Consider the following 144179-nt stretch of genomic DNA (forward strand, 5'->3'; position numbering starts at 1 on the left):
CATAGAAAGGTAGAGATTGGGTGCAAATTACATTTGTTTGAAAATGAGAGGGCTGAGACCCGAAGCCTTTGCCTCTTAAACCACTGGGCCTTGACCCACCGCACAAGAGAGGAGTCATATCTTGAAGGAGCCTCGTAGACCTTCTCTGCTGACTGAGACATACTGACCCTACCTCCAGCAGCTGATTTCATCTTCAATACGAAAAGCACTGTGGACCCTTCCAGGACCAACCTGGAAATTCAGGAACAAACCTTGCTCTCTAGAGGGCTTTGTGGCTCTAGGATTTCTATGCTCCTCAGTATGGAGTCAGCCAACAGGCTTCACAAAGGAAATATCCCCCACTCTCATGGGGCTGCCAAGGATGTTCCAAAGTCACCCCCAGCCTGCCTTGGCCTGTGTCTGAGTAAATGGATGGATTTAGGATCGACTCTTAGGCACTGCTGCCCTCTGCTGGGTGGTATGGACCCAATTGCCCCCACGAGGTGCTCTGTCCACCCCACAGCTGCCCAGCCATTTGCCTTATGGCTGACCGGCCTTGCAGCTCATGTTCAAGTGGAAAAGCACCAGGAAACTGAGGACCTTGGCAGGTGTGTGTACTTGAGTGGGTGCTGGGGTGAGACTGACCTATGGGATTAAACCCAAATGGCCAATTATCCTCAGTTAAAGGTGAAAGCTCCCTTATGATTTGAGTAAGACCTTCACTGTGGTCTCACTCAGCTAAAAAACCACATACCACCATGATGGCACCTTGAAGCAAAGATGACCAACAAGCTTTGCCTGCCTTTTGTGACTGGTGAGCTAAAGCACAGAAACAAAATGGGAATAATTGGATGGCAGGGGAACATCAGGATATTGTCATTGTTCTCCTTAGAGATGAAAGGGAAAGCAGAAAAACATCTGCACTCTGAAATCTGCTCCGATGCGCTATGTGGGCCAAGAAAACCTGCAACCACAAAGTGGGGCTAATTTACTGCTCTAATCACCAGCCTGCAATCTGAAGCCAGACATTATCTTAAAGTACACACCAGTTACAGGTGAGGCACAGCAAATGTTTGATTAGTGCTACCAAATTCCCTGCAACTTGATAATGTTTCTGAGAGCACAGGAACCCAGGGCTGGGCACCAATGGAACTGAGCTGCATCTGGCTCCACACCGAGCTGTCTGCCTGTGGTCACAACCTTCCTTAGAAATCCAGCCAGGCCCTCTTCCCAGGGTGCTGAGATGCAGAGATGCTGAGTTTAAACAGGCCAAATTAAAAAAAGGAACTCAGCAGGAGGGAGGAGAGGTGGATTTAGATTTAGTGGATGAGGAAGAAACAAGTTCCTTCCAGTGAGACTTGAAAGTGTAATAGAAGAAGGGAGGAGGGTTAAAAAACCCCAGGATATCCAACCTGTGTCACGTGCCAGGTATTTTGTATATCATCCATCCTCGCATAGAACATGGTTACCATCACTATCTTCTCATTTTGCAGATGTGAGAACTGAGATGACCATTCAAGTGATTCCCCCAAGATACCTTAGCTAGAGAATTATGAAGCTGTAACCCAGACCCATGACTGACTTAAAGGCCTTCAAACTCAATGGCCCCAAAGCAAGAGGGGTTCAAATGAGCTGATTCAGATGTTACAGTGTTTTACCGGTTACACAGAAAAGTAAGAAGAAGAATATGGCAGTCCATGGGATCAGAAAGGATGGAAACAAATGCCCTTGGGGCAGCTGAGGCCTTTACTGAGCCCTTGGCATATCCCCAGGACTGTATAAAGTTCTGTGAGTGAAGCAGAAGGCATGGTGCCTGCCCTCAAGGAGCTTAGGGTCTGTTTGAAGAAGAGGAGATTGTTGACTAAGAAAGGAGAGATGCTGTAGAGTTCTGAATTGAGAGATGCATCCTTAACCAAGAAGGAGGACTTGAGTCAGCAGAGAAAAAAAGCATAAGCCAAACTGTGGAGGTGAAATTGATGGTGGTGAGTTATTCTGGGGTATATGAAGAGGCCCAGAAGAGAAGTTACATCTGTCTAGCTGGAGTTGATTCAAAAATTGCAGCTGGAAATTACTGCTGGCTGGCTTTTAAAACCCAAACTGAAGGGTCAAATGTCTCATGGAAATTTCATGTCCAAAACCAGTAGATGGGATGGGAGATGGTCATAAAAGTAAAGGGAGGACCAGGGTAGAGTGAAGGTCGGTGAAAGGAAACTCAGTTTTCAAGACACCTGGAGGCAGAGCTGTTTCCTGCAGTGTCTTCTAGAAGTTTTAGACTTCAGGAGGGTCTTGGAAAACAAAGGCCAACTGCAACCTTGTAGTCTGAAGGCACACGCGCCCCCTAATGGGCCCACACTCTGCCTCTGCACCTGGCGTCTCCCCATCACAGCTCACCTCCCTGGCCCCCATCCTGGAAAGGCTCACTTCCTGCACAGTAGCAGTGCTGCAGCTGCATTAACAGATAAACTGAGTCTTGCTAATAACACACAACTCTAGATTCCTCCCCACCCCCGGATTCAACCCCTAAGATGCCTCCTTTGAGAAGCAGAAGAGCAGGGTGTGGCTGAGAGCAGGGTCCTTGGGCGGTCAGGCTGGGATTTGAGTCTCTGCAGTGAGACCAGCTGGCTGTGGGACCTCAAGCAATTTACAAGACCCACCAGAGCCTCGGCTTCCTCAACCACAGAATTAGGAGGGAGGTAGTACCTACCTCCAGGGACATCAAGCAGGTCAGTTCAATAATGAACCCAAACCACTCAGCACGTAACCAGGCACATGGCGAATGTGCAGGATAAAGGGCAGCTTGTTATTAGTAGTGTGAATTGTGATTCAATCTGAATTGTTCTCTATGAACATTCTATGAATGTTTGCTCTCCCTGCAGACCTGGGCTCAAACAGTTTCTGGAAGACTCTTTTCTGAATCGCTGTTTTTCTCTAAACTGTTCCTAGTCCACTTCTTTCCTTGGGCTTCCACTGAGAGTCTACACATTGAGACATCTCTCCTGTAAGAATTCAGTTATGTCTTCCTGAGAACTTTCTGCCTTATATTACAGTCACTTATGCTCACATTTTGTTCCTGTCTTACAAGGATAAGCTTCCTGTATAAATCAAAGGAGGTGAGGCCATGCTGCAGCATCAATGACCCCCAAGGTTTTCGACAGGAAAGGCTTTTGTCTTCCTGTTGTCTTCGTTTTGACTTCCATCACTGATGGGTTCAGCTAATGGCAGTCACTCAGGGGCCAGGTTAATGGAGCAGCTACCACCTCACACTCTGCTTGTCACCAGGCATAAAGAGGGTCTCACATTAGCATGTAAGTGCTCCAACCTGGAAGTAACACACAGGACTTCTTGTCACAACTCATTAACAAATTCATCACATGCCCTGCCCCCCACACAAAGAGAAAGCAGATGCAACCCACCCCACCACGTGCCCCCCACCCCACAACACCACGTGCCCCCCACCCACCCCCAAGGTGAAGAGAACCAGATATTGGTGACAACAAGAGATGACAACCATATTCCTGGATTGCAAAGGCAATGGAGTCACTTTGCATCACACCCCACGTCACCCAGCAGTGGGTATGCCTTGTACAAGAAGTGCACAGTAGAAATCTTTGAGTAATTAACTGAATGAATATGTATAGTTCACAATTATGTCCTTTCTCCCAGTAAAGATCAATGCCTTAGGTCAGAAATCTCTTAATGACTACTCGTAGAAATTTCAAGTATCCTAGGGGCAAGTCAGAAGGATGATATTTACATAGAGGACACAACTTTATGTCCTTCTTATTCACATCATGTGTTTTTAAACATAAAGTTGTATGAATTATTATGACAATCAGTAACTAAGAAGGATTATTTGCCCTCAGGATTATTTGACTCATACACAAAATAGCATCTACATCTGAGGTAGCTGAAAGATAATCTACAGCTACTTACAGAAAATGCGTGCAGCTGATTGACAAGGTGTCCATTGGAAGGACTGCGAAATAGATGGATTCCCATGGGGTCAGTTATATGGGAAGGAAGGTCATCCTTGACCTGATTCTTAAAGACAATGTGCAGTTTGGGAAGGTTCAGAGGAAGAAGAAGAAGTCCTGGATCTTCTAAAGGTCACCTTGTTCAAATTTTAAAGAAACTATGAACCTGAAATGAGACCTCATCTTATCACAGATGGAAAACAAGTTCGCCCTTTTAGATCTTGACAGGAGCTGTTGAGAGTTTCTTCCATTCCTTCCTGTTAGCTGGGGCCATTCTGGCCAGGTCTGTTCCATGCCCCAGGGCTGAAAGTACAAAGGGTGGACAATTTTGTATGTTGAGATACAGAATCTCTGAGCCTTCATTTCCATCATTTCTCCTTATATTCTCCAAGAGAACATAAAAAAAAAAAAAAAGAATTCCACTCATGTTTCTCATTCCAAATGCTAGTTAGAAGGAAGAGCATCCTGGCATTTGCATGGAGAAGGGATGAAAATCATAAACTCCTCCATTGTGATCTATGAATGTGAAGGGCTTAAAATTCAATGCTGCACACGAATATGTATTTGAGTATGATGGGGCTATAGAGCCAAGGGATCCTTCTATATCCTTATACATCCAAATGTGGGTTGGATCCTTCAAAGAAGGCACACTGATGTGCTAGAAGCATCTAATAAAGATTTTTAAATATCAAATAAATAATTAAGGGAAGACAGAAGTAAAATATTCATGTATATTAAAATGTGCATATAAATAGACACAGTAATCCAGCATGGATGAGAGTAAGAGATAACCCTTTGAGAGGTAAAACCTTTTGATTTCAAATCATTTTGGTGGAGATCTTTCTAAAATACCTGACACAAATATGAGCCCTGATCTGTAGAGGCAACTGAGCATCCTGAAGCTAAATGTTGGTGGTGAGGGTCGACTTTTGGATCAATCGTTGACTGGCTGGAGAAGCTTGTAGCTTGAGTAGTGGGCTGGAATGGTCATAGACTCCAAGGCAAGCTTGCAGCTTGTTTCCTTGATTTAATTTTTATACAGGTTTGATCCTTTATAATTTTTTTGTTCTCCTAAATCTGGACTACAGATGCCATCTTCATAATTTCTTGAACCATGGAGTATAGTTCTGTTTCCCCAGAATTAATGGTCAACCCAGTGGCCACACTAAGCTTTTCCAAAAGGATAGTCTTGTTCTTCGTCAAATTATACTATTGTTCATCTTTGAGAACTGACCATTTCTGCAATATAAAAAGCATTGTTCTTATAGTTGCTCTCAGCATCCCAAACAACACCAGCTAAAGTTCTATCTTCCTTGGATTAAGTTAACAGTAAACACTGCAAAATAGTGACCTGTTAGGGTTTTGCTACAAAAGGTTTCTCAAACTTCTGTTGTTGAACTACAGAACTAAAAGGTGCTTTACATTTGAGGCTATTTGCTTACAGGTGCCCAAGGGCAAGATAGGCCTTTGGCAAAACAAAAAAGTTGACCAGGTTTGGCATGCTTTGCCCAGTGGTTCTCTCCTCTCTCTCCTTTTTTCGGGAGCCTCACCCCCATTTCAAAAGATCTTTGAATTAGATTCCACAGTTACTTCAAAGAGTAAAAATGGTGTCCCTGCTAAATATCTTTGCATTTTTACAGATACCCAAACATTAAACTAAAAGTTTATCGAAGCCTCAATTGGCACTGGAGAGAGAACTTGAAAGGAGATATGGCCTTGCCATAAGTCCTGGAGCTGTAGAATACATGTAGTCGTTTGCTCTCCATATACACCAGGCTATAGCCTGGACAGAGTAGGACCTGTGTGCTGGGAGGAACCCAGATGTGGGGCAGGCACTGACATGCCTGGTGGTGCTGAAGAGGGACCTCTACCTGTCTGGCTTCCCCTGTTCCCAGCTGTCTCTGAGAATGGGACAATTAGGGTGGATTAAGGGATCTTGCCATCCCCTAAGCTTGGCAGGATTTGTGCTCCATTGTCTGCCTCACATCAGCCAATTCATTTTTTCATCATTAAACAAGTGTTCCTTGAGCACCTACTAAGTGCTTGGTGCTGTTCTAGGGGTGAACAGAGAGGAGTTTACATTTTACTATCTGAGAGAGATCACTGTGAAAGAAGCACAAATAAAATAAGGTCGATAAAGAATGTCTAGGAAGGAGGTTAGGACGTGACCTCGAGTGGAGGGGTGTGAATTCAGCTGGGGCGGTCAGGTCTGAAAGGCCTAATGGAAGTGATAAGATTGCTGCCCCTCATGAGTGGCCACAGGTGCCAGGCACCGAACTGAGCACTTTTCACTCAGCTCATTTAATGCTCACGATACCCAGTCAGATAAGCAATACTGCTGTGCCCACTTTACAGATGAGGAACGCAACATTCAGGGAGGTTAAATCCAAATCCCAGAATCCTACCCAGGTGCATCACCTCCTGGGAATGGGTCAAGTGACCAATGGCCAAGACACCAAGGCCATCTGACCCCATGGAGACCCTCAGGTCGTGCTGTCACCAACAACTCCCCACCCCTGCCCAATACACACATGCATTTCACCTACATTAGCTTGTTTTCTTCTTTTGCTCTAAGGGTTTAATTTTGTTAGAGCTGTATGAATTCTTGTTGCTAAATGTTTAGAAGGAGGAGAATTGAAAAAACAGTCAAGTACTACCTGGCCCAGGTAGTACTGGAACCAGTGAAAATCTCAGGGCACAGCATGGTAGTCAGTGTTCACGCTGCTAGTGTGGAGTTCACCACGAAATGTTAGGATACATGTAATAGCTCTGTGTAACATGGACCACCACCACCGCAACATGGACTGGAGTAGAACAATGTATTTTAAAAAGATTTTCCACCAAAGTGATAGGTGTACACGGTATTTGCTTCAACTGGATATACCATGCTTACATAAAGATTCACCTATTTCTAAGTGTTGAATTAAGGTATCATCTGAACTTTTGAACATATGTATACATGCTGCTGCTGCTGCTGCTAAGTCGCTACAGTCGTGCAACTCCATGGCCAGCAGCCCACCAGGCTCCTCCATCCATGGGATTCTCTAGGCAAGAATACTGGAGTGAGTTGCCATTTCCTTCTCCGATATGTATACATATTTATATGCAAATATGTTTGTATACGGCTTTTCTATTTCACTTTGAAAAAAAAGATACATAGATAATTAAAAAGTCCAACCTTTGCTTAAATTGTTGAGATTAAACTTTTTTAAGAGCACATTTGCTTTCTAATAATATGAATCAACTTATTTTCTTTGTTCAAGGAAGCAGTAAATTCTTAGTAAATGAAGAAACAACAGGAAAGTCTTTTTCCCTTTATAAGTTCCCCTAGCATTCTTTCTACAGAATCGCTTGACTAGAAGATTTCTCCTCTCTTAACATCTATTGTTTACCAACAGTTTTGTATGTTGATACATTTTTAGGGCTATTTTGTATGCATATGATCTCAATCTGTATTTTAAATAACTGAAAAGTATCCAGGAAGACCTAGACTTCTAAATATGCCTTGTCCTTTTCTGCTAACCCATTCCTGAAATTTTGCTGGTAGTTGATTTAGTCCTTTTATTGAAACCTTATCCTCTGCAGCACAAATTTCTAAAATACATGCATTCTTGGGAGAGGTGGCATATCAGTTTAACAGGAAAGCATGCACCAAATCATTTTTCTCTACAGAAAAGTTTGTGATGATAGATTGTTCCTCTGCATCATGGAAACCCAAGGTCTGGAACAAGGAAGCTTTTAAAGGTTTTAAAGGTTTGCTAGCCCAGTTCAGTTCAGTTCAGTCGCTCAGTTGTGTCTGACTCTTTGCGACCCAATGGACTGCAGCACGCCAGGCTTCCCTGTCCATCGCCAACTCCCGAAGCTTACTCAAACTCATGTCCATTGAGTCAGTGATGCCATACAACCGTCTCATCCTCTGTCATCCCCTTCTCCTCCTGCCTTCAATCTTTCCCAGAATCAGGGTCTTTTCAAATGAGTCAGTTCTCTGCATCAGATGGCCAAAGTATTGGAGTTTCAGCTTCAGCATCAGTCCTTCCAATGAATATTCAGGACTGATTTCCTTTAGGATGGACTGGTTGGATCTCCTTGCAGTCCAAGGGACTCTCAAGAGTCTTCTCCAACACCACAGTTCAAAAGCATCAATTCTTCGGCACTCAGCTTTCTTTACAGTCCAACTTTCACATCCATACATGATTACTGGAAAAACCATAGCTTTGACTAGACAAAGCTTTGTTGGCAAAGTAATGTCTCTGCTTTTTAATATGCTGTCTAGGTTGGTCATAACTTTTCTTCCAAGGAGCAAGCATCTTTTAATTTCATGGCTGCCCAAAGAGAGTGGAAGAGAGCTGGACACTCTTGAGAGTAACATAAGCCCTAAGACTGGACGCTGTTAGTCCCTTCTGACTTGACCCCCTCCACGTTGTCTGAGATAACAGCCAGAGTGCTCTCTTCCCCATCCCTTCTTGCATGAGAAGCACAACTCTCATCTTTTTTTACCAGTTGTCCTCATAGAGCAGCAGCCAACATCACTGAGTTCTTACGATGGGCCACATATTTTACAAGCATAATGATCTTATTGAATCCTCCCTAAAGCTCTTTGTGGTATTATCAACCTTGTTTTACAGAAAAACAAGTCGAAACCCAAGTTTTCACTATTAGCAAGTGATGGAATGGGATTTAGACCCAGGTCTACAAGGCTCCAGGCTCTCAGGCCCTTTCTCATTCTGTCTCACAAATGGTCTTAATTCAATCATGTTTGCCTACTTAGAGCAATTCAGGATTTTATCATTTTCCTCCTTAAAGAAACCAGAAATGTTATACACATTAAATAATGTACTGTGCTTTGTTGCAATGATACTTTTTTTGGACCAAGTATTACATGGGGTCAGTAAACTGTGGATTGAAAATTCTTGTGCTTATTTCCTCTCACTGTTCTGTTGTGGAGTCACTTTGCAGTGTCATCTCTTTGCTACTCTGGGCATCTCTATTCCTCTTAATTGATTTTATCTAATCAAGTAGTGTGCCAGAGAACAACAATAGCAAAAATCATGCTCATTAAAATTGTGTGCAAATCAAAAGTAAAGAGACAGTGAATCAGGTCCTTAGGCTTCACTACAAATAAAATACATATAAGATTTGTAACAGCTTTTGCAACTCAGTGTTTTGGGTTATTTCAAATTTAGGATCATAGACTGTCAAAGTAGAAATTACTTTTAAGTCCTTATCTATTTTTGACAATGGCCATCCTAACAGGTATAAAGTGATATCTCATTGTGATTTTGATATACATTTCATAAATAGTTGGTGATGTTGAGCATCTTTTCACACACTTGGTGGCTACTGGATAAATGTCTGCTCAAATCATTTATCCATTTTTTAACTGCATTTTTTGATATTTTGTTCTTGAGATTTGTTATGTATTTAGGATATTAACTCCTTGTCAGATATATAGTTTGCAAATATTTACCCCATGTCACAGATTGCCTTTTTGCTCTATTGATCGTTTCCTTTGATAAAATTGGAACCCTCATGAACTGTTGATGGGAAAGTGAAATGGTGCCACCATTGAGGAGACTAGTATAGAGTTTTCCCCCCAAAATAAAAAATAGAGCCATTATACAATCCAGCAGTCCCATTTCTAGATATTTACTCAGAGGAATTAAAATCAGAATCTCAAAGAGTTAGTTGCACTCCCATGTTCATTGCAGCATTATTCACAATAGTCAAGGGATTGCGACAACCTAAGTGTCCATCACTTAGGATGACTGGATAAAGAAAATGTGGTCTAGCATGCAATGGAATATTATTCATCCTTAAAAAGGAAAGAAATTCTGACAAGGAACATTGTGCATGAACCTTTGGGACATTATGGTAAGTGGAATAGAGCCAGTCACAGAAGGACAAAAACTGTAAAAAAAAAAAAAAAAAAAAACACCTTGCATTGGAGGAGGAGGAAAACAGAGAAATGTACTTCAATGAGCATAGAATTTCAGTCATGCACAATGACAAGTTCTGGACACCTGCTGTACACATGAGCATATCATTAACAATACCGTGAGTGAGTGAGTGAAGTCGCTCAGTTGTGTCCGACTCTTTGCGACCCCATGGACTGTAGCCCACCACGCTCCTCTCTCCATGGGATTTTCCAGGCAAGGGTACTGGAGTGGGTTGCTATTTCCTTCTCCAGGGATCAATACTTTTATGGACACTTAAAAGGTAGATTTCATGTTACATGTTTTTCACCACAATTAAAAAGAGAGGGAAAGAAAGAGATTATCTAATCCAGCTTCTTTTACAGATGAAAAGACTGAAGTTTGGAAAGACTAAGTAGCTCTCTCAAATCACAAAGCTAGCTAAGGAGCCACTAGACGTGAACCCACACTCAGAGATCCTTCCTCTGTATGCCAGGACTGCCACCTCCCTTCACCCTCCTCACTGTGCAGGGCCCCCAGAGAGAAGCCCAAGAGCGTACAGTCATTGCATCTGGAGTTGGAAAGGGCATTTAGCCACAGTCATTACATCTAACCCATTGCCTGACAGAACGATGTCACCTACATCTCTAATGGCTAACCCACCAACGTCTCCACAAATAGAAAGACGAGCTGGTTGGCACTGGGAAGACACTTATTCCACTGTTGACATGTGATCATTTTTAGGAAATAATTTCATATATAAAATTGTAATCTGACTCTAATCTTCCATTTCTTTGTTCTGGTCTTACATTATGGATTAGCAAGAAAGAAATTACTCTTTTCTTTCGATATGTTAGCTTCTCAAATATTTGGAGACAATTGTTTTCTATTTCTATATGTCTTCTCCCCAAGGTGGGCTGTGTTGATCAACCAACAGGTAAGGTGTGATGTTGTTTCCAGATCTCCTCTCATTATAACCATTCTGGTCATCCTCTTCCGCATAAATGCTACTTTGCTGCTCAGACGCTTCTTCAGGTAATACTCCCAGCACTAAACATATTGTTATAGATGTGATCAAACCAATGAAATGATCTCCCTTTTGCCTGGATCCTGCTCCTCTAATTGTAGTGCCTAAGGGAACATTAGATGTTTGGCAAGCTCATCCTACAACTGGAGCATGAAGCATTTCTGGCCAAATAAATCATTCTTAATCTTTTTTCATTTAACTTCTGGCAACTCAGTTCATCTACATCCCATTTGTGCATTTTTTAAACCTTAGCTCAGATCTTTATATTTATCCTTATTAAAATGTATGTTATTTGTCCTGCATTTGTTTCATATATAGAATCCTTTTTGTCATCCAGTAACTGGCCTTCCCAGATCCATGTGATTTTATAATCCTTCTTTTTGTGACTTCATATAAGTCATTGATAAATAAAACTGCTAACCATTTCAAGGGTGGCGTTCTATGGAACTCTACTAGAGACTTTCTTTCTGTCTTTATAATAATTTATTAACCAATACCCTTGAGGTTATTTGTTCATATTCATCCAACTATACTATCATCAATGTTACTCCCGCAGCTTGTTCACACATACTCACAAAATGTCAGAATTCCTTCCCTTTCTTGTACTTTCTGTTATTTTGAGCTCTAGGTTTCTTCATTTACCCATTTAGCTAGTATTTGTAGGGACAGTGGAGTGTGAAGGTTTACAGCCTTGGAGATGACCCACTTAACTCTAGTCTCCATCGCGTACTAGCTGTGGGACCTTGAGCAAATTAATGAATTCCTCTAAGCCACAATTTCCACATCTAAATTAGAGATAACAATGGGACTCATCTCTTCAATGAGACATTTAAAGAAGTCTCATTTAAAGAAGTACATTAACCTATGTAAAAAACACTAGTTTCGGTGCCTGGCCCATGGTAGGCTCTAAAGAACTAGCAATAACCATAATTATGTTGACATTGACACAAATAAATCACCTAACTGCCAGTTTACATTACTTTTGACATAAATATTAGCAGGGGGGTAGGAAGTGACATTTACTGAGGGCCTACATATAATGCCAGGAGTTTGCATATATTATATAATCTGACTTAATTTTCATTTGGAAAACGAAGTGAATATTCTATGCATATAATTTGTTTTCTATATAGGAAAACTGAGGTTCATAGAGATTAAATAAACAAGACAAGGCCCATGTAAATTTAAGATAAAGTATTAGTCACTCAATTGTGTCCGATTCTTCGTGACCCCATGGACTGTAGCCCACCAGGCCCTCTGTCCATGGGATTCTCCAGGCAAGAACATTAGAATGGGTTGCCATTTGCTTCTCCAGGGGATCTTCCTGACTCAGGGATTGAACCTGGGTCTCCTGCATTGCAGGCAGATTCTTTACCACCTGAGTCACTGAGGAAGCCCCCAAATTTAAGATAACAGGCCAGAATTCTAAAGGAATTCTTTCTGAACCCAAAGTCCTTCCCCCTTCCCCTCCCCCTCCCCCCTCCCCCAATTCTCTCTCCTTCCTGCTTCTCTGCATTGAGTGTTTGGCTGAAAGCAGGTTGGATGTTAATTTCTGACCAAAATCAAATGATGAAGGCCAAGATTTCTGAGGGTTTTAAATAAGATGTTTGGTATCACTTCTGGGCTGTTTTGAGCATCAGAGTGTATTCTTACCATAAAGCAGCAGGGAGTAGATGAGCAGAAATTCAGCATAAAACAATAATATACTCAAAATAATTGAAAACAGGGACTCAAATAGATACTTGGATACCAATGTTCACAGCATCATTATTGACAGTGGTGAAGAGGTAGAAACAACCCACATGTTCGTCAACAGATGAACACGTAAACATGAAGAAAAAAAAAAAAACAACATGCAACAGAATATTACTCAGCATTAAAAAGGAATGAAATTCTAATACATGCAACAACATGGATGAGCCTTGACAACATGGTGTGTGAAATGAGCCAGTCACAAAAGGACAAAATATTGCACAATTTGACTTATATAAGGTACCTAGAGTATGCAGATTCATAGATACAATAGCAGAATGGGGAAGGAGAGGTGAGGAGTTGTTAAATGAGTTCAATGTTTCATTTGTGAACACTGAAAACACTATGATGGACAGAACGGTTGAACAATATAAATGCTTAATTCCACTGATCTGCACATTTTTAAATGGTTAAGTTTTGTGTCATATATATTTTACCATAATAAAAAACACATGTAGACAGCCAGAGAAATAGTGCAATGACACTTATTAAGTGCTAAGTCTCATCTCATTTGGGGCTTTTCCAGTGCCTCAGAGATAAAGAATCTGCTTGCAATGCAGGAGACCCAGGTTTGATCCCTGGGTTAGGAAGATCCCCTGGAGGAAGGCATGGTGACCCACTCCAGTGTTCCTGCCTAGAGAATCCCATGGACAGAAGAGCCTGGCAGGCTACAGTCCCTAGGGTCGGAAAGAGTCAGACACAGCTGAAGCAACTGAGCATACACGCACACACTCACCTCATTTAATCCTTACAGCAATTTCAAGAAGTAGGTCTTATTACTGCTCTCAATTTTGAGATGAGGACACTGAGGCAGAAATTTCTCTGGCTGTCTAAGTGTGTTTTTTATTATGGTAAAATATACACGATACAAAATTTAACTGTTTAAAAATGTACAGATTAGTGGCATTAAGCACGTACATGGTTCTACCATCTGTCCATTTCCAGAATTTTTTCAACATTCACGACTGAAACTTTGCACTCATAAGAGATGGACTCATACTCACATAGCTGGTAAAGACTAGAGTCAGGATTTGAACCCAGTCAGTCTGAGCATCCCTGGACTGGAGCTGAGGTCTCCCAGGAGGAAGGCGTGTCCTCCTGAGCCCACACAGTCCTTGAAGTCACCACATTTCTCTGAGAGGCAGGGTTTGGAGTTTCTCTCCAGTTCTGAATGCCTTCCCAGAGCCTCATAAATAACCTAGACGTGGGAGACCCAGCTGGGGTCCGTCGTCAGGAAGGCCGTGTGGGTGAAATGCCACTTCCTTGGCTTCTGCTGGGTTTTGGCACAGAAGAACTTGGGAGGTTTCCTGATGGTGGCTGACTTTTGTTTTTAGTTTTTCTTTCATTATTCTGTTTGATATAGTTGTCGGGGAGGGAAGAAAGAATATATGTTATGATGGGACATTTTCCCCATTTGCATCTATTTTTCTTCTATTTTTTCTGATCTTTCTTCTATTTGCTGCCACCCACACACTCCCAACCATGCAGGAAGACAACTGGTGAGATTATGTTTAGAGTTAAAGGGCTCTGGTTATGCTACTACTCCTGCAGAGGAATTTGCAGATGGGAGCTGATGACAAGAAACAAATGGCAAAGCCACTCCATCAACACCCTCTTCCTTCCTTTCTTTCTCCTCATCCTCATCAGAGTTGGCTGTTCCCTCAACAGTCCTGGAGACCTGAGGCCACTGACTCTCTTGTCACTATTCCTGGATGTTATCACAGTCAGTTGCAATTTGTGTTGTAAGGAGCTTGTCACTCGCTATAGTGAAAGTATGCGAGTTTTTAGTTCTCAGTTTTTTTTAATGTAATATTATTTGCAACAAGTTCAAACTTACAAAAAAAATGTTGCAAGAATAGTACAAGGAGATATCCAGAACCTCCCCAATCAAGTTACACCAAAGTCTCCAATGATGTCCTTTACAGCAAAAGAGACCCATCCGGATGTTGGGTTCTACCCAGTTGTCACATGTCTCTATTTTCCCTCAGTCTGGAGCAGTCCTTCAGTCTTTCCTTGAATCTCATGTTCTTGATCTTTTTAAAGATTATAAGGCAGTCATTTTGTAGAAATTCCCTTAACTTGCATTGGTCTGATCCTTCCTAATGTTTAGACCTAAGTTATCCATTTGGGGCAGGAAACCCCACAATTAATACTTTGTTCTTCTCATTGGCATTCTCCTCATTGGAGTGCAATGTCAGTTTGTCCCATTCATGTTGATACTATGATCACTTGATTAATATGATGCTTTCCAGTTTTCTTCACCATTGTTGTTTGGTGGCTAAATTGTGTCCAACTCTTCTGCGATTCCATGGACGATAGCCTGCCAGGCTCCTCTGTCCATGGGATTTTCTAGGCAAGAATACTAGAGTGGGTTCCCACATCCTTCTCCACGTGATCTTCCTGACCCAGTGATAGAAGCTGTGTCTCCTGCATTGGCAGGCAGATAGATTCTTTACCAGTGAGCCTTGTGGGAAGACCAATTGTTAACCAGAACGATCTTCAAATGGCAATTTCCTAATTCCATCATGCCTACATTTATTAGTTGGCATTCTCCTATAAGAATTTTATTTTTCCCCATGTTTTTCTTCATTTGTTTATTTATATCAGTGTTGACTCATGGACTTCTCTTTTATTCAGTGGGTCATGATTCATTCCTTTTATTTTCTCCTAGGGTTGGCCAGCAGGAGCCCTTTCAAGATGATCCCTCTGTCTTTGTCACCTAGTATATAATTCCTTGATTTGACTTCATTTGAAATGTACATCCTTTGACTTCATTTGAATTATACTTTCCCTGCCCCAGTCCTGGAGTCAGCCACTTCTCCAAGTTCTTTTTGTGGAGCATGGCCTTTAGAAGTTAGGATCTGGATGTGAAGTGTGCTCACACCCAAGGTGCTACTGCTCTGAAGACCCTTCAGCTGACAGAACTCACTTGGCACCTCCTCAGGTCTCCTCTGAAATATCATCTTCAAGGGCATCCTGTCCACCCTATTTAAAAATCACAACCCCTGACACCAACCCTAGGCATGACCCATTCCTCTGATGCTTTAATGTTTCCTCCTCACTTGTCATCAGACAACACTACAAGTATTTTATATGTTTGCTTTATTATGCTCTCTACACCCTAACTTCCCCCTCCCCAAAATAAAATAAAACATTGGCTCTATGAAGGTAAACACTATGCTGGTGACCAAAGCAGACGAAAACCCTTGCTCCCATTAATGAATGTGAAGATGTATGCAAATTACCCAGGAAATAATGCTGAGGCAGAGTGTGGACAGTGGCCCTAATAGCTTAGGAAAGTCACAGCCAGGCAGGGAATGTCAGGCTGATGGCAGAGTAGGGAGGGGCGGGTAAGTGAGAGCAGAGCAGCCCACTGAGCCTGCTCCAGCCAGGGCTGTGCAGTTCAGCAGGAGGATTTGGTCCTTGTCCTCATAAGGGCAACAGGAAGTCCCTGGAGAGTTTTAAATATAGGAACGATGGTCTAATGTAGCTTATATTTTTCAAAGATCCCAGTGATTACTTAATGGAAGATAATTGTATGGGAGCAAGGTATTTAGCAGAAATATTTACGTAAGATTGTCTCAGCGACCCAAGAGGGAGACTATGGCCTAGGGTGGTGGCAGTAGAGTAATAGTAGAAGATTTAGGGAATATTTTAGAGGCTGAATCCCTAAGACCACAGGTGATGGACTAGATGTAAGGCAGAGGAAAATGTGTCAGTAATGATCCCCACGTAGAAGTTTCAAGAATAGAGAGTTGCATCTGTACCTGTCTGGCTTTAAAGCCTCTCACGGTAACAGCTTTGACATCCCCGATGGCCAGAGACAGAGACTAATGCTTTTCAGGTGAGTATTTGGATCAAGTCTTGTTTTATAAAATCTGTCCACAGTTCCCCACCTACCAGTGAGCCATACCCCTCTAATTGAAGAAGCAAGGATGTAGGCCGTCAGGACCTAAGACAGAGGCCTACCGTCCCCTTGCAGGACTCAGCAGAGAGCTAAGCAAAGGAACCCTGAGAAAACCCAGGAACAAGCTATCACGTTCTATTCGTCTCACCCAACACCCTCCCTTCTTTTGCTCCTGCAAAAATATTTCTCTTTGTAATTGTCTATAAAAGATTATTGTCTGCATTTTATTTAATTATTCCATATGAAGTAATTATGAGAGAATAATCAGCCAGTTCGCCAATAATAGACGTTTCATAAAAGAACACAAAAGACACTAATAAAGGCAGAGCCAGCCCTCATCGCTGTCATCATTAGTTTCTCTACGTCTTTAATTTTCACACATTTTTATTGTTTGCCTGAAATTAATTGCCCATTTCTTTCCCCAATCAGGTTTATTGCAAGTGGGCCACTTCTAGATAGTTATACGATTGGTGTGTTTCTCTGACAAATGTCCCAATAGATCTTGTCAATATTGAAATATCTCTCTAGGAGACTAGAAGGGAAAGAATCATAAACTCCCTGTGTCTTGGTAGCCTCAGGGACCTGGCAAGAATGTAGCCATACCAGGTATCCCATTCCTGCCCCCCAACTTCATTTTACACTTGAGAAATCTGAATCATTGAGAGGAGTTGGCACAGCTGTTGGTGGCAGCCCTGAGACCAGAACCTGCATCTCTTGGATGGATCTAGAATGCAGAAGCTATAACAGGATTCATCCAACCTCCTATGAAACTGCACTTTCTATCCTAGGTATAAACCATTTCAGAGGATGGCGTCTAGGGCTTCCCCTACCCCTGTGCACACTGCTAGGAAGGTTCTTCCTTCAACTCCTGGTTCCTAAAATATTCTTGTTATGAATAAGACACTTCAGTGTCACCTAACAAGGTGTATTAGTCTGCTAATTTTCATTACAAGGTACTACAGAGTAGGGGGCTTAAACAAAAGACATTAATTTTCTTCCAGTTCTGGAGGTTAGAAGCCCAAGATCAGAGCACCAGCAGATTGGGTTTCTGTGAGGTCTCTCTCCTCAGCTTGCAGACAATCACCTCCCTCTGGGTCATCACATGGCCTTTCTTCTGAGTGAAGAAACAGAGAGAGAGACAAAGCAAGCATGTATGTTCCACTTTTGCTGTCTGTTCCTCTTCTTCTAAGGACACTGATCCTGTAGGATGAAGGCCCCATCCTTATGACCTTATTGTCTTAATTACCTCCTTGAAGGCCCCTATCTCTAATACACTCATGGGGGATTAGGGATTCAACATATGAATTTTGACTGGGGTAGGAGAGTGTGTTTAGTTGCTCAGTCATGTCTGACTCTTTACGACCCCATGAACTGTAGCCCACCAGGCTCCTCTGTCCATGGAATTTTCCAGGCAAGAATACTGGAATGATTTGCCATTTCCTTCTCCAGGAGATCTTCCCAACCCAAGGATCAAACCCATGTCTCCTACCTCTCTTGCATTGGCAAATTCTTTCACCACTGGGCCACCTGGGAAGCCCCAGGGTAGTGGGTAGGAGGACACAATTCAGTGCCTAATATAGGATAATGATTTAATCCTATCACAGAATTTTTTTTTTAAATTAAGCTGGTAATGATAATAATTGCTTGAAAGCAACGATGGAGCTCCACAGCCAGGGCCATGGACATGTAGTGTTTCTCAAACCTTTGAAGTGGCCACCCCTGAGCTCCCTGGGCTCTTCCTTACCCCTCCTCAAGTGAGCTTCCTGGAAGGCCTGGAAGGAGGTGAGAACTGTGTGTGGAAACAGGAAGAGCTAACTGGACACTCCACCACCTTGCACGTGGCCTCAGCCTCATTCATTCCGCACTCTGGGCAGGGGCTGTGCTTTGTATGTCCCCCTTTGTACCACCAGAGTCAGAATCAGATTCTGGCCCAGAGTAACCCCTCAGTCAGAAATGAGTGAGTGAATGAGTGAGGGCACGTTCTGTGTCAGTCAGATTTGACCACCAAGCTCTACTTAAAATACTCAGTGACTCCCGGCACTGGGAGAGCAAAGGCCAGTGAGGCCTTCCATGGTCCGCCATCCTCCGGCCTCCAGCCTCAGCACTTCGTGCTTGCACTGGCCCCTTTCTCCCTGTATCTCTGTCCACACTAAGTCTCTTGCATTCTTTCAGAATATCTGTCTTCGTTCATACTTTTCCTGCTGTCTGGAAGGACCTCTCTTCATCTGGCTGGCTGACTTTGCCATCAGAAATCCCTCACCTCCTTCCAGTTTGAGAGGTTCTCCCATTTTCTGGGCTCCCACTTCTTTCTATTTGAACGTGTGTGTGTGTGTGTGTGTGTTAGTTGCTCAGTCGTGTCTGACTCTTTGTGACCCCATGGACTGTAGCCGGATAGGCTCCTCTGTCCGTGTGATTCTCCAGGCAAGAATACTGGAGTGGGTTGCCATTACCTTCTCCAATTGAATCCTCACTCCAGTGTTATGTCCATTAACTTGTCTGTCTCTCTCCTGTAGGTATGAGGTAATTCTTTTTTCTCTGTGTATTCTTGCTGTCTAACAAAATGCCTGATACACCAGGCATTAATTAGTCTAATGAATTGTATTAATTCTTGCATAATGTAATAATAAGACTAGATTTCTAATCCATTAACCAAAAGCCAGTACAGTACAGACATGCATAAGAAATTTTACAATATTAGGAGCTCAGGGAATTTGGCTGATCCCTGATTTTCCTTCCTTCCTTCCTCTTTTCCCTTCCTTCTTCCCAGCAGTGGGGCGGTACCTCCCTTACGGTGCTTCACACCTGCTGGAATGGGAAATTTGAAGGACAGTGAGCCTAATGCAGTAATCCCCAAACCTGCCAGAATCTTCTAGGAAACTTACAATTACACATCCCCAGGCCACACACCCCCATTGAGTCTTGCCTCTCACTCCCGAGACTCTTCTCATAAAGGCTGAGTCTCCACAATACCTCGGCGACTGCTTACAAAGCAAAACACTTACCCTCACTGAGGACAACAGCAACAGTTACTTGGCTGGCTTCAACTTTTAAAACCCTGACTTCTTTCAGCTGCTGTGAGACATAGACCCTACTACATGGCACCACTCCCCAGGATGTCTCAGTGTGATCTAGTGGCCTTCGAAAGGAGCAAATGCGAGCTCTAATCTATGGCCCTGCTTAGAGAAACTGCCACAGAAACAAATCTTACCATTTTAGTTCACATAATAAGCAATTACAATTATGAACCTCCCCACGTTGCTTGTTTAATTATTACCTAGGTCAGGTTGAAATACATTTGGTGGAAATTGAGCTGCCTTTCTTTGAGCTGAGACACAAATGCTTTAGTCTTCACTGTTAATATCATTGCTGGGGAAATCAAGCTGGCATATGTTTTCAGTAACCACCACTGAGATCATTTCTCTCTCTCTCTGGGGTAATTCTGAGAAAGAAAAGCATTCAAAATATTCTATTTGCCATCCCCTAGAACATTCATGTCATGTAGCGCCTACAATTAATGAGTGGTACTTGTGAGGATGTGAGTCATTACAGCAAAGCATTTAATTCCATTCTTCTCCAACGCACTGATTTAATCCGATCTGAGTTAAACCGGAGCTGTATCGCACCTTCCCTGAACAGAGAGAGCTCCACGAGATAGCATGGGGTGTCCTAACGACAGTGATTTCACATATGTACATAGCAGCTTCAAGGCTGGGATCTCCAAGAGTTGCTTCGCCCATGGTAATTGATGGCACCTCTAAGCGTTACATTAAACATTTAATTGAACAGTTAAATGTGGATTAATGAGGCCATTAATTAATACAGTGGGGAAGTCTGCAATTCTTATCTGTGGACCACAGAGAGGATTTCCCCATACCATATATTTTAAATTCCATCATGAAGATTCAGACTTGTGAAGCTATTGGGAGTGGGTCTGGTGGGGAGACTTACAGTAGAACTAGAAATAACATGGCTGGCAGGAAAAAGAGCCAGAATATAGAGACATGAGTTCAAAACCAGGCTCTACTACTAATAGCTGGATGACTTTGTATAAATCACTTTATGTCTCTGGGACTCAGTTTCCTTATATGAAAAATGCAGGCTGTACGACCATTATCCCCTTAGATTTATTTAATCAATGCCCTAAGTCTGTGACGGAGAAGGCAATGGCACCCCACTCCAGTACTCTTGCCTGGAAAATCCCATGGATAGAGGGGCCTGGTGGGCTGCAGTCCATGGGGTCGCTAGGAGTCGGACACAACTGAGCGACTTCACTTTTACTTTTCACTTTCATGCATTGGAGAAGGAAATGGCAACCCACTCCAGTGTTCTTGCCTGGAGAATCCCAGGGACGGGGGAGCCTGGTGGGCTGCCGTCTATGGGGTCGCACAGAGTCGGACACGACTGAAGCGACTTAGCAGCAGCAGCAGCAGTAAGTCTGTGAATTTAACCAAATATATTCTGAGTCGCCAGTTGCTCGGCTATTTACATATCTACTACTTCTGCTCGTGAAATACTTGGCTCAGAGGTCAAGCCCTTGTAGTTCAAGCCCCTACAGCTCACCAAGGGGAGGCAGAGGGCTCTGGACTTGGATTCACAGTCCCATGCTCCATCTGCAGCTAGAGGAGAGATTTCAGAAGTCAACAACTACATCCAGTTCTTCCTTCCTCATTCTTAAAATATTGATAGGAAGGTCTAGTTGTTATGAGGATTAAGATATTTTACCTGAGTACCAAGAAGCATGATGTATATGTGCGATGTTGTTTTTAGTTTTATTATCGTCAACCAGGGTCACTGACGGTTGGTTCTGGGAGTCATGTCAGGGCCTGTGGCTGCCTCTTCATCTCTACTCTCTTTCCCTTCCCCCTACCTTAATCATTCTTGAGTTTCTAATTTTCTAAATATAAATCAAACTGTTATCGAGTCTTATGATACCCATAATTTTTCACTCAACAAACAATTATTAAAACCCATGGGCAGAGGAGCCAGGTGAGCTATAGTCCATGGGCTCACAAAAGAGTCAGACATGACTTAGCAACTACAGTAGTGAAAATGAAACAGAAAGAAACTCCTAAATTTACAGATGGTGGTGTTGCCTCTTCCCAAGTTAACCCAGCCACTAAGCTTCAAAGCGAGCTTTCTTTTCATCACTTCTTTTCCAGCAGAATATTTTCAGGATCCTCCTTAGATGGAAATGAAGAAATAAAAAGATCAAAGGAAGAATTGCTTATGCTTTTTCTCCCCAAATCCTCATTAGCAATATATTCTGGAGAAATTATTTAACTTTAAGTGAATAGCATAAACTTTCATGGCCATTTGGGATGGCCTTTATGTAAATCAATGAGGCACATAATCAAAAGATTAAATTATGTTCATGCGAGTGTGCGTACTAAGTTGCTTTAGTCGTGTCCGACTCTTTGAGACCCCATGGACTGTACATGCCAGGCTCCTCTGTCCATGGAATATTTCAGGCAGGAATATTGGAGTGGGTTGCCATGCTCTCCTTCAGGAGATCTTCCCAACCCAGGGATCGAACCCATGTCTCCTGTAGTTTCTGCATTGCCAGTGGTTTCTTTACCACTGAGACACCAGGGAAGCCTTAAATAATGTTCAGTAACATTTTATTACTAAATATGCATTATTTTATTACCTCGTATGACACATGGATTCTTTTTTAACCAAAATCTTTTATGTCTACTACATTGAATAACAAATATTACTAATTTATTTATTCAAAAAATATTTATCTGATACTTACTAGATGCAAGGTCCTATGCTGAAGAATATAATTACATACATAGATATATTTCTATGTATTATTTATATTGTGCATTTGATCCATATTTGCTAATTCACTTACTAGCTAAAATTTATTTGTAACTTCAAAATCAATATTCATCCTGCTTTCACAGTCATCCAAGGACATGTGTGGACTGCGTCGCCGGGCTCGCATGTTCCCAGTTGAGCTGGAACAAAGTGATGCTCTGTCTTCTTATTTTAGCTCTTATACTACAGTAAGTGTCCTTTATTTGTGATATGTCGTGCTGTGCCATGCTAAGTCGATTCAGTCATGTCTGACTCTGCAACCCCATGAGCTGTAGCCTGCCAGGCTCCTCTGTCCATGGGACAGAGGAAGAATACTCCGGGCAAAAATATGGAGTGGGTTGCCATGCCTTCCTCCAGGGAATCTTCCAAATCCAGGGATCGAACCCACATCTCCTACAACTCCCACATTGTAGGTGGATTCTTTACTATTGAGCCACCAAGGAAGCCCTTTTTGTGATATATTTAGTGCCAAATATTTTTTACATTCTGTGCTTTTCCTTGATGATTTTGCTGTTTAAAAAAGCCCCCAACACAGCAGCGAAGTGCCGTCTAGTGTTTCTAAGTGCAGTACAACTGTGACGTGCCTAACAGGTAAACTGCAGGTTTGATAAGCTTTGTTCAGTCATGAGTGATATACTGCTATTGACCCTGAGTTCAATGTTAATGAATTAATATATATTATATATTATCTTTAAATAGAAAAACACACAAAACAAGATTATGTGTTGATTAGTTGACAGAAATGTGACCAAAGACTCTCAGGAACCTAATCCTATATTTACCCTAGAAGCAATGGCTCAGTATTCACTAATTCAGTGTTTGCAGCAGTTTTACAGAACATAACTCCCACAAATGTTGAGAATTGATTGTCTATATGTGTATGTATAATTAGGTACTGTGCATGCTAAGTTGCTTCAGTCATATCCAACTCTGCGATGCTGTGGACAGTAGCCCACCAGGCTCCTCTGCACATGGGATTCTCCAGGCAAGAATACTGGAGCAGGTTGCCATACCCTCCTTCAGGGGATCTTCCTGACCCATGGCTCAACCCTCATCTCTAACATCCCTTCCCTTGGCATAGGGTTCTTTAGCACTAGCACTACCTGTTGTTGTTCAGTCACTCAGTTGCATCCAACTCTTTGCAACCCCATGGACTCCAACATGCCAGGCTTCCCTGTCCATCACCAACTCCCAGAGCTTGCTCAAACTCGTGTCCATCAAGCTGGTGATGCCATCCAGCCATGTCATCCTCTGTCATCCCCTTCTCCTGCCTTCAATCTTTCCCAGCATCAGGGTCTTTTCAAATGAGTCAGTTCTTCACATCAGGTGGCCAAAGTACTGGAGTTTCAGCATCAGTCCTTCCAGTGAATATTCAGGACTGATTTCAATGATACCACCCAGCCATCTCATCCTCTGTCATCCCCTTCGCCTCCTGCCTTCAATCTTTCCCAGCATCAGGGTCTTTTCCAATGAGTCAGCTCTTCACATCAGGTGACCAAATATTGGAGCTTCAGTTTGAGGATCAGTCTTTCCTTGAAAGTTCAGGGTTGATTTCCTTTAGGATTGACTGGTGTGATCTCCTTGAAGTCTAAAGGACTCTCAAGAGTCTTCTCTAGCACCACAATTTGAAAGTATCAGTGCTTCAGAATTCAGCCTTCTTTATGGCCCAGCTCACACATCCATACATGACTACTGGCAAAACCATAGCTTTGACTGGATGTATCTTTGTTAGCAAAATGATGTCTCTGCTTTTTAATATGCTGTCTAGGTTTGTCTTAGCTTTTCTTCCAAGGAGCAAGTGCCTTTTACTTTCATGGCTGCAGTCACCATCTGCAGTGATTTTGGAGCCCTAGAAAATAAAGTTTGTCACTGTTTCCATTGTTTATCCATCTATTTGCCATGAGATGTTGGGACCAGATACCATGATCTTTGTTTTTTTGAATGTTAAGTTTTAAGCCAGCTTTTTCACTCTCCTCTTTCGCTTTCATCAAGAGGCTCTTTAGTTCCTCTTCATTTTCTGCCATTAGGGTGGTGTCATCTGCGTATCTGAGGTTATTGATACTTCTCCCAGCAATCTTGATTCCAGCTTGAGCTTCATCCAGCCCAGCATTCCACATGATGTACTCTACATATAAGTTAAATAAGCAGAGTGACGATATATAGCCTTGGCCTGGAAAGCCCCTAATTAAGTACTATACACTGACTGTACAGGAATTTATTGTTGTTCAGCCACTAAGTAATGTCTGACTCTTTGCAACCAGGAGACAGATCTATTCCTCAGGAGACAGATAATGTGGTCTGGTATTCCCATCTCTTTAAGAGTTTTTCAGTTAGTTGTGATCCTAGTCCATGGGCGGTTCAGTGGTAGATTTCTTGCCTGCCACGCAGGAGGCCTTGATTTGATCCTGGCTCATGCAGCCGTAGCATCCCCTTTATTGAGCTTCCCTGGTGGCTCAGATGGCAAAGAATCTGCCTGCAATGCAGGAGACCCAGGTTTGATCATGGGGTCGGTAAGATCCCCTGGAAAAGGGAATGCCTACCCACTCCAGTTTTCTTGCCTGAGAATTCCATGTTTAAAAAAGCCTGGTAGACTACAGTCCATGGGGCTGCAAAAAGTCAGACACAGTCAAAGGCTTTAGCATAGTCAGTGAAGCAGAAGTAGATGGTTTTCTGGAATTCCCTTGCTTTTTCTTTGATCCCACGGATGTTGGCAATTTGATCTCTGGTTTCTCTGCCTTTTTATTTATTTTTTTTAATTTTATTTAATTTTTAAACTTTACATAATTGTATTAGTTTTGCCAACTTAAATTCCAGCTTTTACCTTTGAAATTTTTTAGTTCATGTACTACTGAAGTCTAGCTTGAAAAATTTTGAGCATTACCTTGCTAGTGAGTGAAATGAGAGCAATTGTATGGGAGTTTGAACATTCTTTGGTATTGCCTTTCTACGGGATTGGAATGAAAACTGACTTTTCCCAGTCCTGTGGCCACTGCTGAGTTTTCCAAATTTGTTGATGTATTGAGGTCAGCACTTTAACAGCATCATCTTTTAGCATTTTAAACAGCTCAGTTGGAATTACATTACCTGCACTAGCTTTGTTTCTAGTAATGCTTCCTAAGGCCCACTTGACTTCACACTCCAGGATGTCTGTCCCTAGGTGAGTGGCCACACCATTGTGGTTTTCTGGGTCCCTAAGACCTTTTTTGTATACTTCTGTGTATTCTTGCCACCTCTTCTTAATCTGTTCTGCTTCTCCATGTCTTGCCATTTCTGTCCTTTATTGTGCCCTTCTTGACATCAAATGTCCTCTTGACATCTCCAGTTTTCTTGAAGAGATCTCTAGTCTTTTCCATTCTGTTGTCTTCCTCTATTTCCTTGCACTGTTCACTTAAGAAGGCTTTCTTATCTCTCTCTGCTCTTCTCTGGAACTTGAATTCAGGTGGGTATATCTTTCCCATTCTCCTTTGCCTTTCAATTCTCTTCTTTTCTCAAGCTTTTGTAAGGCCTCCTCAGACAACCGCTTTGTTTTCTAGCATTTCTTTTTCTTTGGGATGGTTTTGGTCATCACCTCCTGCACAATGCTACAACCTCTGTCCCTAGTTTTCAGACACTTTGTCTACCAGATCTTTGCCTTGAGTCTATTCATCACCTCCACTGTATAATCATAAGAGATTTGATTTAGGTCATACCTGAATGGTCAAGTGGTTTTCCCTACTTTCTTCAATTTAAGCCTGAATTTTGCAATAAGGAGCTCATGAACTGAGCCACAGTCAGCTCCAGGTCTTGTTTTTGCTGAGTGTATACAATGTCTTCATCTTTGGCTCCAAAGAACATAATGATTTTGTTATTGACCGTGGTGATGATCCACTGTGTAGTTTCATCTCTTGTGCTGTTGGGAGACAAGTGTGTTCTCTTGGCAAAACTCTGTTAGCCTTTGCCCTGCTTCATTTTGTACTCCAAAGCCAAATCTGCCTGTTAACTCCAGGTATCTCTTGACTTTCTACTTTTGCATTCCAATCCCCTGTTATGAAAAGGACATATTTTTTTTGGTATTAGTTCTTGAAGGTCTTGTAGGTCTTCATAGAACCATTCAACTTCAGCTTCTTTGGCTTTAGTTGTTGGGGCATAAACTTGGATTACTGTGGTTTGATTTGCCTTGGAAATAAACTGAGATCATTCTGTCATTTTTGAGACTGCACTCAAATATTGCATTTCACACTCTTTTGTTGACTATATGAGGTCTACTTCATTTTCTCTAAGGGATTCTTGCCCACAGTAGTAGATATAATGGTCATCTGAATTAAATTCACCCATTCCCATCCATTTTAGTTCACTGATTTCTCAAATCAATATTCTAAAAAAACAAGCTCTTAAATTCAATGTTCACTCTTGCCATCTCCTGCCTAACCACATCCAATTTACCTTGATTCTTGGAATTAACATTCCAAGTTCCTATGCAATATTGTTCTTACAGCATTGGACTTTACTTTCATCCCCAGACACATCTGCAATGGAGCACCATTTCCTCTTTGGCACAGCCTCTTCCTTCTTTCTGGAGCTATTTCTCTGCTCTGCCTCTGTAGGGTATTGGACACTGGGGGGCTTATCTTCTGGTATCATATCTTTTTTGTCTTTTCATACTGTTCATGGGGTTCTCGAGGCAAGAATACTGGAGTGGTTTGCCATTCCTTTCCCCAGTGGACCTCATTTTGTCAGAACTCTCCACCATGACCCATCCATCTTAGCTGGCCCTGCATAGCATGGCTGATAACTTCACTGAGAGACTCAAGCTTGTGACCCATGCAATCATTTGTTTAGCTTTCTGTGATTGTGGTTTTCATTCTGGAAGCTGTGGGATGGTAATTCTTGTTTCTTCTGTCTACCTTCTGATGGATGAGGATGAATCTAATGCAAGCTTCTTGATGGGAGGGACTGGCTGTGGGGAAAACTGGGTCTTGCTCTTGTGGGCAGGGCCATTCTCAATAAATCTTTAATCCAATTGTCTGCTGATGAGTGGAGCTGTGTTCCCTTCTTGTTAGTTTATTTGGCCTGGGGCAACCCAGTCCTGTAGTCTACAGGCTCTATGGTAGGGCTAATACCATAGGAATTCCTCCAAGAGAAATTAAGCCAACAGATACCTCCCAGGACTCTTGCTGCCAGTGTCCCTATCCCCGTGGCAGGCCACTGCCAACACACACCTCCTTAGGAGACCCTCAAACACTCAAAGGCAAGTCTGGCTCAGTCTCCTGTGGGGTCACTGCTCCTTTCCCTTGGGTTCTGGTGCACACAAGATATTCTTTGTGCCCCCCAGAGTCTCTGTTTCCCTCAGTCCTGTGTAAGTTCTATGATCAAATTCTGCTGTCCTCCAAAGTCAGATTTCCACTCCACAGCACACATTCACCCAGGATGTATTAGGTCACAGTAACAGAGATGACAAGTCTTTGTCTCGTGATTATGTCACGGTGCTGTGGGTGGATGGGGAATGGGGGAAGACCATCAAAGAGATCTCAGCCTGGGATGGAGGATAAATGTCAGTAAAGGCTCCCCAAAGGATAAGATGCTTTACGTGAGAAATGAGGACCAGTTAGCTCGGAGACTTGGGTGGAAACACTGGTGCAAGGGTCCACAGCACTTATTTTGTGCAAGGTCCTGAACAGGCATCACAGGTGACACGAAGATTATTGAGTTTGTATCCTTAGAGGTCAGTTTCTCAAGAAAGCTTCTCTTGGACACATTCTTCCCTTCAGACACACATTCACTCCCAACCAAGACTAGATCTGGACCCTCTCATAGAGCTCCTTTCTCCTTCATCACACATAATCGACTAGCATCTGGCTCCCTAAATGGAGTATGTGCCCCTGAAAGCAGGGGACAGGTATTTTTGTTACTGTTGTCTTTGTTTTTCATTGTTGCATCTCCCACTGCCTTAAACCTCACATGGCACAAACTATTGAATGACTGAATTAAAATTGCAGAGTATGGTCAAGGTCTTACATCTAGGATGACAACTTTACAAGGAAGTTTTACAAGGTCACACTACTGGAAGGGTTTTTTCCCCATAGGGAAAAATATTTTATTGTGGGGAATCACTGTACACCCATTGGTATTTTTATTCCTCATGCTTTAAGCTTTTAGTTGTTTGAATATTTGACCTGAAAATGAGTAAACTAGCAATAACTAGAAGTGAAAAGTGAGAAAACAAAACATTTTCAGGTCCTCTAGTTCATACTTCTAAATGCAAGAATTTATACTTCTAAATGCAAATCTTTGATATTAGGATCTTGGGCCTTGTTCTCAGCTCACCTGGGCGAGGGACTCAAGTGCCTGCTTTTATAATCTCTTTCTTTTATATTTGAGCTGAAGGTCCATCCCCAGAGGAATTTTTTCCTTTTTCTCATACCCCTTAAGTTTCCTTGCCATGAAGACTATTCTTTGTGAATATAAGAAGCACATCTGAGTGGGACAGGAGTCACAGCATGAATCGCAGGTGATGATCAGAATCAGGATGGCCAGGATGGCCAACCCTGAGATGGTAGAACAATGCTTTGAGACTTCTAAGACAGGAGGTCTTGCCCTTCTATTTCTCATCTCTTTGTTGTAGGATTCTTAAACTCAAACATTCATGTGGTAAGGTAGGCACCTGGAGTTGGCCAAGTGGAACCATGACAAGCCCTGTCTAAACCGATAGCTGCTACTCAGCTGCATGCCAGAATTTTAGGGCCAGTGTTGCCAAATCTTCAAAAGAAAGCAGAAATCTGGCTTTCCGTCCTCAGCTTACCAGGTTTTGTTGTTGTCATTACTATCTATCTGAAGTATCTTTTGTCAATCATTAAGGAAATGATAAAGATAAATAGAGCAGCGCGTCCATCTAAAGGAGCTTAAGGTCCAGGGGGAGAGGTAAAACTCATGCATTGTGTGATCGTGATGCACACTGGTTTCTATTGTCCAATGTTGTCTGCAGAGAAAGTGTGTTGGGCAGTTTTATAAGGCAATTTGGTTGAAGAGAATCCCTACAATAGAGTAACAAGAAAGTCAACTGTTTATGCCCTCAGGAAAGGAAACTTTCTGCCCATAGGGCTTCTTTGCTGAGCTTGTAGAATTGTTGAATAGCTTGTAAAATTATGTTGCCATACGTTAATAAGGTAAATGCAGGGGGTGCCTGATTTAAACCATATTCAGACAACAGTACTCTGCTAGCATTTTTCTGCTACCCTTCCTTTTTCTTTTTCCTCATCTGGACTCAGATTCAAGTCTCTGACTTTCAGTAAGACCTTCTTTCCTCTCCTTGCTTGTAAAGGAGCAATCATAATTTTAAGATAAGAGAAACATTTTTCGTTCAAAATCCCAGTACTTTTACAAAACCTGACAGTTTTTTCCTCCAATATTGTCATTTGGCAAATTGATCAGAGATTCACTGTTTCTGCCAATTTTGAGCCACAGTAGTTAATTGTGGGATTTTGGAGGAGCAATTCTGGAGCCACATCCCCCTAACTTCTCATACTTGCTGTGGGACTTGGACAAGATGCTTAACTTGGCCCCTAAGCCACAGTTTTCTCATCTATGAATAAGATAATAATAATGCCTACTTCTGTGGTTTGTGAAGATCAAATGAGATCATATATTAAATATATGGATGAAAAACCTACATTATCCTAACAGAGTATGATTAATAAAAATTATGTCTATATGTGAATCACAAGAAGGGCTCAGTTAAAGACAGTTAATATCATTATTATCAAATAGGGCCATGAGTACTTCCTGACTGTAGAGCTTTGTGAGAACATGAGACATTTTCATGCTAGAGTCCACATATTTAACCTTTTCAAATCACAAATATCACCTTTTTTTAATTAAAAAATTTTAAGTTAATTGCTCTACAATGTATTATTTTCTGTTGTACAAAAAAGTGAATCAGCCATATCCCCTCCCTCTTGAACCTCCCTCCCACCTCCCCCATCCCACCCCTCTAAGTCATCACAGAGCATCAAGCTGAGCTCTCTGTGAAAGGTGCCAGCTTTTTAAAGGTCTGTCTTAAACCAAAAAGATTATCTTAAGTAATGGAATTTTAGACATTCTTTAAAATATGGGTGGAACAGATTTTTATAGATCAGTTGTGTACCTGCTGACTCTGAACTGAACCAGCCATGTGGCTCCCAGATACGTCTTGGACAGGATCCTCAGGCTCAGGCTTCTGTATTAGTTTATAAGTTTCCTATCTTGTTGGTCCCCGTCATCACAGACTACTGGGGAAACTTTAGTTTGACTCAGAACTGAGGCCCAGAAGCAGAAGGTGTGTTTCTCTCATCATGCTCTACAATTTTATGCAACCGAGCATTTCCATTGTTGCCCAAGCCAACGTGTAGTTTCTTCTACCCTATGAAGAGCCCTAATAGGTGTGCATAATCTGAGACTTGATCACATACTGAATTTTCCCATCAAAGCTCTTTAATTGAGCCATTTCCACTATTAGATGGCATAAATCAAACTTCAGTCTTATTTTAAACTAGACCATGAACAGATTAGACTTTTCTGTCCTTCTAGATAGCTTCAGAGTCAATGGCTCTCACATTTCCAAGTGTTAAAGAATTGCCACTTCAAAGGGTTCAACTCTTTCCCAATTTTTATTTAGAAAACTGATAATGGTTGAAATAAGCCACAGGGGGTCAAAGAGCCAGGTGGCCAGGGAGCTTATAGCCGAGATGAGAAATGCCTTGCTGCCTGCTGGTTTAATAGGCTGCCCTTATTTCTAATGGGGCTTGAGTGGAACTGAAATCGAGGCCGAGAAACCATATCAGAGCGATCTTAACATCGAACCACCTGACATTGGGTCTGTGGGGGATATTTCATCATTGTCTGCTTGACCTTTGGCCTCTTAGACTTACAGCCCATCATTTCTGAGATGCAGAAACTAAAAAAGCCATTTGTTCCCCATCGAATGTACCTGTTCTGATGCACTGTCAACAGCTGTTTGCATTGCTAACTGTGCCAAGGGAAAACAATTGATGCCGGCAAACTCCAATTTCTAACCACCTCTTTTATTTCTGTCACTCCTGGTGTTAATGATGACCTATATTCTCTACCATAATGATTATCTTAAAAGTCTTTTTGGCTTTGAAGAGAGCGTTTGAGTCCTAAGTGCCTGCATTGTGAAAGAATATAATATGGAGAGGTCTATTATCTTAGAATTCATTTGCCCATTTTTTTCTTTTTCTGAGGCAGCACTGTAAATTAAACTGCTTGAGTTGGCTTTGTAGGTTTCTTTTTTCTTTCCCTTTTTTTTTTTTTTTTTTTGCATACACAGCAAGGATAACTACACCTCAGATTTATGAGCATTGTGAACAGGTTTCCATAGCAACCACTCTGGCTGCTCTACACCAAATAACCTTGTCATGTGAGCGTTTATCACAGGAACATCAAGGACTGGATTGCACTGTACGCTCTTTGGCTAAACAGCAGGATTTTTCTGAATAATAATTGGTCGTGGCCTTTTATTCCACCAGTCAGAGTTAATCATCCCCGGAATCTGAAATTAACCATAATGCATTCAAAGCTCAGAGTGCAGCCATTCAAAAATTCCTCTTTGGAGGAAGAAAACTTTCCAATGATCTTTGCTCTTTGTTGTATATGACCATTGTTGTTATTGTTATTATCATTATTACTATTGGGAGGGCTTAACAGGAGAAGGATGAGAACTTAGGAATGTCATGTAGAATTTGTTACCATGCTTTAAGTAAAATAGGCATTTTAACTAGCCTGTTATGAGAAATACAAGATATTTTAAGCTGCCATCAAAACCAGTAGTTATTTTTTCCTCTCAAATTACAAGACATTTGATCATTTGAATGGATTTTACTAGGTTAATTTATTTTCCACAGATTCATGTTTTACTACACACTTGGAAATTCCACGTGTGCTTCAGATGTATCGTATTAGTAGGGAAATGAATGGGGTGGAAAGGATCAGTGAGCTGTCTCCGTGCCTACACAGCACGCGTGTGCATGTATGCACAGGCTCTCGTGTGCACGAACCCATAAGAAGGACCCAGAGAGAAAATAATTACATCACAGGGATAGAGCTGGCTCTCTGTCATAGGCAATTATATTAGAGCTGAGGGTGGGTGGGCTTAAAAAAATGCCAGGATTGTGGTTATTCATCAGCAGAGAGATTTTCTGATCCATGAAGAGTTGCCATGTAAAATTCTACTAGGGATAGGACCAAACTTCAGCAAATTCTCCAAACTGTGGTTTGCAGAGTCTTTTTAACACTCCCCATTTTTACTGACCTCTCTCTTACCCCTTCTTTTGCACTTCCCTAGTCCCAGAGTCTTCTTACTGTAGTTAATAACAATCACATCATAGGTGTAGCCTCTCCCTAAAGCCACCAGGGTGGCTAAGTCGGTAAAAAATCTGCCTGCAATGTGGGAGACCTGGGTTCAATCCCTGGGTTGGGAAGATTCCCTGGAGGAGGGCATGGCAACCCACTCCAGTATTTTGCCTGGAGAGTCCCCATGGACAGAAAAGCCTGACGGACTGCAGTCCAGGGGGTCACAAAGAATTGGACACAACTGAGCAGCTAAGCACTCCTAAAGATAGTTACCTAGAAAACTAAATATAGGCTCTCAACAGGAAAAATTTAAGAAATCAATGAAGTATGGCTTTTTGAAGAATGGATTAGAGAAGGAAGGACATTTAAAAAGTTCTTATCACAGTATACCTTCCAGATAGCCACAGACTTCATCATCTAAGACTCCCTTTTATAAGAAAGACCTGCAGGCAGTCCAATCAAATGAAGTTAATGATTGGGTTTGGAGATGAAAATTAGCTAGGTGGGCAGATTTGCGATGAAACTATGCAGGGAAATGGCACTACCCATCCCATGTCATATCTCTGTTCTTGTCTTTTTGCAATTCTCCCTTTGAAATAAATGTATTCATGGGGCAGGCAATAGACTGAGTTTTAGAAAAGCAAAAACGTAGAGTTGTAGTTGGAACACAGTAATTCATTTACTCATCAAATATATATTAAGTTCCTTGGAAATGCCAAGGACACTGCTAGCTGCTGTGTGGGAAACAACAGTGAAACCTGATTCCCACCCTCTGGGCACTTACCAGTTTGGAGGGGAGATAAAATATGAACAGAACCTGGGCAGCTGCTGCACTATTGAGTGAGAAGCCAATCTCTTGAGAGTGAGTGGCATAAAAATCTGGAGGTGCCTGCGGTTACTGGCTTTGTCGTGGGAGGCGGGCCTCCAGTGTGTGCAACTGCTGGACTCCAAGGATGTGTGGAAGGCTGGTGACTGTAATCGAATAAGGTTGATGACTGGAGAGGAGGGCAAGAGTGAAAGCAAGAGGCTCAGAAGTGTCGTGTGTGTTCTGAGAAGAGTCAGCATGTGTTGGGGCTCCAGATTCACGTCCCTACGTTGTGAGTAGAGGTAACACGAGAAGTACCTCCAGGGTAGATTTGAAGCATTTTTACCAAGGTTACTTAAGTGTCAGCTAAAGATGCTTGGACATTTATTTGGATGACATTAGAGAGTCATTCAGGTTCTTAAACAGAATATTGATTTGATCAAAGGTATAGGAGAATTTAAATGCAGCCGGTAAGGAGGAAGGGAGACATTTATCTTTTGAAAGGATAGATTTACTTCAAGTCTCTGTTCAACTAACCTTTTATTCCTCTTTTACTTCTGGGGGAAAAGAAGAGGTGATTTCATTTTGATGGTGTCATTGAGGTGCTGTATTAGAGGTGGGCAGTTGTACCTCTGGATCATTGAAAAAGCAAGAGAGTTCCAGAAAAACATCTATTTCTGCTTTATTGACTATGCCAAAGCTTTTGACTGTGTGGATCACAATAAACTGTGGAAAATTCTGAAAGAGATAGGAATACCAGACCACCTGACCTGCCTCTTGAGAAATCTATATGGAGGTCAGGAAGCAACAGTTAGAACTGGACATGGAACAACAGACTGGTTCCAAATAGGAAAAGGAGGACGTCAAGGCTGTATATTGTCACCCTGCTTATTTAACTTCTATGCAGAGTACATCATGAGAAACACTGGGTTGGAAGAAGCACAAGCTGGAATCAAGATTGCCAGGAGAAATATCAATGACCTCAGATATGCAGATGACACCACCCTTATGGCAGAAAGTGAAGAGGAACTCAAAAGCCTCTTGATGAAAGTGAAAGAGGAAAGTGAAAAAGTTGGCTTAAAACTCAACATTCAAAAAACAAAGATCATGGCATCTGGTCCCATCACTTCATGGGAAATAGATGGGGAAACAGTGGAAACAGTGTCAGACTTTATTTTTCTGGGCTCCAAAATCATTGCAGATGGTGACTGCAGCCATGAAATTAAAAGACGCTTACTCCTTGGAAGGAAAATTATGACCAACCTAGATAACATATTCAAAAGCAGAGACATTACTTTGCCAACAAAGGTACGTCTAGTCAAGGCTATGGTTTTTCCAGTAGTCATGTATGGATGTGAGAGTTGGACTGTGAAGAAAGCTGAGCACCAAAGAATTGATGCTTTTGAACTGTGGTGTTGGAGAAGACTCTTGAGAGTCCCTTGGACTGCAAGGAGATCCAACCAGTCCATTCTGAAGGAGATCAGCCCTGGGATTTCTTTGGAAGGAATGATGCTAAAGCTGAAACTCCAGTACTTTGGCCACCTCACTCGAAGAGTTGACTCATTGGAAAAGACTCTGATGCTGGGAGGGATTGGGGGCAGGAGGAGAAGGGGATGACAAAGGATGAGATGGCTGGATGGCATCACCGACTCGATGGACGTGAGTCTGATTGAACTCCGGGAGTTGGTGATGGACAGGGAGGCCTGGCGTGTTGCAATTCATGGGGTCGCAAAGAATCGGACGCAACTGAGTGACTGATTGCGGTCTTCAATGACAGTCTTCTTGACTGGTGCAAGCTTCATATCCATGGCTTAGCAATTAGGTAGGAGAACAGTGAGCAAATGCATCAAAGACACAGCCAGAATCTTATCATTTGATGTCTCAAGTTTTAACAGGAGTTTTGTGAAGAGGAAAGAAGTGACTAATATTGTTGACCAGTGCCTAATAAGCTCTGACCAGTCTGTCAGTGAGCATTACTGCTATTAGACCCAAGAGTGCAATAGCTAGATACCAGTGAAAGGAACATGCCATGTGGAGGGAAAGTCTCCACAGACTTGTGTCTACAACCTGGGTTCATGAAGCACACCCTGACCTGGATGATCCCTGGGACTCTGCACAGCCCTCTCTGACTCTTTTGGGGGGTATGATGTGTTGTCACTGAAGTTTAAAGTATAAGAGTAAGCAACCCCCTCTCATGTCCCTTCACTCTGTCTTGCTCTTGACCATCTAACTATTGCTCACATTTGGTTTCTGATGTGGTTCTGTCCTATAAGCTGTTCAAAATGAACCTTTTTAATCCTTTTTCCTTTTTAATTTTAGAAGACCCACGAGAATACATGCAGTAGGTCCATTGTACTCTTGAAGTGGGTGTCCTGGCTATCTGTGTTCAGCATCAGGCTCTCCCTGGTTGGATGTAACAGTTCTGCTTGGGCAACTGTGTGTTATCTAAAGCTGTGTAGCAAATCTCTCCAAAATATAATGACTCAAAACAATAATAATAAGCAAACATCTATCAGTTTCCAAGGGTCCTAAATTTGGCAGCAGCTGAGCTAGATAGTTCTGGCTTAGGTTTCTCATGAAGTTTCAGTCAAATGGCAGCCAGGGCTACTGTTATCTGAAGATATGGCTAGGGCTAGAAGATACATGTCTGAGGTGACTCACCCATGTGGCATGCTAACTGGCATTGGCTATTGTCAGGAGCCCTCAGTTCTTCAGTCATAGGGTCTCTCCACAAGGCTGCTTGGGTGTCCTTGCAAGATGGCAGTTGGCTTCCCCCAGTGTCAGTAAGTACTAAAAGTATAAGATATTGAGCTCAAATCCCAATGGCCCAGGCTTGAAGTCACACACCACCATCTCTATATTTTCTATTGGTCTCACAAGGCAGCCTGCTTTGATGAGGCAGGAAATTATATATAAGGTGCAGACTCCAGAAGGTAAAGATCCTTGGAAGGTTCCTTGGAGGCTACTGCCCACTAAAGGGCTGTTTTTTGCACCTCACAAGTGGATGTGTAAGCTTCTAGCATTCAGAAGAGAAAACTGTCCTTTTTGCTTAAAACTGGGAAAATTTTTACCTGTGCTGAAGTTGAACAGTGCTTATTTTATCTAACACAGTCTGGAATAATGTTTGATGATGAGTCAAATTATTTGAAACATACATAAAAACAGTAAACTTTTTGTTTTAGCTTAGATTTGTAAATGTGCATTCATTTACCAATATTTTCATGAAGGGCCAATGATTTTTCTTTGAGTAAAGTCCTTCTAACTAAAGTTCTGCATCATCTTTTCCCTCCAACTATTCCCAGAAAGTATAATTTAAATAATCTAGCTTTGGTTTCTTTAAAGTAAAGCCAGAACCTAAAATATATTTTCCAAATAATGAGAATTTAGATTTCATCAAGACCTTTATGATTTGAGCTAACCTTTTAGAGATGTTTCACCCACATAAGTTCTTTTTTTTAAAATCAAATTCTCATTTATTGACTTTTCCAAAGCAATCCACTTGGTTTTTATCAAAGAAACAACACTCTTTGCATTCATATTTCACAGTTTTGCATAATGCTTAAATAAATTACGCACTTATAACTACAACCAGCATAAAAAGTTTTAGGAACAAACACGACTGATTTGTGGAATCACACAGTATGATCAGTAGGAGTAGAGTGCACTGGGGCCCTAGCAGTGTGCTAACCCCACAGGTTCCGCAGAATGTCCTGAAGTTCAGATGGGCAGCATTGGTTCAGTGGTTCTGTGTTAAGGCAATGTTTATGGTCAATATTGTTACTTACTTGCATTTCCTTAAAAATATTCACTGAAACGGCTAATATTTGTGCTCCCTTCTCAAAAATCAAATCTGTGTAAATAACTGAGCTGGCCATGTAGCTGATCAGATACATACAGATACTCACAGACTATCAATGAACTCATAATGCTCTCCGTACCAAGAATGTAGAAAAGGCCTAAAGAAAGGGGAAGATGAATGCTTAAGAGTTAACTATGTTTGGCCCCATACCTTAGGCTGATCATGTGGATCAGCTTCTAATCCAAAGTTGAATATCAATACCCAGGCAGTACGTCCATCAGTCCCAGTCTCAGTAGTCAAGGAGGCTTCCTAGAGGAGGAGGTCTTGGCTTTGGCCTTGAATAGGCTATGAAACATGCACCAGAAGTAGGAATGAGTGGGAATAATAAGAATGTGGAGGAATAGCAGAATAACAAAGAGAACAGGGAAAAGAGAAGCTGAAACTATCATCAGAGAAGGGAGGGCCAAAGAGGTCCAGGCATTTTGATCAACTTTTGGAAACAGGAAGCTGTAGCAGATTTCTAAGCAGAGGAATAAGTATGACTGCTGCTGCTGCTGCTAAGTCGCTTTAGTCGTGTCCAACTCTGTGCGACCCCATGGACTGCAGCCCACCGGGCTCCCCCGTCCCTGGGATTCTCCAGGCAAGAACACTGGAGTGGGTTGCCATTTCCTTCTCCAATGCATGAAAGTGAAAAGTGAAAGTGAAGTCGCTGGGTCGTGTCCGACTCTTAGTGACTCCATGGACTGCAGCCTCCCAGGCTCCTCCATCCATGGGATTGTCCAGGCAACCGTACTGGAGTGAGGTGCCATTGCCTTCTCCCTAAGTATGACTAGTAAGATACTTAAGGATTACCAGACTGGCAAAATGACACTGGGTAGATTCAAGTAGGAAGAAGATGGAGCCAGGACCAGTGTGCAGGGACTGTTAGTATGGGAATAATGTGTGAGAAGAGTCTCTCAAATGTAGAGTTTGGAGATAGAGATTTCACTTAAAAAATGTAGCTGAATCTGGGAGCCGTAAGACAGGGGAGGTGAATAGAAGAAATTAAAGTTTGAGTCTAGAGAGACAGAAGAAATTGTTGGTGCCCTGTCACAGGATAAAAATTGGGAAAGGGAGCATGAGAGAGTAAGGGAGTGATGAGTGGAGACTCCACCGGGTTGGCAGTTCGTGGGGGGCTGCTGCAGTGGTGAAGAGGGCTGGCAGAAGGCTAGAGATACGGGGGACTGGGCCCCACAGGGGAGAGGGGATGGAACCCAGGGGTAGATTTAGGAACCATCCACAATGCAGTCTCTGTGTTGCGTGTAGAAGCCCAAGAAGTGGGCAGAGTGAACCTCTGAGGGAGGTCCCGAGGACCAAGGGAAAGGGAGAAAAGGATAACGTCAAGGCCGGGACTTGGCCTAAAGCCCTGCTCCCTCCACTGGCGCAGAGCTTCTCGTGGCTCAGAAAAGGGGCTCAAGGGACTGGTCTCCAAGCACTCACAGCCTAATCTTTTAATTTCCCCATTCACCCCTTTGGGGGAGTCTCACCTCTGTCTTTCCTTTCCGGGTCTCCATTTAGACAGTAGGCATCAGACCTTGTGCAAACATGGCCTTAGTTTCAGTCTGAGTTTTATTTTACTGCTATGTGCAGACTCAGCCTGGCTCCCCAAGACTCTCATTCTGCTTTTTCTTTGCTCTCCCCTCCTAGCTTTCCTACTCATTCCATTACCTAAAACGTCTCCCTTGTTAAGCATGGGAAGCCCTCCATTAGGACCCACACTCCACTGTGTCACACATCGTTTAAATATCTTTATCACTTTCCCACTGGGAAAAACAGTAATTGATGGTATTTCCATTTATCTTCACTTTCTCTGCTCCATTTGGGAAAAAGATGACAGCTTCACATAGCTCACTATTTATTTTCCACTCATGCTCGAGTTGGATTCCAACATTGTCCTTACAGGGACCCAGATTTCCTACAATCCCATAATGTTTTATGAGCAATTTTACAATCCAGACACTGTATTATCATGTCCTTCTGAAAGGTGGTAATGTGAACTGTCAGCACACAGGAGCTGGGACAAGGTAACCTACCTCCACTTGAGATTTAGCTCATCGTTTGCCCTGAGCAGAGCCCTTTGCTTGGGGGCTCTTGTGTGAAGCTGTCCCTGTTGTGGGTGGGTGACCACAAACGTTTAAAAGGCTTCCTGTTCAATGACAGTGAGCACAGGCTGAGCGACTGCACCGGAACATCTTCATCAGAAGATAACGAGCATCTAGGTTATCCCACCCATTTCCCAGATGAAGAGACTGAAGCTCAGACATGGGATGTGGTCAACTAGGGACACAAAGACAAAAATGACATCGGGACTGGAGACCAAACGTTCTGACACTCAGAAAAAGTCTTAAAAAATTGCTTGGCTAGATACTTATATATGAAATCCAACATGTCGAGTTAACTCTCCTAAGGAGAAACAAATCCACATATGATGGCATGCAGTAATTCCAATTTGATGTGTGTTTCATGTTGAGAAAACAATGCGAGCTGCGCCCTCTTCTCCCCCAGCACCCATGCTCAAGTGCTCATTTTTGGTTTACCTTGTCAGACTGCATCATCTGACTCAAAGCTTATGGAGGTGAGGTAGAGTTTTTCCATCCCTTATTTCTTCTCTTTTGCTGCATGGGAGAGAAATAACTGGAGCAGAGTGGAGGAGCAGGCTGGGGCCATGCTCACCAACGCCACTCAGGCAGGCTTCCAGGGAGACGCTTGAGATGGTTAGAGAGAGATTTATCGATTTCACGGAACAGCGTTAGTTATGAATCCCAGCTGAACCCTGGGCAGATGGGATTTTCTGTAATAAAATCCCATTGCATTGGGAAGTACAATGTTTAAAAGGCCTGAGGTGACATGTAGTAAAAAGAACATGGCTTGGACCCAGGCTCTGGTTCTAATCTTTGCCACTGCGCAGCCGTGTGAACTTTCTGAGCCTTCATGTTCTCATGTGTAAGATAAGGGGGTTGGTTTCATAGACTCAGAGACCCTGTCCAGCTGGAACGTTCTGGGATTCTATGGAGACCTTGCATCTGGAAGATGGTGAGCAATGATGCTAAGAACACAGGCCGGAAGGGGAACGCACAGGAAGGGCTAATGGGAAACACATGGTGTAGATGACAAGCGGCAGAAAGAAAGCGGCTCCCCGTAAAGGCTGCACTTCTCCAGGGGCGAACTGTTTCCAAAATTGCAGCTGAGCGAGGCATGAAGAGTTGGACACCCATAACTTTTTCATAGCTCATCAGAGAAGAGCAACTTGTAATCATCTTGGTGGACATTCAAAAGCACCCTGTGAAGTAAACAGGTTCTATTATCGTGTATTTACTTATGAGATAGCTGAGGTCCAAGAAGGCACAAGACTTCCCAAGATTTATTGTTTATAGGCAGAGTTAGACCGGACCCAAAGTTTCCTGCGTTCTACTCACACGCCTTTTCCAACTCAGTTTGCTATAGCAACTGTTTGTATTTCTACAGAACTTTTTACTTTTAAAGTGTTTTGAAAAACCATTACCTCATTTTTATCCCACAGAGACCCTGGGGATGCTAGGGGCTATTTCTCCTGCTTTAGAGATGAGGAAACTTAAGCCCAGGTAAACTAAATGTTTTTCCCTGAGTTTTCTATTCACTTGAAAAACACCCATGATCCAATAAGTGCATACCAGCCATGACTGTTTAATGGCAAGGTCAACTGTGATGTCACAGTATCTTGACCATACTCCCAGTGCTCTTTAGCAGCTGCAATTTTTAATGTGAAAATTAAAATTCTCAAAAGAAGCTTCCCAATACAGCAAGGACAAAATTGCTCTGCAATGGTAATATCCTATCCAAATGCTGGTACTGCCCACTCTTATTTTAGGATGGTCTTCCAGTCTCAGAGTTAATGACTTAAGAGAAACATAATAACTAATAGAGACATAAAGGGCAATAATAACAGCTGATGAGGACATCAAGCCCAGGTTTCAACTTTGATTTGAAATTGGCAAAGCCAAGTATCGGTGCATTCCTACCTCCCAGTACCATTTCCTCTCTACCTTCTCAGCACCAGGATTCCATGGCGTCCTCTGCCCTAGAAATGTACCCTTGGTTCAGTCCCTGCTAATCCCCACTGATGGATGCTGGTGTATCAATGGAATAAGCAGTCCCAAGAATAGAGGTTGGATGGCCAGCCCTTAGAGATGCTTGGGAAAAGATGGCTACTCTGGAAGAGGACAGAGACTATCTGCCTTTAAGAACATACGAAATATGGTCACTGGAAGTACTGTAACTACTTCCTAATGACAAGGCCTTTCCTGGAATTTGGTCCTTCAGTCATGCATCCAAATATATTAGTAAGGGATTCAAAACTTTCTAGTTGATTAACATTGTATCAACCTTCTATAGATCCTACAGATCCACCTAATTTCCACATTTCCTTTCAATATTTTTCTGTACTTAGGTAACACAGTTCTGGTATATTCTTCCTTTAAAGCTGCAGGGAAGGGATGGATTTTATTTGTCTGGAAGCTGGGTGCTATCCCTCCATTTTGCACCCATCATCACCCAGGATGCTCCCTCAACCTCTGGAGATGGAGGTGACTTTATCCTGATATATCCACATCTCCTCATGTCGTCCTCTGTGATTAAGAGAAAGAAAGTGCCTGGGCACAAAAAGTCTGTCTGTCTCAGGGGAAGTGAGTCAACCCAGCTCTCCTGTCCCCTCTCACCTCCCCTCTTCCTTCCACGTCCAGTGCTTCTTGCCTTTGGCATCACCTCCCTTCTGACTCTCCTATCCAGCAGCATTTCAGCAGTCAAGACCCAGATCAAGTCTCACCCCTCCTCGGACGCCTTGCAGACCATCCGTGCCCCTTGGAGTGCTCCCTTTCCTGGGCTACCACGGCCAAACTTTCTGTTCTTCAGTGAGTGCCATTCATCGCTACTATCCTTGAATTCCTCACTGACTTGTCAAGTGTGCCATCTTGACTTTTAAACTGGAGTGTAGGCTCCCCGAAGGCAGAAGGGATGCTTCCTTCACCCTATTCCTCACTGTGGTTTACGTTAGATAGTCACATCGAATAATTTAGCTGTCTTATTTAAAAACTGACTTCCATGAGGGGTACCTCCTCACTTTAGCCCTGACAACACAAAGCAGAGATAAAACATACATATATCAATATATAATATATCTATACTACAGTGGAATAATGGCCCTTGAACAAGATTGGACTTTTTCTAAGGGAAGCGGCAGCGTGGTCCCAGAGTCCTGGCTCTGGCCCAGGGAACTAGCATTGGTCACACACGCCTGTGTGAGCAAGCCCCTTCTTTGCTGATTCTGGGCCATCCATCACAACAGCAGGAAATCTATCCATCTGTTATCCTCCCTTGGGGAGTGAGTGCATTGCAACCATCTCCTTCCACCTCTTACGAGGCCAAATTTATTCATTCTTTCTTCAACACAGAGTTGAGGAAATATTAGTATTGGCGGAGTTAAGACTCTGGGTCATTTTACTCAGTTAACAGTGGACAGAGTCATTCTAAAATACCTACTGAGAGACGTAAGTAGCATGGAAATGGACACTCTACCCCCTTTCACTGGAAGATTGTGGGAATAATTCTTTATATTTGTCATGGGGGAAACCAGACCCCTGGTCTGACATTCATTTAATTTTTCTCCACGGTAAAAGCTTTTGACTTCTCCTATTAGTGGAATTAGGAAAAACAGCCCTGGCCTGGAAATCAGAAGGCCTGGCTTCTCACCCTGGCTGCATGCCCAAGACCTGGCTCTTTCCGTGGGACCACACCACTCGCGCACCTGCCTGTCACTTACTACCAGGAGATGGGTTCATTTGGGTGGCATGTTTTCTTTGAAGGCCACCCAGAAGTTCCGGCTGAGGCTCATGCTTTCTTCTTAGAAATTATTGGCAGCAGGGAGACCTACCTCTGAAATACATGGTGTATATATAGAAAGGTGTCAAAATGGAATGTGGAGGGTCTAGGGGCTGAGTATTCTCCCACCTCATCCGCATGTGGCCAGGAAAGCCCCGTAAGTCCCTGTGTTGCTCTATCCATAAGATGGAAATAATAATGCAGCTAACCCTTATCCAAGGATTTCTACCAGGGCTCTTCTGAAAATTACATGGGATTAGAAATATGACTATATTTTAGAAGCAAAATGACTTGGAGAAACAGATGGTTGTCAGAACATCTATGTGTGTGTTGCCAAGAGAACAGTCCAGGCAGGAAAACTGGTGTCTGATTCTAAATTATCGGCTATCCATGGAATCTTAGGGAAGTCCCAAGATCTCTCTGGGCCTCATTTTCCTCATCTGTCAAATGGGATTTAAATAATTGCCCTAGCTTTCACATACGATTGCAGTGAAGATCTGGAATGATATGAACGAATGAGCACTGACAAGTATACAGCAGCATACTCAGGAAAAAGTTCACCCTTTTTTAGCAAGTCTATCTGAATTGAAGTCCATTCAGTCCACTGAAGAAACCCACCCTCCTAAGAGGGACTCCAGGAAGGAGGGATTATATGTAAATCACTCAGTTACTGCACCTGCATTACCTCTAGAAGATGTGTCAATTCAACACAAGAAACACTCGACCGAGAATTAAAGTTGGAAGGTAGACATTTACAAGGAAAACTTACACACAGCCAGTTCCTTGGGATAGCATGTATCTTAGCAGTATTATATCCAATTCAAATAAAACAACACTTTTCAAGGGCACAGTGTCACTTCTTCGGATTGTTGGATAGAAATGATCCATGTTTAAGAAGCTATAAAACGGCAACCATACACCATAACTCTAAAATAAAAAACCAGCTTTGCAGAATTGTTAGAAATTGTACACTATATTGGAAGTGTGGAGAAAAGATGGTGCTAACATGATTATAAAGCAGAAAATAGCACTAACTGTAGGCGCCATATTCTCGCAGGAAAGAAAAATCCCTGAAGGCTGGAGAAGGAGCTTTCCCTATAGGCTGGAGGTTATGGGTGTCCCAGGGCACCTACCACCTAAGCTGGTCCTGAACCATGAATATAATTTTAAAGGCAGAGGTTTTCCAAGATGACACGGTGAGTCTGGGTAGGCAGGTGAGCAAAAGGGAATAGCAGATTTGATGACAAAATGGACCAATCCCTGAGCTTGCATTTACAAAAGACTTACTGCCCCAAGACCAAAGAAGAAAAGGTAAGCAAAACTCCCACTTGGGTTGTATTTAATAAATAAGACATGTAGCAATTCAGCTTCTCTTAATTCATTCAGGATGATAACTGGTGGTTCCTGATGAATACTGGTTCATCACTGGCCATGAACAAGTGATGAGTGGTGGTCCTTGATGAGCTTCCCCAATTTGTCTCTGACTGTTGGTTCTTGATTTGGGGGGAAAGATGGATATCTGTTGCTTTCATGGGAGGAATCTATGCTCTTTTCCCATAAGCACTGATGCTACCCTCTCACAAGTGCCTGATGAGAGAAGGATGCATCACTGGACAGGGACAAGAGAAAAAGTCCAGTGACCAAAGGCAAAATTTACTCTTTTGCATATGTGGAGAAACACTGGCCCTCCAGATGTAATGGAGGACAAGGAAAACAAGGACAAAGATGTTAGAGTTCTCAGTTTTTTGACATGAAAGGATGTTCACAATATATCATTAAAAATTATCTTATAAAACGAGGAAGTAAGTTTCCACTTTTTTGCAAAAAAGAAAAATGCTTATGGGATGAATAAATATAATTACATTCTAAAGAATAAATCCATCAGATCAGGAGTCTGCGGGAAGCCCACACTCTTATTAAGAGCCTGCCTATGATGACAAGCTAGCCAAGGCCAGGCATTGCAAGCCACTGTGCAGTGTGGCTTGAGAGGCACGGACTTAGCTGAGCAGAAGCATGCTGGAGGACTTGGAGAGGACCATGTAGCACTGGGAAAGCCTGGAGGGGAGGAAGGAAACCTAGCCACCACTCTCTTTCCTCTTGTCAAATTTCTGTGATATGAGCAGCCAGGAGCTCACAAATATGGTCTAGAGCTGACGGTCTGCCACAGTCACCCACCCCTCAGTGCCCAGGACTGGGCTTTGCAAGGAGCCTGGATAATCAGTGTGAGGTGACAACTTACTCAATAAGGTGAAGGAAATAGGAAGTACGATGCTGGGGAAAGGAAGAAACAAACTGCCTTGGGGAAGGCTCTTGGCCCTTGGGGTTCTTGTCCCCCCAATAGAATCTCTTTCGTTAGGTCACTTGACAGTGAAAGACAATACAATGCTGACAAATGAGCCCATATAACCCCTGGTTTACACTGTCTTTAAAGAGGGAAATGGAAACTGCACACAAGCATCACTGCTGAATATCATTCCCCCAGCAAGACAATGCCTCGTTTGAGTATTTGTTCTTAGTCACTATTTGTTTTTATTCTGAGCAGTCATTAACCTCCTACTATGTCTCCATCTTTTATAATAAAAATAGCAGTGTTAAAAGGGATAACAATACTCCCCTCCCTGCGCCCTCCCCAGGCAGTGTTCTGCAAGGCAAGAGAGGAATAAAAATGACAGATGCTCCTGTGCCAAATGATAAAGCTACAGGGGCAGGCGGGACCCGGTGATGGTTTAAAAGAAGCTTCTGGAGTAGCTTTCTGGAAATGGTTGTTATGAAACCCTCCTCCAGAGAAAGTAGGTAGAAGAATGAAGGTTGATTAGCTATCAAGTGGCCCCAAATAGTCCCTGATTAGACCCTCACTCGAGGTACACAGACTTTTGCAACCCAGGGAGTCAGCTGGGGACATGGATCCTCGCCCTGAGGTCTGACTCTGTGTTGGAAAATAGCCTATGTGACCCAGGGGAGGCAGAGCCTGGGGGGATCACCAGCTCTAGTTTCTCTGCCATGCCCCCAACACCCACACCCTGACATTTGATCCTGGATTTGTCTTTGTGAATCAACTTCAATGTGATCCGCCCACTGTTTCCTGCAAAGGCCTGGATTGCATCTCCCCGCATTTTAATCTCCCCAGGACAGGGTCCTGTGGACCCCAGGGAGAGCCTAGTAGAAGGTGTCTGCGGGATCTGATGGCATAAAAACAAGGCCTCTGTCACCAAACGTCCACTGCATTCCCTTGAACCACCAAATCCAACATGAGGGGCACGAGTTTGTCTGGGATTCTGAGTCCCTTACATTAGCCAGTCAGTCCCTTCCACGCCCTCCCCAGAGGCTCTCATTTGTCACCGCGGCTGATTTTCTAACCCATCCTTTCCCTCTCCTCTGGAGATGTGCTGCATCAACTTTTCTCATTTACCTCTTCAAAATAAATCTTTACCTCCCCTGAACTGTATCCTTCTCAATATGGATGAGATAAACATGGGCTTGAGTCCTGACTTCAACACTTAGCAGCTAAGGGGCTACAGACAGGATCTTTAACCTACTCAAGCCGTGGTTTGTTTCCCCACGTGTTCAGTGCCCCCTCACAGGCTGATGTGTGAGAGTTAAGCAAGAGCATGCAATAGATAGTATGTTATAATGAATGAAGTTGTATTATTGATATAGTTAGCCAAAAAGGACTATTTGCTGCCTTTCCTTGAATGTAAAAGCCCAACTGCGTATGTCTGTGCTTTCGTCTCCACTGTCCCCTTCTCTTCGTAGGCCTTCTTCTATGATGAATATAAAAACTTCAGTCATTTTTAAGTGTCATCTCTAGTGCATATAACTTGCTCTGATTCTCCATACAGACACACCTGCCTCAGAGCAGGACACTCTCTACTGTTCTTATGGGGCTGACACTTCTCTACCTTGTGTCTGCTACTGGTTAAAAGAATTTGGAAGCCTGGGAATATGCAGCATCCAGCCCTGATATGTTTTATTGAGTTGCCTTATCTTAAAGTTTTCTGATATTGGCATTTGGGGTTGAAAAGAGGTTTGCTTTGATCTGATGCAAACCAAGAGGATGTGTATGGGGTTTAAGGTCACAGTACCTTCAAACTCTGGGGAATAATGATACCAAGGTTATGGAAAGGGCACGGACTTCCTGAGCGGGGGTGGATGAGGACCATAGTGTAAAAAGAAAGGTATAGCTTTTCCTCCTTTGAGACAGGAAGATGGATGGGACAGTTGTCTGTCTGGCCAACTTCTCAGTGCCTTCTGTTCACCCCATGCCCATTCCTCAACACCAGATGGTCCACTCCACCTAACCAATTCTCATCTCCATCTCTGAGGGACCTTCCTGGGTACCAGGAAACATTCCTTCACTCCCTTACTCCTTTCATCTTCAACTCACAGGTGATCTCATAGTTTGAACCTCCCCCGTTAATTTTGGAGGCTGTCTTGTAGAGTTCTCTCTCTGAAGTGTGAGCCCTCTGGGACAGCCACCTTGTCTTCATCTCTTTCACTTGGTTTCTGGCCAGCCAAGGGTAGATCTTTAGGAAGTGTTTATTCCAACACTGATGGACTGAGAGCCCCTCTTACAAAAGGAGGTTTTGCTCAAAATGGAGAGACTTTTCAATCTAAAGAGAGTCTGAGAAGTTAACGGTGAACAAGTAAAGGAAAAGTTGTAAGATCTATTTTATCAATTTATTTCATGGACTAAAAAGGCTTAGAGTTTGAGTCATTTGAATCTGAAAATTTTTGTTGTTTATAAAATTTTAAATAAGTTTAATCCTTTGAACTGTCTCATATGTAGTAGCAATAGTGGAAATCTGGTATTTCTTGGATAAGGTTAGGAGCAAGGAAAACCCACAAGCCAGGGTGGACCTACAAATTGCTGCATGGTTAGTGGGTTTACTAACTGGCAGCCTGGAGGCAATCTATTTTATTAAGAGATTGAAAAATAGTTTAAAAAACCAGCATGTGAAGATTTCAATCAGAAATAGATGGGCACTTTTTAAACTGCAATTGGTTTCTAAAGAATGGGCAAGATAAGAATTGATAGAGGTGAATAGCTATCAAAATGTAGGGTGGAAAAAAAGGATCAAATTGCCACCTACTTGAAGTGAATAGCTCTTGTAATGTAATGGGTTTTAAACTTTAAAATTGTTTTGTACTATGACATACATAACAGTGAAAGTCTGGATTGAGAGTGTTTATTGGTTTTTTCCAACGGAAGATTGCCTGTTTGGTATTTGAATAATAATCTCCATATAAAAATATGGTAATGTAATTATGCTAACTAGTATTTTCTATAATTCAAGACTCTGTTTATAATAATATATCATATTTTGCAGTCAGGTAGGAATCCATTTGTCCCCTCCACCTGGGCCCAGAGATAGGAAGAGGAACTTTAATATATAGATCTCTGCAATCTGGTCCTCTCTGGAGTTAACGTTTCCTGGAAGGTGATATAATAAATCTTACCAGAAATACCTTCATTTACCACATGCCGCCAAGCAGAGATGAAGCTGATTCTTTGAAATTTTTCAGATAAACTTGCTTTGACCAAACACACAGATGGAAACAAGCTAGTGTGAGGATATTAGCCAACCTCAAAAACAAAGAAAGTAAGGGAGTGTTTTAAATTACTTTGGAGAAAACAAATAGAATAGACCAATTACATCTGTTATAACACAGTGCATTATTGAGAAATTTATATGCGAAAAATGAGTATGTCAACAGCTTGTATTATTGTTTCACCCACATAACAAAAACAAACTGTGAAGTATGGATGAGTCTGTACTCGATGAGTCCTCTTTCAGGCTGGTGTTTTACTAAGACAATTTTTACAAAACTAGTCCATTGTTCTTATCTCTTTTTACTGAGAGTGGGAGTGCTCAGTTGCATCTGACTCTTTGTGACACTATGGACTGTAGCCTGCCAGGCTCCTCTGTCCATGGGACTGTCCAGGCAAAAATACTGGAGTAATAACCATTTCCTCCTCCAGACGGGATCTTCCTGACCGAGGGATTGAACCCAGGTCTCCTGCATTGCAGGTGGATTCTTTACCACCGTGCCTCCTGGGAAGCCTTCTTTATACTGAGAATAGAAGCAATACTGGAGCCTCTGGACTATCCTGAGTGAGAATTTGCCTTTGAATGGGAGAGTGAACCCTGCAAATACCAGTTCATGGAGTAGTAGCAATCCATTGGGTGGTGCCTAGTGGCTTGCCCCAATATTCTATATCAACTCTGCTCAGGTCAACAGCCTTAGTAACTAGGATGAGGATGCAGAGAGCTACAGTTTAAGTGAAAGTGGTAAATATATTGGGAGGTGTGTTGCCATCCCAACTGGTCTCCATGACTAGTCCAGTGGGCCAGATTTACCTATTAAAATTTATAAGGCTAAATATAAATTACTCTATATAGGTTTCTCAAAAACTCACAACCAAAAAAGCACATCAAAGGGAAAACAGCAGCATATGAGGCGCCAAAAAAGCTTAAAAAGTATTCAGTTCAGTTCACTCACTCAGCTGTGTCCGACTCTTTGCAACCCCATGAACTGCAGCATGCCAGGTCGCCCTGTCTATCACCAACTCCCGGAGTTCACCTAAACTCATATCCACTGAGTCAGTGATGCCATCCAACCATCTCATCCTCTGTCATCCCCTTCTCCTCCTGCCCTCAATCTTTCCCAGCATCAGGGTCTTTTCAAATGAGTCAGTTCTTCGCATTGTATTCGCCAAAGTATTGGAGTTTCAGCTTCAACATCAGTCTTTCCAATGAACACCCATGACTGATCTCCTTTAGGATGGACTGGTTGGATCTCCTTGCAATCCAAGGGACTCTCAAGAGTCTTCTCCAACACCATAGTTCAAAAGCATCAATTCATCTGCACTCAGCTTTCTTTATAGTCCAACTCTCACATCCATACAAGACTACTGGAAAACCATAGCCTTGACTAGACAGAACTTTGTTGACAAAGTAATGTCTCTACTTTTAATATGCTGTCTAGGTTGGTCATAACTTTCCTTCCAAGGAGTAGGCATCTTTTAATTTCATGGCTGCAATCACCATATGCAGTGATTTTTAGAGCCCAAAAGAATAAAGTAAGCCACTGTTTCCACTCTTTCCCCATCTATTTGCCACGAAGTGATGGGACTGGATGCCATGATCTTAGTTTTCTGAATGTTGAGCTGTAAGCCCACTTTTTCACTCTCCTCTTTCACTTTCATCAAGAGGCCCTTTAGTTTTTCTTTACTTTCTGCCATAAGGGTGGTGTCATCTGCATATCTGAGGTTATTGATATTTCTCCCGACAATCTTGATTCCAGCTTGTGCTTCTTCCAGCCCAGTATTTCTCATGATATACTCTGCACATAAGTTAAATAAGCAGAGTGACAATGTACAGCCTTGACGTACTCCTTTTCTCATTTGGCATTGAGGCTCTATTAATAGAAATACCATGCCCAGAGAAAGGGAGGTGATTGCCCCTCTGAACGTAATACACTTAGAGTTTTGTGTTACATTTTAGGGCACCATCTTTTAATAAAGAATTTAATAAATTGAAATAAAATGCTGAGCATGGTGAAGGAGAAATGGTTGAAGGAAAGAAGGCTGTTAATTTTGGAAAAAAGCAGCTTGTTTGGGACAATCAGATAAATGAGAAAATGGACTTATTTCTGGTGTCTCCAGAGAGTAGATAGGACTTCCCTGGTGGCTGAGATGGTAAACAGTCTGCCTGCAATGCAGGAGACCTGAGTTCAATCCCTGGGTCAGGAAGATCCCCTGGAGGAGGAAATGGCAACCCACTCCAGCATTCTTGCCTGGAGAATCCCATGGATAGAGGAGCTTGGCAGGCTACAGTCCATGGGGTCGCTAAGAGTCAGACATGACTGAGCGACTGACACTTTCACTTCCAGAGAGTAGATACAGTTCCTACAGCAGCGTGGATCTGCCTAGACAAGCTTCTCTGTCATCTAATGACCCTCCAGCCCTTTGTATCCAGTTGTACTGGTCCTGACAATATCTCTATAGAGGAAATAGCAAGGGACAGCAACCATGGCGAGAGATGGGAAAGAGGGGAATTTGGGGGGAAATCAAATAATGTTATAGGTCAATCTTTATAGGAATCAGGACAAAACTTTTCCACACATTCTTCACGCCCTTTCCCTCCATCACTCTTTTCTTCTCTCTCCTCTTCTTAGAGTTTCCTCCTACAAATTTTAATTTATGTATAGGAGCCTCAGATATAACAAACCAAGCAGAATTATGTTGATTCAAACCTCTTGCAGCATCCTGGTTACCTTTCTATTCAATCACAGTGACAGGTGATTTGAGATAATGATAAATCCATGCATTTAAAGCCTTGATTGCCTGAATAAATAGGTTGGATAGCTTCAATAATTGGATAATTAAAGCAAAAATGGAGATGCCAGTGGGGCCAGAAGCTGAGAAAATGAGAGTGGCTGGAGATTTCATTTTGGAAAATTCAAAACCCAAAGCTATAATAGAAGAGCAGGTAAAATCAAAAGGCATATTCATTCACAGGAAAAAAAAAAAGATGCAAAAGAGGAGGGGCTTGATTTAAACCAGAAATGCAAATGGTATGGAAAGATACACTTGAACTTCTTTGCATATTTTCTCCCAAAGAAAGTTGATCCCTTTCTCAGGGGCTCAAGATTCCAGAGTGAGCCAGGGAGGAGACCACAGAGGGTGGAGTCCTCTTGAATAAGTGCTTCCCACTACCAGGCCACTCCTGCCCTCTCTGTGTTTGGGCTCACACAAGCACACACACGCATGCATACACACACACACACCTCTTCTTTGCCCACTGTCTTCTTCTTTTCCATTTCCCACACATTCTTACTACCCCTTAAGTATGGTCCTTGAGAACTATAGTTAGACTCCAGTCTGTAAAAAAAAAAGCCACCAGAGAGGGCACCCACAAAGACAAAGTTGATGCCATCAGACCCTAAAGGAGCAGAAAGGAAAGCAAGGCCATAGGGTTGGCTTCGTGTTGTTTCCAGACAGTGAAAACCTGTTTCACAGGGACAGACTTGTTCATCCAGGACCCCAGTGCCAGCAGGAAAGGTAGGTGGTTTCCTCCTCCTGCTGAGAGTCAAGTGTGCTTGCCCAAGGAGCCAGGCAAGCCCGCCCTCACCCACCAAACGCTGAGAGGGTCCTCACCCCATTCAAGGCTCTCTGGGAGCTGCCACCTCTGCCCCAGCCCTCAGCCTCCCCTTCTCCCGTGGCCCCGTCTGTCTTTTCCCTGGGCACACCAGCTTGCTCTAGTAGTAGTGGTAGTTGCTCAGTCGAGTCCGACTCTTTGCAACCCCCCGGGCTGTAGCCCTCCGGGCTCCTCTGTCCATGGGATTCTCCAGGCAAGAACACTGGAGTGGATTGCCATTCCCTTCACCAGAGGATCTTCCCGACCCAGGAATCAAACCCAGGTCTCCTGCATTGCAAGCAGATTCTTTACTGTCTGTGCTACTGCAGGTGACCAATGCTCCCCACCCTGCCATCTTCGCCAGCTGCAGCCTTGGGGTTGCCTCTGTGTGCTAAGTGCTCACTAGTCACCATCGTACTGTCCTAAGTACATCATCAATAGTTCAGCCCTCAAAATCGCCCATTGTTTCCCATTTTATTGATGAGGAATTTGAGACTCGATAAGGATAATTAGCCTCTTAGCAGATAAGGAGTTCTTCCAGAAGGAGAATTCACACTCATGCTTTTAATGTATGTATTCTCCACTGCCTGCCAGTGGCCTGGGAATCTCAGGTTATAAATACCTTCACACTTTTGACCTCTTATAGCTCTTCTATTTTCAGTCATACATCCAACAAAGCATTTAGTAGGCTCTTACTATATATATGAGAGACTCTGCTGGGCACTGAAACTACAGAAGCGAATGGTGTCCTCAGGACATGGTGAGACAAAAATAAAGAGTAAGTATGCATGTGTACTACATCACTTCAGTCATGCCTGACTCTGCAACCATATGGACTGTAGACCTCCAGGCTCCTCTGTCCATGGGGTTCTCCAGGCAAGAATACTGGAGTCGGTTGCTGTTTTCTCCTCCAGGGGATCTTCCCGATCCAGAGACTGAACCCCCATTCTTATGTCTCCTGCATTGCCAGGCGGGTTCTTTACCACTAGCACCACTTGGGAAGCCTGGAAGAGTAAGCATAACATAGTAAGCCCTCTGCCTGGGGTAGCTTCTCGACGCATATCTGATTAAATAGAATCGCTTGAATTAAACCTCCAAAGTCATTCCCCTGAGAGTAGGCAGCAAATCAGCATTTCTCTGGACGACTGACGAGGCAGGTCAAGGAGAGTGGGGGCAGTAAGTAGGGTGGGGTGGGGGTCCCTTCTATTACTACTATGATTCTACTGCTACTACTTCTATTACTACTAGTACTTCTATTACCACAAGCCTGCCTAAAACACACAAAGAAATATTCTTGACCCCACAGCCAAGAGAATGTACTTCCTGCTATCTGTATCTACACAGAAAAACTAGCTTGACAAAGTTCAGTTCCAAGTCTAAAGAAAGGCTCCGTATGTGTGTGCATGTGTGTTCGTGCATGTGTGTGTTCATGCGTGTGTGTGTGCTAAGATAAAGATTTTAGTATAAGACCTAGCTGGTTTAAGATGATTTATAATAGTCAAAGCAACTGTTTAAAGCAAACCCACCCTGCTGGAGGCTAAACAATACCATTTCCACTCAAACAAGCTATTGATGGGATCCCTCAGATTAGAAACTAAGAGCAAAAATACCTTAGTGATCTAGCAAGAAAGTTAAATTGAAGGTTCATATCTGTCATATGATAGAAAATAGGGCAGGAAGACAAGCTTCTGGTGCCTAGAAGGCAATGTAGAGCCACCAAAGTTACCTGGCTGAGAATTTGGCATGAAATTATGAGGGATACATATGCTGTTCGTTATTATTATTATTATTATTACATGTAGACCACATGGGGCACTTTCTGTACAACATCACCTTTAATTTTCCCAATGACCCTGTGTAACCCCAATGTTAGGTGAACCCTCTAGCATCTCAAGACCCAGGCAAGACATTGAAGACCTGGCTTGAAATGGCAAAGGTGCCCATTTACCTTGACCAGTTCTACCATGTCATTAACTTGAATTAGAATAAGGGATTGGCTGTTTAGCAAAATGTTCAGTAAAGAAACTGAAATGAAGAAACGACTAATTTTTCATGCTATCTGTATTTTCTGTAATTTGTAGGGGGAGGGATTCTGTTTGATAAAATGTCAGTGAGGAACACTTCCTGGAGCATCTGTAGTGTACTTCACACCGTGCTGGGATGCAGACGTGGTCAGCCTGGTTCTTACTCCTCTGATGCTTAGAAAACGAGATGCTAATGAAGTCACTACACAGAATCAGCTAAATCATTATGGGGTGGTCTCCACTCCTCAATGCTGAGGAGAAACACAGAAAAGAGTTGTTTTTGCTCTTGGTGTAGAGTCTTAAAGACGACGGCAGTATATCCACACTAGCACGTGTTGGGATGGGCGAGGCACGGGGAATTGCAGAATGCAGGATACTGAAAGAGCAGAGCCCACTCCAGCAAGAGCAGTGGCAGCTGCTCGCCTCGACCTGGCCAGTCTCCCCCAGGCTCTGCCGGGTGCAGAGAGGGCCTTGGAGACTCTGTGCTTTGTTCTCCAAAGCCAGACAGCTCCCTTACAAGGGAGTAATTCAGCTCTGCAAGGCTAGCCTCAGTGCCCAGCAACTGGTTTAACTGAATGTTTCCCTTCTCAATGAATTGCTTTGGCATTATTTAAGCCCAGTCATAATATTGTGGTTCACAGGAAGCTAAAAAGTGACCTTTGTAAGTTGATCAAATCATAAAACTAATGAAAATGGATGGCTGGGGCTTCCAAAGGGGCCTGCAGACAGGCCTCCTCTAGGAGGCTCTGCCCAAGCTCCTTTTCAGGCAAACACTGCTTTTTAAAAATGTGTGTTTTTTTAAGTGTTTCTTTTCCTCCTGTCAGCCATGAATTCATGCCAGCCTGGACTAAATCCAGAGGTGTTGCTCTGTAGCTTTTGTTGACACCACGTACACTGAGTCCCGTATGGGCGTTTGTTCCCTAACGCTCTGCCCACCAGCTCCCTCCCATGTCTGGCCAAGTCAGTCAGTGAGCACTCACTCGAAGACCATAACAGCCAAGAAGCTGGGTTTCCTTTCACTCCTCACAAGCAGAATTGCTCCAGCTTATTGGAAATAAAATGAGTTCTCTGGGTGCCAGACTTCATGGTCACATTAACAATTAAGTGGAAGGTAAACCTATAAATGGCAGCCCACTCCAGTACTCTTGCCTGGAAAATCCCATGGACAGAGGAGCTTGGAGTCCATGGGGTCGCAAAGAGTCGGAGAAGACTGAGCGACTTCCCTTTACTAACCCTACAAAATATTGTAGGCAGGTAAGATTGAAGGCGGGGAAAGGGGACGACAGGGGGTGAGATGGTTGGATGGCATCACCGACTTGATGGACATGAGTTTAAGTAAACTCCAGGAGTTGGCGATGGACAGGGAGGCCTGGCATGCTGCGGTCCATGGGGTCACAAAGAGTCGGACACGACTGAGTGACTAGACTGAGCTGAAACCTACAAAATGAAAGGGTCTGGAGACCATAGCCTTGAAAGTGCCTCCCAGTGTAGGAGGCAGGAGGCTGTGAGTGCTGTCTTTCAGTGTCTGGCACTATATCACTTCCTAGCTGTGAGACAATGGGCAAGGGAGCCTCTGGACACCTCCACGCTGACATCTGTAAATAAGGAAAGTAATGGTGGCTACCCCAAAGGTGAAGCCCTTGGATCTATCCAGGACACCGAGGCATCGTGTGCAGCGAAGGGCAGCATTGCTGCTTAGAGTCCTGGAGGGGAATCTGCCACAAGGCAAGCACAATGGACACCTTGAGTCCTTAGGTCTCAGGCTGGCCTTGCCCTGGGACTCAGATGTTGCTTCCTGCTCCATCTGGGAGGAAAAAGGACTTCCTGTTGGAGGAACGTCAAGGCCACCTGGTAGGCACTACACTGTTTTGATCTGGTTTGGACTTACATCCCTGTTTCTGGTCTCCTGCGTTGCCCAGCCACGGAGCTGATCTCCTGGATTGTAACCACCTGCCTTGCTCCCACCTGCTCTGAGGCCATCCTTCTGATGGAGACAGTGCCCTCTACTCTTCCACTCTGTCGACGTTCATCACGTCAACATTCTAACCTGCTGGGTTGGAAAAATAACTGGTCCCTTTATTCAAATATAGCTTTATATAGTTTCTCAGTTTGGGAAATGCTTTGCCTTGTAGAGATTTCAAGGATAAGGCTGCAAGTAGCTTCCTGCTGAGACGGGCACAAGATTCAAATGATTCAGACATGGAATCAAATTCAAGCTGGCAGCCGTTTCATTGCCCTGGGCTCCCCCAGTCAAAACCCTGAAACAGGGATGCTATGAGGTGAGACCACCATGGACCTTGGCTCCAGGACACAGGGTGGAGAAGGCTTCTGAGGGTGGGACCTGCTGGAGGCCTGGTAAGATGAGGAGCCTCTGGAGGAACCTGGTCTGTTTGGCTTTATTAAAAGAGCCAAGTTCAACTTTCAGATGTGTGTATGTGTGTATGAAGGCTGCACGGAGGGATACCAGGAAGCGAGTGGGCCCTCTGACCACAGAGACCAGGAATGAGGGATCATTTTAATTTTAAACTTTACTTTCTATCCCAATCCTGATGAATTTTGGAATTCATTCTCTCAGAAACAGTATGAAAGCGTATACTGTATTTCAGGGCCTCAAATGCATCCCAGGGCTAAATAAAAATAAAATAAAATGAGAAGGTTGAAGTGAGAAAATTTACTTTTCTAATGCCAGCCCTAGGCACTTGATTTGGGGGTTCTGCTAAATGCTGAAAGAAGAGAAATGCGGAAAAATAAGGGAAACACCTCAGAGCTCTGAGTGAATGGTGAGGGTGTGGGCTGGGAGGGCCTGCTGCCCTGTCCCAGGCCGAAAGAAAAGGCCCATCGCAGCTGGCTTGTCATGGAAAGAAGACTGGCCTTTTCTATCTTTCATCAGCACAGACTCACAAATAAAGGCAGCAGAGCATGTAGGGCTAAGCTTAAATCCTAGCTCTGTCCCTCGCCAACTGTGCTGTCTTAGGCAAGTTATTTCACCTCTCTGAGCCTCAGTTTCCTTGTCCATAAAATAAAGAAAATAGCGCTCAAAAGTCTGTGTTAGTTTCCTAGTTCTGCCGTAACAAAGTGTCATAGACAAGGAGGCTTAAACAAATAGCTGACTGTTTTAGAATAAACCAGAGGCTAGAAGTCTGAGAGCGAGAGGTCAGAAGGCTTGGTTCCTTCTGAGTGAAGAGGACTCTGTGCCAGGCCTCTCCCCTGGCTCCTGAGGGTTAGCTGGCAGCTTCGGCAGTCCTTTGCACTTGGAAGCATTGTCTACATGTCTTTGCATGTCTATCTGCATTATCCCTGTCTGTATGTCTCCCTGTCCAAATTTCCTCTTGGATAAGGACAATAGACACATTGGACTAAGGTTCCATCCTATTTCACTGTGACCTGATCTTAACTAATTTCATCTACAAAGACCCTGTTTCCAAATAAATCACTTTCTGAGGTATCCAGGATTAGGACTTCAGCCTATGAATTTGGAGGGGAAACAGTTCAACCCATAACAGGCTTGTTGTAAGAATTAAGAATTTAAACCTGCATTAAAAGTACTTAACATAACCTCCATTAAAAGTAAATGTTCCAGTTTGCATTCCCATCAACAGTGTAAGAGGGTTCCCTTTTCTCCACACCCTCTCCAGCATTTATTGTTTGTAAACTTTTGGATGATAGCCATTCTGACCCGTGTGAGACGATACCTCGTTGTGGTTTTAATTTGCATTTCTCTAATAATGAGTGATGTTGAGCATCTTTTCATGTGTTTATTAGCCATCTGTATGTCTTCTGTGGAGAAATGTCTGTTTAGGTCTTTCACCCACTGTTTGATTGGGTTGTTCATTTTTCTGGTACTGAGCTGCATGAATTGCTAATATATTTTGGAGATTAATTATTTATCAGTTGTTTCGTTCGCTATTATTTTCTCCCATTCTGAGGACTGTCTTTTCACCTTGCTTATAGTTTACTTCATGCGCAAAAGCTTTTAAGTTTAATCAGGTCCCACTTGTTTATTTTTATTTTTACTTCCATTGCTCTGGAATGTGGGTCATAGAGGATTTTGCTGTGATTCATGTTGGAGAGTGTTCTGCCTATGTTTTCCTCAGATAACAGTGTGGAGGCTTCTTAAAACACAGGGAATAGAACCACCATATAACCCAACAATCCCACATGCTGGGCATATACCCTGAAGAAACCAGAATTGAAAGAGACACATGAACCCCAATGTTTACTGCAGCGCTATTTACAATAGTTAGGACATGGAAGCAACCTAGATGTCCATCAGCAGGTAAACTGATAAGGAAGGCGCCGTAGATATACACATAGGAATATTACTCAGCTATAAAAAGGAACACATTTGAGTCAGTTCTAATGAGGTAGATGACCCTGGAGCCTATTACAGAGTGAAGTAAGTCAGAAAGAGAAAAACAAATACTGTATATTAATGCATATGTTTGGGATTTAAAAAGATGATACCGATGATCCTACTTGCAGGGCAGCAAAGGAGACGCAGATGCAAAGAACAGACTTTTGGACTCAGCGGGAGAAGGCATGGGTGGGATGATTCTAGAGAATAGCATTGACACATGTACATTACCATGTGTAAAACAGATGGCCAGTGCAAGTTTGATGCATGAGGCAGGGCACCCAAAGCTGATGCTCTGGGACAACCCAGAGGGATAGAGTGGGGAGGGAGCTGCAAGGGGGGTTCAAGATGGGGGGGACATATGTATACCTGTAGCAGATTCATGTTGATGTATGGCAAAAACCATCACAATATTGTAAAGTAAATATCCTCCAATTAAAACAAATAACTTTTCTAAAAGCAAGTGTTCAATAAAAGAAGTTATTGCTATTTCTATCTTTGGCTAAACCTTCATTTACTAAAGATTTGTCTTTAGCTGGGCCAGATGCCTGGAAAAATATCAGCTTCCATATTTATCGACTATGTCATCTAATTTACCCAGGACATGTGTGTGCACAGGAGAGGGGATTCTGGGCTTGTGGCAATTTCTACACTAAGTCTACACAGTGTCCAGACGTGGGCCAGTCCTACGGCAAAGGTATGGCCACGTATGTGCATGTTGTGAAAACTACACAGGAAAATCCCTTTGCTCCAAAATCGAACCCCCATGAAATTTAACTGCAAGAGACACTCAGGATTAGCTGCCAGTCACCCAGAGCTCATTTTCTTTCAAACACAGAACAAGGGAAGGAGGAAGAAGACCTCATTCCAGGGCCTGAGTTCTGTGTGGGGAAAGCAGGCTTGGTTAGCAGTACAAAACTCCCGGGAACATGCCTGAGAGTGGGTCACCTGGAAAGGCAAAGGGACACAGAGCGAGGAAATGATGGCACAATAGACTGACTGTCACCAGCTCTGCCATAAACGCAGAGGACTGGGCTCCCCTGTGCAACCATCAGGGATCGACCCTAAGGCAGGTGCGTTCTCCTGAGGCCTGTTCTGGGCCCTCCGTGCCCTCCAGCCTCCTGGCCATAAGAAGAGGTGAGAGTCCAGGACTGGGAATCCAAGCGGCAGGTTGAGATGCTGCCATCTGCTCTGCAGCAGCCTTGCTGTGTGACCCTAGACAAGATTCTCTCCCTCTCTGGGCCAGTGGCCTTGTCTGTAAAATGAGCGGCTGGGCTACCTTCTTGCCACAGAGTCCAGCGTCCTTTGATATTTTGATTCTGGCTCAAGCCCAGCGCCTGAGTCAGTTAGAAAGAAACCTGCTGAAGTATGAGCATCATGAGGGATAAGGCCGTCTTCAGCCCAGGCTGCTTTCTGGCCGGACTGCTGCTGTGCTGAGGTTGGGCCTCTGGATCAGGCTTTGGAAGGAAGAAAAAAAGAAGGAGCGATCATCTGCCTGCATTAAAAAGGAAAGAGCAAAGTGCCATCTGATGAAAAGCAGCTCAGGCTCGCCCATGCCCATCTTTGAAGCGTGGAAAGGCACTTTCCCTGAATAGTGTGAGTGAATGTGATGAATGAGGCTATTTGATTAAGCAGGATGAAACTGGTGAGCCAGGCTCTCTGTGTTTTATTTTGCCTAATGGCTTGTAATCAGAAATCACGCCGTCATCTTTTCCTAAGTGGGAGCCAGCGGCGAGGCTTACAAGTAGTTCTGCCTCTGCAGCTCTTTTGAAGACTACACTTCTCTCCTGGAGCCAACGGGAGATTATGAACGTGGAGGGGTCTCTGATGAAGTCTCCACCAACACCAGAGTAATTGGATCACTTTGTCAATTCCGTTAACAGTCCATTGGTTCAATTTCCTTTTGTAAATCTAGATTTGATAGCCGATACCTAGTACGGTGGCTGGTGTCAAGTTGCACGCTTCAAAAATATTTATTAAATGAATTAATCAGTGAGGGAATGGAACAATGAGGGAATGCATGAATAATGGATGGAAACCTTGTAGGTAAGGGGAAAATAGGTACAGATGAGTTGTTAGCGCTTTGTGTCAAATAGAGGTAGTTTTTGGTAGGACGTGAGAGAAATTAGTGATGTAGGATCCAACAGTCTATCCCTTAGTGGTAAACACAAAGATGCCTACTCTTTCCCTCACTGACTGTGTAAACTGAGGACAGTTGTTCGGCCTATTTGTACTTCGGTTTTCTCATCTCTAAGATGAAGATTATAATAATACCTACCTAGCTCAAAAGAAAGGTGGGAAGATGGAATGACAGGGTACATCTGAGTGGGCTCTGGATTAGATGGGGAGAAAAGAACTGGCCCCAGGCCTGAGCTGCAGATGCACAAGGCGGCTGCCTTTATAGCTGATTTCAAAGGGCAGATAAAGCCCTTCTCTCCCACATAGCATCCCACTGACCTATCGTTTGCTTAAAATTCCTACTCTTGGAATTCTCTTTGGGCTAAAGCAAGGTCCAGAGAAGTTACATGAGGAGGTGACACATCCAGCCGTCAACCCCCCAAGTTACTTTTCAAACTTGAATCTGCCTTCAAAAGACAGGGCACTGTGCACAGTCAGCAAAGCCTTGGCTTGGGAGGCACTCTATTCAAATCCAGGCTGTGTTATTTACTAGCTGCGTGACCTTGGGCAAATTTCTTAGCTTCTCTGAATCTCAGATTTCTCAACTGTAAATGGCTAATGACATTTACTTCTCGGTGTTACCATGGAGATAATATGAGATTGTGGACAACAACCTCTCCAACTCTCACTCATACTCAGTTAAAGGGGAGTGACTACAGTACAATTTTTCTCTCATTGAAGATGTTCATAAGAGCACTGTTATGGACTGAATATTTTGTCACTGAAATTTTTATACAGTGAACCCCAATGTGCTGGTAATAGGATGTAGGGTCACTGGGAGGTAATTAGGTGCAGACGAGTTCACTATGGTTAGGCCCCCAAAGTGGGGTTATCCTCACATAAGGAAAAGAGACTGGAATTCTCTCTTGCTCCATCCTGTGAGGATGTAGTAAGAAGGTGGCCGTCTACAAGCCCAGGAGGAGAATCCTCACCAAAAACCCAACTGTGCTAGCACCTGGATCTCAGATTTTGATCCTCCAGAGCTGTGTGAAATAAAGGTCTGTTGTTCAAGCCGCCCAGTCTGTGGCATTTTGTTTGAGCAGCCCAAGTTGACTAATACAAACAGGAAAGGGAATTCTCAAAGATTTCCAACAATACTTGGAGCAGTAGCGGCCAGTTGCAGCTTCCAAAGTGACTACTTTGAAAGACATTCCTCATCTTCATATAATCCCTGCTAGAACACACAGAGGATCAGGGAAAGTCCACTGAAAGAGGTAATCTGGAAATGGGGGTCAGGGAGACGAATTCGATGGATCGGAGAATGGGGAGAGAGAAGGTCATTGCTGCTTCCTTGTGACTCTCACCACTCTCATGAGCCCCTGGCTTCTTGTTTCCCCTCTCCCTCCCTATGCTGCCCTCCATCCCTCACTCCCATCTTCTGCCACAGGGAGCCAAGGACAAAGCTTTCTTCTCCTCCTTCAGAAACCGCTGTGTTCAGTTCATTCATTCTGTAGCTCAGGATGCTGGAAGCCCACTCCCTGCTAGAGAATCTAAGGACAAATCAACCCTAGTCTTTTGCTGATTTTCTAAATCAGTTTTCTGAACCTTACCTTACCTCTGCCCCAGGACAGAACTGAGGACCCCACAAGGTCACCCACCCAGATATTCCACCTTCACTTTTCCAGGGGATGGTGGGAGTCTAGCTGGTAGTGAAGAAAGAGAGACACACAAAACAATCACATGCAGGGCCATATTTGGGCTGCAGCAGAGAAAAGGGTTAAGTGGAGATTTTCTTCTCACATCTTATTGAGATCATTTTATGCCTCCAATCTCAAGGGAAGCAAGCAGTTTGCACATTTACCGTTTCCTATCAGTCGACCATCTGTAGGCACCACCTTTCACAAAGAGCTTATACATTAACTGGTCACTTTATCATTGTAATATATTTGGAAAACCAAAATCCAGCTGTTATAAAGCTATAAACTGGAGACTTTATTACATATTGTTTATCATTATGTTAGTATTTGGAGATTCATAATGCAGGGACTTTGAGATCTATCTGTATTGCCAAAGAGGCCAAAGTTTATTTCCCTAATAATATGCAAATAGAGCCTTTATACCAGATAATGAATAATCACTTTAGATTAAAGGCTGAATTTTCTTTTACTGGTACAGGCAGTGCAGCCTTTTGCATGCAGTTAATAATTAATTTAAAGAATTACCACTTCAGTGAGCCCTGCTTACATTATTTATTAAGTGTAATTAAAGTATTTATTAGTCAAGTAATAAATGAGGGACAACCCTTAGCACCTTAACAGAGTTGTAAAATAATCACCGACCGTGTTTATCTGCAAAGCAAAAAGTGAGACTCTAGTGCATTGGTAGATGGTTCACGATCGTTCGGTGCCTTGTCAGTGTACCTCAATGTTGGATGAGGGTCTGGCATGCCCACTTGCTTCTTGGCTTGGTTCAATCCATAACAACTGAGTGCCTTGGCTTTTTCTATTGCTGATCTGTGTTTGTTGATTTAAAACCAAAATAAAGGGGATTTCTTGGTTTAAGCTAGCACTCTGGGGCTACCATGCTGCTTAAAGCTTAAAATGGCTATTCCAACATTGCCATCTTGGAATTTCTTGAAGGATGGCTGAAATCATTGCCTGTAATTAAGATAACTATACAATTCATTCAGAGAAGGCAATGGCACCCCACTCCAGTACTCTTGCCTGGAAAATCCCATGGATGGAGGAGCCTGGTAGGCTGCAGTCTATGGGGTCGCTAAGAGTCAGACATGACTGAACAACTTCACTTTCACTTTTCACTTTCATGCATTGGAGAAGGAAATGGCAACCCACTCCAGTGTTCTTGCCTGGAGAATCCCAGGGACGGGGGAGCCTGGTGGGCTGCTGTCTATGGGGTCGCACAGAGTCGGACATGACTGAAGTGACTTAGCAGCAGCAGCAGCAGCATACAATTCATTGCCCAGACCAGGACAATTTTCTTCAATAATGAAAGAGGCTATTATTGATAACATATAAAATGAGAGCATTCTAGGGAAAGCAAAACGGAGCCTCTAAAAATTAACGTGACTTTTATCCATTCAGCTGGGTTACTCCTACCAGATTGTAAATTTGAGAATCAGTTTCTACTCATGACTACCACTCTCCATACAAAGTTTTAGATAAAAACCTGGAGGCCCACCTTCTCTCAATTTTAGGCAAATTGGGGCTGTCCTTGGTCTCCTCTAGGAAACTTTTCTGGGTCCCTCCAACCAGAAATGCCCACAGCCTCCTCTAACTCCCACTATACTGCTTACACCTCTGTGAATCCACTGGCTGGCAATACCTTCATTTATGTATTTATTTTAAAATCTATTCCATGAAGAGACTGCAAACTCTTTGAGGAAAAAGACAGACTGTACTTGTAAAATTTGAGTTCTTTCAACATTCTTCCCTTGGTGCCTCACTAAACATGGATACGTAGTAAATATTTACGAAACAGGTTTTATAGTTTGGAAGCCCCAACTCTTATTTTCCTAACCAGAAGAGAGGATGAAATTTCACTCCAGGATCACTGAGCAGAATCTGTAACTAAACAAATGGGCCTGTGGAGTGGACATAAGCAGGGAAAGGGGCAGCCAGCAGGATCACCAGGGCCATTCAGGTCTGCCATGGAAATCACCTGAGGGCGGGATTGTTTACAGGTCAACAAAGTCCCAAGACCCACTCCAGTTCGACTAGAGCCTCATTGGTCCTATAGTATCATGCTCAACCTTTGTTTCCTGAGTCCCTTATTTGGGATGTTCCCCATCCTATGCCAACTGAAAAACAAGAGTAAAATCTATTGAAGTGCATACAGGTTAAGAGATGTCCCTGAGCTTGCCCAGATGATTGGGCCATCTCTTCAAATCCTACCTCCTCACCTATGTGATCCCACCTACCTCCTGTTCCACCTCCTATCTGCAGACTTTTTCTGACAGCCTCTCCGACCATTTAAAACTTCACATTGTGCATTCCTCGTATTTCAACGCTTTGCATCCATGGGTTACACAAACCTCCGGCTCTCCAGCAAAGGATGCTCCCTTCTCATTTTCCTACATTTCCTCCACATGCTGGGCACACAGGAGGTGCTCAGCAGTGAGCAAAGGGGACCCAGACCTTACCCAGCTCTTCCTGAACCCCGCCCTCTCCTTCCTTCTGCCTCCACCCTCGTACTTCCCAGGATCCCACGTGTCACTTATCAAAAAGTGATAAGTCACTCATCAAAAGATGTGACCTATTAAAAAGCAAAGGAAGTGATGTGAGGTCAAAGTTAAAGGGGCTGGCAGGCATTTGAGAAAGCAAACTCAGAGAATCAAGCTTCATGCTTAATAATAGCCAACACTACTGGGCCCAAACTTGTGAGCTTATAAATTGATTTGTCTTTGGGCCCTTTACAGAGCTGTTTCTAGGCGACCGACAGGTCGGCCGTATATCATGTGCGCTTAGGCCCCGTGCTGTGGCAGCCTGCTCCTGACCTCTTAATCAAGCCGAGTGCTGGGCACTGAGGAGATATGTGATCACTTATGGAAACGCCCAGCTGGCGTCGCTCCCACAAACCATCTGCCTGTCTCGAATGGTCAGACTGGCTGTCTGCTAATGCCCCCTTCTCCTATGAGCCATTTATATATTTCCTCAGCCTTTTTTTTTAAAGTGGAAAACAAATAGCATTACTGGATGTGCTCTGCTTGGCTGCAGCTGTGAATCACAAAGTTGGAAATCAGTCCAAGATAGAGTCAGACATCACATTCTTTGCTTGGTTGGGGAGAGGGCCAAACTGCTGATCTAGCCTCATTTGGTCTCTGATATTTTATTTATCTATAAATTTGACATGGCCCTGTTAGGAAACATCTTGCTATGGTGCATTTTCCCATTCTTTTTGTTTCCAAAGGGAAGGAGCTTTTGCTTTAGTTGTAACCAAAGGTCAAGATTTCTTCTTGGCCTTGTCAGGAGGTAATCAGTGTAAAGGCAATACAACATGAGAATTATATGCAGCTGGTAGCAGCAGGGATCAGAGAGGGGTAATAGAGGTTTGACATAATTCCCCTTGGCTCTTTGCTACTTACCAAAGTCAGTAATAGATCACAGATACAGAATAGTGGACAGAACCAGATGAACCTGGGTGAGACCCTTGCCCATCATCATTGTTCTGTTCAACTAGGATCGAATGAGTCCCATTCAGGAGGATGGCCTCATGCCCCCTGAGTAGAGAACACCCCATCCCTATGTTTGTGAGGTAGCATTCTGACAGTCAGTTAATCAGCCAATCAGCACACCAATATTGACCATATCCTCTGTGCTTGTATTAGTTTCAGTTTCCCAGAAGCAGACCTGAAGTAATGCTGTGCATGCAAACTGTTTAGCAGGGATCAATGGTAAGACCAGGAAAGAAGCAGGGCAAGTAAAATGAGGGTGGAAAGACAGTGAAGAATGGCAATACCCTTTATTTAGTGGCCACTGCTGTGCACCCCTAGAGTCTAACTCGAGGAAACTCTGGGAAATGGTACAAAACACGTGACTCGGAACCATTTCAAGTAGTGAGTGAGTGGGGGTATTTATACACCAGATCCCAAGAGTCGTTGATTTGAGGGCTATTTCTAGAGGGGGATAATTCTTTGAAATTCTGGCCTGCCATATATTTATAGAGCAAACTTTCCTCCACTGAGGCTGAAGGAAGGAGAGCCTTCAGGCAAAGAAGTGCAAAAATAAGCAGTTGTAAGCTAGCTGCTGCTGCAGCCGCTGCTGCACTTCTTCAGTCATGTCCGACTCTGTGCGACCCCATAGACGGCAGCCAACCAGACTTCTCTGTCCCTGGGATTCTCCAAGCAAGAACACTGGAGAGGGTTGTAAGCTAGCTGGAACCCACCAAAGGATCCAAGGAACATGGGTGAAGCCCTGAAACCACCTGCTACAAAGTCAATCCCTATGAGAGACTTTGAGAGGAGCAAGAAGTTGAAGATACACTTTCTCTGTTCATCTTACAATCAATTTGGAGGGATAAAACCATGAGAAAGCAATCCAATAATTAAGCACTAAGTGCCATAATGAAGACTGAGTAAAAAAGCAGTTCAGGGAAAGGAAAAATAACCAACCATTAGGAAAGTTCCATGAAAAAAATGTATGATTATGTATGATTCCTTAAATTAGGATTTAAAGAATTGGTAAGATTGGGATTATAGAAAGGAGGGGAAGAAAGTTTGGGATAAAATTATTTCTGAAATTAGGTTGAAAAGTCAAATTGAAAAATAAACAAGTAGTCAAATGAAAGGCAATGAACTCTTCCCTTCTACTCATTTCACATAATCATCTTTGAGACATTTTCACTATATCCATGATTATACTCCAATAAACCATTTTTGTTTAAGTTTCTTGGAATCTCAATTCAATAATCAAAGAGATTTGGATTAGCTTACTTCTAAATCCTTTCCTATCAGAAATTTTAAGAAGCATGGGTCATCAATAAAGCAATGATAATCTATTTTGAAATATCATTTTCCTGGTTGCATGAAAAATTACCTCCTGAGGTATCTATTGGCCCATTCTGAAGGTCATATCTCAGTTAACCAGAACTGTTAACAGTTTTAGAACTGGGAGTTGCTCATATAAAAGGGTGGGGAAATGTCTGGTCACATGTCTGTTTGACAGAGGACTAGATTTGCATGCAAGAGATAGCCATGGGGGCTAGTTTGACTGTTGACAGGAAGTACGACAGCGCTGGGGTTTAGCTGAGAGCTTGGGCTCAGAGAAGCCTGAGTTTGAATCCCAGGTCTGCTATTTATCCACTTTGTGACTCTGGCAATTTGACCTGTGTAGGCTTCACTTTGCTCATCTCTGAAATGGAGGTAATATCCGCTGTCAGAGTTGTGGAGAGGATTAAAATTAAAAGGGACCGAGCCAGTAAAGTGTGCAGTCTAGAGTCTGAAACACTAGAACACAGTGATAGCAATCCAACGTACAATGAAAATGGGGGGAATCGCAGTAGAAAAACCCGCAAGTTCATTATCTATACTCAACAAAACATGCACGCCCTTCCGATCTCAGCATTCCTTAGCACTGGATTTTACACACTACATGCTAAGTCCATTGTACTTGTTCATACCACATGCGAATGAGATGGGAATTTGGCATTTCTGACTGGGAAACTCGCTTTTTGGTCCAAATATGCATTTCAAGTTCAGCACAAACAATGCAACAGAAGAATAGGTTCATACTAAAGGAATAATGGGTTTCAGAATTATCATGAATGTGATGTAGCAATTATTTTTCTTATCATCTGTGTTTTTCTCTCCAACACCGTGGACTAGGAGATCGGCTTCTTTGTGAGTGTTGCGTCAAGGAAAGCTTCTCTGTGGTATTGGCAGCAGGCCACAGGTCAAGGCCGTGAAGGGCTAAGAGTCAGTCTGGCAAGACAAAGGCAAGGTCAGACCAATGGAAAATGGCTACAGGGCAAGGGGTAAGAGCTCTGAAGCACAGCTAGGATCTGGGATGGGTCTGAGGAAATCTTCCAACAGCATCAGACATCATCAGAGATCAGACAGCATCATCAAGCAGAGGGCAGCGTCTTTCTCCTTTGTGATGGTCAGGAGAGGCCCACTACAGCGATTGCTTGGACAGCGGCCTGACCCGGGTGACCACACACTTGTGGCCCAACCCCAGACACTTTAGGGAGCAGAAGGAGGAATTACTCATCACTCCTCTGAGACAACTGGTGCAACCAGGACTGTCCCAGGCAGACTGGGACCCACAGCCTTCCAGCCTGGGGGCTGTCATCCTTTGCACTTGGAAGTGGACCCATCTCCTCAATCCAATGCTACCTGAAAAGCCCAGTCCTCAAATCCTAACCTCCTGAAAGCTTGCTCTTGCCCCGTTTCTCTTTCTTAGTGATGGATGTGAGGAGCCTTTCTCTGCCCCTAGACATGTCCACTGCTCTCCAGCAGCCATATCTCAGGGCTGGACCCAGGGTGAAAAGAGGGAGGCATAAAGCTGCGTAAGCAGGTGCTTAGGAGGTGTGGAAAAGCTTGGTAATCAAGACAAATCATATCTCGATGCTATGCTTTTAAAAATCAAAATTAATGCAAAAAAATCTATGATGAACAAGATATCAAAAATTGTAAACAAAGACAGGATGAGTGGCAGCAGTGAGCCCAGCCACACTGGAACCTGAGGCAAAAGGACAAGCCAGTCATACCGACCTGTCTTAAGATCTTGATGCTTCATTCACTGTAGATTTTTTCATTGATTTTTATTTTTTGAATATTGTATTAAAATATTACTTATCTTGATGAGATTTTTGGCACCTCCTTCAATTTTGTGCCTAAATCTAGTGCTTCACTTGCCTGCATGCTAAGTCGCTTCAGTTGTGTCCGACTCTGTGTGACCACATGGACTTTAGCCCACCAGGCTCCTCTGTCCACTAGATTCTCCAGGCAAGAATACTGGAGTGGGTTACCATTTCCTCCTCCAAGTGCTTCACTTACCTCACCCTAATCCTGACTCTGAATTCTATGTAATTATCAATAGCTGCCACTAACACGTGCTTGGTGGGATCATGGCCTTGGGCTATGTGCTTTGCTTGTTGAATTCACCCAGTCTGTAAGAGGTAGGGACTCATGAATCCAATAAATCCTGCCCTCTTGATCATCCAAAATTCTCACTTTCTTATAGAATAACAAGTTTAATGCTGAAAGAGCCATTAAAACATTCTAATCCTCAGCTGTCTTTATTCACATGAGAACACTTATGCCTGTTAGAGAGGTTAAGTGACTGGCCAAGGATCACACAGCTGCTTCGGATTTGTTGTTGTTCAGTTGCTAAGCCATGTCCGACTCTTTGCAACCCCATGGACAGCAGTGCACCAGGCTCCTCTGTCCTTTACTATCTCCCAGAGTTTGCTCAAATTCATGTCCATTGAGGCAGTGATACTGTCTAACCATCTCATCTTTTGCCACCCCCTTCTCCTTCTCCCTTCAATCTTTCCCAGCATCAGGATCTTTTCCAATGAGTTGGCTCTCCCATCATGTGGCCAAAGTATTGGAGCTTCAGTATCAGTCCTTCCAATGAATATTCAAGGTTGATTTCCTTTAGGATTAACTGGTTTGATCTCCTTGCAGTCCAAGGGACTCTCAGGAGTCTTCTCCAACAGCACAATTAATAAGTTTAATTCTTCAGCACTCAACTTTCTTTATAGTCCAACTCAGCATCTGCTCATTCACCCAAGAAATGTTTATTGAGCATCTACTATGTCCTGTATTGTAGACATTGGAAACAGAATGACATCCCTGCTCTCATGGAGCTTACATTCTAATGTGGGAAGGCAGTTAATAAACAACCATAGATACAAATATATATAATCAGACAAGGATAAGAGCTATGGAAAAATGAAGCAGGGTAACTGGGAAAGAAGTGATAGAATGAGATATTATGGAAGATGATCCTAAAGGGCTGGCTGTGAGCAAACATCCAAATAAAGGAAATAGGAAGCCATGTGAGTGAGATGGGTGGTGAGAGCTAGTTCCAGGGCAGGGTTTCCCCACTTTGGCATTATTGATATTTGAGGATGGATAATTCATTGGAAGGACTGATGCTGAAGCTGAAAACTCCAATACTTTGGCCACCTCATGAGAAGAGTTGATTCATTGGAAAAGACCCTGATGCTGGGAGGGACTGGGGGCAGGAGGAGAAAGGGACACAGAGGATGAGATGGCTGGATGGCATTACCGACTCGATGGACATGAGTTTGGGTAAACTCCAGGAGTTGGTGATGGACAGGCAGGCCTGGTGTGCTGCGATTCATGGAGTCGGACACAACTGAGCAACTGAACTGAACTGAATTCTTTATTGTGGCGACTGACTAGTGCCTTGTAGGATGTTTAACAGCATCCCTGGCTTCTACTTACTTGATCCCAGTAGCAACTCCCTCCCAATTTTAATGACCAAAAATGGCCTCATTAACTGCAAATGTCCCACGATGGGTAAAACTGTCCCCAGTGAGAACCATGCGTCTAGGCACAAAGGCAAGTCAAAGGCTCTGAGTCTGGCTTCCCTCACCTCAGCACCGCACGTCAGTCTCAGCCCTGATACCCACCACCTGCAGAGTCGGCGCCTCCAGACACACAGGTCACCTCTGATTCATTTCATGCTGCTGGCTGCTGGTTTCCTTTCATCCCCAAGAGTGAAAGCTCCCTGGGGGCAGGTATCCAGCCTTCATTCCTCTATATGCCATGGAGGCCTGGCTCTGTGTACAGTGACTGTGCTACACACTCCTTTCTGCCCCTCTGTGCCGAAGACACTCTCCGAAGGCTCAGGGCTCAGGCCAGCTCTGGAGGACAGTGTCGGCCGGCCGCCAGCCAGCCCGCGCTCTTCTGTGAATTGCCTTCTGCACATACTTAAGGCTGTGCGGCTTTCACAAAAGGGACGGCATGTGATGAAAGTTCACCTTCCACTCAATTAACCTTGAGAGAGAAGGCTTTTTTTTTTCCTTTTCTCCCCCAAGAGACTTTTTTATGACCTTTTTGAAGCATCTTATTTTCTGGGCAAAAAGCCAAATGATACATTCTCTTCCCAGCTGCAGGACTGTTGCAGATTTTCAAAGCTGAGGTAAAGACAGTCTTTGGAATAAGTGCAAGGTGGGCAGTGAGGCTGGGAAACGTGAGAAAACGTCTTATTATTCCAGCTGAGTTGTGCCTGGAGGGAAGGCGCCTTCATGGAGCACAAGCCCTCAGGACCCACGAGATGCAGGGACCTGGAAACTTCAGGGCTGCCAGGCACTCCCCCCAATTAGGGAGCACACATGAATACAAATTTTAAAAATTCAATTCCTCTTTGGGTGAAAGTTGAATATTAATAAGCCATAACAAAGCATATCTTACATAGTACTTTGCCATACCCAAAGAGTTTTTTCTTCCCACATATTTCATCTCTTTGAGTCTCACATTCGGCTAGGAAATAAAATTGAATCTTATTTAAGACTGATTCAGCAGAGTAGAATAAACAGCAATAGCTCTTTTCCAATGGATGTGAGGGACAATGGTTCCCGAAAGCTCCCCTACCTGATCCCAGGTGATGGGTTTGGAGAAGAAAGCACATGCCTCCCTGCCCCCACCCCCACTGGGACCTCCAAGTTCAGCTGCGTGTACATGCAGAAGGGAAAATAAAAGAAAGCACCCAAACCAGCCCCCTTTCCTCATGGCCTCACTTTTGGCAGCTCTGATGGCAAAGGGAGTTTCCTGAAAGTGGCCACAATGGCTTTCCATCACAGTTTTGCCCCATCTCTCTGAGGCCCAGAGGCAGTTGGGAGAGAAGCATTGTTTGAAAGCAACAGGTTAGAAAGTCAACAGGTAGTGGTTTGTTTCATGGGGAAGAGAAAGTTGTGGTTGGGAGTCAGGGAGGTCTAATAAGGATAAAAAAAAAAAAAAGGTAGAAGAGTCTTGCGGTCAAGAGCACAGCCTCGGGAGTTGGGCTGCCTGGGTTCTAATTCTGGCTCTGACATTTTCCATCCAATTTGACCTTGGCCAAGTCACTTTACCTCATGGTGCCTCTATCTTTCCATCTGTAAAAATGGAAATAAAAAGTAACTTCCTCCTAGGGATGGGGGGAGACGAGATTTCCTGGAATCCAATGCTTTCTGATGGAGATGTGAGTATTAAGAATCAGAAGTCGCTGGTGGGAGAGGGGAAAGCAGGAAGCTGAGGACATGGACCAGCGAGCTCTCTGTGGAAAGCCCTATTCAGAGGGGACAGGGGCCACATTAGGGGGTTGCTTTGACATAAGGGGGCTGGAAAGAGCCTACACTGGGGATTTCAAGGCGACAGGTGATAAAGAAATGCCTGCCAGGGGGAGGCATTGCTGTCTGCCTTCCTACGGCCCCAGCCAAGAACCGAGCAGCATAAAGGGGCTTCCTGGAATAAGTTTGCAACAATGGGCACTAATGTAAAGGCATCTCTTAAGTCCAAGTTCCTATCATTAGTCTCCATTTGCTGTCACAGTATAAAGGACTAGTGATTTGTGTTCCATGAAAATGCTCTTCCCAGAACATTAGAGAAGGGAAACTGGCATTTCAGCAAAGCCCAGAGGGGCCCCACAGCTTCTGGGCAGGAACCCCCCAATCAGGGGGTGACACCCAGAAACAGAACCCTTCCCTTTGGGCTACAGGGGCCCCACACCTCAATATTTTCACTTCCCCCCCAAAAAAGCCTCCTTTTCCTCCTAACATCAGACTTGAAATGATCAACCAGCTTTGTGCTGATTTCAACAACACCTCTGCTGGTCCATCCTCTGCACGGTCTCCACCTCCGTGAATTAAGTTAAAAATGGAAGAAAGCTTGGAATATTTCTAACTCAGCCTCCTTTTTCTGCAAAAGTGCAGGCTGGGACCCAGAGAGATTTGGAACTTGCCCAAGAGCACGTGCTCAGTCATGTGACAGTTCCTGAGTCCCAGTGTCCTCATAGGCTCATGGACCTGTGACCGCAGAGTGGGCTTCCGGGGAGAGAGTCGTGTCACTCCAGTTTTGGATGGCGTGTGACGTGACCCTGCCTCGTGACCTTTCACAGTTCTGGTAAAGTTAGAAAGCCTACAAAGTTTTGGTGCCAGTCAACATCCTGACATACAGAAATCTATATCATGGGCACAATGGCAGTGAAATAGGACAATTATCCCGAGGCGCTCTGCGTATAATGAGGTGGGATAACCATGTGTAGCTGCTGGTTCTGGGCCAGGGCTGGATTGTGGAGGCTTCTCAGTTTGTCATCGCAGCATATCTGCTGAGTGAGTGATTCCGTAAGAGTACTTGTCAAATCCAAACTTCCTCCAGCAGCAAACTGAGCTCCAGGCCAGGGAGGAGAAGCAAACCTCTCCCTCGTGCTGCTCTCAGCCAAACCCCAAGCTAATGAGTGTCTTTGGTGGGGACAGAGAGGACGTTCTGTGTGCTAAGTCACTTCAGTCATGTCCGACTCTTTGAGAGGATGGTGTAGTCAGCCCCAAAGGGCGGTGCCATGGAGACTGAGCATTCTCTGGGCTCTGGCCACACCCTCACAGGACCTCAGTGTGTCTGACCTCCAGAAGCTCTTGAGCAGGATAAACACTGTCCCCCTGTCCTCACCTCCTTGCTTCCGAGAGACTTTATTTGCCTGGTGAAGAGCTTTCCCACTTGCCACAATGGGGACCGTCCTTGTGATGCTGCACAAATGCCCCGTGCATTGCCTGGAACAATCTGTGTGACCTTGAGTGGGTCGCCTCCCAGCTGAGCCTCAGGTCCCTCTGCTGTGAAAGGAAGGAGGTGAGCAGCTGGACTGGAAGCACATGGAGGGCCAGGACGGCAACTTGCAGCCTTCTAGTCCCAGGCCTTACCCAGGACGTGGTGCACAAACAGCCTCAGAAAACATTCAGGAATCTGGGGAAAATGCAGCCCCATCCAGTACTGACATCTGGGGACTAGATTTGGAAGCTAGAAGCTCTGATGCTATGACCACTGTCTTCAGTGGGTGGTTTTGAACATGACTTTGAGGGATGAGCTCCCTTTTAGGAGAACATATAAATAAATTGCAAAGACCATGATGACTCAACCTCAAGATAAGAAATTGGGCTTGAAGCACTTCATAGAGACCTGGAGATGGCTGCGTGCAGCCCATGACTTCCACCTGCATTTTACTGCGTCTCCTTCCTCTCACCCTTGGTCATTTCCCCCTGGGCTCAAAGTGCTCCACCGAAGCCCATCCTCTTTGGTTTGTGCACTATATTCAGGACTCTTCCAACTTCTTGGCTGTCTCTCAGACAGAGCCATTGGGTTCCCAGGGATTAAGAGGCCATTTTTACGGAGATGTACTTGATCTAGTATCTTCTCAAGCATATTTTCTTCTGGTAGGAAGTAATGCTGCCTTCAACCAGTGGCGGTTCAACATGGTGCCATTTTGGGTAGCCACCAAAGTCAGGTAAAGAGAGAAGGCAGATGCTTAGGACCTCACTGATGGTACTCTGATTTTTCAACTGTCCTCCCCACACTGCCTCTGTGCTGTACCCTCTTACTGAAATCTTTCCATCTGGGTCCCACCCCACCTGTTTCCCCCAGGTTCCACACTCCACCTTGGGGTATGGCCAGCCCAGAATCTGTGATTCAAGGGAATTTCCTGTAAGCCCTTCTCAATGGACGTTTCCTTTGTGAAAATTCCAACTTACAGGAAAATAGGGTTGAGAGGTTTGGGCTATAAAAAAGCTGAGAAAGCTCTAACAAAGTTTATTCAAACAAACAACAAAGATTATGCACTAAATAAAGAAAATATCAATAATATTTCACATCTTAAATTAGTAATAATGGGTACTAATGAGTTCTGTGCTATTAATTCCATTTACCATCTCTCCCTCCTTGGAAATTTTGCACAGTCTCCCTCCCCTGCAGCTTTAATGAGATACTTGTAAATTCATTTTGCTTTGTTGCAGAAAAATATTCACCCTAAGAAGCATTTGGAATGCGTGGGCCTGGTCCTTGGGTGTCTAAGATTTTACTGGCTCCTGCCTCCTGAGTCTCACTGTGTGATTTGGAAGCTGGAGAGAGAAAAGGCTTTGGCTCACTCTTATTTAACTTAATTGGAGGCCAAGTGGATATTTCTCAAATCTTTTCCTAATGCCTAGTGCCCTAAGCCTAATCGTTCCCTCCAAATTTCACCTCCCTCCTCCTTCACAAAGGCCATCCAAGGCCAACATTATTTTCTCCAATTATCTTTATGGTCCCCCAAAAGCTGGCTCCTCACTTCTGCCCACTTTACCCCTATTTTTTTTAATTTCCTGCTCCACCCTTTCCAAGTCCTTCTTTTTCTTATTATTCCTGACACTGACAACTTGCCAGTCCCAGGTTGGTTGCTGAGTAAACATGCAGAGGTAAATCAAAGTTTGCTAGAAGTTCTTGCACTGGGGGTCTTGCGTGGAAAGAGCATTGTCACGGCCCCTTTCAGAGATGTTCCTTTGCATTCAGGGACACTGGAGAGTATGAGGATGAATCTGAGGGACCAGGTCATCTCCCAGACCCACCCAGCTTGGGTGCAATTGAGAGCCTGATTAACGAGAATTGCATTTCTCTTAGTTTCTTCTCCACTAGGAGCAGCATTCTGAGCCATCCCTTGGAAGCATCAGACTAATCTTTTTATAGAATCTACTCTGATTTATTTTTGGCCCTGAGACCTACCCCTCAACTTAGGAAGCTTCACACAGATATTTGAGATCAAAGCGTCCAGAATAATTTTGGCTCTGTAGTGAGGTGGTTCTGAAGCGAAATCCCTGTTTGTAGTCAGAGCCAGCCTCATGTTCGGGCAGAACCCACCATTGCTTATGCGATGGAACATGAAGGGCAGTGAAAAGAACTTTAAATTCCACTGGAATGTATTTCTCTCATAAGTGCTTAAAAGTTACATCAGTTGAGAGTACGAGTATAGTTGGATGAGGTAGCATGACTTATCTTCAGCTTTTTTAAGACAAAAATCCAAAAGGAATTTTTTCATAATTGCTATGGATTAGTGCTAGGTTGTTTTCCTCCCAGGGAAAGTCTGAGGTGAAATGGACACTGGGATCAATGCAGGGCGGGAGATTGAAAAGGAAACATGGGTGGGGTTATGATATATACACGGCTATAGAGAAAATAGCTAACTGACAAGGTCCTACTGTATAGCACAGGGGCCTATACCCAGTATTTTGTAATAATTTATGATGGAAAAGAATCTGAAAAAATAGATATTTGTATGTGTAACTGAACCACTTTGCTGTATACCTGAAGCTAACCCAACATTGTAAATCAACTATAATTTAATTAAAAAAATAATTCAATAAGAAAAAAAAAGGAACATGGAGCAGGAGGGATACAAGGGGGTGGAGGAGAAAATGTAAGAAGCAAACGTGCATTTTCCCAGTCGCCAGTCTTACCTGCAAGAAACTCGGTGCTCTCAAATCACCCAAAACATCAAGCTATCATTAAGAGTGACAAACCCCAAGCAAAACAAATCAATGTTTCTGTTTTCATAAATTCAGAGAAAGTGATATTTCTTTTTCCCTCTTCAGTAGTTTCAAACACAGGGCAAATATTTTCCTACTACTCCATAAATCTGGAGTCTGCTGAACTGTAGGGAATTTTCTCTTCAACCATACTCCATGACAGCACCGAAAGAGAAAATAAAACCTCCGTACCAAAGGCATAGAATTTTAGAGCCAGCTGACTGGCTGGAGCCAGCCCTGGTTTCCAGTGAGTCTCAGCCAGCATCCTCCATTCCGCGTGGGCGAGGGCCTGGTGTGCTGTCTAGCAGGCTCCGTAAATCCCTCGGTTTTAGGGCCCCCTCGTGAAGCTGCCAGGCAGGTATATATTGTCCACTGGAGCCTGAGGGCTCTGAGATATACGATCTGAAATGGAGACTAGGAAGAGTATATAGTCAGGGAGATTTTTCTGCTTCGGTGACTGTTCCAGGTAATTGAAATGTACCCCTTTAAGGACGAGGGCCATTCTGAAGTTTTAATTATTTAGTAGGAAAGCTTTCTGAATGGTAGTGTGTGCCTCCTTGAGAGCAGTGTGGTGGAAAACTTTGGAAGCAGGCAGCTTGACATTTGAATCCCAGCCCTACACTTAAAGGGCTTCCCCAGTGGCTCAGAGGTAAAGAATCTGCCCGTCAATGAAGGAGACGCGGGTTTGATCTCTCGATGAGGAAGATCCCCTGGAGGAGGAAGTGGCAACCCACTGTAGCGTTCTTGCCTGGGAAGTCCCATGAACAGAGGAGCCTGGTGGGCTACAGTCCACGGGGTTGGGAAGAGTCAGACACAACTGAGCACACACCTAAGCGCCTACACTTACAAAGTGAATAAATCTGCAGAGGTTTTGTGGGGCATTTTTTTGTTTTGTTTTTAACATCGTTGGACTTGAATTTCCTCACTTTCAAAATGGGATAATGCCTAATTCACAAACTTTTTTGAAATACAGATGAGGCAGATAGCCAACTGTCACCTAAGTGCTCAGTACACCATCTCTGCTATTGTTGACATCATTGTGATTATCCCTCCCCTCCTAAAACAAAACATGCTGAACATGCATTAAATTCCCACGTCCCTCATGGTGATTATGTCTGATAAGTGCCCACTTTTATGATGTGCTGTGATACAGAATGCCCTTGGGAGCTGGGAAGTCCCCACATTTCCAAATAAACAGCCCCATCTGCTCTGCTTGCACAGTGGCTCTGCCGCCCTCTCCTTCCCGTGAGCCACAGATCACGAATTCACTGCAGTGAATCTGGCTTCTCTCTCATCTGGGTTCCCTGTAAACAGGGCACCCTAGGGAGCAGTAGGGTAGAGCGGTGAGGCACCCTTTCAGAAAGACTGAACTCCGCACTCTGCTCCCTCAGCCAGCAGTCAGGTGGCCTCAGCCTCAGGGAAGCAGACTACGATGATGGCCCCGACCTCGCAGGGTGTGAAGGTGAGACTTAAGGGAGACAATTCACATGAAGCCTCTGACATAGTGTGTGGTGCATTGTAGAGGCTCAGTAAATGACAGCTTTTATTATTAACGAAAGGACACGGGGAACAACCAAGGTCATTCAACCTGCCACTTGACACTCAACCCAAAAGTGAGCCACAAACTGGTCATAGCGAGGTCTGCGTGTCTCAGGTGGTGAAGAATCTGCCTGTAGTGCAGGCAACCCGATTCATTCCCTGGGTGGGGAAGATCCCCTGGAGAAGCCCATGGCTACCCACTCCAGTGTTCTATTCTGGACTGAAAAATTCTGTGGACAGAGGAGCCTGGCGGGCTATAGCCCATGGGATCCCAGAGTAGGACACGATGCAACGATGAACAGTTTCACTTTCTATTGCCCTTCAGTCATCTTTTTGGCGTACATCTGTCTCCTTTTGGGCCTTCCACCCAAAAGCACCACCACTTGGTGCTGCTGAGTGAGGCAGCACCACAGAGCGTGTAGGTAATCCCCCACTGTGAGGCGGAGTCTGGTGGCAGGTGAGCCACTAACTCCCAGGCACCAAGGTCCCCAATGAGATAATGCCACACTGGCCCACAGCGGGCGGGAGGTGCCTGCCTTGCTGTGAACTCATGACACACGCCAGCCCTCAGTGAAAGGCTCATTGAACAGAGTAAGCTCTCTATGACAGGACTTTGCTTTAGATTTGATGAAAGGTGTATCCGTGCCCAGAACGAGCTGAGCTGAGCAGAGCTGAGTGGGCTCAAGCAGCCCAAGGTACGACTCTGCCTGGCCTTTGCTCAATAGATAACCAGGATGCTTCATGAGGTTATCTGACTGGTTGGGAGAATGTATTTTTAAATAAATGAGAATACCAGAAGACATTAGAATTTGAACACCTAATAATTGAGCAACCTGGGCAGAATCATTTGTCTTTCTGGAGGGTAAGTTCCCTCATTAAAGGGCAATAAGTACGAGGGTTCCCCAGCAGGGACATGGGGTGAAGAGTAACATGGGGCCTTATCCAGAGCCAGAAAACCTGAATCCCTATCTGGCCTTTTCTACCTACTAGCTGGCTGACTTTGGGTAACTTCCTCAGTGTCACCGGAACTCAAATTCCCCAGCTTCAAAATGAGGGACTTGGCCTAAAGATCCTCCCCAGTCCTTGTCAACTCTGAAATCCCACTGGCTTCTCAGAGGGAAATGGGGTTCGTGCTGTGATTCATGGAGTCGAAAAGAGTCGGACACGACTGAGCGACTGAACTGAACTGAACTGAACCGTGATGGAGTTTTGAAACTCCACGGCAACCTGTCACTGCAAGGTCCACTCCCAGCCTGGGGGCACCAAACACTGTCAGCCTCTAGTGAAGTCATGTGGGTGAGTTAGCTACAATACTTCAAACCAGGTAGATTACAATTCTACTCTTTAAAAAAAGAAACAAAGAAATTAAAAACTTGATCGTATGTTAAGTTGTAGGAGTGTGTGTCTGTGTGTCTGCACGCACGTGGTGGAGGCACTCTGTGCAACTTACAATTTCTATTTTAGCTGCTCATTTCTCACCACTGTGAAAGGCTGGAAAGTCTGGAGGGACATTTGCAAATCTGCCCAACGTCAATTCCACTCGTAGAGCGGTCCATCTTCTTTGGAGTGTGTGTGTGACCTTTGCAGGTTGTCACATCCTGGGCACGGCACCAAGCAGTCCTCCAAGGGGGCTGGCATGGTAGAACAGGTCCTGAGCCGTGGGGCGGTGCAAGCGGCAGTTTCCGGGCCCTGTGCCAACCTCCAGATAATTGCCAGCAGCGGGAGAGAGGTAGTCGAGGTTGGCAGATCCTGTCTCTGACAGATCGATGGGCCCCTTCTCACCACTGCAGCATTGTGGCAGGGAGGAGAGCTGGAAAGCTGAGATGCACGTGGGGAGGCGGGCAGACAGGAGAGTCAGGATGAGGGAGATGGGCAGAAACAGACAATGAAAGGAGAGCTAGAGAACCAACAGAAAAGCAAGAGCTAGGATCACAGAGATATGAGCTAGAGAGTGAAGAAAAAAATACAGATTCATAGAGTAAGACAGGTAGGGGAGAGACAAAGACCGAGAGAGAACCGCAGACACACACAAAGAAGAAGAGAGCGAGCTCTGTCTCAGAGCACCATCACATCATTAGCCTTGGGAGTTGTTTGGGGTTCAGCGAGAGGAGTGGAGGCCCCAGAGCCAACCGTATATATGTGAGGAGGGGAAAATAGGAGAAAGCCCCCAAACTTGCTGCACTTCCTCCTCGGGCCTCATTCTTGGCAGCCCAGGTCGTGAAAGGAATTTAATGCAAGTCACCAGCTTGCTTTGCATTCTGGTTTTGTCCCATCTCTCCCGGGCGCAGGCAGGGGAAGTGACTGGTAGAGCTTCCGTGGTGGACCTCATTTGCCCTTGCCCTTCCCACTTCCTCTGGCCCAGAAGCTGAAGGAACCAAGACAAGGGGTGGGCTCCCACAGGGGAGAAGTTGGCTGCTTGGCGGACTGAGAAGCAGCCATTCAGAGGGCACCCTCGAGGCAGGTAGATGTGTGGGAAGGCAGGAAGTGGAAATTAATGTCAGATTGTAGATATCAGAGACCTCGACTGGATAGGAAATGGGAAGAAGAGCATTCTCCTAGCTTTCTAGATACCTGAGATCTGTCAACAAGAAGAATGACTAGCATTTACTGAGCCCTTCATCGTGAGCCAGAACTTGGCCCTAGCTGTGCGTGTTGTCAGCCATGCCATGATAAAGTCTGTTATTTTTTAGCTCCATTTTGCATGTGAGCCCTGCAGCCTGATTCCACGTGCTAGTTCCAGGGAGACCAGAGCTTACTGGTTTGCACGAAGGTGCACAGACTTACTTATGTATGATAATATTCACTGGCCTCCATTTTTGCCTGAGACTGTGCTAGAACTTCAGTCAGTTCAGTTCAGTTCAGTCGCTCAGTCGTGTCCGATTCTTTGCGACCTCATGAATCGCAGCACGCCAGGCCTCCCTGTCCATCACCAACTCCCGGTGTTCACCCAAACTCATGTCCTCCAGTCGGTGATGCCATCCAGCCATCTCATCCTCTGTCGTCCCCTTCTCCTCCTGCCCCCAATCCCTCCCAGGATCAAGGTCTTTTCCAATGAGTCAGCTCTTCACATGAGGTGACCAAAGTATTGAGTTTCAGCTTCAACATCAGTCCTTCCAATGAACACCCAGGACTGATCTCCTTTAGGATGGAATGGCTAGATCTCCTTGCAGTCCAAGGGACTCTCAAGAGTCTTCTCCAACACCACAGTTTAAAAGCATCAATTCTTTGGTGCTCAGCTTTCTTCACAGCCCAACTCTCACATCCATGCTAGAACTTAGTTAATAGGAAAGTGGGGTGGTGGTTGGGGGTGAAGAGGGGACAGAAGAAAAAGATGTTGGACAATGACAAAGGGAGACAGCAGAGCTGCACTCAGGGGTCTGGCATCTACTGAGGGGAGGATGATGTGTTCATCAGTGGCTCTTATTAATATGAGTTGTCAGGGATGAAGGTTGAAAGATGTGCTATGAGGCATCCCCAGAGCATGCCACTTCCTGAATAGGCATGACAGGCCTGCCACGTGGCAGGAGTTCTATCTGAGCCAGGCCTCGAGGCATGAGTTCAAAACATGAGATTGTGAAGTCAAAGAGAAGGTGACCTCCAGAGAGATGGAATTGCCCAGGCAAAGGCACAGAGGCTGCAGAAACAGGCTGAGGTTGGGGTAACTTAGCTCCTATTTTGAGCAAGCTGGGGAGTATAAGAGATAAAGCTAGACGGGTAGGTTGAGGCTGCACTGAGGAGAGGGTTAAATTCAGATGCAGTGGGCAGTGATGGAAGATGTCTGGGAAGAAAGAGTGGCAGCCCAGCCCTCTGTGTGATCCTATGAACCAATGCATGGCCACATTCCCTGGTTCTTTCATTCAACAAATATCCATCGAGCATATCACTGCATGCCTAACCCTGTGGAGACAGATGGGCACATCTGCGAACAAAGGAGGCAGAATTCCCTGCCTCATGGAGCTCTCGTTCTTGCAAGGGCACATGCATTTTATGCCTTATCTACCAATAATGGGACATTGGCCATGCAGGCGGGACTTTTTGGATTCATATGCCAACAGGAATCAACCCCTAGGAGATCGCAGTGCTGCTTTGTGAAGACACCTGGTCTTGGGCAGCTGAGCGACCAAGAAAAGGCATCTGGGACCCATGATGAGACAAGTTACAGACAGAAGGGGTTATATTAGCAGGATTCTCTTGATTGCAATTAACAAATTAAACTGGCTTGAGTAAAAGTTGATTTACAGGCTCATGTAGCCAACTCCAGAAAAAGCAGCGGTGGGAGCTGGCTTCATGAATAACGAGGTTCCCTCTGTCTCTATTTACACTTCTCTGCGGGTGTTATGTCATTTCCTCAAAGTGGCTATTGTTGAGGATTTGGCATCAGCCCCTACAGCTTCATATCCTGACGGTTCAATAGCTAGGCGGGAAAGGTGGCTTCCTCTGTTGAGCTCTGCTTGGAAATTCCTGGGGAAGGGTTCTGGCTGGCCTAGTTTGGGTCACATGGGCATCTCTTGAGCCAATCTGATAGCCAAGGAGATAAGGTTCCACACTGCAGCCAGGCTAGTTACCGGTTCCCCTTTATGGCTGATAGAGATAGAAGATGGAACAGAAATAATAGATATCTGCCACTAGGATTGTGACAACTTAAAACACACCTATTTTTTTAACGGGCAATTATGTTGAGGGATGACCCCAGCATCTCTCAAATACATAATAAAAGGTCACTTCTACTCGATTAGTCTAGGGCATTATTATTACTCTCTCCACTCCACCCTCACAAATGATAAAGTGACACCGTTGAACAATTTAGAAAAAGTAAAAATGCAATTTGAATAAACTCCAGGAAAAAGATAAAGTGGAGGATTTTAAAGATACAGTGTGGGGTGTGAGTGGGATGGGCAAGTGGGGTCATTCAGAACCAAACCAGGTACCTACAAGTTCCCGGGCTCACAGGGCTGCAGAAACAGAGCCTCCTGCCTGCAATCCCAGAGTATCAAGGCAGGACTGGTGCTGACTCTCCTACCAGCCACCACCCCCACCTCCCAGCAGGACTGGGAAAGTTGGTCAGGGACAGTGCCTTCAGCTAGAGACTCTTCATTAGCTGAGAAGGCCAGCCCTGCAGGAAATCCCAAGCTGAGGAACAAGAACAATTTGAAAAGATGCAGGAGGCATTAAGCCAGAATGGTTCTCCAGGGGGTGGCAGGGCTAAGTGGAAACTCAGGCAAAGAAAACCAAAGGGGATGGAGTGAGGCCATCATTCAGGAGAGAAAAAGAATGCGTACCATCAGGGGGGAGGGTGGTATCTTCACAAGGCAGGAGAAATCAAAAGCAAAATAAGAAGACATTTTAACAAAAATCAATGTTTTAAAAATACATTCTTAGACTTTCAGAGAGAAGTTCTAGAAACTTGAGGTAAAAACACAGCTTTCTCTATGTAAAGAATATCACACTGGAAACAAAAACCAGAGGCCTGGCCCCGCGTGCACCAGTGATGTATCGACTTTATTTTCTTGTTTGCAAGTGAGCTGACAATCTCCATCTTGCATACAGCATCATGTGGGGATCCACGAGAAGATGGCTAGGGAAGCCGTTCTTAAAATATTAAACAACTCTATTGTAATTAATTAGGCTAGGTGAATAATTAGGAAATGACAGTTAGAAATTGGGTCACCATAATCCTGCAAGAGAGGGGGACAGTGAAGGAGACTGTTTAAAGCTCAGGTGAGCTGGCATCTTCAGATTCTATATTTTTTAAAAAGTGTATATGATTGCTGAGTACCTACTGTATTCTTGGTCCCTTGAAAGATGCCAAGGACACGTAGAAGAAGCCCAAGATAGCATTCCTGAGGCTTACTGTCTATCATACGAGATAAACTTGTCCAAATAAATGCAATTCATAGCATGCATTATGATGAAGCCAAGCTGGGTGTTGGTGATAAATATCAGAGTAGAGATCATGGGCTAGTGCACCAGGGAGAGTTGCTCTGGAAGCTGGATTTGAATAAATAAGCAGAGGAAGGGGAAAGAACATGAGGAAGACGATTAAGATGCATGTGAGCAAGGCCATGGTGATAGCATGTGTACATGGCAAGTTGGGAGGTGTTTTTGGTGTGACTAAAACAATGCATGAGATGGGAGTGATGGACAGCAGTGTTGGGAAAGATGTCACGTCCAGTCGCAGAAAGTCTTGACATCAATTGAGGGAATCAGTCATAAAGGAGAGGAAATCTATTGAAGACCTTGGAGCAAAGGAGCTGGATTGACCAAGTGATGCTTTAGGAAGATAGGTGCAGATGCCGAATGATGAATTAACAGGAGGAATAGGCTGGTGGCAAAATACTCAGAGAAGAGAAGCTCAGGAGTGCAAGAGGTGATGGCTGGGTGTTACACAGAGGGAATGGAAAATAATAATGAAAGAGATAGCAGGACTTCATAACTAATTGCATGTGAAGAATGAGGGATGATATGGAGTAAAGATACCTCAATTGCCTCAATGCTAAAGAAACTGGATTAGTTACAGTAAGGTATATGTTGTGGGCTATATCCTGTGCCTGGCAGGGTTTGAAGGTGAAGAATGCTTCCCAGAAAAGTGGCATGATTATGAAGTGTTAAAGTTTACCTCTGCACCAGATACAGTAAAGAGCATTTAGAGAGAGGAAACAGTATGGGCTGAAATAAAGGCAGTCAGGCAGTCAGTTCAGTAGCTCAGTCATGTCCAACTCAGTGACCCCATGGACACGCCAGGCCTCCCTGTCCATCACCAACACCCAGAGCTTACTCAAACTCATGTCCATTGAGTCGGTGATGCCATCCAACCATCTCATCCTCTGTCCTCTCCTCCTCCCGCCTTCAATCTTTCCCAGCATCAGGCTCTTTTCAAATGAGTCAGCTCTTCACCCCAGGTGGCCAAAGTATTGGAGTTTCAGGTTCAGCATCACTCTGATGCTGAAGATGCTGCTGCTGAAACAAAAGCAAGGAGGTGTGAAAAAGAGAACTCCCAGTTGCAGGATGTCTCTGAACACGGGAAGAGTGGGAGAAGGCTGGAGACCTAGGCAGGGTCCAGGGCACAGAGGAACTTGACCTTTATGCAGTGTGTTATGGGGAACAGGACCGACACCCTGTCAGATTTGTATTTTACAGCTATCTGTACAAATATAAGGAGTGGGAAAGGATAGATAGCCCAAGATGTGACTCAAAGCATTCTCTAACTGAAGTCTGCCCTAGTGGCTGCCCGGCATCCCACGGGTAACTGCGTGCACACGCGCCCCAGCCCGAGTGGAGCAGACACTCGCCCCTCTCACTGTGTCACGGCACAGCTCTGAATGTGGGGCAGCCACAACCGAAGGGAAGACTTGGCCAGGGGCACAGAGGCGACCTAGTCCCAGGACAGAGCCCGGCTGCGGTGGCGGTACCCATCGTTGGTGCTTGCTTAGGCAGGGCCTTAGAAGCAGCCCGGAACCCTGGCAGCCGCCCCTCAACCATGATTCACGCAGACGTTATAGACTTTCAGGGTAAATCAGCGCGCGAATCGTGATGCCTCTCTACAACAGGGCGTGGGCAGCAGAGACTGGGGACAGTTTATCTGCCATGAGGGACGGTGGGGACTTGCACCTGAGGCTCCCAAGGCTGCCTCTGAGCATAGCGAGGGAAACAACTGTGGGCACCTCCGCAAGAAGCACAGCCTCCGGCAGCGGCTGACACACGCGGAGAGCCTGCCTGAGCCCCTGAGCTCCAGCGCTCCTTCACTCTGGGTCCAGGGTCCTGGTCTTGGGAGAGGGGAAAACAGGAACTTCAGGAAACAAAGCCAGCTTGGGATCAGACCCCACCCCTGGTAGGGTAATAATGGCCACTGAGCGGAGGAGAAACCCTGCCTCACTCCAGGCTCCAGCTCTAGTCCCTCCATCTCCAGTCCCACCCGCCCCCACCAAAGTAATAGCTGCCGGTTCTCCCTGAGGAAAGACATCACTTGTGTCATGTAAAATCCAGCCCTCCCACCAAAGGCATTGGGCACACACGGTCTGTAGAGGGATGTTCAACCATTCAAGACCACAATGGGTAACTGTTTCCCCTGAATTCATAGAGGCAGAGAGAGTTAAAGCAAATTGAAAAGGGAGAGAAACTCCCCTCAATTGAAAGAGCAAGAAAACCCCCCCAAACTAAATAATAAAACAGAAATAAACAATTTACCACATAAATAACTCAAAGCATTAGAAATTTTTTAAAAATGTTAACTGAATTGTGGAAAATAATAGATGAAAATGGTTTTTTTTAAAAAAGGTGTAATAAGAAACTTGAAAATATAAAAAAGACCCAATCAGAAATGAAAAATTCAGTGAGTGAAAAAAAAAAAAAAACTCACTAGAAGGAATGAATAGCAGACTAACTGACACTGAAGAAGGAATAAGTGATCTGGAAGATAGAATAATGGAAATTACCCAATGAGAACAATAATAAAAATGAAATTTTAAAAATGGAAACAATATAAGATCTCTGGAATAAGATTAAGCATACAAACATTCACACTATATGGGTCCCAGAAGGAAGAGAGGGATCAAAAATGTATTTGAGCAAATTATGACTGAAAACTTCCCAAACCTGAAGAAGGAAACAGATATCCAGATCCAGGAAGCATAGAGGGTCCTAAATAAGATGAACTCAAACAGACTCACAACAAGACACATCATAATTAAGACGTGTTAAAGAAAAATAGAGAATTCTGAAAACATCAAGAAAAAAAATAATAAAGAGTTAGATACAAGGAAATTCACATAAGACTATCAGCACTATCAGCTGATTTATCTGCAGAAACATCACAGGCCAGAAGGGAGAGATAGAATATATTCAATATTGGCAATTTGATTTCTGGGTCCTCTGGCTTTTAAAAATCCAGCTTGAACATCTGGAAGTTCTCGGTTCACATACTGTTGAAGCCTAGCTTGGAGAATTTTGAGTATTACTTTACTAGCATGTGAAATGAGTGAATTCATGCAGTAGTCTGAACATTCTTTGGCATTGCCCTTCTTTGTGACTGGAATGAAAACTGACTTTTCCAGTCCTGTGGTCACTGCTGAGTTTTCCAAATTTGCTGGTATATTGAGTGCAACACTTTAACAGCATCATCTTTGAAATAGCTCAGCTGGAATTCATCACCTCCACTAGCTTTGTTCATAGTGATGCTTCCTAAGGCCCACTGGACTTCTCAATCCAACATGTCTGGCTCTAGGTTAGTGATCACACCATCGTGGTTATCTGGGTCATGAAGATCTTTTTTTGTATAATTCTTCTGTGTATTCTTGCCACTTTTTCTTAGTATCTTCTGCTTCTGTTAGGTCCATACCGTTTCTGTCCTTTATTGTGCCCATCTTTGCATGAAATGTTCCATTGGTATCTCTAATTTTCTCGAAGAGATTCCTAGTCTTCCCATTCTATTGTTTTTCTCTTTTTCTTTGCATTGTTCACTTCGGAAGCCTTTCTTATCTCTCCTTGTTATTCTTTGGAATTCTGCATTCAGATGGGTGTATCTTTCCTTTTCTCCTTTGCCTTTCGCTTTTCTTCTTTCTCAGCTATTTGTAAAGCCTCCTCAGACAACCACTTGGCCTTTTTGCATTTCTTTTTCTTGGAGATGGTTTTGGTTACTGCCTTCTGTACAGTGTTACAAACCTGCATCCATAGTTATTCAGGCAGTCTTGTCCATCAGATCTAATCCCTTGAATCTATTTGTCACTTCCACTATATAATCGCAAGGGATTTGATTTAGGACATACTAGTTTTCCCTACTTTCTTCAATATAAGACTGAATTTGGCAATGAGTTCATGATCTGAGCCACAGTCAGTTCCCAGTCTTGTTTTTGCTGACTGTATAGAGCTTCTTCATCTTCAGCTGCAAAGAATATAATCCATCTGATCTTGGTATTGATCATCTGGTGATATTCATGTGTAGAGTCATCTCTTGTTGTTGGAAGAGGGTGTTTGCTATGACCAGTGCTTTCTCTTGGCAAAACTCTGTTAGCCTTTGCCCTGCTTCGTTTTGTACTCCAAGGCCAAACTTGCCTGTTACTCTAGGTATCTCTTGACTTCCTACATTTGCGTTCCAGTCCCCTATGGTGAAAAGGACATCTTTTTTGGGTGTTAGTTTTTGAAGGTCTTGTAGGTCTTCATAGAACCATGTAACTTCAGCTTCTTTGACATGGGATATAGCAAAAGCAGTTCTAACACAGATATTCATAGTGATAAAGGCCTTCCTCAAGAAGAAGAAAAATCTCAAATAAACAACCTAACCTACCACCTGAGGAAATTACAAAAAAAAAAAAGCAAAGCCCAAAGTCAACAGAAGGAAGGAAATAATAATCAGAGGGGAAATAGAGAAAAAAACAGAAAAGATCAATGAAACCTGAGCTGAGACGATAAAATTGATTAAAAAAAAAAAAAACCTTTAGCCAGCTTCTCTAAGAAGAAAAGAGAGATGAAAGGACCCAAATAAATAAAATAAGAAATAATAGTAGAGATATAACAATTAAAAAATCATAAGAGAATATTATAAACAGTTTTATGCCAACAAAGTGGACAATGGAGAAAAAATGGACAAATTTCTAGAAACATATAGTCTGCCAAGACTGAATCAAGAAGTAAGAGACAATTTTAACAGACAAATCAGTGGTAGTGAAATTCAATTTATAATTTTTTTTTAAATCTCAGCAAACAAAAGTCCAATACCAGCTGGCTTCAGAGGGGAATTCTACCAAACATATAAAGAAGAGTTAATACCAATTTTTCCTCAAACTATTCCAAAAAAATTGAAGAGGATGGAATACTCCCAAATTTATTCTGAGGCTACCATCACCTTGATATCAAACCAGACAAAAACAATACCAAAAAAAAATCTACAAATCAATATCTTTGTTGAATATAGATTCAAAAATCCTCAGCAAAATATTAACAAACTGAATCTAACAATATATAAAAAGGATCATACATCATGATCAAGCTGGATTTATATCAGGGATGACAGGATAGTTCAATATTCACAAATCAATGTGATACACCACATTGACAAAAAGAAGGATAAAAATCACATGATCATGTCAATAGACAAAAAGTATTTGACAAAATTCAACATCTGTTCATGACAAAAATTCTCGTCAGTATGGTATATGGCAACATATCTCAGCATAATAAAGGGCATTTACAACAAACCCATAGCTAACATCATACGTACAGTTTTCTTTTTGCTTTGCAATTTAAGTTAAGAATCTATTTCTTTGGACTGATACATTTTTACTTTTATATTTTTTTTATTTGATAGGAGGCTTGGACTTAGTTGTAACATTATATGCTTTCTGCTTTTATTTTCCCTTATGATCTGTGTTTTCCTTTGTTTTAAAATATGATTTATATGTAGGTTTATAGTTATAAACAGAAAGTCTTAATATTTTTCATTATTTAAGTGGCTATCTTTATAATACTGGGTTTCCCTTGTGGCTCAGCTGGTCAAGAATCAATGCAGGAGACCTAGGTTCAATCCCTGGATTGGGAAGATCCCCTGGAGAAGGGAAAGGTTACCCACTCCAGTATTCTGGCCTGGAGAATTCCATGGACTGTATAGTCCATGGGGTTGTAAAGAGTTGGACACAACTGAGTGACTTTCACTTTATAATACTAAATATAATATCCTTAGTCATATATATTCTTCATAGCTATTATCTGTCACGTCTGCAAGATGATGAAACTTACATGTTTCTCCCACTTCTCATTTTTCTGTTCTACCCAATTTTAGTTGATGATGGTGATGATGATGTTGATGATGATGTTAGTCCTGCTAATCTAATATCTCACAATTTTTTACTTGGTTCATTAGCCCTAAGTGGTAACTTTTGGCCCTGAGTTACCTCCCAACGTGTAACTCCCCTCACCTGCTGAATTTTGTTAGTTTCCATGTTTTTCATGGTAGTAGAGTTAAATTTTACATGATTTTATGTAATCATAATTGGCAGAGGATTTTTCCTTAATCCTTAATTGTTAAAAACTACGGCACAAGGACTGTAGTTTTTTTCCATTATTCCACTACTATTTGGTTAAAGTTCATCTTAAAGTTTACTCCAGACAAGATCCTGGTAACCACATTTTCTGGGTTATTAGATGTTTGGTGCAGCATTTATATTTGAACAAAAGTTTGACCATAGACTTTTTTCATGTTTTTTATTTAATTCTTAATGTGGTTATCGTAAGCATGTTCCACTGTCTCTAGCATGACATGTGCTGTGAAAAACTCTGAAACCAACCTAATTTCCCCCTCTTAGGAGAGAAATTTTGGTTTGGGTTTTGCTCTGTTTTGTTGGTTTTAGTTCTTTGTTTGGATGGTGAAAAAGCCTTTTCCTTTTATGCTATTATTTTTATATCAACTTTTCCTGAGATAGTTTATGTTTGGGGTTTTGTTTGGCTTGTTTAGTTTGGCTTGGTTTGGTTTTGATTGTGTGTAGATTTAAATATCTTATTTCTGGAAAATGTTTTGTGATTCTATTTCTCTAAATACATTTTCTATTCTACATGTATTTCATTCAGATGATCACTTATATAAAACAAGTAATGTTTGGTCCATTTATGCATACAAATAGGTCTATTGTCTCTTTCATCTTCCATAGCTATTGTGTTCCTTTCTGATCCTTTTTAACTATGCATTTCCATTTTGTTTTGCTAACTTTGTCAATCATGTTCTTAAGCCTACTTCTGTATTTTGAGTGGTGTCTAATTACCTTGTTGCTGGCTCCCTAATTTTTGTGATGACTTTATGTTTCTCTTTCACTTCTTTCCTGAGCTCTTTCAGCTCATTTTTTGTCCTGCAATTGTCTTGACACTTCTTCCTTGAGCTCTTATTTTATATGTGATATTTTTCATTGAGGATTTTTTTGAAAAATTGTTTTGTTTGCTCATGCTCATTTGTTTGTCACAATTTCCTTTAGCTCTATGGCAACACAATTTTGTATGTTTTCTTTGTCTATTTGTTTTCTCTAATTGTTACCTTCTTTTCTTACAGTATCTTTTTGAGCTCTTCTGATGGTCTCTTTTCTATTCTGACTCACATTTGACTGAGATGAGCTGTTTCTTAACCAGCTGTTTGCATAAAGTTTATGGAGCAGGGACTAGGCTATGGTACCATCTAGCAGAGAGTCTCTTTCATTTACAGGAATGCACCTTATGATACAGAGGATTGTGTATATGCACATGTGTATGTGTTAACTTAGCCTTTACTTCTTTCCAGAAGAACTATCAGATTGACAGCTGCAAGACTAATAATTATTGAGCCTATCTTCTACAATATGCTTTCTCAACAGACTGTTTTGTACAGAGATGCCATACCTAGGTATTTTCTTGTTTATAATTCCTCCCTTGCTTCTCAGTGGAGCCACACAGGGTCCAGGGATGCTCTTGTAGAAAGCCTACTCACTGTAGACCAGTTGCTCCTCAAAAGATGACTTTAGTTGTGCCCTGTTGGATGAAATTTTGCTCTGCCAACCCCTTTAATGAAGGTCTTTGGTAACAGACATCTTTCAACATCCACTTGCCCCAGCTTGGAATTTTATTTGGCAGCCCTTCCTCAACAAAGTGAAATTTGCATTTCTATTTTTCCTTCTTCTTTTGTTTTGGAATGAATTCAGAATGAAGTGGGCAGGGATGCCTTAACACTGCTGTCTTCAGAGTAAAATCCCTATAAGATTTTACATCTCTGTCTTGTTCCCCTTGATTCTTCAGCACCCGATACTATACCTGGGGAAAAGAAGATGCTCCATAGAGCCCTGTTAAGTGAAATGAACAAATAAAAGAATGAAGAGTCTCAAATTTAATTGTTGAGACATAACTGCATTTAAGGTCTCTCTTCAAAAGAACTTCAATGACTAATTCTCCTGGTTTGTTCTTGAAACAGCAGAACAAGGCACATTTCCCAGGGTGTTTCTCATGGTTCAGAAATCTCCTGCTCACTTTTATCCATCTTTCATTATATCTTCTGAGTATCCTGTTCTAACTACTAAGCAAAGTCAAAGTACCTAACACAATTAAACAATGAATTCTACAGGACACTTTATATAGTGGTTTTCTTTCTTACTAGTCTGATAACTAGCCTCAGTTATTATGGATACATTCTGAATTTATTTCTCCATGGCTTACTTCTGAAATTAGAAAAGCCCCATATTTTTTTTTTTTACCATATATCATCAGAAAACTAAAGGTATAATGATTCCACTTGGTAAAGAATGGGGATAATCATCACATTTCCCACAGCAGTGGGCCCTTAAGTCCTGCAATGGTCTGGTCTCCATCCAGATAAAGCCAGGGAGGAAGGAGTCTTTGAGAAATGAAATACTGTGAAATACGAACACTCATTCAGCCCTGGTGAATTCCATGGAAGTCTTCAGCATTGGTGAGATTTGAGAAAAGGCCAGAGTGGTTTATTGATTAGAGCTATCCGAGTCTAGGTTTTTCTCTGGTTTTCCTTCCAGAAAAGAGGAGATGTTGACGATGAAGGAATCTACTTCCTAAGTCCCCTTTGAATGAAAAGGTCTGTTTTAGACTGTTCTTATGTCTTCTTGTTTGGAATATAATAGGCATTTGAGAAATATATGTGTTAATTTTCTTTTTAATTTTTGCTTTATATTGGAATATAGCTGATTAACTATATTCAGGTGTTGTGTTAGTTTCAGATGTAAAGTGATTCAGTTATGCATATACATGTATCTATTCCTTTTTCAAATTCTTTTCCCCCCTTAGGTTATTACAGAGTATTGAGTCAAGTTCCCTGTGCTATACAGTATGCCCTTGTTGGTTATCTATTTTAAATAAAGCAATGTGTACATGTCAATCCCAAGCTCCCCATCTAATTTCTGATTTTCCTTGGGTCTACAGGTAAAACCCCAAACGGTCTTACGTTCTCAAAATACTTCAGTGTTTTGTCCCTGAACAACATGCCCCCTTCCTTTCGGAGATCTTTATTGAATGCTTCCCTTTCTCTTCATCCTATGTCTTGAGTCATTCAAACTCCTCCAACTTGCTCAGGCTCTGCACCCTTCCCACTGCTAAGCTGACTGCAGTTGTTGAGCTGTAGAGTCAACAGTCATGCCAACTGCCTATGGAGTGTCCATGCCAGCCTGCAGGATGAAGATGAGTAGGCAGCAGGAGATACAGGATCCGAAAGAGGCATACCCACAGTCTATATTAGTATTCCTAACAGAAACACAATGACCAGCCATCTCTTCCCACAGCCAAGTGTATCAACACTCTTTTTTCAATATGTCCATTGATACTACCCCTACAGTCCACATCACCAAAGCAGAACTCCCTTTTACCTGCCTGAAAACCTACCTATCCTGTCCATGTCCACCCTGCCCTTGGGGTATGTTTTCATTGCAGGCACCGAGCATCCTGGTTCGTCTGGAACAGTCCCAGTTTATGGCTGGTGTCCTGTCCAACTAAGCATTTGTGTCAGATAAAAGTTGATTTCTGTGTGATAAACTATGTTCTCCTTGGTTTAATTTAATGCTTAATTATCAAAAGGCAGCATGAGTCAGAATGCCTCCAGGTACAAGGAAAGTTCTTCTCCCCACCTTTGTAGAATGAGGCAGGCAGGGACCTGAAGTCTAGGCACACAAACAATCTGGGGCAGATAACTGGGGGAAAGATGACACTAGCAGGTCTGCCATACAGGCTCAGAGAAGTTCTGTGTGAGGTTGAAGGAAGAACATATCCCAGAGGTGGCAGGGAAAGAGAGGACTCCGGGTTTAGGGGAGATGCTTTGGGACAATGCAAGCCCCAGGTCAGACTTAAAGGCATGTATGGAAGACCGCATTTTGTGTAGCGCTCTCTCTTTCCTCTTTGTACTTGCACACTTCCATCAAAAATGCACCACTGGTTTCCCTCTGTTATTTCATTTATGGCAATAACTTTAGGTCTTGTGTTTGGTCATAATGGTGATCTATGCATGCCATCTACAGTGGGCATGGATAATGAATCCTATTTTATTTCTTAATTAAGAATTTGAAAGTACCGCAAATTACCGCAATTAACATGGATTTTCTTCCTCATTTATTTACTTATTTAGATGCCTGAAATTGTACCCTTAGCTTAAACCAACCACAGGGTTCAGAGCCTCTTAAAATATATAGCATTCATTAAAATATTTATTCTCCCCCAACAGTGAAGTTGCAATTTGGAAACAGTGGTGGTATATATGCATGCAAACGCTTCCAAAAAATATGCCTTTTGAATTCAGTCCATCTAGTGTGGTAACTTAAAAAGTTGAGTTTACTGACAACGCTTTGTGTGACTGAAATAAGCTAAGATTTTCAAAGTAGCCCATCATTAAATTAACTTCAACCAGTATTGTTTCTATCTCAAAGTTCTTGGGAAGATGAGCATTATTACATTTTCAGAACTTTAGAGCTCACTGAACTGAACAATAAGAATAACTATTTGAGGATGGTTGAATTTATCTGAGTGATTTCAAATCAATGGTACTTTGAATAAACTGTTTGGGATCAAATTATCTAGTTGTTTTGAATATTGAATCTTAGTCCTCATTCTTGGGTTTTCGAATTTGGTTTTGGTTTTGTTTCCAGCTGGTTCCCGTAGAGACATAGCTCAAGACATAGTGATTGAAATTAACTAAAAATACGCTTCAGAAACGTAAATCCTTTGGTATGAGCCAGCAGCCACTTCAAGCAACAGCCAGCAGCATAAATGGGTACAATCCTACCAGCAAGCAACTGGGAATAACATCTTAAAAGCTTTAAAAGATGCAAATCCTTTGAAATCCAGCTATTCCACTTCAAGGAACTTATCCTCAGGGAAGAATGGTGTATACCAAAATTCAGCTCCAATGACACTCATTGCAGACTCATTTATAATAGCAAAATAAATAAAATAACCAAATGTGCTGCAATAAAGATTAAGTAAACTTTACACTAGAATACTAAACAACCACTAAAAACTATGTGGTTTGTATTAGTTATCTATGGTTGTATTACCCCAACACTTAGCAACTTTAAACAGCAAACATATTATCTCACAGTTGTGGGTCAGGAGTCTGTGAACACAGCTGAACTGGGTCCTCTGACTCAGGGCGTCTCCTAAGACTATGGTCAAAGGGTTTGAATAACCTCAAGGCTTCATCTGGAGAGGATCCACTTGGAGGCTGACTCCAGTGGGTGTCGGCAGGAACCAGTTTCCCTGGGAATGTGGACTGAAGGTCACCCCCAGTTCCTCACCCCAGTTCCACTGTCATCCTTTCTACAGGGTGGTTCACAGCGTCGCAGATGCTTTCCTCACAGTAAACGAGTCAGCAAGCAGGAGGAAATGTGCAGGACAGCAGCCAGTTTTTGTATCCTTGTCCAAGAACCAACATCCCATCACTCACGCCACACTGGTTAGAAGTCAGTCAGAAGTCTAACCCACACTCCAGGGGAGTGGATCACACATCATTGAGAGTGCAGAGGGCAGGGATCATTGGGAACCCTCTTAGGAGCTGTCTACCACAGAGTTGAAGTTTAATTATTGGCAAAAGATGCTCGTTATATCTTAGTCAATGAACAAAATGTATGTACAATATGACCTCAGTTTTGTAACTAAAGTATTATAATAACAGAGAAATACATATCCATATATATATAAATATTCATGAAACTACCTATAGGAGCTGTATGGGTTAATAGCAGTTATATCTGGACAGTGGGATCACAGATTAGTTTCATATCTTATTTTCTAATGTGTATTATCTATTTTTCCCCCTAAAATGAACATGTATTGCTTACAAATTTTTTAAAAAGTAAATGTAGTAAATTAAAAAGCAAAGTAATTTGAATTCTCTAGACTCTTTGTTTCTGACCTCCACTGTCTATCTTTACAGGTCTGTTTCTTGCATGCTGCTTGAAGTCAACTAAATAGAAGATCACAAGATTCTCTGCAGAACCCATTGAGCTCACTGTGACCAAGGTAACTGTGTGTTCTAGAACATGCTGGTGCATCTATGTCTTTTAAAACAACTGTCACCACCCACAATGCTCCCATGAAAAATTAAAATTATTTTTTACCTCTGAGGTTATTAAGGGCCAATGAGAACTGTGACTGACCCAAGAGAGCTGGGTCCTGTGAAGATCTTCCCCTGAGCCAGTGTCTTAGCAGCTCGATTCTGGTGGCTTCTAGATACAAGTTAGTATGATCATGAGATAATCCTCCTCTCTGCAAAATTCCAGAGGGATAGACTCTACTTACATGTCAAAAATAGATGAACAGATCTGACCCTGCTGAACATATTTGCAAGTTTGAAAAAGGGGAGGAATGGGTGAGAAGATGTCATTAATAGTCCTCACACTTCATTCGTTTTCCTGTCTCATGTCATCAGGAGGGCTGGAGTTGGGATGCCATTGGTTCAGTGTTGGAATGATGTTTCAGCAATGCAAATGTTATCTTAGGGTCACTTACTGATAAAAACTACTGTTTTGTCAAACATAGATTTATTGGTTGTTTGACAAGCAGATCAGATGCTCTGCAACTATATATAGGATGGCTGATATGGTATCCACAGGGAAGGAAGTCAATGGTGACCAAGATGGCAGAGGATGGGGACCAGGTCTGAGGTACTGTGGACCTCTTTTCACTAGGATATATAGTACAATGGCTAATATTACAGATAACACTCAAACCTTGGTGCTTTAACATAATAGATGTCTCTCACATAAGGCCCAAATGAAGGTTTGTCAAAGCAGTGATTCAGAAACCCAGATGCCTCCTATCTTGCGGCTTCACTGTCATCTAGGGTCTCTGAGGTTTATGCTGGATCTTCTGCATCTACCTTGTTGACAAGGAAGAAGAAAGTAAGAATGGCACACTCACTTCCTACCCCCCTGGACACATATCATATCGCATTGGTGAGAACTAGCCACATGGGCATTACCTTGATGAAAGAGGCCTTGGGTTAGTCCCTGCATGACAGTCACCTCCCCGAAACTTCACCCTGTGGTTGGAGAATTCACAACATGGGCGCTGTCAGGAAAAATAGTGCTAGCAAGTTCTTGCTGAGGAAGTTCCTTAGACACACATGCATCTATCATAGGGCAGGGATTAGCTGACATATCAATGACTCTTTGAATAGTGGATCACTCTGCCTTATATGAAGGAACTTCTCATGCCAACCGTACTTCCTTCTCATGATGAAGGCAACAAGCCACTGTCCAAGGCTCTAAGGAGTCAAGGTTGTTGTGCACTGGGAGTGTTAGGTGTGCCTGCCAATGCTGGAGACTGCAGAAGCCACTGCAGACTCAAGAGAACAGATTAAAACCATACACAAAAATAAACTCAAAATGGATTAAAGATCTAAACATAAGACCAGAAACTATAAAACTCTTAGAGGAGAACATAGGCAAAACACTCTCCGACAAACATCACAGCAGGATCTTCCATGACCCACCTCCCAGAATATTGGAAATAAAAGCAAAAATAAACAAATGGGATCTAATTAAAATTAAAAGCTTCTGCACAACAAAAGAAACTATAAGCAAGGTGAAAAGACAGCCTTCAGAATGGGAGAAAATAATAGCAAATGAAGCAACTGACAATTAATCTCAAAAATATACAAGCAATGCCTGCAGCTCAATTCCAGAAAAATAAACGACCCAATCAAATAATGGGCCAAAGAACTAAATAGACATTTCTCCAAAGAAGACATACAGATGGCTAACAAACACATGAAAAGATGCTCAACATCACTCATTATCAGAGAAATGCAAATCAAAACCACAATGAGGTACCATTTCACGCCAGTCAGAATGGCTGCGATCCAAAAGTCTACAAGCAATAAATGCTGGAGAGGATGTGGAAAAAAGGGAACCCTCTTACACTGTTGGCGGGAATGCAAACTAGTACAGCCACTATGGAGAACAGTGTGGAGATTCCTTAAAAACTGGAAATAGAACTGCCATACCACCCAGCGATCCCACTGCGGGGCATACACACCGAGGAAACCAGAATTGAAAGAGACACGTGTACCCCAATGTTCATCGCAGCACTGTTTATAATAGCCAGGACATGGAAGCAACCTAGATGTCCATCAGCAGACGAATGGATAAGAAAGCTGTGGTACATATACACAATGGAGTATTACTCAGCCATTAAAAAGAATACGTTTGAATCAGTTCTAATGAGGTGGATGAAACTGGAGCCTATTATACAGAGTGAAGTAAGCCAGAAAGAAAAACACCAATACAGTATACTAACGCATATATATGGAATTTAGAAAGGTGGTAACGACAACCCTGTATGGGAGACAGCAAAAGAGACACAGATGTATAGAACAGTCTTTTGGACTCTGTGGGAGAGGGAGAGGGGGGTGATTTGCGAGAATGGCATTAAAACATGTATAATATCATATAAGAAATGAATCGCCAGTCCAGGTTCAATGCAGGATACAGGAAGCTTGGGGCTGGTGCACTGGGATGACCCAGAGGGATGGTATGGGGAGGGAGGTGGGAGGGGGGTTCAGGATGGGAACACGTGTACACCTGTGGTGGATGCATGTTGATGTATGGCAAAACCAATACAATATTGTAAAGTAAAAAAAAAATAATAATAAATAATAAGGATAGTGAGACACCAGAAAGAATAAAACAAAATAAGTCTTTGGTTATTCCATAATTATTCATGCATAATATACCAGTTGCAAGTGCTGGGCACCTAGTAAATGTTCAATAAATATTCACTATTGATATTATAAAAAAAAAAAAAACACAGCTATCTCCCTCTTAGTTTCTTGTCTTTGTTTCTTGTTGTATAAAGTGACAATAACAGTATCTACCTCTTAGGATTGTTGTAAAGCCCCAAGGAATTAATTCAAGAAAGGTCACAGTACGTACACATTTTCTCAGCAAGTGACTTCTCCAACAAGTATCCCCACATGATGAATAATCTCAGAAGTGCCTTCCTAGCACTACCACAGTTGCCAACTCTTGTGACACTGTGGTTGCTATCAGGCTACACTTGCAATGAGAGCACCACAGCCAACAATAAAGTCCTAACATTTCTGTCCCATGACAAACTGATAAGAGTTATAGGAAAGGAGACTGAATATTACCATCCATTTCATGGGCAAGAGAACTGAGCCTCACGGAGGCTAACTGATAATAACCAAGATCATATTACAGCCCAGTCAGAGACACCAGTTGGCTCTCGAACTCAGATCTTTTAGATCAAATTTATACTACTATACCAAATGTAACATGAGATCTTGTTGAAAGAATGGAATCATTGAGGAGACCTAGTCCCACCCCTCATTGTTCAAAAGAAGTGGGGATGCCTTTGGGGGTTTTTCCCTTTTGTGCCACTGGTCTCAGGTTGTCTTGTCTCCTTCAAGGTTAGCCAGTCGAATTGCACCCGGGCTGGGGGATGGGGGTAGGAGCAAGTAGCAATGGTGTTGGTGATGCTGTTTTATAGAGGCCACGGTGTGCAAGGCTCCTGGCCATTGCTCCAAGCCACCTGAGCACAGCCAGGAATGAGGCAGAGACGGCACTTTGCCTCCACTCTGAGCACATGACTGGCCAGCATCACCAACCCCAGTGAGGCAGGTGACAGACTGGAATCCATTTCCGGGTTACTTATGGTTTTCGTTTTCATCCATTCAACTCTTTGACCTTTTCCCAGCTAACTTTAAATTTTAATGAATTTATTCTTTCTACTGAAAGAAAAGAAAGAACGGTTTCTGGTGTCCTTAGGCTTGCAGTATAAGGTCTTTGGAGACAGAGTTTGACCTTGCTTTGGGTGACCCAACTGCCTGGAAGAGTGAGCTATAGTAGACTTGGATCTCCATGTAGACAGTGTCCCTGGGCCCAAGCCAGCTCTGACTGTAACGACAGGAGGGTCACTTAGACTCTGTAGGACAAGGGTACCTCATCTATCCAATCAAGTGGATGATGACCACCTTCTCCAACTCCCCCACTTTCTTAGGAAAATACTGAGAACTTGGGATTCAAACATCTAAACAGGAAGTGCTTTGAAAAAAACAATGTGCTAGATAAATGCTTCCAAGAGTCATCATTATCACTGTGCTATTGCCATAATTATTTTGTGGTCAGCTCGGCTTTTCTTAACACAGAGCAGTTAATGAAGTGGCAACTGTATTGGTTTCTCACTAGGAGGGTGAAAGGGCCAAATGAAGCTCTATTTTTATCCCATTTCAGAGTCTATTTTTTTTCCCTTCACAACAGCTATGTCTAGTGGGTTTGTAAGTATTTTAATTATAGAGGCATTTTATTATACTTACTCCTAACAAAAATCAGGCTAAGGACATTTTTTTAACTCTAAAACATGGATAGATTTTCCTAAAGGCTGAGTTAACATTCACCACAGCTACAACACTGCTACCTTTGATTGTACATGTAATCTTGGTACCTATCTTTAAAGAACAATTTTCAGCATTACAATTTTTTTAAAATTATATTCACTTTCATGCATTGGAGAAGGAAATGGCAACCCACTCCAGTGTTCTTGCCTGGAGAATCCCAGGGACAGGGGAGCCTGGTGGGCTGCCATCTATGGGGTTGCACAGAGTTGGACACGACTGAAGTGACTTAGCAGCAGCAGTAACTTCTCCCCTGGAGAAGGAAATGGCAACCCACTCCAGTATCCTTACCTGGAGAATCCCATGGATGGAGGAGCCTGATAGGCTATAGTCCACGGGGTCGCAGGGTCGGACACGACTGAGTGACTTTTTACTTTACTTTACTTACAGGTTTACTTTGTTGTTGTTCAGTCATTCAGTTGTGTCTGATTCTTTGCAACCCTATAGACTGCAGCACACCAGGCTTCCCTATCCTACACTATCTCCTGGAATTTGCTCAAACTCATGTCTATTGAGTCGGTGATGCCATCCAACCATCTCATCCTGTGTCACCCGCTTCTCCTCCTGCCCTCAATCTTTCCCAGCATCAGGGTCTTTTCCAATGAGTTGGCTCTTTGCATCAAGTGACCAAAGTATTGGAACTTCAACTTCAGCATTGGTCCTTCCAATGAATATTCAGAGTTGATTTCCTTTAGGAGTGACTGGTTTGATCTTCTTGCTGTCCATGTATCTTCTTCAATACCACAGTTTGAAAGCATTAATTCTTCAGTGCTCAGCCTTCTTTATGGTCCCTCTCTCATATCCATACATGACCACTGAAAAAACCATAGCTTTGACTATATGGACCTTTGTCAGCAAAGTGATGTCACTGCTTTTTAAAACACTGTCTAGGTTTATCATAGCTTTTCTTCCAAGGGGCAAGCTGCTACTGCTGCTGCTGCTGTCACTTCAGTCATGTCTGACTCTGTGCAACCCCAGAGACAGCAGCCCACCAAGCTCCTCTGTCCCTCGGATTCTCCAGGCAAGAACACTGGAGTGGATTGCCATTTCCTTCTCCAATGCATGAAAGTGAAAAGTGAAAGTGAAGTCGCTCAGTCGTGTCCAACTCCTAGTGACCCCATGGACTGCAGCCTACCAGGCTCCTCCATCCATGAGATTTGCCAGGCAAGAGTGGGTTGCCATTGCCTTCTCCAAAGGAGCAAGCTAGTGGAGAGAAAAATGACAGAATTTACTGGTCACAAGAGTTTGGTTCATAAATTGGTCACCAGTTGAGATGCCTTTTTCCTATTTATGAGGCCTCATGGGAAGAAGAAATTTAGAAGTCAGTATAAAGACAGACCAGAATAGCCAGACAGACAAAGAAAAAGAAATCTCACTCCTGACTCAGGTGCATGGCTGTTCTGTTGCTTCTTGCAGCATCTCAGATAAGCTTGCCTTGGTATAAACATCCAAAAGATAAACAAACAATGCCTCATTAGAAGGAAAAGAAAAACGTTGCAAAGTAGGGAATCTAGCCTTTAGGGCCATAAGATGTCAAGATGTAAGGAGTTTTGCAAGCATATGGCCCAAATTAAGCATTTTACAGAGAGAACTAAGGCTCACTCAGATAAAGTACACATCAAGGCCACACAAGTGAGCAAGTATTAACGTGACCCCGAGGGATATATTAGTTTCCTGTTCTTGTAACACATTATACACATTTAGTGACTTAAAGCAACACAAATCTGTTATCTTACAGTTTTGTAGGTCAGAGGTCTTACCCGGATTTCACTGGGTTAAAACAAGTGTCAGTGGTGCTGCCTTCTTTCCTGGACACTCTGGGGACGGTTCACCCCTTTCCCTTTCCAGCCTCTAGAAGCTGCTTGCATTCCTCAGTTTGTGGACTCATCCTCCGTCTTCAAAGCCAACAGTGTTCCAACTCTCTGATCTTTCTTTTCTGTTGTCACATCTTGACCACAGTCAGGAAAGGTTTCTCTGCTTTAAGGTCTCAGGTGATAAGACTGGGTCCACTTATATAATCTAGGATAATATTCCTATCTCAAGGTCAGTGATCTTAATCACATTTGCAAAGTCTTTTTAAATATAGAAGGTAACTCATTCGCAGGTTCTCAGCAATGAGGATGGACATCTTCGGGTGCGGATGGGCATTATATTTCCTACCATAGAAAGGGTGAGTTTACAGAGAAAGAAGATGGTGAGTCAATGAACTGGGTGACTCAGCAAGAAAATAACTGTGGGCACCTGCTACAGGATCAAACTCGAGATGGAGACTTGTGTGTGAGAAGTGAGAGTGTTCACAGGATTGGCCCCTGCAGGGGAAAGGAAGGAGGCAGAAATGGGCAGAGGGAGGGGCTGTGGGCTTGTCACAAAGCCTCAACTGATCTCAAGGGGAACCCTAAAATTGAGAGGACCCTTCAGAGTTGTTGTAAGGGGCCATGCCTTTAAAATCTCTTCTGTCTGATAGCTGTGATTACATCAAGTAGTCACGGGATATGAGCTTCCCCAAGGAGGGGTTGTGACCTTGAGCAAGTCAGATCTCTGCGGACAGAGAAACTCCCAGTAGCTAGTGGAATTTGTCCTTCATTCATGAAGGAGAATCTAAGCATACTTTCATAGCTTCTACTAGAGCACCTATTCCTAAGTTTTATGCCCACATTTAAAAAAAAATAATAATAAACTCAGCTGTGGTCTATTTGACAGATTTCACAAAGTGGTCCTAGACTCAGAACTTACAAATCAGAAAGAAAAGAGTCATGTGCTTCATCTAGAGTTTAAAGCTAAACAAGACAGAGTCTGGAAGGACAGCCTAAACCTTGACATTGCATGAGCATGGGAGTCAGAAAAGGCAGGGGTCACAGACGGATGGAAGAAGAAGATTCGATCAGGAACCGTGGAAGAAAGGATAGGCAGATCATGAGCTTTGGAAACTAGGTCAAAAACCCAGGCCAAAAAGCCAAGACTGCCCAAATCACTGGGGAAAGGTAGACGTTTTCAGCCAGTAATGGCAAGGGTGGTAACGCTGATATAGGCTTAGAAGGATTCTGTTAACTTCTGGCAGGGACTGGTGGTGAGAACAGTAGAGTCCAGCATCAGCCACGGAAGTGGCTTAAGAATCAGTAAGTAATTTTACTTCAAAAGAACTGAGAAAAGGGCAAGAACCCAATCACTGAGGAATAGGGCGTGCTAGATTAGCTTAAGCAGGTGGGTTGTAGCTTCATGTCATCTGGCCCACGAATGTCACTTGGCCCAAGCTCAAGTCTGATTTTGGCACTGGAGCAAAAGATGCTCCAGTCATCTGAGTAGCAAGGGTTAGAAAGATGCCGGGGCACTGCCGTATGCTCACTCCAAGGGAAGTCTTTTCACAGAACATCAGGACTGACCTTAATGTTCACTTTACGGAATAGTATCTGTGGAAAGGGCAGGAAGCCTAGTGTGTTCCCACCCTTGAACCCAGGAGGCTCTCACTTTCTCAAGTCAGTACTGAGCCCAGCACCTGCCTCAGGGCAGCTCTGCCTGGCTGTACAGACATCACGCACTCCCAACCACGTGTGCGTCTCTGTGCAGCCAGGCTGCAAAATCTAAAGAGAATGCTACTTAAGAAAAAGACTTCCTGCATCTTCTAGAAGACTGTGTAGGTACTGTATTGGGTCAACCATACTTAAAGGCAAAGCGGGTTTGAATTTCCTGCCTGCCTTGATCCAAGTGGTAGGAGCAAAGCACTTCAACACAGTAAACATCACGTAAGTCCTATCTCCCATGTTAATATCAGCAAGAACACTAATGATAACTGCTTCTGACTCTTATAAGTCTTCACTTCATTTTACCAGGTGCTTTCATCCTCATTATTTCTTTTGAATTTCACAAAACTAGCTAGCAGAGGGAATTAGTATGCCTTTTGTAAAGATGAATAAATTGGATTCAAAGAGTTTGAGTGACTTGCCTTAAGTCTCTCCTTTGGACCCAGACTCTATGAATCTGAGTTGCCTCTGATCCATTATCATGATGTCCACCATTAAAGAAGACCTCTCTGTTCACAGCCACAGAAGTGTGGGAGAAAGAAGAGTTAGAGAAGATAAAGAAAGCAGGAAGCTGATGGCAAAACTATCTGACTTTCATTTTGTCTCAGGTCAGTCCTGAGATGATTTTTTTTTAACTCTTTTTCACTTTGCTTCAGTGATTTTACCTGTTCAAAGCATTCTCACACCCTTATCTCATTTGATCAGCTCAGCATCCCCGTGAGGTAGGCAGAGCAGATCTGAAAGATAAGAAACTAAAATCCGGAGAGGGTAGATGACTCACCCAAGAACAGATGGCCATCTGGTGACAGGACTGGAGCTGGAATCCAGAACTTTAGAATGGAGATGAGGAAGAGAAATGTACCTGCTGAAAGAGATAGGAAGAAAGCATTTCATTAAAAGGTCAACCAAAATCATACACACCTCATGACATATTAAGCCAAACCATTATGTTGTACACCTTAAACATATACAGTGATGTATAACAATTATATCTCAGTAAAACTAGGGGAAAAATGTAAATCATATAAAGCCGAAAAAGGCTAAGAAAAGCCAAAAGAATTTTGAGACAGTTTACAAAAGAGAAAAGCTTACCTCACAGACATCAAAACACATGATAAAATGGTGTGGTGGAAGTGTAGAGATAGAGACTGATGGAATAAACTAGAAAGTCCAGAAAGATATCCATGCATTTTGGGGAATTGGTGCATGACGGGTGGTTACAAATAAGTAGGCAAAGAATGGACTGTTTGATATGCATTGTCACTACAAATGACTCATCCTTTTGGAAAATTGTCATTGGAGCTCTATGACATATACAAAATAACACAAAATATTGCAGATAAGCTCCAGATGGGCTTGAGGCTAAAAGTTAGAAAAAAAAAAAAACTGTTAGAAGAAAATTCAGGAAGATATTTTTATATCAAATCAGGAAAAGATTTCTTTAGATTCAAAGAAAGCACAAAAGAGAAAGGTAAATAAATTGGATTACATTAAAAATTTAAAAACTCTATATGATCAAAGACACTGTGAGCAAAGCCTAAAGACAAACAAGACAGCCTTAGAGGAGGAATTTGTAATGTATTTGACCAATAAAGGATTAATATCTAAAATATGTGAGGAAAACAGTACTGTAAGTAAAAAACAGCCAATAGAAAGATAGACAAAATATAAAAATAGTTCACAGAGATGTAAATCAAAATGGCCTATAAAATATTAAAAGATGCTCTACCTCATTAATAATCAGGAAAATGGCAGTTAAAGCAGTGAAATATCATTTCACACTTATCCAATTGTCCAAAATTAAATAGTTCAACAATGCCAAGTTTTCATAAGAAATGAGCAGGGTCATTTTGGAGGGAATATGAATTGCTCAAATTCCTTGAGAGAGTGATTTGGGAATACCTTGCTAAAATGAAGAAATGTGTTTCTATGACAACTAATTTTACATCTCGGAATATGAACCTAGAAAAAGTCCTATGTATAATATGGCATTTAAAAGGATGTTTATTAATGCATTGTTTTCAATATTGAAAATTTTAAAGCAATGTAAAAGCTCACTGACGACAATGGAGAAGGTGCGGACGCTGCATAGCTGTGAGCCTCGCGGTGTACACACACGTTATCAAGAAGGATGCTTTTGAGAAACCCAAGTTGAGTGAAAAGAATCAAATCTTTTTAATATACCATTTACACCCATGTTTAAAACATACAAAGCAATATTGTCTGTTATTTACAAATTTAAACATATGTGAGGCAAAAGCATAAAAACAGAAAGAGCCTTACAAGTTCAGGAGGCCGGTTTCTCAGAGGAAAGGGGAGAAAAATTAGCTTAAGGAGAGTGCAAAGAGGGTTCAGCTCAACCTATGATGTTTTATTTCTTAATAAAAAAACTAATTCTGCCGAGATGTTAACATTATAATATTCTGTGCTGTGGATATTGAGGGTTTGATGTAGTAAACAATTCCAGAAAGAGAGTTATTCAGCAGCAGCTTCTCTTTCCTCTGGTGGAAATGAAAAGGCAGTGGGGAGGGTGAGTCTGCAGGAAGAGAGCTGACAGCTTTGAAAATGATTTTGGCTCTGGGTTTCTGCTCATGCACACACACCTAGACAGTTTCACATGCGGCAGCATAGGGTCATGCAGGAAGCGCTGCCAAGCAAGACATCCAAAATGCACAGGGCCCCCACCAGCCCAGCTCTGCCGAGGTGTCTAGAACTGCATTCTGCAGCTAGGATTCTGGCCCAGGAATGATAATGGCTTAAATACAGTAAGAGAGTATTTCTCCCAACTTAAAAGAATTCAGAGGTAGGCAGTCCGGAGCTAATATGATGGCTACATGATATCTCCAGGACACAAGTTCTTTCCACCTTTCTGCTCTGCCACCCCTAGTTACATGAGTTCCAACTCCAAGGCCACTTCATGATCTGAGATGATCCTACAGCCAAAAGCCATCCCGGTAGGGAGCAGAAAGAAGGGATGGGAAGGCCAAAATGGTTCCTAGTGTATGTCTGCTAAGTCACTTCAGTCGTGTCTGACTCTGTGCGACCCCATAGACGGCAGCCCACCAGGCTCCCCCATCCCTGGGATTCTCCAGGCAAAAACACTGGAGTGGGTTGCCGTTTTCTTCTCCAATGCATGAAAGTGAAAAGTGAAAGTGAAGTAGCTCAGTCGTGTCCAACTCTTAGCGACCCCATGGACTACAGCCTACCAGGCCCTCTGTCCATGGGATTTTCCAGGCAAGAGTACTGGAGTGGGGTGGATTCTTTCTTGAAAATCCTTAACTTTCAAGGACATCGTATTGCCTAACTTTAGGCATGCCTCCCATGTCTAACCCCAAAGGAGGCTAGGAAACATTTCCTTTTAATCCAGTCAGCAATGTGCCCAGCTAAAAGGTTTGCTAAGGAAGTATTACTGAGGAAGAAAGAGGGATGGCCCAGTAGTCAACAGCCAGCAGCAACTCACTGTGTGCCCATGGACAAAAGTTTGCCTACTCTGGACATTGCTTTCCTGTTCATGCAAGAAAGAGTGTGGACTAAAGCATTGTTTCCTGAGTGCTGCCGATCATCTTTGCCGTCATGGCTTCACACTTTGGTCAAACTTCTATTTGGGTCAGTTATACCTGAAGCCTTTGTCTCCCATTTACTCATTCACCTTTCGCTTCTCCGTCCTCCAGAATAGGTCTGAATTGAGCTGTTAACCTTTTTCTCTCACCATGGTTTTGGCTTTGCATTTATGCTTCACACTTCCTGGTCTTCAGGAATTGTACCTTCTCTTTCAGTTCTAGAAATTGCTTTCCTAGCAGTTTCCACGGAGAAGGCAATGGCACCCCACTCCAGTACTCTTGCCTAGAAAATCCTATGGACAGAGGAGCCTGGTAGGCTGCAGTCCATGGGGTGGCTAAGAGTCAGAAATGACTTGAGCGACTTCACTTTCACTTTTCACTTTCATGCATTGGAGAAGGAAGTAACAACCCACTCCAGTATTCTTGCCTGGAGAATCCCAGGGACGGGGGAGCCTGGTGGGCTGCCATCTATGGGGTTGCACAGAGTTGGACACGACTGAAGTGACTTAGCAGTAGCAGCAGCAGTTTCCAACCATATTTTAACTTTCCAACGCACTCCTTCCAAGGAGCCCTACCTGGCTTACTTAGGCATCCTCCTTTGAGACCACTTTACCCCACGGTCTTCCGTCAATGGCATATCTTTCACTCAGAGAATCAAATACTTTTATTAAGGATGAGCCTTAGACCATCTGGCCCAGTGACGCACAACTTTTTTCAGGGTCCTTCGAGCAAAAACTGATATGAAATCCCAAGGTAATGATGGATAAAATGAATAAAATGAGAGAGTAGGATGGAGGAGCCCTAGGTCTTTTCAGAACAGGCTCTGAAAGGAGAATATCTTGCCCTCATTCTATGAATGAAGACACTGTTGGTAAAGAGAGAACTGAATTGTCCCAGCTCCTAACAAGAACAACAATAAGAACTGCAACATTCACTAACTTTCACCCTCTATGTCGGGCACTGGTCTGAGTACTTAAGCAGATTATTAAGCCCTGTGATAACTCCAGTTACTCAGTTAGTTGAGGACAAAGCCAAGATTTATGAACCAGGCATTCTGACCCCAGGGACTGAGCTTGGTACCCAACTATTCTACAGGGACCACAGAGCTCAAATAAGAAGTCTAATCTTTCAACTACTAGGTCAAAATTCTCTTATTTGAATTGCTTTCTACTACTTTTTTGGTTCTAGCTTCTGGGTGTATCTCCTTAACTTCACTTTTCTCTGTGCCTCATTTCTACTTTTTTCCTGCACGTGTTAGGCATTTGATGAAGTTTTTTGATAAAATAACTGAGCTTAGTGAACAGAAACCTTGCTTGCACGATCTTCTGATGCTGACCTGGCCCAATGAGGCCACTGAATAAGAACTAATAGAAACATCAATTCATAGTCTTTATCATCTGGATAGAAAGCCGTGTTCTCACCAAACTATGTCTGCAGAGAGGAAAGACAAGGAGCTCAGATCTATGTTCTGTGGACTCTCATGTTTGAAGTCAAGTCCTGACAGAGCAGAAAGAAGTGTACCTTGTTTATGCCATATGCTTCTTTCCCTAGACTGGTGCTATCAGAAGGGGCACCCAGGAACCAGAAAGAGAGCTGGGTGACTACTTTTAACTAAAACTCTACTTCTCCATCGGGCAGTTGAACTCTCCAGGAGAAAGTACACACTCCCAAGTTGTAAGGTGCCACTGTGCATTCATGCTCCCACCCTCGGCTCTGTTTTCTCTCTCATGTCCACAGTCCCCATTAAAAACCCTGTCAAACATACGCACACTGCTCCCTGCTCCTGCCTTAGTTACAAACATCATCTACCCATTCGACCAGGCCAACCCCCAGGGACATCTCAGACTCCTTCCTCTCCTTGCCACCATTTCTGACAGAGTCACTAAACCCTGTTGTTCCCATTCTCTTCACATCTTTCCTGTCTGTTCACTGCCCTCCAAAGTTTTGGCTTTAATTTGTTTCCAAGCTAACCCTCTCAGGTCCATTCTTGACATAATGGAGCCAGAGATTATTTTGGCTGTGCTGGGTCTTTGTTGAAAAATTACACAGGCTCTTCGCTGCAGTGTGTAGGCTTCTCTAGTTGTGGACGCAGGCTCCAGAGCACACGGGTTCAGTAGTTGCTGTGCACAGGCTTAGTTGCCCTGAGGAATGCAAGATATTATTAATAGTTCCCTGACCAGGGATTGAACCTGCAGCCCCTGTAGTAGAAGGCGGATTGTTGACCAGTGAACCACCAGAGAAGCCCCCACACCCCCTTTCTTAATAAAGTCAAGCTCCTAAAATAGAAAGCCAGGTCCTTTAATATCTGGCCACCACTTTCCTCCCAACTTCATCTGTTATCCCTTGAGTCCCTTTGCACTATGCTCAAATGCATATTTGTCAAAGGCCTGAGTGAGTTTGGGTACGGGAGAGTAGGAAGACATAAGGATGGACAGGGGAGGGATAAAAATACACAGGCATGTGAAAGAGGAAAGAAATTTGGGGCTAAGTAAGATTTTTTTTTTTTTAATTTCAAAGACAGAGATCTAAGACCACTGTTTCTAAGACTCTAGTAGAAGACTTACTTCTATTTAAATCAAATGAAGGGAGCAAATTTCACTTGACTGATTCCCAGTAACCAGTATTGAACTCAAAATCCCACCCAGCTCCCTGGTGACCTGTAGAAACAGGTTAGAAGATGAAGCCTTGAAAAGAAGTCAGAGGAACAATGATTAAAGCCAAGGTCCTATCTTGGCTACAACCCTGGGATTCTGCCAACATGTATTTCTGCTGGGACAGAGATACATGCCATCTTACTGAAGTGAGCAGTTTCTACTTCCATGGCACACTGGGAAAGGCACGCTGGTTAATAACGTGGTTCCAACTCTTGAGGGATCCCAGTCATTTAGGCATGATGATTTGCTGGAGGGGTCAACAAAATTGAGGACTCAACTTGTAGGACAATTAATATCGGCCATGTGGCAATCCAGAGCCCAGAGAAGAGTGTGGAAGGGACATGCAGTGCCTATGACCTGAGATCAAGTGCCACTCTCCCACACCTGGGAAAGCTTCAGGTCACAAGTCTGACCAGTTTGTTGAGATCTTGAAGGCCACCCTCCAAATAGGAGCAAAGGCCAAAACCTGAGGCAATATCGGTTTCCTGATGGACAGTGTTTCATGCATTAATGTGGTGATCTATCTCAAAACCAGACAGTGGAAGCAGGAAGATGAATGAGCGAGGCCATTTCCATTCCTAAGGGCAGCCTCATCCCTGACGTAGCAACAGATGTGAAAGAACCCAGTTCTTCATTTGTATCATTTAATCCGTGCTCACAACATTTTATGAGAGAAGTTTACCTTTTCTATACAAAAGTGTACCCTCAGAAAAGTTAAATGTCCCAGATGTCACCAAGTCAGTGGGAGAGTCAGATGTAAACCACACTGAATATCAGCACAGCTCACATCCTCTTTCACTCTTCTCTTCCCTTCAAACAGCCAAAGAATGTCAGGGTTGTAAGGGACTTTAGGGGCTGCGTGGCCTCTCAGAGGTAGAAGGAAGGGGCGTGGTGACTGATGACAGAGGCAAAAGGTAAGCCTGGATTTCTTGGCTCCCAGTTCAGCTTCTTCCTCACTGCGCCTCATGGCCTCCCAGATTCAAGCTAGTATGGTCCTAAATGCTACATACATTCACACAAATAACTTAACGAATGTATTTCGAGCCCTTATACAGTGTGAGGACAGTGAGGACACAGCAGGTTGAAAGCAGAAAGTGTCTTGGTTCCCATGGAGCCCTCATTCCACTGAAATACAAAGGTATACATAAATTATCCATCATGAGCTGCATGCTAAGTCGCTTCAGTCATGTCCAACTTTTCACGACACCATGGACTGTAGCCTACCAGTCTCCTCTGTCCACAGGGATTCTCCAGGCAAGAATACTGGAGTGGATTGCCATTTCCTCCTCCAGGGCATCTTCCCAACTGAGGGATTGAACCCATGTCTCTTAGGTCTCCTGCATTGGCAGACAGATTCTTTACCACTAGCATCACCAGTGATGACAATTTTGTCCTATGTAGAATGATAATGCAGAATACGCAGGGCAGAGAGCAATGAGTGAGAGAAAGGGATATTATTTTTAAAAGGATGCTCAGAGAAGGCCTCTCCACTGACACCTGCCTTTGAGCTTCCCAACAAAATCCAATTTGACTTAACCTACATCTTGCTCATAGTTGCAATATGCAACCAATGAGCATTTTAGACACACAGTGTGCAAGGGGTCCCCAGAGAAGAAGAGGGATTCAAAAGTAAGCTCCAGCTCTGACGAAGTCCTACCATGAAAATGGTGGGCGGTCACCAGCTGGCTTAGGGAGCAAGAAGGATTTTTAAAAGGTGGGCCTATTCCCAGAGAAAATGACCCACTGACTCAGGAGCTTAAGTAAGTTGTCCTTAGGATCCGTTTTATATCCAGGCTTTGAAAGCCTTCCAAGCATCTCCTATTAAAAAGAAAATCAGAGGTGGATATCATACTCAAAGAGCTTTGGTAGGAAGAAAATGTGCTTTAGGACCTCACTGAAACTGTTTTTTCATACACTTGAGAGGTTATGTCTCTGGGAAAGAAACCAAAAATAAAATAATAAGACTCTGATTGTATTTTAGAAACAATACGAAAGTCCATTCCTGTCCAACACCCAGAAAGAAAGCTTTATACAGAAGTTGCCAAATATAATGTTTCATAACAATAAAGTGATACATCTGTAGTTCAAGTTTTCTAAAAGGTTTAGCAATCATATAAATCAACAACAAAGAAAACCAATGCTCAAGTACATTTCTGTGTTTTACTACTGATGTCACTCCTAAGAGAATTCAGTGAGGCTGGGGGCTCAAGGAGAGGCCACAGGGAACAGCAGGAGAAGCCCCCAGACAGGGTCAGTGTCTGAAGCTGGGAGATGGTGAGACTCAGAACAGGCTGGGAAGGGCAGAGAGAGGCTGCCAGGTGCCCAGAGCCAAGAGGCTTGTGCCTGGAGTGACGGGAAGTCGCCTGGCTAGATGGCAGAGCTCACTGCTGCTGAAAGTGCTGTAAGTGGTGCTGCGGATGAAATTGGCAAGAAACTCACAAGAAGCTAACACTTTCACTGTATCTTCACCTCTCCTCCCATCACCACTCCTGCTGCAGGAGAGTCTCAAATCTAAGTTAACCATGCGTCTCAGCTCAGGATTCACTCCCTCCTTCCTCCTAATTAGGCTCTTTCTTTCTCACCTGGTCTCTTTGACAAACACATCATCTCACATTTTTAAGGGGAAGGGAAAAAAGAGAGAGAGGACTTCCTTGGCCCTGCTTCCCCTCAAGCTAGCATTCCCTTGCTCCATTTTCCTTAACCAGATTTTAAAGAAGTACATCCATGCTCTCCAGATTTTCTTCCTCTTCTCCCCCTTCTTTAACATCCACCAGTCTGCTTTCTGGTCCCACAATTTCACAGAAATTTCTCTAACTGCCAGGTGCTTTGCCAGCTTGTCCAAGCCTTTGGTGTCAGCAGCACTTGTCACTGTTTAGCCACTGCCTAGACTCCACGTGTTAGAACATTTGCCTCCTTTGGCCTACATGACATTGTTCCTTGGCCCCTTCTGAAACATCTTTCCCTGTCCTGAGCAGCCCCACCACCACGATCCTGAGATGGATAGTCATCCATTGGTGGAGAAGAGACAAGAATCATCTAACTTACTGAGTGTTTTGGGATCACACACTCTTTAGAATATTTGATGGAAGTTTTAAAGCATCTCCGCAAAATACAGTTTATAGGTATATGCATATGCTTATATATATATATATATATATATAAAATTTCAGGAGAAACTCATGGATTCCCTAAGTTAAGAGCCTCTGTCCCAGAAAATACCCTTTTATAGAAATGTAGTTTTGATGTCATGTGACTTTTCCACGTTGCTTTTAAGTCTCATGTTTCTCGTAAGTTCTTGGCTTCCAACAGTGCTAAAATGGAGCAAAGCACTTTATCAGAAGGAGGGAGCCCAGAGTTCTCATCCCCATTTTCATGCCTTAAGGGCTTGATCAATTCACCTCTCTAAACCAAAATTGCCTCCTCTGCAAAAATATGTTTTATTTCTACTCTGCTACAAAGGATTGCTGTAAAGATCAAATGAGATCAAGAATTTAAAAACATTTTACAAACTTCAAAACACTATAAAAATGATTACCATTAAAATCATTGATTAGTATTCTTAGAGGTATACCAGCTGGGTGTCGACATGGGTTTTAATCCTCTCTTGAGCACCATGTTATGATTTAACCTGTGTCCATCTGCCAGTTTGTAAACTAGAGATGATGACAGTTCTGCTAGCGACCTCGTGGAGCTAGTGTGGGTATCAAATGAAATAATGATGGTGGAGGGACTTTACAGCTCAGCAAGACTGAGGCGCCCACAGTTTCTCATCCTCTTTTTTTGTCCCTCTCCATGTGCACTAATTGAGCTCCAAGAGCCCAACAGAATGAGGCTGTGCTCACAAGAGTCCCACCGTGCCCAATGATGGATCGTTCCTATGAAATAACTCTGTAATCAAATTAGACTCCAGTGAGTTAATCATGGATAATGTGATTATAAGAAGCAGCAAATAAATTGATAATAATTGGCTACTTATTATTTTTTAAAAGGAGGCATGGAGAGAAAGAATATAGTGTGTGAAAAAGATTATCCTTTGTAGAAATAATCTCTCTGTTTGGCCACTTGTCCTATATTTGAACCCACCCCCAAGGAGCTCTAGTGTCTCTTTGGTATCCTGGGTACTCTAAAATATATTCTTACCTGAAATCCTAGCTTCACCATGACTTATAAGTTCTTGTGCCCTCTGGTAAGTGTGCACAAGTTTGCAGCTCACAAAGAACAAGCATGTTGGCTAGAATCATGGTGCCTTCCTTGCTCACAGCCCGTTCTTCTATGCTCTACTGTGCCCAGTGAGTTTCAAAGTGGTAGGACTCAGGGAGAGAGGCAGACAAACTGGCAGGTTTAACTGGGTCCATCTCTGCCTTTTTACCAGGTTCTATCGGGTTTCAAAAAGAGATGAGATTTCTGCGGTGCTGTGGGAAAAGTGAGATCAGCTATTGACCAGTGAGGACAAGCCAGGTGACTGTGAGAATCAAATAACACAGCAAGTAGCATTTCTCAACAGTCTTCTGGACTGGGAGGTATGAAACTGGTCTTTCATATCAAGGCGAGGAGAAACAAATGACGTGGGCTCCATACACAGCTGGTGGAGAATAAGGAAATGGAAGGAAGATGACATTTATGGTTGCTGTTCAGTCACTCAGTCCTGTCTGACTCTTTGTGACCCCGTGGACTGCAGCACACCGACTGTCATTATTTCATCCAATCCACTCAACAGTGGGTTTGTTGCCCCATTTCACCAGCAAAGAACCTGAGAGTCATAAAGGCTAAAACTTGCCCAAAATTACAGACAGAGTAAGGGACAGAGGGACTCCAGGATATTTCTACTCTGGCAGACTGGCTCACAGAAGATGTCAGAGGGCATTTCAAGTTCTGTACACCCAGAAAAAGACAAAGAGTGAGTCTCCAGACAGTGAGTGTTCTGTCTGAAGAAGAAAGCATTATTTTGAAGTTTCTTGAACAGCTCTCACCAGAGACCTGGGCCATGGAAAATCTCCAGAGCCCATTGGAATTCTAAGAAGGAAACAAAATTGACATAATTAAGGGTTTAATCACTATTGATTGTGGCAAGCATGCTTCCTTTAGGTCAGATTTATGATGAAGGGGCATGATAGTGTTTATGACACCTGAGAGTGTTGTATGTTTATAGGATATTGAAATCCTTGTCTTGGCCCTGGGATTCCTACTTAGAGGTAGTTCCACAGTATTGGGGTACAGTTGCAGTGGATTCCACAGCACAAGTGTCACCAAGGGTGGCTCCATGTTATGCACATTACCCACAAGGGAACCGTGCTGGGGTTTTCACTGGCTGAGGGGTGTCCCTTCTGCAATGCCACATCCCCTGTGCTTAACAGATCACCTACTGTGACTAACTCAAATTCTGGGTCCTTTGAATCCTCCTTCTTTTTCCGTTCCTCCTAGTTTTGACTGTTTTTCACTATAACAATGTTTTTGTGGAGATTCCTTAAAAAACTGGAAATAGAACTGCCTTATGATCCAGCAACCCCACTGCTGGGCATACACACTGAGGAAACCAGAAGGGAAAGAGACACGTGTACCCCAATGTTCATCGCAGCACTGTTTATAATAGCCAAGACATGGAAGCAACCTAGATGTCCATCAGCAGATGAATGGATAAGAAAGCTGTGGTACATATACACAATGGAGTATTACTCAGCCATTAAAAAGAATACATTTGAATCAGTTCTAATGAGGTGGATGAAACTGGAGCCTATTATACAGAGTGAAGTAAGCCAGAAGGAAAAACATAAATACAGTATACTAACGCATATATATGGAATTTAGAAAGAGGGTAACAATAAACCGATTATGCGAGACAGCAAAAGAGACACTGATGTATAGAACAGTCTTATGGACTCTGTGGGAGAGGGAGAGGGTGGGAAGATTTGGGAGAATGGCAATGAAACATGTAAAATATCATGTAGGAAATGAGTTGCCAGTCCAGGTTCGATGCATGATGCTGGATGCTTGGGGCTGGTGCACTAGGACGGCCCAGAGGGATGATATGGGGAGGGAGGAGGGAGGAGGGTTTGGGATGGGGAACACATGTATACCTGTGGCGGATTCATTTTGATATTTGGCAAAACTAATACAATTATGTAAAGTTTAAAAATAAAATAAAAAAAAAACAATGTTTTTGTTAACAATGTCTCAATGTTTCTCTGACTCAGTAGGTATCCCTTCTACTATGTCAGGCTCCCTACAAAATGCATTCTTTATAGTTGGTTCTCAGGCCTCACCTCCACTTTTTTCCCATATGCGTATTTCTATGTACTCTTTCTTGGCAACAGCAGTTAAAATGCTACAGCACAGAAGTGGGTGGACTCCATCAGTAGTAGATCTACTGAGAGGCGAGGTCCTTTTCTTCCTTGCCCACTTGTGTTAATGGTTTGAAAATTTTCTCTGATAGCTCCTCTGCTGATCTGCTGCAGGGTCATACATCTCATGGATTCAGAGTAGTTTTCTCCATCAAAAATCCTTTCTCTCATGATGCTCCCCATATCACTGGGAAGACTGGGAAGACGGAAAGGGCCATGTCTGTTTTGCAGGTTCTAAAGCTAAGGATCAAGGATCAAGCTGACTTACCCAGTTAGTTGGTGACAGGGCCCCTTCCAGAACAAGCATGTCGTGTCTCCTCGTCTAATGGTCTGTAGCCTCATTTCTCTGTAACACCCTTGCCGTAGCTCAGGTGCGCTCACAGGGCTGGCTGGTGCTTCCTCAATAGGATGGAGGAGAAGAAGGAGGGAATCTTTGTTTTCATCTCCTGGAATGTTCCAATGGTTCCAGCTGTGGCTACAGTTCATGACTACAGGGATTTATTTTTTGCTTGTTTATTTTCTTTTGAAAGAGTCTATCTCGACTTCAGCAAACTTTCCAGCAAACAGTACTTTGAGGCAGCTGGGTAAAGGAGGGCTGTTCCTTCCCTGTCATATGTCCTTAAAATAACAGAACAGGGGAGGCAAGCCCTGAGGGTCCCCTTGAGGTACCAAGGATAACATAATGAATTGGCTAATCATAAACCATTCGCTCCCAAGTTCCAAGTGATATGGTAATGAATTGCCAATGAGCCATTTGCCAGACTGCAGCCATATGGTGAGGGATGGGACCCTGGCACATTGTAGCCATACTGTGGGTTTGTCTGCATAATTGTTCCCATCCAGGACCTTCCCATCTCTTTGGCTGCTAATTAATGTCCTTTCTAAGTTTCTGTTGTCAAAACTAATCATTTGTTTGTTTTATGCCAATAGGTCTTTCTCTTATCTGGTTAGTAATAGTGACCATTAAGACATGAAAATGTGTTTGAGTTCACATAAAAATATTTGCGTGTCACATCTTGCTGTATCCAGTGGGTACCAGGACTTAGCAGGACTGGCCTCGGTAGCAACTTGATCCAGGAACTTATTAAAACCAACAAATTTTCATCTTTCCCTACAGAAACTCAAATGAGGATTCAGTTCATTAATTTCTCCATTGTTCTTCTTGTCTGTGGACATTACTCTAGTTGGATCTTTAGCTATAAAATGTGGATTTTATGATAATAGTGATGATAATAAAAATAATTAGGAGAAGAAGATTCATTTATCAGAATAAGACATCCTTTCAAAAACACACTCCCTACTGGTTTGAGGAGACTGTGAAATTTTGGAAATAACCTTGTTTCCCTTCTGCTTCTCTGCGCTTTTGTGTCCTTGTCTCTTTCCATTGGTTTCCTTAGTCCTTACCCAGCTGGAGCTAGAAACAGTTTTGGGAAAAGCAAAACAAAGCAAAACTACCCTGGGAAGACAGGAGGATGAAGACCTACTACTTGTAAATAGCAAAGCCAATTTTAAAGAATAAGTTTATTAAGGATTTAGGAGAACAGCAGTGTGGGGAAGGCTGTACCATTTACATGATCCAGTGTCTTAATGCCCCTAATCTTTGCCACTAAGACACAAAGCGGATACTAACCTTTACACACATCCTATGACAGCTTTTTCCCACTAAGACTGCTTGTTATTCTCATAAACTGATTTTCCCTCTATAACCATGTTGAAGAATATAAGGAAATGGAGGCAAAAAGGGAAGGAGATGGAGGTGAGAAAGCTTGCAGGGTAATATTCCCTGAGATGTCTCTGGGTCCCTTGCTTCCTGTAGGACTCAGTGGGAACAATCGCTCTGTTTCACAACTTTCTGCTTTCTCCCTGCATCCACACACTGCACCCCAGAAACAGCCAACGTGTTAATTGCAAGGTCAGGCCAGTGTCTCACGTGGCATCTGGGACGTGGTATAATGCAAACAGATTTCCATATGTGGTCCCTTCCAGTAGTCCTCGGCCCCGAGCACCCACACCACGTGAGAACTCGGCTTCTCGGGAGACGCTGACATTTTAATTGGGAGCATCTGTTGCCTTTTCTGTTATTTTTGGCCAGGTTTGGTTTATTTGTTTGAGCCGGTGTGTGTGTACAGACCCGCCTGTGTGTCTCACAAGAGGCAGGATGTGAAGCCTAGCATCGCCTCCTCTCCTTTTCTTCTCAAGTAACCAATGGGGACGCGCGACAGGGCTCTGGCCTTCACCCCGTCTGTGCTCTGCTTGGTTTCTCTCGGCAGAATTTAGAGTGAGGAGGGCCAGGCTGAGAACAGAGAATCACCTTCCTGGGAAAAATAGATGTTTGGGGAAGAGAGGCCTGGCTCTCCCCACCCGCAGCAGAAGATCTAGCAGCAGGAGCCTTGGTCACAGGGAGCCTCTCCCCTCAAGCCCACGAGGTGTTCCTCCCAGCTTGGTTCACACACTAGCTGAGGTCACTGTCCCCAAGAGTTTCACAAGCCTTGTTCACACCAGCCACTGAGACTGCATTTCTGCTCCCCATCAAAATCTATGGAGCCTTCCTGTAGTGGGGTAACTATGGTGGGTTAACTGGCCTTGCCATACTCAACAGCCCATAGAGAGTGTGCACTGTGTTCTTGCTGTTTTCTCACCTAGAGAGGGTTGAACAGTGTCCCCATCCCTAAAGATGTCCTCACTGGGGACCTCAGAATGTGATCTTATTTGCAGCAAAGGTTTTTGTCAATGTAATTAAGGTGAGGATCCTTAGACTAAATCATCTGGACTAGGATGAATCCTAAATCCTGGAGGTGACAGAAAAGCAAATCACAGAGAGGGATAAAGGCCATGTGAAGACAGAGATAGAGACTAAAGTCAGGCTGTCACAAGCCAAGGGTGCCAGGAGCCATCAGATTCTAGCGGAGGCAAGAAATGTGCCCCTAGAGCCTTCAGAAGGAGCATGACCCCACAATGTCCTGATTTTAGACCTCTACCATCCAGAATTATGAGAGGATTAATTTCTGTTGTTTTAAGGTACCAAGTATGTAATAATATGTTGAAGCAACCCTGGGCTAGGGTGACATGGTGTGTAAGATTCTAAGAATGAAGAGGAGTTGGAAGTGGCCTTGGACTTGAAGCGAGGGGCCGGACTTTTCTTAACCTGATCTGCTCTGTCCCCTCAGGAGGCCGCATAGCCCTGGGCCTCAATATCCTAGTCTGTCCATTGCAGGAAGTAGACATGACATGTCTATGACCCCCCATGGCTCTAGTATCTACGATCCCCCATGGCTCTGGTATCTATGATCTCCTATGACTCTAGAGTCTATGATCTCCCATGGCTCTGGTATTTATAATCTCTCATGGCTCTAGTATTATTTTGTATAAAAAAAAAAGAGGTTATAACTACAGAGCCTGATGACATTATAAGCCTGAGAGCTCACTTCTAAAAGCAGACTAAAATGGGCATCACAGATCAGGAGAGGAGCAGGTTCAAGCGCAGTAAAGCTCACTAGGGAAGACCCCACAGAGGAGGCAGTCTCTGAGCTCAGGCACAGATGGGTAAAGGAGAGGAGCAGAGACAGCATAAAAGACAAGGGTGGGAGTGATGAATGCACAGAGCTTGAATGAGCAGTGATTCTGGAGAAGTGGCTGGGATGGAGCAGAGAGGACCACGGGAGCACTGACACCCCACTCACCCGGAAATCAGGCTGCAGTGACTCTGCCCCATATCCAGGGCCAGCACCAAGATGTGCTCTGCTCTGTAGGAGAGGTTGGGCTGCCCTTCTACTCACATGCATCCATGCATTAATGAAACTCATTGGACACCCACCAGCATCTAGCACACTGAAGAGTCCGTGGTGGCCTTGGCCTTGGACAGCAGTGAGGTGCAATGTGAGAACAGACCACTGAGTATGTACCAATGTTCAGAGTGGGAGGAGTTTTACTCAAGAATGTAACAGAGTCTTGCCTTAGTTTGAGGAGTTTGGCAGTCTTCCCAGAGGAAGTTAATTTTAAGCTACCTGCTCTGTGCTGTGCTCAGTTGTGTCTGAGTCTTTGCAGCTCCCTGGATTGTAGCCAACCGGGCTCCACTGTCCATGGGATTTCCCTGGCAAGAATACTGGAGTGGGTTGTCATTTCCTTCTCCAGGGTATCTTCTTAACCCAGGGATCGAACCCGTATCTCTTGTATCTCTTGCATCTCCTGCATTGGCAGGTGGATTCTTTACCACTGTGCCACCTGGGAAGCCCTGGGAATAAAAGTTGGCTAGTTGACGGGAGTGGTGAGAGCTGCTTCTTGGTGCTCCCTCATTTGAGTATATGTAAGATAAGGAAGCAGAAACATACAACACCAGAAAAAAACAAGAACAGTAAGAAGAGTCAAGAAGAATAATCAGTTAGAAAAACACAGCAATCTGTGGCCATCTGGTACAGGGGCAAACATCTTTGCACAAACAACAGCCTTCCAGGCACCATGCTGAACCTATAATACAGCCTTAAAATTGATTCGGCATACTCTGCTTTTCTCAAAGGTAAGAAAGACTGGAATATTTTTCAGAAAGACCATTACCCAGCATTATCAACTCCATAGAAAACTGATTTGCATAGGTCTCATGTTCCCAGCTCAAGAGGCTGACCTCTTGAGTCTTCCCGTATTGACTGTTGACAAACTGGTCCTCATCTATATTCATGGTCTAACTGTCCCATCTTTCTCTGTCTCTCAGGTTTTGGTAGAGGGTCCTATTCGTCAAAGGCAGGGCCTTCATCTTTCCTTTGCTTGCCAGCCTAATTATAAGTATATATTCATCTGCAAAGTTTCCTCTAGAAAAAGCCAATGTTTATTTGGTGAGTCCCTTCCATCCTTCCCACATCCATCCATTCATATGGTCCAGAGAAAGCTGTCAGGAGATACAGACTCAGTAATTCAACAAGACTTTATTAAGGGCTCTTAAGCTCAAAGCATTATGCTCATAAAAAAAATACCTGTCCATAAGATGCTTACAATTTGATTGTGAAAACAAGACATAAATATATATAAATGTAAACAGATTCACATAATGTAGAGTATTTGGTGAATCACAGATGACCTTTGAGTTGGTTTCATGGATAGCAAAGCCAGCATCCTCCAAATCATTGCCTTCAGGTTCATTTAGGGCAAAATGCTGGGATGGAAGACTCTTGGCCCTGGCTATGGGACTGCTGATGATGCTCCTTCTATCCTGGAGCCTCCAGTGTAGCCAATCACCTTGAACTCTCTCTGGAATAAGTGAGAAGAAAAATGAAGACTCCACCAGCACCTTCATGGAATACCTTCCCCGGTCTTTCAACTCATCTGCAGAGTTGGTGATTTCTATCACACATATCTTTCTAGACAGGTGCACAAAAGGTTATGGACCACCCTCCCTGTCTCTGTCTAAATTCATCTCTGTCATCTCCTCCCTACTCTCAATCCCTCCCTTCTCTCCCTATCTGTCTCAATCTTTCTATCGAGACACGCCTCTCTCGCACGCTTGCTCTCATTCTCCACAAGCTTCCTTTCTGTGTTTCCTTCTCTCACTATCTGTCTCTTCCTGTTACAAACTCACAACTACAGTTTTCAGAGAAACCCACAACCCTTGTCACGATAAGCCTCAATTCTACTTTATTAGTATGGAGAGGATCAAGGTTTTTAAAAAGACATTTATAGGAAAACCAAGATAAAGCTGTGACTGATTTGAGGTCACTGAGGGAACAGGGAAGGAAAAATAAATTGGACAGGATGGAAAAGTGAGGAGCGGGAAGACTGAGTTATGGCATGTCAGCCGTCTGCCACGCAACTCTGCATCCTGTGGGCCCTCGCCCCGGCCTCGCTTGAACTGTTCTCACTGGAGGAGTCAGGGCCCAAAGCCTCAAGAAGTTCTGTTGAGGTAAATTCTGTTAGCGGCAGAGTCTGACTCAGGAGCCCACGTGGTTGCTTCTCCTGGAACCCAGAGCATCATGGATCACAGGTTGGAGAAATCAATGATGCTGCTTCAACTCAGGACAGGAATGGGAGGAGGGGCTTACAGAGGATCTAATCTACCCTTAACAGAGACGGAGACTGAGGCCTGAGAGGAGGTACCCAGAACCCCAGCGCTGGGGGCGGGGGGCAGAGCCAGTCCACGTCCTCTCTCAGGTTCCCGCCTCACTCTCAGCTTTGATGGGAAAGACAAGACACCTGAACCCTCTGAGCCTCAGAGCCTTATCTCTACATTTAGGGAACTCGTGGGAGAGCATTTCTGAGGGCTTCTTATAGGAATAGTGCTGTTCACAATTACTCTCACATTTAAACCTGACACAGTTCTGTGTTTTATAGGAGTCATTAAAATTCTCATGTTATAGGGGAGAAAAACAAGTCTCTGGGAGATTAAGTAAACTCCTTAAGGTCCTGCAGCTCATACAGTTGGAATTTGAATCCTGATCCCAGTGGTTTATCTAGTGTTCTGCACCCATTCCCCCACTACACACACACACACACCGTACTTAGCATAGGCTTGGGGAAAATGAGAAGAGTGTGGAATCTGTGGCCAACCTCTCCCACACTCTCAGGCCCCTTCAAGCCCCCTGCCTTGACCATCACCACTGACAGGGAGCACCAGGTTCCATGAGAACAGGACTCCAGCCTGGCCCACTCTTTTCATAGAATATCACAATGGCACATTCCTCTTTGCCTGCTGGTCCAGGTCCTGCCTCCAGAAAGTGGCCAGTGCTCCAACCAGCTACAGAATGAAGAGGCATTTAGCCGTGCTCCCCACACTCAGATGTTTGCTCCATGAGGACAGACATCAAGATGTGCAAAGCTACCCCACCCCTCAGAATAGCCAAACCATCCCCTGAAGCCAAAAAAGAAACTTACTTTGAAAGACGACAGCTCCCCAGCCCCTCCTCATCCTCCTTGAGCAGCTCAGCAGCATTCATAGCTGTCATCTGCAAAGGCCACTCTCCCCCTGCAGAATCAGGACACTTCTCCACAAGCCATCGCTCAGATCTGGCTCTCTGGTTGGTTAGACCCACTCACACACTTGCACCAAGTGCTATTACTTTTCACGACTATTTTATTTTTGCCTTCTCTCCTAGAAATCCAATAGAGTTCTCTGTGAGGCAAAGGTCTAAAAGACAGCCACTCACATGAAATGATTCTACCTACATCAGAGAGGTCCCTCTTCCTAGCTCATGTATTAACTCCCCTTAATTGATTACTGAGTCACTCTCAGCCAACAGACCCCCTCTTTTCCCCAACCGTCACAGGGTGCATTGGCTGGGCCAGAGAGTTTGGCACTTGATGTACCTGATACTTTTCTATATCCAAGGGTAGCCTTGCATTCTTATCTGACCCTTTATTGTGTGAGGAACTCTTTTCCTTACCTAGGTTATAGCTCCTACATAGGGGCTGGAACTATACTGGTGACAGTGGAGCTCTTGAGACACTAAGATTTATGTATCACTTTAAAACTTCTTTTTTCAGATTCCTATACATCACTCAGAGTGGTGGATCCTTTCAGGGTAACTTTCCCCTAGAAGACCCTTGTCCCCCAAATCAAGCCTTACCCCTCCTTTAAAGCCCACTTCAAGTATTTTCTTTATACATCTCTGACCCCATCCTCTACTTCCTGTGCTTACGCCCATGGCCCTTTATTTAGACCTTTATCATTATCATTGCCTCATCACAGTGGTTCATATTTAGCTGCTAAATACCTAGAGTCCTCCATCCAGAGGTTGACTACAAGGGGCAACTAGGAGCCATTATCGGGGAAAGCTTGCACGACAAACTGGAATCTCAGCCTTTGTGCCTGAGGCAGAAGGAATTTGGAATTAGACGGGAAAGGAAGGGGGAACTAACCCAAGGGTCCCAATAAAAATTCTCCCATTTGTGTCAAATACTACTCCCAGAGAGAGATTATTTATAAAAAGCATTGCCTTGGAAGAAGAAACAGATCCTAACAGGCATGACGATATAACACAGGGGTTGTGCCTCTGTCTGTATTCATAGGGTCCATTTTGTTGGGCAAAGCACCACTGGGGAAATGCCCAGAAAGATGGGTTTGACGACAAATGGGCTGTGGTATCAAGACACTGACTCATCAGAGTATTCATGGTAGGATCTAGTGGGAAAAGAAGGGAGAAAAACTGGCCCTTGGCTCTCAGGTAGGATGCTTAGCAAGGGCCCAGCCAAGCAGACCAAAGTCTGAGATGCTGTTCTAAGTCCAGAGGAGAATTCAGAGGTGGGTAAGCTGAGGCAGGAGTCAGGGTGCCTGTATGGGAGCCCTTTCTGGGAACAGAGAAATGCTTGGAGACTGTAGATCAATTCCTATGGAGCATCCCTGGGCAACAGATTAATTTCAGTCCCTTTCCAAATGATAGAGGTGAGGCTCCCAGATGAGTTTCTGTCCTCATGAGATGCAGTTCAGGAACTGGGGTGAACTGGACCAGCATGAAAGGAGTGGGGTACAGGGGAGCAAAGTCAGATGGGGTGATTTCCTGGCCAGAGGGACGAGCCCTTCTTACTTTACACCTCCCACATCCAGCAAAATGCCTGATTCACATCAAACAGACAAGAGAAATTTTTGGAGAGCAGTTTAGAAGTGAAAGAGGTTTCCAGACACCTTTCCATCATTTTGGCAGGTACCTTCCAGCTTTCCTGGCCAGGCCCTGCTTACTGGAACCCTTCATCCAATGCCACAGAGAAAATGTAATTCCCCCTCTGCACTACTGCTCATTACCAAGAAAAATGATGACTTGATAGTCTTCCAGCAAGAGAGAACCATCTATTTCATTTGGAAGTTTGGTAATTGATTAGGGCAATAGATTTTCTGCAGGGCAGCCTCTCCGGGAGAGTCTGGCTCGGGCATAAGATTTACATACATCAGGCTCACTCTGCCTTCAGAGTTTGTCTCAGAGGATGAGATCACAAGGCCATTACTGGAGTGGGTGGTGGGCTGCCAGGGTAGGGAGCACAGGGAAATTCCCAGACATCATTTCTCAACAATGAGGACCGTGTCTAGTTCAGAGCAGGTTCAAGTAGTTTTCTGTCAGCAATTTTAGGTAAATCCATTACCAAGAGTCTGTCTACTCTGAGATGTGATCAGAGCAAGTGCTCCTTTGAGGGTCTCTGCTGACCAAGCTTCAGGGTAGATGGGGCCTAGAAATTTACCATTAGCCTGTGTGGTCCCCAATCTCAGAGACACCCAGTGATGGCCTCAGGGAAGTGATATCCTGCATGTGTATCATGGGCCCCTCATGTAGAGGTCAGCGGAGCCAGCTTTTAATAAACACTTGGTCTCTATTACAAACTCCATGTAAAGCACACCCTGATCTCACGTACAAATCCTTACTTCTAACTCTCTCCTGTGGCTCTGGATCAAAGCCTTCCAGTGCCATTATTTACCCCCCGATGCAAACATGGATCATTGTGTTCTCTTTCCCTGATGAATCTTTATTTAAGCCCTATCACTAAATGCAAAGTTGATTGTGATATTTTTAATTACAATAACAGAAGATTGAATTTAGCCCCAAATGCAAAGGTTGAAGGGTAGGAGTGTTTAGATCTTACTTACATATTTGTAAAGGAATGGATGGGTGACTTGGGTCTCTATTAGCTATCCCCAATTTTCTGAGCATTGTCAGTAAGAGCTGCATATACACAGTCAGAACTATGGCCCCTAAAATAGTAGGGACACAACAGCATATCTCTGGGGTGGTCTGAAAGAATGAGATATTCAACTGACCTGTCCCATTCTCACCATACCTACTCAGACCATGATGGAAGAAGTTTCTCCCCTGACCAGTTTGAGGATGGACCCAATTTCCTTGGGGATCCCGCAGACTAAAAAGAACATCTCCATTCCTTTGCCTGAAGTGGTAAGAAGCTATAATCTTTCAGGTCTCTCCCTGGGTGGGCATCCTCCTCCTTCTACTCCGTGGCTAGTAGTTTCATCTGGTTCTAATCAGACAAATAACATCAGCCACAGATGGAAGAAAGAATTTCCCGAGGATGATATCAAGCAGGTAGACATCTCCTCTGATAAATGTAAATTTGGCCTTGTAGATGAACTGGCCTTGTTAGAAAAGTGCTGTATACGCCTTAAGACAGAGTTCTAGGGTAGACCTGACCGATACTACTTGCTGAGCAAATGGTGAGACTGAGAAGCAGACCTATCAATTTGCACAATTTATTGTACATCTATGATGCACAGTGCAAGATTTTATGAAATATACAAAGAGGGCCTAACTCATGCCCTCAAGATTTATGTGGAAACTCACTGATGACGTAACTATCACAACTTCTCATTGCTCATAGGGCACTGAGGTAGCTACGGATATATCCATTAATATCCATTAACATGTTCATTAATATATTAAAAATGGATTTATTCTTACTCATCATGGCTACCAGCTTTCTTCTGTTCCCCAACTTATCAAAAATAGAAGTGAAAGCACCAGATTCAGTGATTCTATTGAAACCCAATAAGGAAACCAAGAGAAGCATCTTGACAGCTTTCTCTGGGATAGCGTGAAGGGAACACGTTGAAAAGGATTAACATTCGACTCACAGGTGTGTTAGTCTGTGGTGTGCACCACAACAGTGTCCAGCACTAAGTAATTTGTCAATATTTATTTGGTTTAATGAATGAATGATTGAAAATAGAAGTGTTTTTATGCATTCTTCATACAGCTACAGATTCTAGGTATTATGATTTTAAAATAACTGTCCTGTCATATCTCAGTCATCATAAGTTTAAATCAGTTTTAAGGAGTGATTATGGAGAATGTGGACAGAGTGTAAAGTTGGTATCCAGAGACCTGGGTAGTAAGTTTGATTAATACTTACTAAGCAGCTTGGCCTTGGGAGGGTCCTTTAATCTTTCCAAGCCTTGGTTTCTTATGAAGTCGACTGGGGGATGGAGGACAAGCGGAGTCAAGAGGGGGTGAAACAGAAGGAAGAGACTAAGTTGGAACATCCCAACCAGCTCACCCTCAGCATCCAGCATCCTCTAAAGCTCACCACACATTGACTGCAGACAGGCAGGGACTGGGAGGGAAGCCTCAGAAAAGGCACAAGTGGGTGGGATGATTAGGGTCAAAAAAACGGCACATCACAGAAAACAGGACCCAGGAGAAGAAGGATTTGACAGAATGTTCTTGGAAGTGACACAGGGCACGCTCTACACTCCTCTCCTTTAAGTTACCTAAGGATGAGCAGCTCTAATGCCCTACCTGGTAACTGTAGAAAAGTCTCACTGTAAAAATTCAGTCCGTAAGTTATGTGAAATCTTTACTGTAATAAGTAACTGAGTTAATCATTAATATTTTTCCCTAAATCCCCTTTCTGGAGAATGTCTTTACAAACCTTAACATTTCGACTTGTTTGTTATCCCAAGTACAGAGCTGGGGCTAGTAAGGAAACATTAAATTAAACTCATCCAGAATTACTGAATTTCCACTTTTTTCTTTATTTCTTTTCCCTCTGTTCAGTATTTCCCTCCCTCCCTTCCTTCCTGCCCTCTTTTCTTCTTTCTCTTTCTTTCAGCCAAAGGCCCAATGATAACATAAAAAGGAAATGTCATTCAGATAATATTTTGGAGACTTTGGTTTTCCTCCCAAATTTGCCACCAAAATAAATGTGAACCTTGTTTCTTGTTTCGCTTTCCCTCAGCATCCTCATTTGTTAAATGAAGGATCTGAACAGAGTCGATGATTTTTCAGATGCTACCTCAGGGAGCAAAGTGGGAGCAGAAAGATCACAGATGGGGTATTCAATCCTCTGTTCTCTCCTCAATGGAGGAAGCGAGTTTCTCATCTGTTTTGCACAGAGGCAGGGGAGGCGCCATAATAGTTCAGTTGAAAAAAAAACCAAAATGTTCTTTTTGCTTTTTAAGGACAAAATATTAGAAACCCACTGATCTTGAAGGTCCTGTTCCCCTATAGGGTGACAGTTTCTACTCCTTATTGAATTTCTGTCCTGCAGAAGACCTGTGCTGCATGCCCCGAAGTATAATACAAAGAAGGGAACGTAAGACAGTTTGTGGTTCCAGGGCACTCACACTGCTCTGAAATTAACCAAGGAAGTGTTGGGGGCACCCAAGCATACCTCTCTCCCTGAGAAGGAAGAGGCCAGGAGGACTGGTGTGGGCAGAGACATCTTCACAGAGAAGTGGCAACTGGGTCAGTCGTTGAGGATGCGCAGTCCATCGAGAAGAGAAGAGAGGGCGCATTGCAGAGGGGGGGCCACTGGTCCCTCCACCATCCTCACGCGGGCGCTAAGAGCTGGCGCCCAGACAGGCGGGTCCCTGCTCTCATGGGGATTATGGTTTGAGGCGATGTGGACAAGTCACCAAAGGACACAGTGGGCTCAGGGCCCAGTTCCACTTGGTGAGCTTAGTGATGACAACTGAGATTTTCCCACGAATTCATCTGACTCGGGTTAGCTTGGGGAAGGCCGCCTGAGTCAGCAGCAGGGCAGACAAAATGACCTCCCCAAGAAACTTCTCCTGAGACACGGCGCTGGCTGGGATTCCGAGACATTCCAATATCTGCGCGAAGGGCAGGCCCACCCCCAGCCAGACTGACCTCAGCCTTGCCTCTCCCCACAGATAATTACGCCTTGAGGTCTCCAAAGCAAGCAGCGTGGGTAACCCTTGGAAGTGACATGTCATTTTCTGATGGGAATTAAGGGCTCTGAAGTAACCAAAAGGCTTCTCTGCAGGAGGGCTTGTTATTCTTTTAATCGTGGCATTAAACCTCAGGCTAGCATTACCGAGCTGTGACCCAACTTGCCAATTAGCTGCTTTTGACAGGCTTTATCATGGCCAGGCCAGTTTCACCCCGACGGGAAAGCAGCGCCAGTTCTTGGCTAGGAGTTGTAAATTCTGAAACCCAAGGAACTTTCTACCCTGACCTGCCTTTCTCAGAGCTTTCTCGCCTTTGGACTAGTGCCTGAAATTCTTCCTTTGGGATTTGGGACATTCTACTGAGGACTTTGATCCCTCTTTTCCTTCGAAGGGACTATTATTTAGGTTCACAGAGGTGCAAAAAAATAGTTCACTGGTTACAGAGAACAGAAAACAAGCAGCTTTTTCAGCAGGGCAAATGCTGTAAGACAGGGATTCCCAAGCTCTGGGCCATGGATTGGTACCTCCTGTCAGATTAGTGACAGCATTAGATTAGAAATAAAGTGTACAGTAAATATAATGTGTTTGAATCATCCCCAAACCAGCCCCTTTCCATGGAAAAATTGTATTCCACAGAACTGATCCTGGTGCCAAAAAGGCTAGGGACCGCTGCTGGAAGAGTAATATGCTTTACTGCAACTGTTGTAGAAGATCGTTGAATGGGAAGATCCAGATTAACCCTGTGTCTTAACTTTGACATCTTAAAGTAGATGTCTTAACTCCAAAATAATAATAATAATGAATACAATAGCTAGAGTCCATCTGCTTTCTGCTCCATCATATATCACAAGAGCAAGGAATAAGATGCGTAATATTTTCCCAATCGTGGTCCCATGCTTTAAAAAAAACCTGTTACCTACCAAAGTATAGATCACAGCTCAGGGTTATCACCCCATTCCTGACACATCTCCAAGATACTCCATTTCATCCCTCCGCTGATACAAACTGGATCCCTGTTCACCATGTGCTACACACTTAAGCTTTCCTACTTTATTCAATACTGTGATGTTTTAATTGATTATAATCCTTCAAAAAATTTACACCCATCATTGGCCTGTACCCAGTGTTAAACTCCAGCATAATTCCTCTGGGAGAGCATTAATATTCAGTCATGTCTATTTAGCTGTCAAGTACAGTTCTAGACACCAAGATTACTGTTGGAAAGACCCCAGCCCACTTTTACAGTCTGAAGGTGAAATGGGCATGTTAGTAAGTAACACAACCCCCTAACCGCTGGGATGGAGTAATGACGGAGAGAATCCAGCAGAAGGGCTCAGGAAAAGCTTCACAGAGAAGCAGTTCAGCTGATGCTCTCTGGACACACCACTGCTGGTCAGGGATTAAGACCTAGTGACCTAGAGGTCACCTTCTTTTGTGTTTTTGCAAAAAGAGGATAGTCTAGGAGACTAGAGTTGATATTTTTCTCATCTTTTCCTTACAAAAAAAAAGAACAAGCAGATCTTGGATTTCTAGACACCTCTTCGATAAAGTACCACCTTAGCTCTCTCCCAGGAGAGAACAGCCGAAGGCAGGCAAGCTGGTTTGCACAGGTGTCAGGGAAAATGAGATGGTCCACCCTTCTTCCGGCAGACTGAGAGCCCCAGCTGGCAGGGGGCCAGCCCGGTGGCATGCAAGTAATATAACACACAATCTAAATGCAAACGTTTGGGGCCTGTTCAGGGAATCAATTAACGATAAGCATATACACCCATTTACAAAATAGCAGCGTGCTAGAGTATACCGCATTTGTAATTGGGAACTAAAATAATACCAGGAGGAATAATCATTAAAAACTCTTCTCCAAAAAGCTAAGAATAATATTAAGAAAATAAAAAATGTCGTCCATCTGCAGAGTTATATCCTTAGGGAAGCACTGCAGAACACACTAACAAGCAACTGAATCCATGTATAAATGAACTGAAATCCACGAAGGCGAGGAAAGGCGAGGTGGGTTGCAGACCGAAAAAATCTCCCTTGCAGATTAGCTACCCCTGAACCAGGCACAGCTCCATTTGATCGCTTCTTACAGGAGACGGAATGCTCTGAGGCCGGGCACCAGCCTCAGGGGAAATTATCTGCCCATCCACCGAGCCCTCCGTGTTAGTCCTGAACCTGGATCATCCTCGCCCACGTCCACACCCCCATGACCACGTGTCAGCACGCACGTGTGCACCCACTCACACACACACACACTCTTCACTTGCTCACCACCCCTCAGGGGGAATCCCAGACACATAATCCACTGTTAGCTGTTGCTGGTGAAAGGAAACAGAATATGACACCCCAAAATACGTCTCTTTGGTGTAAGGATTATCTTTAGCTGATTATTTAAAAATATATATATATACAGACATAGGAGAAGCTCTGAATACTGAGTAGAAGTTGCCCTTTTGTAAGAAACATTTATATTTAGACAAGAAATCTCCGTTTCTAGGGGTGTCTCCTGCTCCTACCAGGGAGGGAAAGTGATTCTAAATCTCCAGAAACTCTTTATCAATGGAGAAGACAGAGACTTATATCTACATCACAGTCTTACCCTTGCTCACTGTGCCTTTCCTTGGAAACCTCCCGTAACTGGCCTTTCCCTCCCCTCACCCCACCCCCAACATCTTTTGTCTTTAGCTGAGGATGGTGTGTAAGGTGGTGGCCATTTCAGAGAGTTACTCACTTTTTCTGGGTATCTCCCATATACACAGGAGTTATACACGTTATTAAACATTGGTTTTCTCCTGTTAATGTCTTTTACTACAGAGCTGTCTCAGTCAAGAACCCTAGAAGAGTAGAGTGAAAATTCTTTTTCCTCCTTTACACTGGGGAAGAGTCCCTGGCAGAGAACCCACTGGGCTAAGGGATGGAGGTGAAGACAAAGGAGAGAGTTTATAAGCCACAGCCTGATGCTCTGGAGTCAGAAAGATGCCGAATCAAACATCTCCTGGCTAAAGACTCTAGGAATTTCATCTAAAGGTTCAGAGAAAGCCCACCATGCTGTTGCTCAGGGACCACCTGGGAGCAGGGGCCTATGGTCTGAAAGCCTCACAGCTGTGAGAACACACTGAGTGCTGCCCTAAGGCGAGCAGAGCCAGAGGCAGGTGGAGTCCTGAGCTGGGAACTAACACTCTGGTGCCACCAGGCGCCTGGCAGTGGCATCAAGTTACTCCCCCAGATCTTTGCATATGCGGGTAGAAGCTGGCAGCCACTGCCCCCTTCACACACTGGAAACCACACCTGTGGCATGCTTAGAGCGCTTTGGGCCAATGTGCATGCTGCTTGTGCATCTGTACGTATGTGTGTATACATGTATGTATGCACATGTGTATACACACATATATATGTGCGTACATGTGTGTGTTCAAGATATATATGTATGCATATGTTACGCATATGTATGCCAACGTGTATACATACTGCTTGGATTAAGCACCTAGGGGTTAGAAACCATAGTCGTGAGGTTGATGGAGACTATACGATGCTTTAACCGTAATCTTGGATTGAGCCATTCAACCCTGCTAGGCTCCACCAGGCGATTCTCTTGCCATCAGTGTGGATAATAGAAACGTGGGTATCCAGAAGAAAAGCCCATCATCAAGTAGGCATTGGGTCCCTAAGAGGTGAAAACTGCAACTGAAATCTCAAAAACTCCATCCAAAAAATGAACATGCTACAGTGATCGTTGCCAGATCACTCAGTAGGGAACTGGGGGGACGTGTGGTTCAGGTCATGGGTCGGAGGGTGTCACTCGACCGTACCCTTGTGTGCCACCCAGTGCCTGCCATAGTGCTTTTCCATAGTATTGCGGAGGTACAGTCCCTGGGGTCACAGAAGTCGGACACGACTTAGCCACCAAACAACAGAGAAGCAAGGACTATGTTAATACCTTTGGAATGATTGACTAAATGTACTTAAAATTGCACTTCTTTGTATTCTTTTTGATTATAATTTATGGAATAAACTCTTCATGAGTGAAATGGGTGAAGGTGGTCAAAAGGCGCAAACTTCCAAGCTGTAAAATAAATAAGTCATGAGGATGGAACATGCTGCTGCTGCTGCTGCTAAGTCGCTTCAGTCGTGTCCAACTCTGTGCGACCCCAGAGACGGCAGCCCACCAGGCTCCCCCGTCCCTGGGATTCTCCAGGCAAGAACACTGGAGTGGGTTGCCATTGCCTTCTCCAATGCACGAAAGTGAAAAATGAAAGTGAAGCCGCTCAGTCGTGCCTGACTCTTAGCGACCCCATGGACTGCAGCCCACCAGGCTCCTCCATCCATGGGATTTTCCAGGCAAGAGTACTGGAGTGGATTGCCATTGCTGTCTCCGGGGGATGGAACATGCAGCATAGTTAATAGTACCATTAAAGAATCCGCCTGCCTCACAGGAGACCTGGGTTCAATTCCTGAGTTGGGAAGATCCCTTGGAGGAGGAAATGGCAACCCATTCCAGGATTCTTGCCTGGAGAATTCGATGGACAGAGGAGCATGGCAGGCTACAGTCCGTGGAGTCACAGAGTCAGACACGACTGAGTGACTAATACACACAAGGGAGGGAGTCTTAAAATGTCTCATCGCAAGAAAAAGTTCTGTAACTATACATGATGACAAATGTTAACCATATTTGAGATAATTTTGCAATATATACAAATATCAGATCATGATGTCATATACCCAAAACTAATATAACATTACTGTCCATTACACTCCCCCCACCAAAAAAGAATATCTGCATCTGAAATGAGTTAGATATTTATAGAAAAATGCTTTTCTGGGAGTTTACATCCTAAAGACATAGGGCTGGAGGCAAAATGCTACATGGTGTCTGGAGGAGAGCATGAGATTTCAGCATCAGGAAGCAGAGTTCAAGACTTGGGGCAATTCATTTAACCTCTGGGAACATCCACTTCCTCCTCTCTAAACCTAGAAGTAACAAATTGCCTAAAAAATAGGTGATTGTGAAAAGACAGGGGGAAAGGCTTAGTAAACGGCAAAGCCCTGAGTTAATACAAACTCTTGTTACTATTCCTGTTGCTGGAGGCCTACGGCTTTCTTTTGAATGACAAAGACGATTTCCCCCCGTCCTGCAAGAGCAGAGCTGCTGTATCTGAGTGCTCCTTCTGGCAGTGGTGAGTGGTGTGCACACCTCCCCCAGCCCATCTCCTCTGAGCTCCGCTGGCATCTGAACAGCTTGTCCAGGCAAGAGTACTTACTGTCTGCCACTAACAGGACCACCTGTGGGCTGGACCCCACACCCTGCACCTCCCACCACCCCAGCTCTGCCAGGTGCCCATCAACAGTTATGTTTAGTGCGCCTATATTTTTCAGTCCCTTTTTTTAATTGACATATAACATTATATTAGTTTCAGGTGTACAATATAATGATATTACATAATGATATTTGATATTTTTATATATTGTGAAATAATCACCACAGTAAGTCTAGCTAACATCTGTCACCACATATAGTTATAATTTCTTTTCTTGTGATGAGAGTTTTTAAGATCTAGTCTCTTACCAACTTTCAAATACTGTATACAGTGTATTAGTAACTATAGTCACCTCATGACTTATAACTGGAAGTTTGCACCTTTTGACCCTCTCATCCCTTTTGCCCATCCTTGATTCCCACCTCTGGCTGCCACAAATGTGCTCCCTGTGTCTATGAGATTCTTATTTTTGTTTCTGAGTCCACATATAATGAGCTTCCCCAGTGACTGAGACAGTAAAGTGTTTGCTTGCAGTGCAGGAGATCAGGGTTCAATCCCTGGGTCGGGAATATCCCTTGGAGAAGGAAATGGGAACCCATTCCAGTATTCTGGCCTGGAGAATCCCATAGACAGAGGAGCCTAGTGGGCTACAGTCCATGGGGTAGTAAAAAGTCGGACACAACTGAAGCAACTTGGCACACATGTTGCATAATGAAATTATACAGTATTTGTCTTTGTCTGACATTTCACTTAGCCTATTGACCTCAAGATCCATCCATATTGTTGCAAGTGGCAAAATTTCTATTTTTATGGCTGGGTAGTATTCCAGTGTGTGTGTGTGTACGACATCTTCTTGACAGGTTGTTTTCATATTCTGACTATTGTAAATAATGTTGACATAAACACAGGTTGAAGATATGTTTTTGAATTTGTATTTTTATTTTCTTCAGAAAAATACCCAGAAGTGGAATTGCAGGATCACAAGGTAGTTATATTTTCAGTTGTTTGAGGGACCTTCATACCATTTTCCTTAGTGGCAGTACCAATTTGCATTCCTACCAACAGCTCGCAAGAGTTCCCTTTTCTCCACATCCTCATCAACATTTGTTATTTCTAAGACCCCATATTTTTGAAGGGAGTTTTTGGCATTTTAGTTTGTACTTTACATCAGGAGGGTCTCAATGGCTACTTGGTGATGGGCTTTGCTTCTGCAGTAACAATGTCTCAATTAGCCACACGGTGGATCTGGGGAGTGGTGCCAGGCAAAGTCCAACAGACTTGAGTGGCTCATTCCAACAGTATGGCTAAACCATCCTTTTAGCCTCCAGCACTGTGCCAAGGACTCTTTTTATTGTTGTTCAGTCGATCAGTTGATTCTGACTCTTGAGAACTCCATGGACTACCGCACGCCAGGCTCCCCTGTCCTTCACTGTCTCCCAGAGTTTGCTCAGATTCATGTTCATTGAGTCAGTGATGCTACCTAGCAATCTCATACCATGTCCAATTTAACTTGATTCATGGACCTAACATTCCAGGATCCTATGCAATATTCTTTAAAGCAGCGGACTTTACTTTCACCACCAGACACATTCACAACTGCACATCGTTTCCACTTTGGCCACTTCATTCTTTCTCTAGCTATTAGTAATTGCCCTCTGCTCTTCCCCAGTAGCAATTAGACACCTTCCAACTTGGGAGGCTCACCTTCCACTGTCATGTCTTTTTGCCTTTTCACACTGTTCATGAGGTTCTAGCAGCAAGAATATTGGAGTTGTTTCCCATTCCCTCCTGCAGTGGATCACATTTTATCAGAAGTCTTCACTATGACCTGTCCATCTTGAGTGGCCCTGCATGGCATGGCTCATAGCTTCACTGGGTTGTACAAGGCCCTCGGAAAGTACCCCAGGGTTAGGGTCAAAAAAAAAAAACACACACACACAAAGGCAGACTCGTAGTGACTGCACAGTGAGGAAGGAAAGTGTGATACAGCTCAAGAATATAGAATATAGAACAGGAAGGGAGAGGCTCAGAGAAGCTTGGAAGGTTGGGAGAAGCAGGAAAGAAGAGAGACAGCTGATGCAGGAATTGTAAATTTGGAAACAACCACCAAGGAGGAAGCCTGTTTCTTTTTTTCCTTTCCTATTTCTTTTAATTTTTTAAACTTACCTTTCAAGCAAACCAGTTTAATTAGAGATGATGTCTGGTTCAAAATTCACTGATTTTCCTATACTAGCAAATTGCAGAGATCAACATACATCGTAATCATTTGGTGAACATGTCAAAAATGCAGACTTCTATGGAATCAGTCTCTGGTGTTGGCCACCAAATCAGTCTCTGTGGTTGGCCCCCAACTTGTACCAAATTGCCAGGTGATTTAAGGATGCAGAAGCAGGTAACGAAGGGAAGAGAGCAGCACCAGACCTTGTGGGGAAGAAAGAATGCTGGGCTGGGAGTCAGGAGACATGGTTTCTAATCCTGCCTTGACTATTTTCCCCTGAGTACTGTTAAAGCAGTCATGTACCACTTCTTACCTTAAGTTTGCACATCTTATTACAGGAGCTAAACCGCCCCCCACACACCCGCAACGGAGTTATTGTGGATTTCAAATGGGAGCATGAATGCTAAAGTACCTTCCAAAATATAAAGTGCCATAACTAGGGGTATTGTGCTGCGGGTGTGATGTTTGTGAAAAGAAAGCATTTCTTACCATTCACCGTGATATCCAGAGCAGCTAAGCCCTAGAAGCATAAACGCCGTAAGCCCCCAAGAAACTGTCTAGCTTGCAGTGACAAACTCAAGAAGGTAGCTCTGGCAGGCTCGCCCTTAACATTTCAGACCAGGGTGAGCTTTAACCCTGCCATTCTCAGGGCAGCAGTTTCCCGGCAGCATCCTTCAGTCCCTGCCCCTCGTTCTGCTCTACTCAGCCCCCAGCTCCAGCTCTGGGCGGGAACAGCCCTACATAACTCACTAACGGGAATGGAAGGGCCACGGAGCACACTTAATTCTGCCCTGACAGTTCCTGGGAAACAGGCCTAGCTCTCCATTGTCCTCTGAAAGAAGCTGATGGTTTTGGTAATAGGACTTTCTTCAGGAAATTCCATTCATGCATTCATTCATTCATTCTAGATCACAAATATTTATTGATTTTTTTGGTAGGCTTTTTAAAAAGTTGATGTTGTTTGCTGCATGAGGATTTTTGTTTGCCTTGCTTGCTTGCCTTCCTCGGCCACTCATCTAATTTCCCAATTCACACTGACATGCTTGGAAAATCATATTGCCCAACAGGCAACATCCCACTGCCTTGGGGAATGGAAGTCAGGGGATATTTTTAAGGACACCTCCTTTAAACAATCTAGATTGCTTGGGATTCCTAACTCTGCTAGCTTCCAATGCAGAACATACCATGGCTTTGCACATGTGCAGCCCCTAAAACTGATCAATTTAGAGTTCAAGTCTGGAGCAGTTCAAGTGTCTTATCAGGACTCCATGGGTTATTTGTAGCAGGCTGTGGTCTACACCAGCCAGTAAAGTAGTAGGAGCTTAGGGGTCTCCACTTTCCAAACTTGGGAGGATTGCATCTGATTCTCAGTTTGAAGAAGAGACTAAAAAAATAAAGGGGGAGAATGCCAAGAAAGTTGCTGTAGTCTCTAGTACTATGCTGGGTCTGGATAACCCAGCCCAGACTCCCTGCTTGCCTGGGAAACATCACAAAGACAGGTCACTCAGGGCAGCACCACAGCCCTTGGCGGCTACCATCCTCCTCCCGCAAATCCTTCCTGCCTTTAGAAACATGGCTTAAATGAGGCATCTTGCCTGACCCCCCCAAGTGCATGGTCGCATTGCTCTGCCATGGCAGGCTTTCTTCATGATGTTGTTCCACTTTTCCTGGACCATCAGTTGTCAAGCTCTTACTCAACACTAAGCCCTTCCTGTGCATTTTATCATTTAATCCTCATATACCCATTCCCTGAAGAAACTTTTGCTACCCTCACTTTACAGATGAGAGGTGCGGAGAAGTTAAGCAACTTGCCCAGGACACATCATTTGAAAGAGATGGCATTGTAAGTTAGCCTCAGGACTGATTCCAAAACTAGAGCTCTTTTGAATATACTGTGTGGCATCTAATACCTGCCTTTCCTGGCCTTGGAAGGACTGGCAGTATTAAAGTGCCTAGAACGGAGTCAGGTAATTTGCGGTTGCTCCATAAATGATCTGTGTTATTGTTGTTCTCAGCCTTGGTCTGTGGGTCTAAATTGCTTATAGATATCACTTCCCTTTGAAATTTGAACAGAGAGTGGGTTGTTGTAACTGGAAGATAGAGTGTGTTTTATTAGTGTCCTCAACGCCCCCAGTGTCTGGCTGGTGCTGTTGAGAACATAAGGATACACGATGCCTTGTAGTCATGAGGTCCTTGATAAATACCTGTTGAATCACACTGCACTGAACTCAACCAGACCGTAAAGACCCGGCAGGGTTTAAATAAGGTGGGAAGAAAAGATGAAGGCAGCAAGAGGGATGTGCACTTGACCCAGTGTGGACCAGCCCAGCTGGAACCAAAGTGAGATAAAAGGTTGGATAAGACCCTGAGGAAGCTCAGAGCAGCCTGTCACCCACGGCAGACATGGCGCACTGACCTCACTTCCTCATCCAGCTCACATGGAAGGCCGGCAGGTATCAGATGGTCATGAAACTTCGTCCTTCTACTATTTTTCTTGAGTTCAGAGCTCACTTAGAGAGTGGCCGGTGTTTTGGTGGCAAAAACAAAGGCACAGGGAAGAAAATACACAGGTGTGGACCTAACTCTGCCCAGTCCTTAAGTGACTCCCCTGCCTTCTCTGGCCTCAGTCTTCCCATCTGTAAAATGAGAGGTAGGCATCAAGGCCCTGCCTGTTCCTACACTCCGTGGTTCTGTGACGCTAAGTGAAGTTTAAAACCCAAAGCACCTTTCCTTTCAGTGCTCGGCAGCAGCACCAGTGAGCACTCCATCCACCAGCAATAATCACCTCCATGCCCGCATCAGTGTCAGTCACTGTGGAAAATATCAGAGGAGGAGAAAATGCATCCCTTGTGCTCAGAGAGTCTAAGCCTCATATGAAAACCAGAAGACAGCTCCTGAAACCCCCGGAGAGGAGCCTGGCAGTGGCATTAATGCAGGCTCCAGGCTCAGCCATCCCTGATTGCAGCTGGACTCCCTCCTAGCCCTGGAGGGGCTGGGGAGTGGCATGGGATGGACGGCAGCCAGGGTCTCACGGAGGTGCTTCCAGGGCCTGACTCAGGTTATGACAGGTGAAGGCAGCACAGCTCATAGGCCTAGGGGGCAAACCACTCCAAGAACCACTGGTTCTCTCCGAAGGCATGCGCCCCGCTCCCAGTAACTCCTTTCTTGGAAAGTGCCCACCCAGCTGACATCCTTGCTGATTCTCTGGGATGGCAAAGACATTGCCTTCCCAGAGTCATCAAGAAAGCTTCTTTTCTTAGCTGGTGCTTCAAGAACAGACAGCCTTGGCTTCCACATTCATGTCTGTCTTCTGTTTCACTTACTGAAATGTTCCTGGCGATGCTTGGGCTAGTAATTGAGATTTGGTGGGAGATACCTGGCTCCAGCTCCACTTTGCTTGCTCCCAGCTCCCTCCTCTGACACTTCCTGTCTCTTCTGCGATACCGAATCCTTCCAGTTCTTCAGCTTTCCTCTCTGAGAGCCCCTGTCACATCTACCAGGTGGCCAGATCCCCCTGTTTCCCCTTCACAACCCCAGCTTTAGCCTAGTGCCTGGTCACTGGTGGGATTTGATAAATATTTGTTTAATAAGTAAACAAATAAATGAATCTAGAACATTCAGAATAGATGGAACAGACAACTGAGGCATTCAGGGGCTGTGTCCAGCTTGACCATAATTCCAGAGAGCCTCGGATCCTCTCTGTGTCATTCCAGTCCCCTCCCAGCTTGCTCCAGACTTCAGATACTTGTGTCAAACAAGAAGTTCCTCTTGCACAGAATAATTTTTCCATCCATCCAAAGAGCTACTGCAACCGTCCGCAGTGCACAGTGAAAACAGCACAAGACTTGGGTTCAGTTCTAGCTCTTGCCACTTACTAAACCTTATGCTTTGAACAAGTGACTTCACCCCTTTGAGTTCAGTTCCTTATATGTAAAACAGAGATAATATTTACTTCTCAAATGCTATTGTCAAGATCTAACAGAAGAAATCACTGAAGCGCCTATCCCAGAAATGGATCCCTACCCCTTGCCAGGAGTACAATTCTCCCAGCCCCATCACCACTACCAATTAACAGATACAGAGCCAGTGAACACCTTCCCCAAACATGTGGCTAATATCACAGGAGAAGAACCTGATCTCAGATTCTATCTGCTTACTACGTCTGGTTTCCCAGAAACTCCCAGAGCCACATCACTGGCTGTCTGGCTCGAAGCAGTGTGAGATATCAAAGAAGCAGTTTCTGGTACAAGAGCTGCCACCCATGAGGTGCGTTTGAGCAAACTACCTGATTTATTCATCAAAATTTCAGAATCTTCTGTTTTTAAACTGACAGCAAGGAACCCAGACCTAGCATATAGGATGTTTTCAGGGATCTAATCAGAAGATATATGTAAAAATGTTTTGAAACATATAAAATACCAGGAGTCTGTGCAGCACAGTCAATGTCACTTCTCCTCCTCCTGAAGCTGAAAGTGTTTGACCCACACTTGGTCTTGCCCCTCCCCCAGCCCAACCTTGAAAGGTGAGATCTCTGCCTTTTTTTCTAACCCTGGAACTTGGGGTTAAAGGAAAGCTTTCTTGAGAATTCAGAGGTTTCTGGTGGGAGAGTAATTCAGAAAGCTTGCAGATTCCACCCATCCTCTTCCAACCACACATGGTCACCAAAGATGGAGTAATCTGGAAATCCTAAGACAGATGACATTGCCGTGCATGTGTGTGGGAGTGTAGGGGGAGGGAGAAGGAAAGAGGGAGAGGGAAGAGTTTCATTGACATCAGGTGAAATACCATAAAGTATCCTCCCTTTCAGTCCCTGTCCATCCTTTAAACTCGCCCGCTCCCATGTGCCGGGGATTCTTTAACGTGGCTTCTGTCAACGAAGCAAACAGAATAGCTCACAATTACTCAAAGAAATAAGCAAATGAAGCAAGGACTTCCTGGGATCGGCCCTGGCCTTTTGGCTCTCCATCTCCCTCTCCTGGGAAAGGTCTGGTGGATCAAGATGAATCAAGATGAGAGTGATACAAGGTACTGTCCCCCCTCATGTCTTGAAGAATGCCTCTTCTCCCGTCACTTCCAAGCTCCCTAGGGATACATTACACAACTTAGATGTTCCTTGGCTCCGTTTTCCTCTAGTACTGGTTATTAACTCCTTGACTTGTACTGAACATATGCCAAACCCTTGTCCCAGACACAAAATGGTTTTTATTAAAACTTACTGATAAAAATATGCTTATATCACCCATGATAATTTCAAAATGCTCACAATGCTTAACTGACCTATTTGCTGTGCATTCCAATTAGCATTTTGTAAATCTGCTCAACAATTACTTTCACATTTCAGATGAGACTCTTAAGACCAGGAATATATTTCCTAATAGCCTCCTAGATGAACCATAATCCATGAAAATACCCAATGCAACAGCAACTCCAAACCTCCCATTGTCCAAATTTAAACTGATGAAAGGTGTGCCATTTTTTAATTCAGTTGGTGCTGGCCATTTTGTTTCTAGGTGTCTCCTGAGACACAGTGGAATTTAAGGTGCATCTGGGAGCCCTTTAGTGTCACAACAGGTCTCATCAACATCAATCTACTAGTTCAAAGGATATTTTTAAGCCAAAAGCAAAACTAAAATGGTCAATAAATTCATCATTTGCTTAGTTAAATGCGGAAAGGAAGCATAAGGTATCAAGATGTTCTTCTTTCTAAGAGGTAGCCTCAGAGAAAATGAATAAATGTTGCAGCTATAATATTTGGGTTATACGGGAGGGTCTTTTAATGCAGCATAGCTCAGCCTGAACAAGCATTCTCTTCCCAACAGTGACCCCTCATGGTTTATAGTCCCTGGGATTTCCTGTCCAGCTGAAGGAAATAAAAAATCCTCTTTGCTGGTGCAGTCTGAGAGAGCTATGTGTGCCGTGGCCAGGAGTAATTGTCAGGACACCTTGACACTACAGCAAAATGTGAATTCCTAATTCCAGTTCCTAACTAGAAGGTGGGCTCTTCTAGGCTACCAATCAATAGACCCAGACTAACCGTGCTCTTGGCACTGTGGGGACACAGAAAAAAGAATCACTCTGTCTGAGTCAAGTAGCTTGTAATTTACTTGGAAAGATAAAGAAAGTAGCCAGAAAATCCACTAAATGAAAAGCAGTAGGGCCAACCTAGTGCTTCAAATTAGAAGCAATATTGGAGTGAACTTGAGAGGTCAGTGAAGAGGTGCAGGTGTATAATTCTAGGGAACTGGGCCATAGGAAGGGCAGGTGGGTAGAAAATGACTTAGCTGTAAAGAAAGTTCACGCAGAAGAGGAAGGGGAAATACCTTGTGAGTAGGTGGAAATGGAGCAAGACGGTAAAGGCCTTATCAGCTAGGCTGAGGGAGGCAGATTTTAACTTCCTCCATCTTTTTTAATAATCTGGAGCAGAGATTCTATTGGCCAAGTGGGAGGTGCTACAAAATTCACCATGACCCCATACAGAATGAAAATAAAGAAAATGTAATTACAGGGAGAAGAAATAGAAAGAAGATTCTTCAAAATCAGAATAATAGATGCTGGATGGATAACAATGGAAAGCTATAACCATAAAATATCAGCATTACAAAGGTCTCAGGGATAAACTACCAAAGTGTTTTATTCGTCAGGAAACTAAGGCCCCAAAAGGGCATATCTTGCCCAGCATCATACAGCTGGTAGATGACAGAGCTGAGATCTTTCCCCAAGAATCCTCCAGGAAAAGAAAGCTTGGCTCTGTGTCCTGTGGTGGCAGATTTTTGGAAGTTTCCTTGGGCGATAGGCTCCTGAGTCCTGAGATGGCACCCTCAGCTAGTGAGACAAGCTGGCAAGCTCAAGACTTGAGATGCTTAGCAGCCAAGTCACCTTTATGTTCCCATTTCTCATTTCAAAATTCTTAACAACACACCACCTTAGAATTCTTATTTGTTGTGCATGCGTGCTAACTTGCTTCAGTCATGTCCGATTCTTTGAGACCCTATGGACAGAAGCCCACCAAGCTTCTGTTGGGATTCTTCTGTTGGGATTCTACTCCAGGCAAGAATCCTGGAGTAGGTTGCCATGCCCTCCTCCACGGGATCTTTCTGACCCAAGGATCAAACCCACATCTCTTATGTCTCCTGCATTGGCTGATGGGTTCTTTACCATCAGTGCCCCCTGGGAAACCCCTTATTTGAGGTACTTGATGTTAATGATGTTGTAAAAGATAGCTTAAGAGAAAAATAAGACTAGAGAAGACTCTTGGAGTCCCTTGGACTGCAAGGAGATCAAACCAGA

Source organism: Bos mutus, chromosome 24, assembly GCF_027580195.1.
Source record: "Bos mutus isolate GX-2022 chromosome 24, NWIPB_WYAK_1.1, whole genome shotgun sequence".
NCBI lineage: Eukaryota > Metazoa > Chordata > Mammalia > Artiodactyla > Bovidae > Bos > Bos mutus.